We start from the raw sequence: 123,426 nt of genomic DNA, 5'->3' as shown, positions 1-123,426 counted from the left end.
GGGGGCTGGTGCGCGAGAGGCAACCACACATTGATGTTTCTCTTCCTACCTTTCTTCCTCCCTTCCCCCTTTCTAAAAATAAATAAAATCTTACCAAAAAAAAAAAAAAAAAAAAAAAAGCTGCTATTTTATGCCTGGATCACTGTCTCTCCTCTTGCCCCTGGATTCTGCCATCCATACAGTGTACATCAAATCAAGTCATGACCTTTGTCTTACAAACCACCCATGAGCTCAAACAGAGGAAAAGCCAGACCTTACGGTGGCCAAGGTCCTGCATGACCTGGTGCTCTGTGCTCTCCATGACCTCACCACATATTCATTCCCTGAAGCCCTGCTCCAGCTGCACTGCTATTCCTCCCCTCCCTCCCCTCACACCCAACCAGGCACACTCCTGACTTAGGGCTTTTGCTTCAGCTGTTTCTCATCCTGGAACACTCTTAACACAAATGCATACCCACGTGAAGGGGGAGGGGCATGGGTGGAGGTGGAAGGGGGTATGGAGAGATAAATTGTAATAGGAAAAAAAAACAGCTGTGTCTTAGCCCTGGCTGGGTAGTTCACTTGTCTAGAGCGTTGTCCAGATATGCCAAGGTTGAAGGTTCGTTTCCTGGTCAGTACAAATACAAGAATCAACCATGAATGCATAAGTAAGTGGAACAACAGATCAATGTTTCTCTCTTTCTCTCAAATCGATAAAAATGTTTTAAAAAAGCACCCCAAGTACCCACATGGCTCACATCTCATCCCACCGCTTAAAAATTTTTCATTATTTTAAACATCCTCACACTGGGAAGTTTATTGATTTGAGAGAAAACAAAACATTGATGTGAGAGAGAAACATCTATTGGTTGCCACTCGCATGTGCCCCAACTGGAGATTGAACCCACAACCTAGCTATGTGCTCTGACCGGGGATCGAACCCACAACCTTTTGGTGTATGGGAAGACGCTCCAATTGACTGAGCCACCTGGCCAGGGCTCAGCCCCTTCTTTATTTAAATGTGAGGCCTTCTTCAAAGCTCCTTTTGCTCCCTCCATCCCCCCAACCTTTCCTACCTCAGTTTCCCTTTGTTTTCTCCATCACACATACTATTATTTGACTTAATGCCTATGTTATCTTGCTTTATTTTCCTGTTTATAGTCTTGACTGTCCACTGGCATCTGAACTCCACGAGGGTGCAGATTTTCATGTTCTGATTCCTTCATTGCTATCTCGACAGTACCATGAACATGCCTGGCACACAGTAAGCACTCATTAATGTTCACTGAGTGAATGAAGACAGTGAATGAGAATGAATATATGCCCAGAGGGAGTGCATCTTTTAGGTGGGGAAGACACAAGACTAAATTAAAAAATAAGGTCACACGAAGTCCGAGTGAGTGCTATGCGGGGGCTAAGACGGGGATGAGGGGACCCTGTGCAGGAGATAGAGTCATTATAAGTACATACAAAGAGGAGGACAAGGGGGAGGTGGGGTCAGGCCAATAAATTCAGTGCTGGCTGCACAGAGTTGTCAATAGGAATGAGTTATTACATGTAAAGGCTGTTTGGGGGAAATCATAACTGAGTTAACTGGACAAAAAAAAGGGGGTGGAAACATTATTTTAGGCAGGGAACAGCTGTACCCAGGTTTTCTCACCCTGGAAAGGGTGAGAAAAATCATGATGAGGGTGTTTTTTGCAGCTGGAAATGTCAAGGAAGCTGCCAGAAACCTGGGGAGGGGTCTGGGCTTGCACCTCAATCCCTCAACACAGGGCCTGCGCCGTGACAGCTACAATATTACTGTTATTATGGAGACACAGACCCTGGGCATGTCTGGGGTGTGCTGCTCCTCCCCCTACCAACATTGTAAGTAACCACCTTCAAGGATGAAAACATTTGCACAGCGGAAATATGTTCTTTATTTTAGAAATGGAAATAGGATAAGGAAGAGAAAGATACCTCTGTTAGTTGCCACGGAAGTACCATCGAAAGAACATCCTGGGGAAATAAGGAGTTGTGTGTGGGGGAGAGAAGTTGGGGAGCAGATATTTGAGTCCTGGTGGTTAGAGGCCTGGAGTCCTGGGGTCCGAGGGAGGAGTGGGCTGGGGGCCTGGACCCATGGGTCTGAAGGGGGATGGGCTGGGGGCCTAAACTTCTGGATCCGAGGGAGGAGGGGCCGGGGGCTGGACCCCTGGGTCTGAGCGAGGAGGGGGCTGGAGACTAGACTCCTGGAACCGTAAAACGAGGGGGCTGGACACCCGGGTAGGAGGAAGGAAAGCGCCATATGCTGGGATCCGGGGTCCCGGGACTCACCACGCCAGCAGGGTCACACCGGCTGAAGCAGAGGCGGCGGCGGCCGCGAGCAGGCACTGGTTCCTCAGCGTCAGAGCCTCAGGCTTGGCCAGCAGCTCGCCCAGACTCGGCCTCCAGGGTTCGGTCATCTCCGCCTCCCGCGGCGTCCAACGAAGCACTTCCCGAAATAAGACCTGGAGCTCGGTTTCCTCGCGCGGAGGCGGACCGGTCACTGCGGAGACGCGCACGTCAGCGGGACGCAAGCCCCGCCCCCGGCAGCCCCGAGCCCCGCGCAGCCCCGCCCGCACCGTTAAGAAAGAAGTAGAGTCGCGCCAGGGGGCGCTGGTCGTGCGTGATCACGCACGAGAAGGTCCCGCGGTGCGTTGGCTGCACCGGCCGGATCCGCGCCAGGTACCCGTGGGCCCGCGGCATGTCTCGGAAATAGGACAGGTCCTGAGTTCGGACCTGCGGAACGCCGGGGCTGAAGCAGCGGGAGGAGCAGGGCCACCCCAAACCCAGGTCAGACTCCGCCCGGACTCTCTGCCCGTAACCTACAAGCCCCGCCCCCGAGCTGGACCACGCCCTCGCGCCTTTGCCCTTACTCGCCAATCCTTCACGCATAACCCCGCCTTCTAAACCTTGACCCCGCCCACCGAGGCGGGGCCTAATACTGGCTCACCCGCCCTAAACAAACGCAAAATCCTGAAGCCGGAGTCCGGCACAGGGAGCCTTGGCCCCTCCCCTAAATTCCGGGACTCCGTCCTAGCACGTAAGCCTGAATCAGGATCGAGCTCCCCCTAGCCTCATCCTTGCGTCCTGACTCCTCATCCTCTGTGAAGCCTAATCCGCCTCTTAAACCCCTCGCGCTGGCCACGTCCCGACTCACACCTCCTCCTGCGAACTTCCAAGAATAGGTGATCTCCTCCTTAGGCAACTGGAACTTCACCGAGCAAGAGAACATGGCCTGATCACCCCGATTCACCCTCACGTCCTGAACTGCAGACAGGCTCCCGTCAACACCCCGGCCCCTCCCCATACCACACCCCTCTTTTCTCCGGTTCCTTGGTCCCTGCCCTCCCAGGCTCCGCCCCTCACCTGGGCAGTCGAGCGGGAGGTCGCAGGCCCTGGAGTAGCACCCTTTACAGAAAAAACGCCGGGCGACCTCCTGGAGTCCTGTTGGAAGGAATGATAGGTCTGGGCTCCATTTGCCTTCCCCAGCCCGGGTCCCTTGGGCAAGTTGGGGTCTCGTGAGCCTCCTTGGGTTCCACCCGCCAGAACCTGGTCCTCGCCTTCCCTGCGCACATTGGCTGATTCTCACCACTCTCGAGACTCTTAATATTTGTATTGGTTTGCTTTGGCTTTCGGACCCGCCTTTATGATGTTGGTGAGCAATGCCTGCTTGACTTATATCCAGCGTTTATTGGCCTCTTTCGGGTCTGAGGCCCAACCCTGCTGTCCCACTCGAAGTCCCTTGTTTCTGTCCCGACCTTGTCCCTTACTCCCGCAATTCTGAGCTTTGAGTGAAGTTCTTACCGCAGGGAGGGATGCAGGCCTGGACTGCGGAGAGAGAGAAAAAGCGTTACTACCCTGGAAGTGTAGGGAGGTGCCCACCTGAGACTCCGGATGCATTCGTCGCAGGGGACGGGGCCAGGTCTGCAGGCACGGATTTGCCGATGGCCATCTAAGGGCGGGAGGCCTGCACTAAGGAGGCGGGGCCAGCCGTGGTGTATTCCACCGAGGGGGCGGGGCCAGGCCCCTGGCGATTCTCAGGGCCCCAGTCAGAGACAAGGTGTGGTCAGGCCTAAAGTAAGTAGCCCACTTTCAGTGCGCAGGGCCAGGGCCAGAGATCCAGGAAGAGCCCTGGGCTAATCTGGAACAGGACCTTGCCAAGAAGGGGTCCTCGCTGGGGAGGGAACCTCAGGTCGAAGGGGCGGGGGCATATGCTGAGTGGTCCACACAGAAGAGCCTGTGTTCCACCCAAGCGAAACAGCGGCTCAAGAGATCCACCAAGGGCTTGGCCTTAAGGGAGCGGATGGCCGTCTTAGGGCTGGGGTTTCCTAATGTGTGTGTACCTGGGGGAAGGAGATGGAATCTATTTTACCTTCTTTAAGCTGTAAAATAACCTTCCTCATTTGCTCCGCGGCATCATGGAAGGCAACCTTAAAGGACCCTGGAGGGTGGAGGGAAGCCTTTTGATGGAGACTATCCTCCTACAGCCCCCTCCCCCACCTTGGCTGGGCGAGTTCTACTGGTCTTGCTGTCCTGGTGTCTGTGCCTCTTCCCCAGCCCCTCTCCATCCTGATGGCTCTGATATATACACTATCTCCTCTACCTCCTTCCACCCTGTCTACCAGAAGGGCTGACAAATGCCCAGCCTCCCTCCTTCTGCCTCCTGACCATTTCTCTGATGGAAGCCCTTCTCTGTATCATCTGTTTATCTTGTTGAGGGGAAAGGAGTGGATAAAAATTCCTGACCAAGGCTCCTAGGTCTGGCCTAGTTTCCTTTCACTCTATTCTATTCCTATGATCCACATTTCACTCCTCCTAATTGGAAAAGAATCATTCTGTAGCACCTCAGGGCCTTTGCATATGCTGGCTTGTTTCTATTACATCTTCCCCCTTTCCTACTCATCCTTCATGTTTTATCTCATATAGGCAGTGCATACATACATAGGCAGTGTTGACTCTCCTAAGAGCGTTACAAAGGGGTTTGAGAGATTCTAAGAGTTCATGTTATACCTCATGTCATCTACTAAGAGGATTTCTCTGACCACAAATTGAGTTCTTGTTTTTGTCTCTCATAGTTCCCCATTCATTGCATTCATAGCTCTCATCAGTTGCAATTACCTACTTTATATATATGGTGATCATTTAAAGTCTTTCTCTTAAGTAAACATATCCTTCTTTAGTGCTGTGTCCCCAGAACCAAGGAGCAGGCCCCGAGTCTCAGAAAGTGCTCAATAATTATGTGTAGAAATCCAGGATCCAACTTGGAGACCACAATCGGTGATGGCCTGTGGCCCAAGCCCATCACTTGGATGTGTGATATTTAGCCTGGAAAGGGTTAAAATAAAAAAACAAAAACAAAAAAACTGACCCTATTGCCATTTGTAAAATTTGGGAAAGTCACAAAGAGTTTGGCATGTGTTTTGAAAAACTTGGAAGAGCTGTAACACAGACGTGGAGTTTCCATGAGGCTGCAATGAGCTGGAGCTGAGGAGCAGTCACCCTCTTTAGTCAGGGCATGTACCTGCCATATCTCCACAGCCCCCACCTTGGTTCGTTTCTACTCTTCTGTCATCCTTTCACGTTCTCTGTCGTTACGGGCATTTGAATTTTGACTATTGTTAATGGCCCCCAAACGGCAAGGTTTTGTGACTTTTTCCAAAGTGGGTGGCTGGATTGATTTTGTGGTAGAAGTCATTTTGGAAATCAGAAATGTGGAGCCCTGGCTGGTGTGGCTCAGGGGATCGAGTGCTGGCCTATGAACCAGTCAACAGTTCGATTCCCTGTCAGGGCACATGCCTGGGTTGCAGGCCGGTTCCCAGCTGGGGGTGTGTGAGAGGCAACCACACGGTGATGTTTTTCTCTTTCTCCCTCCCTTCCCCTCTCTCTAAAAATAGTCTTTTTTAAAAAATGTGGGTGTTTTAGGCTACACTGTTCCTCCCAAATTCTTATGTTTAAGTCCTAACCCCCAGTACTTCAGAATGTGACTGTATTGGGAGATATAAAATCTTAAACAGCTAATTAAGTTAAAATGAGGTCATTAGGATGGGCCTTAATCCAGTATGATAATTTCCTTATAAGAGGAAATTTGGACTCACAGAGGAAAGGCCATGTGAAGATTCAGAGAGAGAGATGGCCAACTACAAACAAGGAGAGAGGCCTCAGAAGAAACTAACCCTACTGACACCGACACCTTGATTGTGAACTTCCACCCTCCAGAATTGTGAAAAAATAAATGTTGTTTAAGCCACCCAGTCTGTGGTAATTACAGCAGCTTTAGCAACTAATACAGAGATTGCCAGTTTACTCCAAATATCTATTTCTCTTTAGTCAGAGAATGCTTTATTTCATCCAGAAAAGCACCCCTAGTTGACTATACTTCCTAGCCTCCCTTGCAGCTAGTCATGATCATGTGACCTAGTTATGGTTATGTGACCAAGCCCTGGCTATTGAGATGCAAGTGGGGGTGTCCTATGGGAGTCATAGGAAGGAGCCTTAAAGTGGTGCCCCTTATTCCATCCTGCTGCCTGAAACTTGTATTTGATGGCTGGAGCTCTGTCAGTTACATAGGACCATGAGAAGCGGTATGTATACCCCAGGATGGCAGAGCAGAAAGCTGAGAGGATGTTGGGTTCCCAAGAAAATGAACCTGTCACACAGGCTGAAGTGCCCATTGCAAGCCTTATTTTATGTGGGAGAGATCAACTTGGTGCTTGTTTCAGCCAACTCGGGTTTCCCTGTGATTTAAAACCATAAAGGGAGTGAATAGAAGATACTGGCCCGTGTCTGAAGTGATCATCACTGGGTATATGCTGAAGAGAGGGGGACTGAAACCAGGAAGTGGGTTCAGAATGAAGAGTCAAGGGCTTAGAGGTCTCTTCTTGGCCACAGAGCAGGCATGTGGTTTGGAGATGGCAGGGTGATGAGGAGGATGTGGTCAGAGTGGGATGCTCAAATGAAAGGCCAGGATGGTGGAGGAGTCATCTAAGAAATATCCATGGGCTGAACCAAGTGATTCATAGTGAGGGTGACTGTGGGATAAACCAAGTGAGCCATGAGGGTGGGATGTTCTATCTATCAAACCACGGGAGATGGAGTGAAATTCCAGAGCCAGGGAACAGGGGACATATCAAGTGAACCACGAAGGTGCACGGGTCGACATGAAATCTCTCAAAAGAGGTGTCCATGGTTAGGAGCTTCACATGTTTCCGGAGGTCTGGGTTTGAGTCCTGGCTCTTCCATTTATGGCACACCACGACTCCCGTCTGAGATATCCCCTGCAAGACCTCCCCACTGTGTGAATTTGGCCAAGCGACTTAACCTTGCTGATCCTCAGTTTCCTTGTTCATTAAATGGGGACGATATTGGTGTCTACCTCGCAGGGTTGGGGGGCCATTTAACATGATACAACATAAAAGAATCCCCACCCCAAATCATGTGCCGGGCACCACTTAGTGACTGCCTGAGATAATGTCTGTAACTGCTCAGAATGGTGCCTGTCGCACAGTGAATGTTACAGAACGGTCACCCGCAAGTTTGTGACGGAGAACCTGAGGCATGGAGAAGTTAGGAAAGTGGCCCAACATCAAAGAGCTAGATCTGAACCCAGGCGGCTGGGCTCCGGAGCTGCACATGTTAACGGTTGCCTGTGGCATACCGACCTCCTCCCTACAGCATACTGTCCACCCCATGGTTTATAGACACAAACAGTATCACCTGTCACCACTGAGACCCACTCTAAGCCACCGTGTCCCTTTCTCAGGCCCTCTATCTGGGATAGTCCCAGGAGTCAAGCTTGCTGCTTTCTATTGCCTTTACCCCACATACGTCTGGTCCAGATACTTCTGGGTCCGTCCTCCCTGTACAGCTGAGCCCCAACTTCCCCCTCTGGAAGATGGCGCCATAAAACTACGACTTAAGGCAAGTAACTGGCAGACACAGACTCCCCCATGCACCAGGCAGCTGTAGCATACGGTCAAATCCTTGGCCTGCCTTCTCCTCCATCCTCAAGCCCCATGTCCCTTAGCTCAGATTCATCTTGGCCCACCTGGACCACTGCCACTGGTCTGAGCCACCACTACTCTCCCTGCTTCTGCCCTTGTCCCACATGGCCTTAGTTACATCCTGTCTCTTTCTCTCTCCTTAAAATCCTCCACCGGCTCCCCCATCTGAAGAACCAAGGCCAAAGTCAGTCCAAGGACTCAAGATAGCGGTTCTCAACATGTGTTCCAGAAGCGGCAGCAGCATCACCTGGGAACTTGTTAGAAATGTCCATGTTTGGGCCACACCTCAGACCTACCGGTCAGAAATGGAGGGCCGGGCCCAGGACTCTGCATTTTAACAAGCTCCCAGGAGATTCTGAGGATCCATACAGTGGGGCTCAAGGACCACTGGCTTACAAGGCTCTACAGGATGTGGCCCCTTGCTGCCTGATTTCATCTCATCTCACTGTCTCCCTCAATGACACCCCTCCAGCCCCACTGGCCCCAGGGCCTTGGCACTGGCTCTTCCCTCTGTCTGGAATGCTTTCCCCCCAGATTATCTGCATGGCTCTCACTGTCACCTCATTCAGGTCTTTGCTCAGTTGGACCCTCTCATTTGTGCCCCATCTGAACAACCTGTTTAAAAGGGTCACCCTACTGGCCCATTCCCTTCCCCTTCTGTTTTCCTTCACGGCACATCTGACCAACGGACATACTGCATTACAGTATTTCATGGATTATGTTTATTGTCGGTCCCACCCTCTGCAGTATAAGTCACCTGAGGGCAGGCGGTTTTCAGTTTTGGTCACGGCTGTGTCCCCAGTGTTGTTCCTGGCACATTAAATAAATCTCTGCAGAATGTATTGCACCAGCTGCTCCCGGCCTCCAGTCGGTCCTCCACAGGGCCCCAGGGCAGCTCTCTACACTCGCAGCTGACCTTGTCCTTCCTCTGCCCCGGGACTGAGTCTCAAGTCTCCCTTACCTCTCAGCTGAACCCTGCACCCATGGATCTAGCTGCCTCATGGATGTTCTCCGGGTCCCTTACAAGTTACTATGTTGTAACCCAGCTTGCCATCTACCCATACCGCTTTTCCCCCCAGAACCCCCATTTCAGGATACCCACACCACCCACCCAGACATGGAGCCAGACCCCAGGCACTATCCTCTAAGCCTCCTGTCCCTGCCCTGAACAGCCCAGCAGACCCAAGCCTCACTGGTCCGGCCCTTGACTCTCTCAGGCCCATCCCCTTACCTCCATCAACACAGCCTCCACCCCAGCTCCACTCTCCCCACTCCAGACTGTCCCCCACACGGCCCTAGAGGGGTCTTGTTTGCCTCTTTTCAAAACCTGGGACAATATGGCTTACATAGGGAGGAAAGGGCATTTCTTGGGGTCCTGCAGCATGCCCCCCACCCCCGCTGGCTCTGAGTTCTGCAGGTCTTCCTGGGGGTGCGGGTGGAGGTGGGGGGATTGCAGCTGAAGTCTCTCTATGCTGGGCCTGTGGACACCCGCTGGATGGAATGGGAACGTCCCCATGTTTGGGGATCTTTGACAAAATGCTTGGTGGGCAGGAGCAGGAAACAAGAAGTAATGGCAGATGTGGAAACCACCTGAGCAGCCCTGGCTGGGTTGCTCCGTTTGTTAGAGCATTGTTCTGACATGCCGAGGTTGTGGGTTTGATCCCCGTGCAGGGCACATACAAGAAGCAACTGTTGAATGGATATATTATTGGGACAACAAATTGATGTTTCACTCTAAGATTAATTAAAAGCAAAAAAACAAAAAAACCTGCAAGCCCCTGGACCTCCGAGGGGACCAGTTTACATCGCCCAGGAGAGCTCAGGCTTCGCTTCCTCGCGGAACAGTTCCAGGCTCGGGCATGAGGACTCTGTCGTAGCCCAGAGGAAGAGCTCCAAGGTCATCTCCTCAGGGGCCCCCTCCCTCTCCTTGAGCTCTGAAGCCACCCTGGGAGGCAGGGAGACCGTCCCACCTTAGGGAGGTAAGATGAGACAGAGAAGGAGGCAGGGACATGTCCAGAGCTTCACAGCCAGCAAAAGCCACAAGCGAGGTCAGAACTCTCATCTGCCTGATCCCCGCTGGGCTTCAGACGGTTGGAATTTCTGTTCTGTCCCTTGTACCTCCTGCCATCGTGTCCTGTCAAGGGACCGGCTACCCAGTACCTCTGCTCCCAGATCACCGCCAGGCTCCAGGGGCACACACACCCTGCACATGCACCCATCTCTTGGGCGCTCGAAGCCTGCATCTCCCACTGCCGCCAGCCCCACCCCACTCACCGTGAGCGATGGCCACCTCCTGGAGGGAGTGGGTCATCTGGGAGAAGGAGTCATGCAGGTGGCTTCTCTCGTCATAGTCTGGGGGTGGGGGAGGGCAGCGGCTGAGGGAAGCAGCTCCCCCTAACGCATTCCCTGTGTGGACATTCTGTGTCTCTCCAAGACATTGCCTATGTCTAGGGGTCTCTGTCTGCCACGTCTAAATCCTCCTCCCTCTGAGTCTGTCCCCTGAGTCTCTGTCCTCCCCTTTCAGAGTTTCTATCCTTCCCAGTCTGTACCATCCTGTCCCTCTGAGTCTCTGTCCCCCAGGCTCTATCATCTACTCTGAGTCTGTCCCTCAGTCTGTATCCTCCTGTCCCTCTGAGTCTCTGTCCCCCAGGCTCTAATGTCCACTCTAAGTCTGTCCCTCAGTCTGTATCCTCCTGTGTCTCTGAATCTGTCCCCCAGGCTCTATCGTCCTGTCCCTCTGAGTCCGTCTCTCATCTCTGCCTACCGGTCGGCTGTCTCTTTCATCCTGGGTCTCTCCAGGCCCCTCTGGTCCCTCCCTCCGCAGCCCCCCCCCCCAGTGCCCTGGAGGAGGGCGGTGGGGTCTCCTCACTTATTTCGGTGTCCAGGAGGCCCTTAAAGGCAGCCAGGAACACCTCCTCACACTTCTCGAGCTCCGGGCTGTCCAAGCCCATGAAGGTCTGGCAGATGCGGAGGCGCTCACTGTAGGTTGTGAAGCAGAGGAGGCAGGCCCAGGCGGGGGCCCCGAAGACTGCGAGGGCCACCAGGGCGCAGGGGACAGCACTTGCTGGAGCCAGCTGGGCCATAACAACTGGGAAGAAGCTGGTGACTTTTGTGAGGTCACTGTGGGATGGGGGAGGGGCTTATGGTATGAGGTCAGAGGTCAGATTTCATTTGCAGGTCAAATGTCAGGCTTGGGGTTTTTAGGGAGAAAGGATGTGAGAGGTTGAGGGGTCAGGGGTCGGGCCGTAATCTTCAGGCTGCGGCTGGGCCGGATGCCAGGCTCCCAAGAACCTCACCTGTGATCCTGGACATCCTCACAGGTTAAAGGGTCTCAGGGACCCAGAGGCCGGCAGTTCGGTGCGGTGGCCCGACAGGCCCTGGGGTGGGGTATGGGGTGGGTCAGAGATAGAGGCGCCGCAGAGACACTGTGAGTGCCTGAGAGACAGAGACAGAACCAGAGAGACATCAGAAAGCACAGTAAGAGCGCGATGGGGACAGTCTGAGGAGCTGCTCGCTGTGCAGAGACGGGGAGAGCAGAAGAGAGAGTTCTTGACGGGAGAGAAAAGTCTTTGAGGGCAGGGGAGGAGGCGATGCAGGAACAAGGACAGGAGTGACAGCCCCCCTCTTCCTCCCAGGGTCCCTGTGGCAGCTTCCTCAGCCCAGTGGGGTGGGGCAGGGGCTGGGGGTCCCCGCCGGGTGGGCGTCCCGTGCAGGGCGCAGCCTGGGGAAAGCTAGGAGGCCGTATAGTGATCTCCGTGGGTGTCTTCCTCAACTATACAACCTCCTACCTCAGCCCGGGGGGCGCGGCCGGTGGACAGACAGACGGATGGACGGATGGACAGACGGGGGGACCAGGAGGGCCAGGGAGGGTGGGGAGGGCCGGGGAGGCCCCAGCTGCGATGGTGAGCCCCCGACACGGACCCACAGACACGAGCTTGTGTGCGGCGAAGGCCCCGCAAGGTCGGTTCTACGGGTGGGTGCCAGGACCCAGGAATCGGGGCCCCCGGCCCCCTCCTCCCCAAGGAACCCAGGAAGCAGTCCCTTGGCCCATCCTCACAGGGGGGACCCAGGAGTCCAGGCCCCCAGCCCCTTCCTCCCCAAGTCCCTGGAGTCCAGCCAGGCCTGTCGCGCTGGGGCAGGCACAGCCAGCCTGGCTTCCAGGACGCCGGCTCCCAGGGAACCTCACCTGCTTGGGCAAGGAGGCTCCCTACCCACCTGTCAGATTCGGGAATCCAGGATCAGGCCGAGGCGGGCCAGGGGGCAGGCGCGCTTCAAGGCCTGTCTGGGTCTTTCTTCCCCTGTTACCCCCGTCCCGGCCTCTCAGCATCTATAACGGCGCCGGCTGCATCCCTGAGCTCCGACACTGCCCGGGCCCTGCCCCGGGATCCCGGTGCTTTCAGCAGCCGCCCCACGTCCCGCCCCATTTCCCAGGTGGGAAGGCCGAGCCCCAGAGAGGCGCAGGGCCGTGGGCAACACCGGCCCCTACGTGGGAGGAGGAGGAGGCCTCCCGGGCGGACGCAGCCCGCACCCGCCCTCCCCGCCCGGGCCGAGCCTGCGCACCTGGGGGCTCTCCCTCCGGCCGGGTCGCGTCAGTCCCGCTCACGGCCCCGCGCAGCTCCATCTTCACGGCTCTCCGTGCCGTCCCGCGGCCGCCCGGCCGCCCCCGCCTCGGCCTCACCTGGCTCCCGCCGCCCGCCCGCATCCGCGTGCTTCCCCCGGGCGCCGCCGCCTTTCCCTCCCCGCAGCGCCTCGCAGACTCCCGCGTTCTTCTCTCTCTCCCTCTTCTCGTCCTTTTTCCTTCCCTCCTGCCTCCCTTCCTCCGCCCCCTCCCTCTGTCTTTGTCCCTCTCGCTTCTCTCCCTCGATTTCCCAGTCGCGCTCCCTCTGCCTCCTCCCCTCCCCCTTCTCTCCATCCCTCCGCGCCGCCTGCTTCTCTCCCTCGGTCTCCGTCTCTCTCCGCTCCTCTCCCCCTTTCTCCTCCCGTCCCTCCCCCTGCCCTTCTCTCGGGCTGTCTCCCTCCCTTCTCCTTCTCCCTCTCGGTCTTTCTCCTTCCTTCTCTCCCTCCCCCTCGCCGCTCCGAGCCAGGTCTGGAGCTGGGGGTGGGGTGGGGGTGGTTGGAGAAGGGGCCCAGGGCTGGGGTAGCGACCTGCTGAGGAGGGGGAGGAGAGGCGGGAAGGGGGCGGAGGAGGAAAGGGGGAGGCGGGGGGCCAGAGACGGGTCTACGGCCCCAGCTCTCGTCCCCCCTTCCCTCCTTCCCAACCTCCCAGACCCTCCGGCGGGGGCGAGAGTCAGGCCAAGGTGGGGAGGAAGGGGAAGGGAGGAGGCCGCCCCCGCCCCCCCCAACAACCTGGCCCGGAGCCCAGGCCCGGGTTCCCGGCATGCCCCGGGGCTGCCTGGGGCCTGAGGAGGGGGACGAGAGGGGAGAGGAAGCTGAGGATCTCAAAGGTTTGTGGGGTCTGGTCGTCTCCCCGCTTCCCCAACCAATTTCTCCTCGGGGAAGCCGAGAGCCAGAGAGAAGCGTCGGGACGTGTTCAAGGTCACTGGCCCAGGCGTCGGCGGGCACTCGCCCTCCTTGGGCCCACAGGCCCGGCTTGGGGAAGGGGTTGGCGCTGGCCTTCCCCTAGGTCTGGGCCCCCCTCCCCCTCTCTGCAGACCCTGGGGAGCCCCCAAGGGTCAGAGAGCAGACCCAAACAGTCTGGCACCATGGCAACCACATGGCCCCGCCCCCTTAACCCCCGTAGGGATGGACTCCAGCTGGGGCACAAGAGGAGGTGGGGACTCCTGGGTTCTGCGGAGGAAGGGGCTGGGGGCCCGAACTCTGGGCTTTCGTGGAGGGTGGGGGCTGCAGTAAGGACCCCCAAGTCTGAGAGAAGAGGCTGGAAAGCCAGACTCCTGGGTCCTGGGCTGGAGGGGACCGGGGGTTCGGGTTCTGGAATTCTGAGGGAGGGGGGCTGGGTTGCGGGCTCCCCGGTTTAAGGGAGGAGGGGGCTGGGGCCTGGAATCCCAGGTCCCCAAGGGAGCCTGGACGCAGGGCCTCTCCTGCGCCAGACGGCCCCTGCCCCCGCCGCTGACCCTGGCCTGTCTGGCAGCCCAGACAACCTCCCCCTCCTCCGCGGCCCCCTCCCACTGGCACGGCTCACCCTTGACCCCTCAAAGCCCCGCAGCCTCTTCCCTGCCCCTCCCCCTCCCCTCCAGCCAGACGTTAACCCTTCCGCCGCCAGAGGCACCTCCAAAGCCAGACTCTCTCCCGGCACCTACCCCGAGGGCGCGGGCGGGCACCTGGCCCCCCGTCTCCTGCAGCTCAGAACCCGGCTACCCCAGCCCACGTCTCCTCCAGGTGGAATCCAGGAGGTGTTCCCCGCCCTCTCCTTCTCTGGACCCCGGAATCCAGGCCCCCAGCCTCCTCCTCCTCCTCCAAGAATTCGGGAGCTGGGGTTCCCAGCCTGCCACCGCCCCCCCCTTTCCAGGATCCCTGCCGCCCCGGCACCCCCGCCGCCTCCTTCTTCAGGGACCCCGGAGTCCCGGCCCCGGGGCCCATCCCCCGCGCCTTCCGCAGACTCACGGCTCCGCGGCTCCCGCGTCGGAGGGAAGGGTCTCTCGGGCCCACGGCCGCCGGCTGCTCTCCATCCTCCGCCCGCCTCCGCCGCCCGACGGCCTCTCCCCAGCCTCCGCGTCCCCACCGCCCTCCTCCCTCCTCGCGACTCCCCGGGCGTCGCGGCCCGGCTCCCCGCCCGGGACCCCGCGGCCCAGCCCCCTCCCCAGGGGGCCCCCGCCCCGGCCCCTCCCGCCGCCCGGCCCAGCGCGCCTGGCTTCCCCCTGCCCCGCAGCTGGCCCCGGTCCAGGGGAAAAAATTCCATCCAGCCCGGAGGAGGAGAGGGCGGGGGAGGGCGCGGGCGGGAGGCCGGCCGGGGAGCGTGACGCAGGGGGAGGGAAGGGACAAAAGGGGCCGGGAGGCGGCGGCCGGCTGCGCTCCCGCCGCGCGCTCCCTCCCTCCGCCTCTCGCGGCCGGGCCTGGCTCTCCGGGCTCGGCTCGTCGTCCCCTCCGCCTGTCCTTCCTTCCTCTGCAGCCTCTCTGCCCCGTGCACGCCCCTCTGTCTCTCTCCCTCTCACTCACACACGCGCGCGCGCGCACACACACCTCCCCATCACCCCCCACCTCCCCATCGGGGTCTGCTCCTCTCTCCCCCCACTCCCTGCCTACACCCCCTGCCGCGGTCCCCCCCACCCGTCCACCCACGGGGGACTCAGAGGTGAAGCAGACCCACATCTGCCCTTGCAGACGGAGCTCACAGTCTGAAGCAGGAGACAGACCCAGACGCAGACAGTTCCAATCCCGGGGCGGTGGGGTGCGACCCAGGGAGCGGCCGGCGGCCGCGGGAGCCCAGGGCCGGGGGCGGCAGCCTCTCCGCCGGAGACAGCCCCCAGGACCCGCGGGGGAGGCCGAGCTTGCCTGCGGTCTGACCTCCAGCAGCGGCGAGAAGTTAGATCCGCGCGGCCGGGAGGCAGGGCGGCAGCTAGGGCGTTCCGGGCGGAGCGCGCGCTTAGGCGGAGGCCCGGGGCAGGCAGCCGGCGCCGCTCCTGGGAGGAGAGCGCAGCAGTCAAGGCTGCCTGGAGCCCTAGAGGACGCGAGCCCGGGAGCGCAGAGGAGGCCGACGGGTGGGCGGGGCCGGATCGGAAGCGCTTCGGAGGCCGGGCTGGGGACTTTTTCCTGAGATTGAACTGGGGCCCGGAGGGCTGTGAGCGAGGGGAGGGGCAGGGGCTGATCGGGGTGTCAGAGGGACCCCGCTGGGCCGCGTGGTGGAGGCTGGCAGGCAGGCTGGCGAAGAGGATGCCTGAGCTGGGGCTGGGACCCTGGGGACAGAGAAGAGGGGGTGGGGCAGTGAATGTGTGGAGGCCGGAGGGACTGAGCACTGGCAGGTTCGGGGAGGTGACCCAGAAGGAAGACGGCGAAGAAGATAGACCACCAGGGGACTGGCGCAGGATCTGAGGGGACAAGCGCTCAGAGGGGAAGATGCTAGGCACCGCTTGGAACCTAGTGGCCATTAGGGGCCCAGGGGACATGTAGGAAAGACATTCAGGCAGTGGTAGGTATACAGTTCTGGGGCTCCAACAGTGAAAAAATGCATTCACCCCCCCCCCCCCCGCCATGTACTCTGGCCACAGTTCTCTCTGGGGACAGTTTATGCTTACCAATTTCTTGTGTGTCTTTCCAGAGGAATTCTATACATCTACGCACATACATTACACCCTCTTCCTTTTTTGTGCCCAGATGGGATCACGTTATTCTATACTTGGCTTTTTAAACACATTACAACAATCTCCTATATCCATGCTTAAGAGTTACTTTATCTTGTTCATTTTAGTGACTATAGTATTCCATTGTATAAATTTATTTATACTTATTCAATTGGGAGGTTCTTGTTACATAAACAAATTATGCTTATGCATATGCAAATCACTGGGATATATATGTATATACATATATATATTCTTTTTTTTCTTTTTACTGATTTCTTCCAAGGCTCTTAAGCCTCTGAACCTAAATATCTGATAAATACTTCTAGGTCTTTTAAATTTTATTATGACTTACCAATGACAGGAATAATAATGACAAGCATGCGCTTTTTGAACATGTATTTGGTGAATAGGCCCTGGGCTGGATATTTGTTGTACATTATATTAGCCATTCTCAACCCTTTCCATCTCATGGCACACAGACACTACTAAAATTCTGTGACACACCCCAAAATATATTTTTTACCTCTATGACAAAAAATAAGGTACAATTTTGATTCACACTGGACAGCTATTGTTGTGTTGAATGTTGTCATTTTTTAAAAATTTGACTGTCAAAAGGAAAAGAGGTCAGTGTCCCTGACTAAATGGTCAGGTATTGCATGTTTTAAAAATTCTTGCGGCACACCTGTTGAAAATCGCTGCCTTATATCATTCAGTCATCACAGTGATCTCATTATCAGCAACTGTTTTATTTCCGTGTAATAAACTACCGCTCTGAATAGTGAGCTCCGCAAGATTACACCGTGAATGACAGTCAGGATTCGAACCTAGGCTTCTGGCTCCAAGCCAGGTATCGCACACGTGTGGACTTGTCACGCACACAAACTATCTTCTCGTCTTCCCTCCCCATCCCCTCCCAGAACCCATCAGTGCTTAGCCCTCCTGCCTCTACATATATATGATAAAAAGGACCTTTGCCAGATTCTGCACCTTGACTTGATGTTCAGAATTACTGTCACTCTGCATTCACCCCTGATGCCCCGTAGTCAGGCCAGGATGGTAACTGCACCACCCTGCTGGGTCTCCTAGGCCTGCCGCTGATCCCATTGTATTGTGATTCTCTGCGTCTGGGTCTGTCTCTGGGAATTCACCAAGGGCACGATCCAGGTCTGAGTCACCTCTGTCCTCTGTACTACCTAGCATAGGGTGTGGCTCAGAGCAGGGGCTCAGAAAGTTGTTCCCTAAGTGAATGAATGGAGAGATGGATGAATAGCACATGGTTTATGGGTTAGGCTGGGACTTGCTTAAGCTTCTGGGATAAGAGAACATAATTCCTGTTAGTTCCTGAAACACGACTCCCATTCCCATTGGTCAGTGAGTCACAGGACACACTGTTTCCATCATTCTCTGGTATGTAGGGTTCACAAGTCCCTTGGCACTTAAGACTCAGCTACTGCAAGTCCCACAAGTTCCTGAGACTCAAGAGCCTCCAGTCCCATGAACCCCTGAGATCCAGGAGCCAGTCTTAGCCTCTGCAATTGAGGATCCCCCATTCCCATCAACCCCTGCAACTGAGGCTCCACCATTTCCATCAGCCCCTGTGACTCAGGATCTGCTATTCCCATCAGCCCCTGAGAGGAAGGATCTGCCGTCATCCTCAACCCCGGAGACACAAGTTCCACCATTCTTATATCCCTTGGAAGAGCGCGCCGATGTGAAAACAAGCATCCCGCCCTTCACGAGGCCACCCCCAAGTTCCTGGAACAGGAGCTGTCAGCCAGAAGACGCAGGAACCTGCCCTGAGGTAGGTCTGCGTCAAAGACTCACTGAAACTCTAGAGAAGGAGGCATCGGGCATGATGAATGTCAAAGTGGTGGAGAATCCTCCCCTGTGAGGGATCAACCCCCAGCCTCAGATAATCCTACAGCCTTACCAGAGAATCCTTCCAGGTGGGGGTTAACCCCCAAATTTGAGATAATCCTAAGGCATCACTTAATCCCCACAGGTGCTATAATCCTCAGACTAGCAGAGTATACGAAATACCAGATGATCCAAATGCCACAGATGCTTCCATTGCGCCATTAAATAATCCCAAGTGGCAACTTGCCCTGGTAGTCTTGTAGGAAATGGGGACGGGGTGGGGGGGTCGTATGGGGGTGTCTTCTCTCTCTCTGATGGTGCATTGGCAGGGGTAGGGGTGCAGGGAGGGGGAGACAAATCTTATTACCACTAGTAACCCTTTCCTGGACAGAATGTTTGGAAAAGCAGGTGTGATTTTTAGAAGTGGGTTTCTCTGCAGCCTCACTCTTCCCCTCTGGGACATGTCTTCTGTTTATCTGAGTAGTGAAGGGACTTCAGCTGCTCTGCTCTTCAACACCAAGATTGTGTTTTTTTAATCCTGACACCTGACTTTTTTCCCTTCTAAAATATATGAGCCTTTGTACGCACATACAGTGTTTTTGTTTGTCAAGAACAGAATTTTGTTGTCTACAACAAAGTGATTAAGCACACGGGCTCTGAAGCCAGGCTGCCTGGGTTGTTCTACTATGTCTTCTTATGCCCCAGTTTTGTTATCAGTGAAATGGGGATGATAATAACAATAATAATAATATCTCAACCTACTTTGCAGGGTTGAAATATGAGGGTTAAAGGAGTTAAATGTAAAGCACTTGAAACGGTGTTTGGCACTTGGTAAGCCATGTAACAGGATAATATGTTGTTATTTTTTCTACAGAGAAATAGAGAGTAGCTCTTTAGCCTAATTTCTTTATGTACATGCACAAGATTTTACATAAACAGGATCATTTATACTTATGGAAATATTTTTAAAAATTATTTTATTTATTTGTTTTTAGAGAGAGGGGAAAGGAGAGAGAGAGGGAGAGAAATATCAGTGTGTGGTTGCCTCTTGTGTGCCCCCAACTGGGGACCTGGCCCGCAACCCAGGCATGTGCCCTGACTGGGAGTCGAACCAGCAACACTTGGTTCTCAGGCCAACGCTCAATCCACTGTGGAAATATTTTTTACTTCATTCTTCCTCCTCTTGTCTCCTCCATTTTTCTTTTTTTCTTTGCTTGGTTTTTCTTGACTCTTCCCTTCCTGCCCAACTTCAGGTGCCTCTTCACTGTAAATCAGATACTGTATCTGTTGTGGGTTGGACTGCTTCCCCCCCAAAAAATGTCTTTTGAAGTTCTGATCCCCAGTACCTGCGATTATGACTTTCTTTGGGGGCCTTCACAGATGTCATCAAATTATGATGTCATACTGGATTAGGGTGAACCTTATCAGGACAGAGGTTTGAAGCTACGGAGGAGACACATCGGGAGGAAGCCCATGTGAAGGCAGAGGCAGAAACTGGAGTGATCCATCCACAAGCCCAGGAGCACAGAGGATTGCCGGCAGCCACCGGAAGCTGGAAGAAGCAAAGAAGGAGCCTTCAGAGGGAGCCTCGCCCTGCAGATACCTTGGTTTCTGACTTCTGAGCTCCACAGCTGTGAGAGAATGAATTTCTGTTGTTTTAAGCTCCCCTCCCCCCAGTGTGTTACGGAAGTCCGAGGAAAACAGTTCAGTTTCCACGTTAAGCCGTGTGTCTTTCCATACTTTAATTCACGCTTAAGTACGCACACACGCACACAGATACACACAGATTTGGTTTGCTTTAAAATTCAGCTTCGGCCACAGTATCGGTGCCCATTTTTTCTATTTTTCATGCTCTTTGCATTTATTATTATGCCTGGATCAAGTATGATTTAGCATAGAAGTTGTCACACAGATTTTAGAGGATCTTATTTCCACTTCAAGAAACTTAAGTCAGCAAAGTTGTCAATCTTCACAAAGGTGAAGCATTTTCAAATAATGCCTTTTCTTAAAAGATGCCTGGACTAAACGGACTTGAGTTCAGCCTCCGCCCCATCTTTTGAAGGCTGAAACTCTGATTGGCATCTTGAAGGCTGTTTCTGGCATCCCAGACTTGTGGGAACTCAATGAGTGTGTGAACATTGGGTAACCGTCACACCTAACCAGCCTAATAACATTAGTAACATTGAACAAGGTAGGTTACTCAAATCTCCGGTTGAGATCTTAATAGTCACTTTCAAATTTAAGCATCGTAGTGTGACTGGGAGTGAAAATCTTGTGTGTGTGTTCCAAGTTAAAATTTTATCAGTACATTGAAGTATAAATGCGTGTGTGTGTGTGTGTGTGTGTAATTACATAATTATAGGAGTAAGAGGCTGGAATAATTAATGATGATTGTGAAAGCCTGTAGGCTGCAGGGGGTGTTTCAGGGAAAGGACTCTGAGACAGAAATTAGAGTTCAGGAAATTAATTGGGGAGAGCTTTCAGGCTTAGCACTTGTAAGGGAGGAAAGGAGGCGATTAGGCGGTGGGAGAGGTTGAACTATTAGGCAGTCGTAACGAAGGCCTCAGCCAGCCGCATGGAGCTGGATGGGCCTGCCTTGGTGTCTCAGATCAGGGCAAGAGGCACCGGCCTTTATACTACACACTGACTGGTCATTGGATGTGGGCTGTCCCCAGGAAGGGGCTATTACCACTGGCAGGCAAGGCCGCTCCCTTCATGCCCTCAGTGCCCCCAGCAGATGAACAAATCAGGTTAGTGCTCGGGCTGATATGGTTCAGTTGGTTGGAGTGTCATCCTGTGGACTGAAAGGTCACGGGTTCAGTTCCTGGTCAGGGCACATACCCAGGCTGTGGGTTTGATCCCTAGCTGGGGTCAACCAATTGATGTCTCTCTCTCACATTGATGTTTCCCCTTTCCCCCACTCTCCGCACCCCTCCCCCTCTCTCTAAAAGCAATGAAAAAATGTCCTCAGGTGAGGATAAAAACAAATCAGTGAGTGGTTCAGTTCTGAGGGGGAAATCCGCATGTCTTTTATACCCAACAAGGCATATGAATATTAAGGGTGCTTTAATTAGATACCATTAGGAAGAACATTTTCTCCTCTAGGGACTGAAAATGCTTGTAAAAGTGTAAATAATAACATGAGGCAAACCAGCAAAGATTAAATTAGATAGTAATTCAGAGATTGCTTTCTATGGCAGACAGCCTTCTTTGTAGAATGAGTTGGTATTCGAGCATTCATACTATTAAAGAAAATAATCTTTAATAACTGCACTTGATATTTTAGTTATTGAAGTCCATTTAGTCCAGGCATCTATTAAGAAAAAGCATTATTTGAAAATGCTTCACATATGTGAAGATTGACAACTTTGCTGACTTAAATTTCTTGAAGTGGAAATAAGATCTTCTAAAATCTGTGTGACAACTTCTATGCTAAATTATGTTTGATCCAGGCATAATAATAAATGCAAAGAGCATGAAAAATGTAGGAAGGGGTCAGGTTGAAGTGAGGTGCCCCAAACACATTTTGTTCTCACTGAGCAAACTTCAAAACAACATATTTTATAAGAATACTTTTAAAAGATAAGTCGTTTTTTAGTCTTGAGTCTATTGGAGCCAAGACAATGTTACAATCATTTTCAGAAAGGGAAGATGAATGATTTTCAAAAATTTCCCAAGTTATTGTTCCTAAAATTTCGTTCTAGAAAATGTATTTTGAAAAAATATTCTGGATTATATTAAATTGTGCACAGAATTATTGTGTATGCTACTTCTGTATTCTGTACACAAAACATTTGGATGTGAAAAAACAATCAGGTGTATTTTTATCTGATTTATAGTGAATTATCCATATTTCTACTCGGTTGCTCGGCTTCAGCTGGGTCTGACTCATCGTTAACAACATAGTGAATATGGTTTGTGAAATGTGTGTAGAATGGAAAATCAGTAGTTGTCACTCATAATGGGACAAAAATGGCAAAGGCTATGAGCGAATTAGAAATTAGAAGCATGTGGTGATTTGTTCACACTCTTTAGTTGTGTATCCAAAACTAATTAGAGCTCAGTATCAGGTGAAAGAATCACTGGCCATAAGAAGAAAGATGGGGAGCTACACCTGTGCCATTCTTCTTCAGCCCAAATCAGGCTCACGACATACAAGAGATTTTGGAACTGTGTTCTACAAGGTATTCAAACAAGATGGCAAAGAAGCGTTCCCATGTTCAAAGGGCTGCTTGAACCGAAACGAAGGGATTTCCCAGTGCACTCTGCAGATGATGGTACTAAGTAACATGTCAGGAATTACTCACAACTGAGAGTTGCTTACAGAGGCAGTGGTTGGCTTATCTGATGATCCTGCAGAAGTAGCCAAAACAACATGCCGTGAAAGTGGAGGCATTCTGTGCGTGATACGTGATAAGTGCTGCAGGAACCTTGCTCTCATTCCCCTCCTACCGTAGAGCTGGGACTGGTGTGTAGCTCTTGAAAGCTGAGTTACAGACGGAAAGTCACACATCGTATTTGTAGTGGAGGCAGCCTCCCAAAATGGCTTCCAATGATCTCCCCGTGCTGATGTTCATGCCCTTGGATCATCCAACTCCGCTTGTTTGTGGGCTGGACCCAGTGACTTGCTTATTGTCAACATGATACGGCAAAAGTGATGGAATGTCATTTCCTGTCCAGGATTAGGTTATATAGAACCTGGACTTTGGTCTTGCCAGCAAACTTTTTCTGTTGCCTTCTTGGCTTTTGTGATTTAATGAAGTACAGCCGTCCTTCTCTATATTGTGGATCTCTTATCGCAGCCTCACTGTATCACGGGATTTTAAAAAATATTGTATTTAATTATTTATCGCGGATTTTTCGCTCTATTGCGGGGTTTTGTGGTACTGTATACGTATGTTGTTAAAGTGGTGTAGGTTTAAGAGTGTAGAATATGTTTAAGAACATAAGTAGTGTTTATAAAAGTGTGGAAAAGGTTAATAAGGGACTGGGAATGGTTTATAAGTGTGTGGGAAGGGTTTATAAAGCCTTAAAATATACCTTTTGGTTCACAGGCCGGCGCTCAATCCACTGAGACATGAGCCAGGGCTTCACTGTCATCGTTTTCATGGAAGATCGAAGGACAGAATTTTCCCGAGTGATTACACAGAACAGGAAGTGCACGCAAAGGTCTTAGGAGTTAAAATGAGAGAGGGCAGGACTTTCTCATTTTTGATAATGCAGGTTAGGTTAGTTAGATCAACCCTTTTGCTGAAAACGATGAGAAGTTCAATAAAAAGCTACGAAATAGTCTTTACAAAATATGAAAGCTATGACAAGCTAGTGAGGGATGTCCGAGCTGACGTTTAGAACTCAGAAAAGTAAGCTGGCCTTCTAAGCTGCTTTTGACCAATGAGCATTTGCTTCTTCTGGTTATTGAAACGAGGCGTAGTTTTCAACAGGTTCCTGGAATGAGGAGAATGAAAATAAAAGTGGTACCGAACTGGAGCCATGGCCAATGGAAGCGCAAACTCAGACCTACCTTGGAGAAAGTCACTTGAATGAGTCCCAGAAGGAAGATGAGCTGAAATGGAAGGTCTGAGAGACACAGAGGGAACGGTAAGTGCGCAGGTGTATCAGTCAGGATCACAACGGGAAGCTGAGGGCATTGTGAATTGATGAAGGGACAGAGGTGTGGCAGGATTAAGAGATGCAGTAAGAGGCGGTGAAGGGTCCAAGAACAAACGAGGGAGAAGCCATTACCACCCCAGCGCTGACCAGAGCCGATGCTGCAGGCAGAGGGGAGATGAGGCCCGAAGGCAGCTAGAGCTGCAGCCTTGGAGGGCCGGTGCCTGGGGCAGGGTCACCTGGAGAAACAGAACCAGTAGGATATAGAACAGGGCAAGAGGTGTATTACAGAGACTTGGGTCACATGACTGGGGAGGCTGAGAAGTCCCACAGTTGGTTCCGTGAAGCCAGACATTAAGATATTTGCAAAAATGGACAGACCATGTTACTGTTTCCACTGACTTTTGTCTTAAAAAATAGAGGAACTTTTGGTTAAATATATTATTTGTGTTAACATTGAAAAATGTTATTTTAAATGAATTAATGCATAATTACTTAACATTTTCTCAGTTTTAGTTTCTCATAAGGCAACTATTGATAGATGTAACTGGCATAAGTAAGAGCTCTTTGGGGCATTCTGTAATTTTTTTAATAGGGCAAAGGGGTCCTGAGACCAAAAAGTTTGAGAAGTACTACCCTAGAAATACTTGTGCACCGTCACATCAGATGCATGTGCAGGACTGCACAGCAGCATCGTTTGACATGGCCCCATTCTGGAAGCAATTCAAATGGCCACTTAGAGTCAGCTGGATCTATAAAGGGTGGTCTATCCACACAGTGGAATACTATGCACCAATGAAAAGGAACTCGCGACACCACAACATGGACAAGCCTCCCAAACACAATGTTGGAGAAAATAAGACACACAAGAATACATAAAGTCATGTACAAAAAGATTTAATAACAGTCAAAAGAAAACCACATCATAAATGACAGCACTAAATAAAAAGAGTGAGGGCAAGATTATAACAATGTTAGAATGTTGCTTACTTACTTCAGGAGGGATGGAGGAGTCGCTGGAGGAGGTTCTGAACTATTGTGCATATTTCATTTCTTGACTTACATGATAATGAGTGTTTATTTTCTTTAAATTTATAATATATGTATAAATATATTTGTTTTGTGAATCTATCTCTATGTATGTTATACCTTATAAAAATATAACTGAGGGCTCCCTGGCTGGTGTGGCTCAGTTGGTTAGTGTCATCCCGTAAACTGAAGGGTCGTGGGCTCAATTCCCGGTCAGGTAGGGCACATGCTTAGGTGTGGATTCAGTCTCCCGTCTGGGTGTGTATGAGAGGCAACCAATCGATGTTTCTTTCCCTCTCTTTCTCCCTCCCTTCCCCTCTCTCTAGAATCAACGGGCATGTCCTCTAGTGAGGATGGAAAAAAAGGGGGAAGAAAAATATAACAGAGGGCAACAATCTCACACCCTCTTCTGAAACTATTGAAGAAGCAGCAAAAATTCAGGTTGTGGTACAGCTTTAATGAAATTACATCATCACTTTCGTCCAAAACGTCCTTAAGAGGAAGTAATCCTTTCCCTTAGTGAGTTTCTATTAGTGAGGAAGGAAAGCCTAATAGGTTGGTGGCAGTATCATTATCACTAGGATCTTTTACCTCCCAAGTGAGCATCTATTTAGTATCAAAACTGAGAAAAATAACAGCTAAAAGTGCTGAGAAATTATTGTCCCACAGTCTAATATTAAAATAAGACTACTAGACAGATTCAACTCTTCATGTTGAGTTAATTTTAGTGTTTTGAAACATTGCTAAATTAGTACCCAGAATTCCTAGATACAGTTCTCCCAAATTTCGCTAATGTTAGTGTCTTTTATTATTTGCCCCAAGAATACACAAGGGGAAAAAGACAGCTCCTAAACAAATGGTGCTGGGAGAACTGGATATTCACATGCAAAGAATGAAAATGGACTCTTAAAAGGAAAGATTTTAGTTATTTATTTTTAGAGAGAGGGGAAGGGAGGGAGAAAGAGAGGGAGAAAAACATTGATTTGTGAGAGATACATTGATTGATTGCCTCTCACAAGTCCCTGACTGGGGACCTAGCCCACGACCCAGGCATGTGTCCTGACTGGGAATCGAACTAGCAATCTATCGGTTCACAAGCTGGCACTCAATCCACTGAGCCACACCAGCCAGGGCTGGACTCTTTTCTTATACATACACAAAAATCAATTCAGAAAGGATTAAACACTTAAATGTAAGACCTGAAACTCTCAAACTGCTAGAAGAAAACCCAAGAGAAGAGCTTCATGCCTTTGGTCTTGTTAATGATTTTACAGAGACGACACCAGGAGCCCAGGAAACATAAACCAAACCAAACCAAACTAAACCAAGTCGGACTACATCAAACTAAAAACTTCTGCACAACAAAGGCAACGATCAACACAGTGAAAAGACAACCTACAGAATGGGAGAACATATTTGCAAAACATAATATCTGATAAGGAGTTAATCTCCAAAATATATAAGGAACCCTTATATTCAAGAGGAAAAAACTCTAATACCCAGTTTAAAAATGGAGTAAGGACTTGAATAGACCTTTCTACAAAAAAAGACATACAAATGGCTGACAGGTATATGAAAAAAATCCTCAACATCACTAATCATCAAGGAAATCCAAATGAAAACCGCAGTGAGACATTACCTCACCCCTGTCAAGATGGCTATTGAAAAAAAAAAGACAAATGCTGGTAAAACTGCAGAGAAATAAGAACTCTGTACACTGTTGGTGGGAAGGCAAAAATGGTACAGTAGGTGTGGAAATGGTATGGAGGTTTCTCAAAAAAAAAATCAACACTATGATCTGGATATTTTTTCAATATAATTGAAATCAGAATCTCAAGAAGATAGTAGCACTCCCAAGTACAATGTAGCACTGTTAATAACAGTCAAAATGGGGAAATAATCTAAATGTCTATTCACAGGTGGATGGATAAAGGAAATGGGATATTCACATAGAATGGAATATTATTCAGCCTTAAAATGGGGGAAAATTCTGCAGTCGGCAATAATAGGGTGAAACTTGATCCTGTTAACTGAAGTCAGTCAGTCACAGAAAGGTAAATACTGAATGATTCCACTAATGTGGGAGGTCTAAAATAGTCCAATTTATAGAATCAAGAGTGGAACGGTAGTCGCCAGGAGCTGGAGGGAGGAGGAATTGGGAAGATATAATAAACTGACAGCAAGTTTAGTTAAGCTTGATGAACAAGTTCTGGAGATCACTGTACCTAGAGTCAACAACATGGTATTATTGTACATTGAAAAATTTGTTAAGAAGGCTGATCTCATGTTGAGTGTTACCACAATAAAATAAAAAATTTAAAAACTCAGGAAATTAACATTGGTGCAATACTACCAACATCACTATATATTTTAAAATGATAATATTATTGAGAATGTTTTCACATAATTAGAAGTCATTGTTTCTGCAATATCAGCTTAGGTCAGTAGACAATTTTTCTATTGGGTTGTCTAATTTTTTTCTAGTTAAGTTTATAGTTTGTATTCTCATCCAGTGAGCATTGTTGTCAAAATATTTGTGCATTTATTCATTTAAAATAAAACATTTAATCTATTTAATAAAATATACCTCCATTTTTATTTTTGGTCCTTTAAAGGTTTTTATTTATTTTTAGAGAGAGGGGATGGGAGGGAGAAAGAGAGGGAGAGAAACACCAATGTGTGGTTGCTTCTCACGCACCCCCCAACTGGGGACCTGGCCCGCAACCCAGGCATGTGCCCTGACTGGGAATCGAACCAGTGACCCTTTGGTTCCCAGGTCGGCGCTCAATACACTGAGCCACAGCAGCCAGGGCCCTCTATTTTTAAAATGAAAAATCAATATAAAGAGTGAGATTGTATTACATTTTTGGGAAGTTTTTGAAATATCTGGCTTAATGGAAGATAACTGAATTCTCATACCTGTTTCTTTAGTCAATTAATTTTGATATTTTGAAAAATTTCAGCGGTGTGGCTGTGCCAAAGCCATTTCCTGATTGAGGGGCATTCATTTTGTTTCCAGCAATGCTTTGGTTTCAGTGGGACAGGGTCCCAGCCGTGGGGTTGTTGAGATGACGTGAATGCGCAGATGCAATGCTCATGAATGATGCTAGATTGCTCCCACCCATAAGGTCCGTGCAGGCTAAGGTGTCCAAGTTCCTTACAGTGTTGCCGGTTTCCAAATATCAACAGTACTGGAATGGAAAAAGTGTGCTAAAACTGGACACCTGAATGAGTTATTGTACTGCTTGTGATAGTTTCTCCGGTTAATTGTGGCTATCCCAGGTATACAATCCTGCTAATTGGAAATAAGAAGGCTATGTCCTTGGAAATTCCATCAGAGTGTGAGGTCCCACTTCCCACCACTGGGAACCTCGTGGCTAGTGGGCAGGTGTCTGAGTAAACTCGCACCGCGACTATACAAAGACGTAGAGAAGGGCCCAGTGCTCCCTTTGATGGCATTGGCCCTCAACCAGGCTGTCTCTAGGCAAACTTGGCAATGATTCACCATTCATTGTTTCCTTGGGTTCTGACCCATTTTCTAAACTTGGTACATTAGCTTTCTTATCCTATCTGCCAGCTGCCCAATGTCCTACAAAATAATTTTTATTTTTTTACTCAAGTTAACCCCAATTGGTGCTCTTTGCAACTAAGAACCCCACTATTAGAATGTTAAGTAATAGTTGCGATAGCAGGTGCCATCATCTTGTGCTTGACTTTCACGGAAATAGTCTCTCATCTGCACTGATTTATTAATTCATTTATAAAATGAATGTTGAAATCTGTGAGTTCACTCCTTTGACTCCAGTTCCGATTCAATCCCAAATGGGTCATTCTAGCTTTCTGCCTTCCCAGCTCAGTAGGGCTTCTCAGAATGAGAAACCTGACTCCCGCCACCCATGGTATATTATTGGAGCAGCTCCCCTGAGTGTTACTAGTTCCCCATCCTGGCAACCGTTCCTCCCAGTGTGGCTGCCCTCCTCATCCTGCTTGATTCTGTCTCGCCTGCGGGGATGTCCCCACCTCACCCTATCCAGGACCCCCTCATCACCCTCCACTCACTCCTGAATGGAAACACATGCCTGAATTCTGACATTTCTCTTTGATACTCTTGGGTAGACACCCCCCTCACTGTCTTTGAGACACCTCATTCTAGGCCACCGCTCTGCACAGACGTGCGTCTTGCTCTGCCAGGCCTGATGACTTCTGAGCTCTGTTGATCACAGAATGAAGAGAAAGAAAGAAAAAGGAAAGAAAAGGAAGGGAAGGGAAGGGAAGGGAAGAAAAAGAGAGGAGGACGCATTCTGCATACCTTTGGGATGAAGAGGTGAAAGGGATTCCAATGGATGTTGGGTGTAAGAGAAGGAGGGGAGACCAGGATGACCCAAGCAGGTGGAAAATGGAGTTAACTTCTACTCAGATGGAAAAAGCTGTGGGAGAGCAGGCTTGGAGCAGAAATCCAGAGGAAGCTTTGGACATCATGAGTTGAAGAGCCAATATTTGTTATCCAAGCAGGCAACAAAATTGTGGAGCTCTGAGGAGAGAATGAGGGTAAAGTTATATATTTGGGAGTTCTCAATACTGGATATTATTCAAAACCTTTGGACTGGGAGAGATTGCTTTGGGAATGCAATAAAGATGGCATGGAGAAGTGGTCCAAGGACTGTCCCGGGCTAGGACAATGTAGTGGTTTGCAAGGAAGCATTTAATTTGTTTTTAATTTTACACAATCTGATAGATAGGCAGGCAAATAAAATTATCGATTAAGAAAATAATTTTATGTAAGTGGATTTTTGTTGCAAAAGCTACCCGAGTTTTAAGAATGTGCTTTTAGCCTGTAACAAAGTCATATGCATAGTACCTTTTGATCCATGTAAATAATAATTTATGGTGACTTCTGGTCAAGATGGCAGAGTAGGTAGATGCTGTGCTCACTTCCTCCCGTGACCACATCAAAATGACAATAAATTGTAGCACAAACATCCTTATAAAGGAAATTGTAACATTTCATTATGTCTGCCTTTCTAGTAATACCTTTCTGACCATTTGTGTGTGTGTGTGTGTGTGTGTGTGTGTGTGTGTGTGTAAGTGTGTATAATTATATATATGGCCAAAAGTTAGTTTATGGTTGTTTGTATGCTTCTATTACATTAGATTTATTAACTCAAAAGAATGTCACGGTGGCACAATGCACTTATGTATACAATCTAGTGAGTTCTTACAATGGTGGCCTTCATTATTACACATTCTTGTAGTCTACTTGCTATACTCAAGCAAAATTGGGCACAGAGTTCTTGATTGCCATCAATATACCTACTTTTGCCCACCCCTGTATGTGTGTATAATATTTATTTATTTAACTCACTGGATGTTTCTATTGCTAGTAATTTAAATCTACTTGGAATTTTCCTATCAATGTTCATTAGGGAGCTTTGTCTATAGTGTTTTTCTTTTTCTTTTAAAGATTTTATTTATTTATTCTTGGAGAGAGGGGAAGGGAGGGAGAAAGAGAGGGAGAGAAACATCAATGTGTGGCTGCCTCTCACACGCCCCCAGCTGGGGACCTGGCCTGCAACCTGTGCCCTGATTGGGAATTTAACTGGTGACCCTTTGGTTCTCAGGTCGGCACTCAATCCAGAGCCACACCAGCCAGGGCTATAGTTCCTTTTCTTTTTGTGTTATTAGGTTTTTACATCATGCAAAGGCAGCTCTATACAGATGATTGGGAAGCTTTTTGTTTTTGTCTTGAGTTTACATTGAATCAGAATTCTCTGTTTGTTGGAAGTGTGAAATAATTGAATATAGTTCTGCTAGTTTATTGATAGTTACCATCTAATTAACATGGTCATCCCTTCTTGAGAATGGTTTTGTAATTTAATGTTCCTGAAAAAATTATGCATTCATTTATAGTTTCCCAGTTTCTAGCTAGGAATGGAACAACGGATTCCATAAGCAATCTGGGTCCCCCAGGGCTGTCCTCTTCCCTCATCATTTTCACCCTTTGGTTCATTCCTCTGTATCCTAGGTGACTTTGCCAACTGGGGACCCTACGCCACTGGTTTTTATTTTCTATATGCCAAGTATTGTATTTTATGCTCCTAAGTGCATTTTATTTTTAATTGCCATTATTTTATCTTTAATTAGTTCCTCCAGATTGTCCAGTTAAAAAATTTTGTCTTTTTTGCTATCTAAAATAAGAGTTTAATTTCCTTATAAACAGGAAGGTGCTAAGTCTACCAGTCTTTTTGTTTCGTAAATATTCTTTATAATTTTTCCCATGCTATTTTCTTTTTCTTTTTTTATGTACATTTTTCATGTATTTTTAAAATTTATTTTTATAATTTATTTATTTGTTTATTTATTTATTTTTAGAGAGAGGGGAAAGGAGAAAGAGAGGGAGAGAAGCATCACTGTGTGGTTGCCTCTCACTCACACCCCCAACTGGGGACCTGACGTGCAACCTAGTCATGTGCCCTGACTAGGAATCAAACCAGCGACACTTGACTCGCAGGCCGATGCTCAAACCACTGAGCCACAGCAGCCAGGGCTCTTTTTGTCCTTTATTGTTCGTGAAAATAGTGTTGGAAGAGAACTGGAGCCTTGCGCATCTGGATTGGGGATCCTGGTCTCTCCGTGGTTCCCCTGTGGAGTGCGCTGAGTACATTTTGTCCAGCAGGTGGCGCGCTTGGACGTTGATCGTCTCCCTAACAAAGCTCCACTGTTGAGCAAAGTCAGAGCAAATCTCTGACTAGAAGAATTTTTGTTTAGCCTCAGTGCAAGGGGAGACCATAGCTCAGAGGAAGAATGCTACAGAATAATGCCGGGAGGCTCCTGCTCACCCTCAGCTGATTTCTTTCATATGGAAATGCCAGATACTAACGTTTTCCAAGTTAAGTTAGGAATTCAGATTACTGTGAGATATCTCCAAACGTGAAACTGTGACCAGGAAATTAAAAATGTTTAAAGAACCTGCATGTCAACTAAATACAAACTAGGATCCAGAAATTTGTTTTTGATGAAAGGGACTGGATTCACCGTACTTAAGTAGCATGGGTTTCTGTTTAAACTGGAGTGAAATATTGAACACTTTTTCTCTAAGGTAAAAAAAAAGATGAAGATATTTATTCTCACCACTTATTTTCAACATTAAAAAAATTTTATTTATTTTTAGAGAAGAGGAAGGGAGGAAGAGAGGAAGAGAGGAAGAGAAACATTGATGTATCTATCAATTAGTTGTCTCTCTCGCAACACCCCCACCTGAGGAGCTGGCCCGCAACCCAGGTCTGTGCCCTGAGTGGGAATTGAACTGGCAACCTTTCGGTTTGCACGCTGGCACTCAATCCACTGAGCCACAGCAGCCAGGGCTATTTTGAACATTTTAGTGAAATTTCTAGAAGGGACAATGAGGTAGGAAAATGAATAAAAGGCACAGTGATTGGAAAAAGAGCAGTAAAAGGTTATTGTTTCCAATGTCAAGATAATGTACATAGAAAATCCAAAATATTTTAAAAACAAACTATTAGAACTGATATGTAAATTTAGCAGAGTAGCTGCATCCAAATCCAACATGCAGAAGTAATTTCTGTATCTATCGTAGCAACATCAGAAAATTAAATTAAAAATACAATATGATTTTTAAAAGTACCCCAAATCCCAATATTCCTAACAGGGAAACTAACACAAGAGTTTCAAGACTTCTACACTAAAAACTGGAAAATGTTGCTTAATCATTTCTGCACAATGTCCTTTGCCATATGAGGTCACCTTTACAGGTTCCAGGATTAGGACCTGGGGGCCCCTATTCAGCCCAACACATTTTATTATTAAATCCAGATGAAAATAAGACTTATGGGAAGAATCACTTCATGTATTATAAAAATATCTAACCTCAGTGCTGTATACCTGAAACTAATATAATATTGAATGTTAGCTGTAACTGAAAAATAAAAAATCAATTAATTAATTCAAAAAAAGAATAATATAAGAAAGGGTGAAGCCAGAGAACTTGTATGCATGATCCATGGACATGAACTAAGGGGGGGTTGGCGTTGCTGAGGGAAGGGGCGTACTGGGCAGAGGGAGGCAAAGGGAAAAAAAATTGGAACTATTTTAACAATATAATCAATAAAATATACTTTTAAAAAAAGGCAAGTGTGGAAGTCAAAAAAAAAAAAAAAGAAGAAAAAAAAGTTTAAAAAAATCTTACTGGGTGTCCTGAGTGCCTGACATTAACCTTTTGATTGCCAAGGTATCCACGTCCAAAGCCGTCCAGCGCGCATCAACATTGGCAGCTTTGAGGCGCAGCTACTAGCAAACCAAGCGGGGAAGGAATGAGGCCTCTGCCACCCGTTGAAGGTGACTGCAGCAGAAGCCTCAGGTAACCCAGATAACGGACCATTTAAGGAACTCTGCTACTCCATTCCAACACCGTAATTTCCTCTCTTATGCTTTAAATTAGCCAATAAGGAGTGAAACCCCAAACAGCCCACCCTTGGACTCTAATAACGGCAGAGCCCCAGGTCCATGCTGCCTCCTTCTCGCGCTACCGAGACCTTGACCACACGTGGGTGGCCTTTCCAGGAACATGTGAATAATCTTGTTCCTAAAGTTCCCTAGTGGTTTCAGCTGAAGTGCATCCTGCAATCATTATTAACAACAGTGGCGCTGGATGGGGAAATGTCTGTGCGCTGCCCAGGTGGGTGCGCAGGTGCTTCTAGTCCACAGTGTCACTACTGCGGCTGGGACCTACACGGTGGGGGCTGGGACCCCCGGCTTCCCGCCAGTGTAGTGAGACAGAGATCCTGGGTGTGCTGGATTTACAGAGATGCCCCCCTCTACAAGGGAGGACGCTCTGGTATAGTCTTTCCCTGGAAAGGACGCGTACGCTCTGGAAAATGTGCTGATTTATTTCACAATGATTACTCTTCACTCTCTTTGCTGGAGCCACACAGGGGTCTTTCCTGTTCCAACCTGGTGGGGATCCTGCGGGTAAAGCCTGGGAAAGTGTGGGGACCCCAAAGACAGACCTGCACGAGTTTCTCGTGGTAATCCACCCTCAGCCTCCCCCAGTTGTCAACATTGCCATGGAAATGTCCCTACAAACTTATGACTCCAGCACCTTCTGTGCTAAGTAAACAGATCCTCGTTGTGACTTTCTGCATTTGCCACCCTCTCTAGATTTTGGGGTGGTGGCTTGCTTTGTGACCTCCATCCTTTGATGTGTCTAAGAAAAGTCATCGATCCCCAGTTGTTCAGCTTTTTCTTGTCCTAGGAACGAAAGTGGCACTCCAAGCACTTTTCCTGTCAGAACTGAAATCAGAGGTCTCCCGCAATGTCGTTGTTATTTTTTTCTTTCTTTTGCACATTTTGTTGGAGGCTGGGCCTTGTACTTCCACGCTTTGGGAACACGTGTGGCTTAACGTGGAAAATATATGTGGAAAGTGCTGTTTACAAATTCCAGCAGGCGGCGCTGTTGGCCTTTGGTTTCTTTCCCTTCCTCAGGTGAGTTGGGCCTCAAAGCCCAGTTGGAGAGAAACACCCTACAGCTGGCGGGGCTTTGTGCGGTGCGTTCAGGGTCCCACCAATCAAGCCTCTGAACAAGGCAGTTACGGTCAACGAGGGAAGTGGACGAGTGTCAGGGAAACGCCTGGGCCTGCGTCCTGACACGCGGTGCTGGGATGCGGCGTGGGAGCGGGGAGAGGAGGGTGCGGGGTGGGATCCTGCCTGCAAACAAGGCAAGGGAACGGGGTGCGGGCATGGCGGTGAGGGGAACGCTGTGTTCGACACGCCCACGATCTTTGCAGCTTGAACTGGAGAAAACAAAACACAGCAAAAGCCAGACGTGGTCTCGCTCGGCTTCAAAAGTTCGGAAGCGCCCTGGCTTCAGCACGGAGGGCTCCCGAGCTCGGTCAGTGTCGCAGAAGTGCCTTCTCGCTGCCCGTGAGCCCTGCAGCGGCGCCGCCCCGGGCGGGCGCGGTCCTCAGCTTGGCTCCCGCCGTGGGCTGCGCTCTGAGGTCGTCTGTTCACGGCCACTTCCTTCCTTAGAGACGCTCTAGGGAAACGTCCTCCTCTGTTCAATCACAGTCCTTGTGTCTACACGTTGTGGGTTCTGGATGCAACTCCCTTCCCGCTCACTGAGCTCATCTGCTCCAACTCCTAAGAGAGGAATCGGAGCTTGTGGTAAGGCAATGAAGTAATCCCAGGGCAGGGTCTTGATCCTCCAGCCTAGATTCTTCTGTCCTTTCTGCTAGTGACCGGGTAAGAGCCTGCCAGTGTGAAGGAAGACACGTGCCACCACGAGCCACGAACCTTCCCCTACCGTGACGTGTAGTCTGACTTCGGTCCTCAGGTCCATGGAGCCCCAGTGCACATTTTGCACCTTCAGAATTTGGATCCCCATTTCCCTTTCTGGATTTCCACCGTCTCCTTGATTTTAAACTGAAAATTCTTCTCTCTCATTAGCCCTTCAATGGTTTTAAGATTTACAATGATTTTTCCCCCCTTTGTGCTTTTCACTGGGAAGGTGGGCCTGATACCAGCTCACCAAAACCGTGGGAGATGGTCCTTATCATTTTTAATTTAAATCCTCGCCTTTGGTGATATAGCTCAGGCGCAAGACTTTAAACACTCTATGGTGACGCTTCCACTTTATTTGTCAAGCTACCCATTTCCCCAAAGTCACATATCAAACCACCTCTGCCAGTTCTCCACCTGTGTGTCTAATATGCATCTTAACCCAGCTCATCCCCAACTGAGCTTCCAGTTTTCTTTAAAAATCTCTTCAAATAGTTTCCTTCTCTGACAAGGTAGCTTCATGCCAAAAATGTTGGCATCTTTGTTCTTGAACTTCCTGTTTCTCTACCAATGTGCCTCTGATCTGTCAACAAATACAGCTGGCCCACCTCATTCTCACGAGCTCCACGGGGCCCACCCAGACCCCAGCTCACTCATCTCACATCCGGGGCATTGAAGCAGCCCCGGAGGGGTCTGCACGCAGCACAGCAAGCAGCGTGAGGAGGAGAAAGCAGATCGGATCCTGTCCCTTCTCTGCTTAGCCCTGAACTACCCCCGCCCTACCCATGATAATGTGATTTCTAATAAAAAATATACATTTGGTCTTTGTCCCATTTCCGGTACAGAGCTCCCACAACCTTGGAATTTCCCAAATGTCAAGAACACGAAAGGTGTTTTGTTAGGTTAATGGGGTGACTTTTGGAAAACATTTAAGGATGAGGGCTGCTTGCCAGGGGAGCCAACCATGTAATCAGAGGGTGGGAACCTTAAGTTCTAACTCCCTGGCCACACGTTGAATCAATCACCAATGGCCAAGTATTTAATCACTCATGCCTATTTAATAAAGCCTCATAAAACCCAGAAGGATGGGGTTCAGGGAGCCATCCCTCTGCTTTTGACACATATAAATTCCTTTAATCCTTACACAGCAATAACAGTGAAGAAAGTTCTAGTAGGTGAGCAAACTGAGGCACAGAGAGGCTAAGTAACTTTGGTAAAGCGGAGCAGGTGGTAGGTGAGGTGGTGGGGAGGTGTCTGGGTTCCCACCCGGACGCTCCATGCCCTCAGCTTCCATACTCCAACCGCTGGGCTCTCAGGCCTGCTCTGGGCTTCGACGCCAGGCCAGACTCGGAGGCTACCTGGGACGAGGACAGTGATGGCAATGGGGTCCCAGCTCCAAGAGGTCGGGAGGCAGGGTCACTGGTGGGAACTACAAGTCATGTCCACCTGATGTATTTGTCTGCGTGAACATACCTTCTCTCCAGAGAGGGGAGACCTCCACTACCTGGACCTTGGCCTGGGCGCCTCTCAACACTGCTCCCGTGATGGGATAACACGTTTGGTCTGTGGTTGTCCTGAGGCCCCAGAGACCCTGATCCCCAGGCAGCTGGCCAGGTGGTGTTCCTTCCCCTGTGTAGACATGATGCCAGATGAAAAGGGCTGCAATTATGGGACCTTATGATTCTGCACAGGAGAGTCACCAACTCACTAGCTCAGAACCCCCTTGAGCAAATGGTGGCGAGGAGGACACGATATTTCTCGGCCCTCACCGCAACCCCCTCAAGGCCTGGGGAGCCCAAGTTTCCTTTCCAGGCCTGGCCACTGCTCTCACCCACCGCTTCTTGTTGGGGCATCCCCGGCCCCACCCATGAGCTCAGAATTTCCTTCCATGACACAGGGACCGGGACCTGCTGTGCCCTGTCAGGTGCAGACATGGTGCTGCTGCTGCTGTCCCTGCTGTGGTGGTGGTGGGGTTGGGGGGGTGAGTGGCATCAGAAAGAAAAGATGGGGAAGGGCGGAGGGGCGGATCTGCCACTGAGCCTGTGTGACCCCCAGGGTCCCTGCAGAAGCGGCGAGACGATGAGCTCCAAGTGTAAAAATGGGTGAGGGTGCAGGAGGGTCTGTGCGTCCACGTGCCCTGCTCCTTCTCCTACCTGCGGAGTTCACCGTATCCCCCTGGTATTATCTACATCTACTGGTACCGGCTTTAGAATGACACATGCTACCATAAACTTGTGGAGACCAACAACGCAAATAAACTAGTGAAGCTAAAGGCCCAGGACCGAGTCCTCCTCGCGGACCCCGGGAACAGCGACTGTTCCCTGAGCATCAGAGACGCCAGGAGGAGTGACGCGGGAATCTACGTCTTCCGAGTGGAGAGAGGAAATGCTGTGAAATACACTGACCTATATAAGATGCTGATCTTGAAGGTGACTGGTATGGCAGGGGCCCAGGAGAGGACCAAGGAATGTGGGATTCCATCTTAGAACAGGAACGGGAACTTGGGACCATCCCTGATGCAGGCCTGGGGCCCAGGGTGGTCGGAAGAAACACAGGACTGGGGCTGAACTGGGGCCCTGAAACATGAGTCTCCCTCAGGGTCACACTCTATGTTCCGAGCCCACAGGTCCCAGGCAGCTCCCTCTCGCCTCCTCAGACCTGACACAGAAACCAGACATCCTCATTCCGGAGCCCCTGGAGTCCGGCCGCCCCACGCAGCTGACCTGCAGCCTGCCAGGGTCCTGCGAAGGGGGACGTCCTCTCAGCTTCTCCTGGGAGGGGGTTGCTCTGGGCTCTCTCAACCCTGAGACCCTCCACTCCTCGGTGCTCACCTTCACCCCGAGGCCCTGGCACCACGGCACCAACCTCACCTGTCAGGTGACACACCAAGTAACTGGGGTGACCACGCAGAGAACCATCCGGCTCAATGTCTCCTGTGAGTGTTGGAGGGATGGCTGGTTCCCTGGGGGCAGTGGGACTGGTGTGTACATGCATGCATTTATGTGTGTGTGTGCGTGTGTATGTGTGCTTCTGTGAGTTATGTGCACCGGAGGCTGAGCTCCCTGAGAACACCCGTGCACGGATCTGAGTGCAGGCGGGGAGGGGGCAGGAAGGACAGCTATCCCTCCTTCCTGGTTCCCACGGTCCCTCCTTGGGTTGGGGTGACTTCCATCCTCTCCTCCCCTCTGAAGCTGGGCCATGTCTTTCTGTCACAGACGCCCCACAGAACCTCACCATAGGCATGTCCTTCAGAAATGTCACAGGTAGGAAAGAACCTCAGTCTCTGGGGCTGGGACCTGCCCCTGGGGCCGCCATGGAGCTGAGGGGGGCACATAACATGAATGGGATCAGATCCGGGGGAGGCAAGGCTGGAAATAACGACCCTGCTTCTCTCACCTTTGTGGGTGAGCGCCTGCCCCTGTGTTCTCTCCCCCTCTCCCTGCACTTCTCTCCCCCAGCCCTCAAGATCCTGCAAACCACATCCCTTCCCATCCTGGAGGGCGAGGCGCTGCGGCTGCTCTGTGTGGCTGACAGCAACCCCCCTGCAGCGCTGAGCTGGTTCCGGGGGTCCCCCAGCCCTGAACGCCACCCCCATCTCCAGCACCGCGATCCTGGAGCTGCCTCGCGTGGGGTTGGGGGAAGGAGAGCTCACCTGCCGCGCTCGGCACCCGCTGGGCTCCCAGCATGTTTCCGTCAGCCTCTCTGTGCAGAGTGAGTGCAGGACAGGTGCTGGGGGCAGGCAGCCAGGTCAGGCATTGGGGCTGTGGGCAGGACAGGACCTGGGGTCACAATTTTACCCTCTTTTCCTCTTCCCCAGGAAGCCCCCCTGGGGTGCAGCAGGGCTCCTGGCCCCTGGTGCTCACCCTGGTCAAAGGGGCCCTCATGGGGGCCGGCTTCCTCCTCACCTACGGCCTCACCTGGCTCTGCTACACCAGGTGGGCAGGTCTGTCTCCCTACAGGGACGGTCAGTGACCGGCCCCAGTTCCAGGTGGGGCTGAGCTGTCCCCCTGCCTGGAGCTGAGCTGAGCGAGGCCTGTGTTGGCTCTGCAGGTGCGGAGGCCCCCTGACAACAACGCCCACATCCTGACCGATTCTCCCCCCTTGTGAAGACGGCGCTGAGGTGAGATGCGGGGTCCCAGGGGCCATTGTGGGACATCAGTGTCACCTTCTCTGGGGAAACTCCTGACTCACCTGTCTCAATCGTGCCCTTGGGGTTTTAATTTGTGTGACTGAGTGACGACAAGGACAGTCAATGCCAATGGAAGAAGATTCTATGACTTTCAGTTTCTGAGAGGAGGCCCCGCCAGACCAGGCAGGACCCCAGGGGAAGCGCCAGGTCTCCTCAGGAGGCAGATACAAGTTGGGGGAAGCCTAGTCAGAGCCTTATGGGGGTTTCCATGGAAATCCAGGCCAGTGCACGGCGAGGCCTTTGTACAGACTTGGTGGGTGTGTTCCTGCGGGTGGTCTCTGTTTCTCTGGTCCCGGGTCCTCAGTGATTGAGGGCAGGTTGCTGGCTGGGGAATGTGGGCTCAGGGCTGGATGGTTTGCCTCTGAGGGGCTGTTCCTGGCAGAGTCCTTCCCTGTCTCTGAGAGGTGGGGAGTCCTGGGAGGAGCTGCCTCTCCTTGGCCAGCGGTTTTTCAGACTTGAAAGCATCCTAAGATGCAGAAAATGAACAACAGGTGATACCCACCCATGATGGGCCCCTTTTTCTGCCTGTGCCTCTCCCATTGGCCTGTCCTCTCTCTCTCCTCACCCTTACCTGGTAACACCTGAGTTTCTAGTCTCCCAAAGTGTCCTGTCAGTGCAGACACTCATACAGAGTAGTTAGGAGCACAGCTCTTCCTGTTCTATTCAAAGATGCCTACCTTGTAGTGATTACTGTTTAATTATAAATAAAAGTATGTTAAGTACTGCAACATAAAAATTGACTTTGCTGCCGTATTTAGTGTCTGTGGGAGTTTCTTGAACCCGCTTATGGATTCTGAGAATGACTGTGGTTAAGCTAACGGTTCTGGGCCAAACCTGTAATGAAGTTTGCAATGAATCCATTCCTCTCCCCTAGTGGGTCTCACTGGCTCTAGATGCAAAAATATACAAAACAGGACTCATGATTTTATCTCCTGAAGGATCACCATGCTATCCTTATTCTCTGAGGTTATTACATCTCGGATGTCAGAGCAGAAGACCAGGAGGGCTTTCCCAGGGAGAACATCTCAGGTGAGATGACTCAGGAACACGGAAATGCGGATGGCACTGTGTTCAGCAGAGGGAGGTCATGACCTTGGTTTTCCATCCAGGATTTCAATGAGCCAGACCCTGCCTGAGAATCTGAGTTAAAGAGATACCTTTTGGTATAGTCATAAGGAACATAGATAATAATAATGAAATAACTAGTTATGGTGCCTGGTGGGTGCTGGAAATGTCAGGGGAATCACTTCTCACAGCACGTGATTCTTGTTCTGGCCAGTGAGGCTCCATGGATTGGAGCGCTGTCTTGTCCACTGAAAGTTGCGGGTATTATATCCGGTCAGGGCACATGCAGTTTGCAGGTTCGATCCCCAATGGGGGCACCGATGGAAGGGAGTCGATCGATGTTTCTCTCTCACATCGATGTTTATTTCTCTTTTTCTCTCTCTCTCAAATCAGTAAATAAAAAAATATGTATATGATTCTCTTTCTACCATGTTGTGTACTCAAAACTAATACAAAATAATACTGAATGTAAAGTTGAAAAGTAAAATTTAACTAAAAAATAATACACACCCTTCTGCCTGTATGATTTATTTGGCCCATCAGTGCATTAATCATTTCTAATTTCTAATCGCCCCCCACAGATCCCTGCACGGCAGGCGGTGTGGGGAAGGAGTGCGGGAGGCCTGCGGAAAAGACGGTGATGGGGGAAGTGTCGCGATAAACAGCCCCACAGTCTACACATCCGAAATCATCTCAGTAATTTTATGTCCTGTGAATTTCACCTCCACAAATAATTTTATCTCCAGTTCACATGGAAAATACTCACACACACTCACACACACACTCCCATCCCTGAGATGGATTCTGTGGCCCTTCTGGAATACGATAGTGGTCGCTCCTTTACCCCAAGTCACGGCTGTGGGTTGTGTTCGCAGGGGCCTCGTGCTCAGAGGTGGGTCAGCCCGGCCTCCTCTCTGCTCTGAGGCCCTGGTTGCCTGGTGCAGGTCCTTCCATCCGTGCCTGTGGCTGTGGTCACAGCTTCCTCTCCTCTCACCGCCCCAACTGTCTGTCACTCCTGACCCAGGGGACAGAACGTGGACTTAGGGGATGGGGCAGTGTTGGGGCCACATCTGCAATCTCCAGTGTGAGAGGAACCTCCCGTGCTGGGTGGCACAAAAGCCAGAGGGAACCAGACAGGGGAGGGCCTGGGTGGGACCACTCACCAACGTTCAGTGATTTCTGATCATGGCTATGTAGTGCAGCCTCCATACACACCAAAAAGGACGCGGTTTGGAGCGCTCGGGTTGGTGAACACGCGTTGGCGCTGGGAGGGAGGGACCTCAGAGAGGCCACGGAAGCTCCGCGCCCCTGACTGCACACCCTGCCCTCTGCATCTGCTCCATCCGAGTCGTATTCTTTTATAACAAACCTGTGACCTCGTGAGTAAGATGTGCTCTGCGTTCTGTGAGCCATTCTGACAAGTTAATAAGTTCAAAGAGGAGGAGGTCTTGGGACTTTGATTCATAGCTGGTGGGTCAGAGGCACAGGTGAGACCCTGGGGTGACAATGGCATCAGACGTTGGGTTCGGGGGACACGTTAAGAACTGAAGCTTCAATTGTGGGCTCTGATGTTGTCCTCAGGTAGGTAGTGTCCGAATTGAGCTGAATTACTTGGTGGTGTGGGAGGAACTCCCCACCTTCCCCCCCATTGGAAACCAAAATAGTTTACATTCATTTTTTTGTAGTCAGCCTTCCAAATCCAGTGTGTGTGTGTGTGTGTGTGTGTAGAAATATTTTCCTGTTCTTGAGAGTGATACTTCAATGTTTACATGTGTTGTAAAGTTTTTCTCTCACTTGATGGCTGATGATTGAGCACGGTCTATGTTTCTTTTTTTTAAGTATATTTTATTGATTATGTTGTTACAATAGTTTCAATTATTGCCTCTTTGCTCCCCTCTGCCCAGTAATCCCCTTCCCTTCAGCAATTCCACGCCCCTTAGTTCATGTCCATGGGTCGTGCATGTAAGTTCTTTGGCTTCACCCTTTCCTATATTATTCTTAACTTCCCCCTGTCTATTTTGTACCAACCGATTATGCTTCTTAGTCCCTGCACCATTTCCCCACCTGTCCCCCCACCCACTCCCAGCTGATAACCCTCCAAATCATCTCCACACCTATGATCTGTTCCTATTCTAGTTTGCTTAGTAGGATTTTGTTTTTAATGTTTAGATTCAGTTGTTGATAAGTGAGTTTCTTGTCATTTTAGTGTTCATAGTTTTGATCTTTTTTCTCTTAAGTAAGTCTCGTTGACATTTCATATAATAATGGCTCAGTGATGATGAACTCTTTAGCTTCACCTTGTCTGGGAAGCACTTCATCTGCCCTTCCATTCTAAATGATAGCTGTGCTGGATAGAGTAATCTTGGTTGTAGGTCCTTGCTTTTCACCATGTTGAATACTTCTTGCCAGTCCCTTCTTGCCTGCAAAGTGCTTTTGAGAAATCAGCTGATAGTCTTATAGACAACCCTTTGTAGGCAACTCTTTGCTTTTCTCTTGCTGCTTTTAGGGTTCTCTCTTGCTGCTTTTAGGATTCTCTCTTGCTGCTTTTAGGATTCTCTCTTTATCTTTCACCTTCAGCATTTTAATCATGATGTGTCTTGGTGTGGTCCCCTCTGGATCCAGCTCGTCTGGGACTCTCTGTGCTTCCTGGACTTGTATGTCCATTCCCTTCACAAAATTTGGGAAGTTTTCCTTCATTATTTCTTCACATAAGTTCCCAATTTCTTGCTCTTCTTCTTCTTTTGGCATCCTTATGATTCAGATGTTGGCATGTTTAAAAGTGTCCCAGAGATTCCCAAGCCTCTTCTCATTTTTTTCAATGCCCGTCTCCTCAGTCTGCGCTGGTTGACTGATTTTTTCTTCCTTATGTTCCAAACCATCGATTTGAATCCTGATTTTCTTCCCTTCATCATTGGTTTTGTGTGGATTTTCCTTCATTTAACTTAGCATAGCCTTCACTTCTTTTCTTATGCGTTTGCCGTACTCAAGCATATCTGTCAAGCCTGTGAGCATCTTTGTCACCAGTGTTTTAAACTATTCATCTGTTAGGTTGGCTATCTCCTCGTCACTCATTTCTCTCACCAGAACCCTGATCCGCTCCCTCCTTTGGGCCATACTTCTCTGTCTCCTCATCTTGCCAGGGTCCTGTGTTTGTTTGCCTCTTGTGGTTAAGGTAGAGCTGTTGCTCCTGTTATGTTGTAAGAGGCGGAGCCTAAGGTATTTGTCAGTACACAGCAACCTGTTTCACCACATTGTGGTGCTGTATGTGGGGGAGGTGTCTGAGAGGGAACAATGCTGCTTGTTCAGCACTCGCCCCCTTTTCCAGGCACTTCTCCCACTTCCGTATGGAACTGGCACCCCTGTACCTCTTGCCCTGGCCGTCGTTCCCAGAGTGGGTGGGTCTGTGGACATTCTAGGATGGTGAGGGCCCTTTAAACAAGCGGACTCTGCTGAGAGACCAGCTGTTTCTGCTTCCATCCCAACCCCCACCGGCCTGCACAGTCAGAAGCAATGAGGCTTGATTTTCCCCGGTGCAGCAACCATGAGCTCTGTGGTCTGGTGAGGAGCTGGGAGCATTCCCCAGGTGTCCATTCTGACTTTTTAAAATGCGTAATTGTGCTTTCCACCAGCCTGCTGCTGCTGCCGCTGCTGCCACTACCACACTGCGTCCTCTCTGCCCGGCTCCGCCCCTCCTACATGTCTGGATGAGTATTTCTTTATATCTTTGTTTGTTGGACGTCCATGCAGTTTGACTTTCTGGAACTTCTCATTGTTTCTAGTTTTGAGGTAGTTGTATTAATTCTTAATTGTGGAGAGAGATGCAGCGTGTTTGTTTACGCCTCCAACTTGGCTAGAAGTCTGCCTATGGTGCCTTATAGGAGGAGTCCGTAGTTTCAGCACAGTCCAAGTTTTGATGTTTGTCTTTATAACTAGTGCTTTTTATGTCTTCTTCAGAAATCCCTCCCTATTGTAAATTCATGCAGACAGCCCTGCTCCATTATCTTCTAACAACTCTATTTTCTTTTTCTTGTGCAACAATACATCTTCAATCCATCTGCACTTGATTTTACTGCATTGTGGGAGCTAGGGGTGCAATCTCATTCAACTGCATTCGGATGCCTAGTTGCCCACACGTGTTATTGAAATGTTTATCATGCTTGGCCTGGTAGCATAGTTGGTTAGAACATTGTTCCAAATAGCAAGGTTCACGGTTCAATCCCAGGTCAGGGAACATGCAGGAATCTATCACTTAATGCATCAGTAAGTGAAACACGAAGTTGATATTTCTCTCTCTCTCTCTCTCTCTCTCTCTCTCTCAGCAGGATGACAGCAAGTGGGTGAGGGGGGAGGGGGAGGGAAGGGAGGAATGAGGGAGGAGGTAGTTTGAGCATAAAGGAAAAAGGTTCATAGACATGCACAACGGTGCGGTGATTGCTGGGTGCAGGGAGTATAAGGGGACCAAATTGTACTGGAATATGAAATAAAAATTAAAAAAAAAATAAAATCCATACATAAGAAAAACTAAAACAGATGTTTATCTTTGTGTTACTTCTCTGCATCACCTCCTCTATCTGCATGACATTTCCTGTGGTCTAGGTCTAGACGCCCTATTCTGTCCCCGTGGTTTAGTGGTGTAACACCGTGTCAGTGAATGCAACACCGCCTTATCATCTGTAACCCTTTACTGGGTCCTGAAGTCCTACAGAGCCTGTCCTTATACTTTGTTCTCCATGTTTGTCATGGCTGCATTTGGAAAAATTTGCTTTCATATAAATTTTACACGAGTGGTATCAAGTTTCCCAAAAGTGAACTTGGGGACTGGGTGACATGTTGCTTTAATTCTGCACATTCATCTGGGTAGAGTGGACTTCTACACTGTATTGTTTTACTATCCATCCACACGCATATTTCTTTATTTAGTAACATCTTTCATGTCCTTCAGATTTATCATCTCTTTCATTGAAGAAGTGCATTTTATATTTTATTATGTGCATCTCTGAACAGATATATTTCAGGTGTATTGTAACTTCTGATGTTCTTGTCAATGGCATCCTTTATAACATCCTACCTTTTGTTTATTGCGCTGATAGAATGCACTTGATTTTTTGGAATTTGAATTTGTCTCTAATACCCTTGCTAACTCTCATATTAAGGCCCCAAATGTATCTGTATGTAATTGTGGATTTTTCTTTTTTTTTTTTAATGTGTCTTATTGATTATAATGTTACATTTGTCCCAATTTCCCTTCCCTCTTCTCCCCTCCACCGGTGGCCCCCCTCCCTCCAGTTGTCCCCCCCTTTTAGACCATGTCCATTAGTTGTGCATATAGTTCTTCTCAACCTCTCTCTGTCTATTCCATTCCCTCCTACCATGATCCTTAATTCCTATATCATCTCCCTCCCTCTCCCCCTTCCCCCTCCCTGCTGACCTCCCCCCAATATGCTACCCATACCTATAGTTCTTTTTCCATTCTTGTTGCCTGTTTAGTTTGCCTTTGTTTCAGTTCCCTAGCTTCTGTTGTTGTTCTTGTGATACAGTTTTCATTTTAGTGTTCATAGTTTTGATCCTCCTTTCTCTAAACCAGTCCCTTTAACATCTCATATAACAGTGGTTTGGATCTAATGAACTCTTTCAGTTTTATTTTGTCCTGGAAACAATTTCTCTCCCCTTCTATTCTGAATGACAGTTTCGTTGGATAGAGTATTCGTGGCTGTAGGTTTGGGATTTTCATTACTTTGAATATTTCTTGCCAGTCCCTTCTTGCCTGCAGGGTCTCCCTTGAGAAGTCAGCTGAGAGTCTAATTGGGACCCCTTTGTACATGATTCTTTTCTTCTCTCTTGCTACTTTTAAGATTCTCTCTTTATCTTTAACTTTTGACATTTTGATTATAATGTGTCTTGGAGTGGTTCTCCCTGGGTCCAGTTTTTTTGGAATTCTCTGTGCTTCCTGGACCTGTAAGTCTATTTCCTTTCCCAAGTTTGGGAAGTTCTGCTTTATTATATTTTCACTAAATTTTTCAATTTCTACTTCATCTTCTTCACCCTCTGGCAAACCAATGATTCTTATGTTGGGCCTTTTATAGCTGTCCCAGAGGTTTCTGATGCTCTCATCATTTTCCTTGCTTCCCCTTTTTTTCTCTCTGCATTGGTTGACTGCTTGTTCCTTCTTTGTGTTCTGTTTTGTTGATTTGAACTCTGGATTTTATTTCCTCACCATCTGTCTCGTATGTGGTTTTGTTCCTTTCATTATGAGTGTTTTTCGATTCTTTCTCATCTTTTTCGAGATCTTTTAATTCTGTAAGCCACCTGATAACAATGGCCCTGAACTGAGCCTCTGACAGGGTTCTTATTTGTTCATCTGTCAGATTCTTCATCTGTTGCCTGGTGAGCTGCGCCGCCGGGATTTCTATAGTTGTCTGCCTCATTTTGACAGATGCGTTTTGTTTTCTTGGGCCGGCTGTAGGGGGCAGTGCCTGTGTACGCGTCACAACCCAGCGACCGGCGCCGATCCGCAACCTTTCTCGCCGGAGCTTTGTCGTCACTGCCCAGGTACCAGTGGCGATCCGCGACCTATTTCGCAGCCCTGTGGTGCTTTGTGTGGGGGCGGGGGTCCAAGATGGATTCACACAGTTATTCCGCTAGGAGACCGGGATCCGTCCTCCCGCCCTCTGGGCCTCACTGTTCGAGGCGATGCGGTGGCTGCTTCTCCCAGCGTTGGAGTCGCGAGTCACCGGGGTTCGACTGCAGCCGGGATTGTCCTCCCTGCCGCTGTCCCTGGTGCGACCGCAAACAGCACCGCCCCCTTTCGCTCGTCCTACCTGCCCAAAGGGCGCCGCTGGTTTATAACTTCGTACGTTGGGCTTCCGTGTAGCTTTATTTTCTGGAATTTCTAGTTATCTTTTGTTTTGAAGTAGTTGTATTCCTCTTTAGTTGTAGAGGGAGGCCTAGTGTGTCCATCTAAGCCTCCATCTTGGCCGGAAGTCTCAGATTTTTCTATATGTACATTTATTTATGAAGAAAGACAGCTTTGTCTTCGTTTTGCTTCTCACAGTTTTTACTGATTGTCATACCCCTTCTACGCAAGAACCTGATGCTACTGCATTAGGTGTGATGTTTGCTGAAGACACCCCCTGTCTCGTTAGGGAAGTTCTTCTTTGTTCCTAGTTCGCTGTGAGTTTTATCATGGAGGCATTTAAATCACCCACTGCTCCTTGTTTTATCTCATGATTTAATCAGTCAAGGGCAGATCAGGAAGACAGATGCGCCACTACGTATTTCAGCTGCAGGAATTTAGTGTAAGGAATTTGCTATGCTGATGTTGGAACACAAATGGAGGAGAAAGGAACTCTGCCTGGAAGACTTGGCCCAGCCTGAGTGTTTTTAGTATGTATTTATAATTGAGATAGATACTTGATATATAACATTCCTGCAGTTTCAAGTCCAGCTTAATGGTTTGCTAGATGTATATATTGTGATGTGCTCATCAGAATGTGTCTTGCTATATACCTGGCACCACATAAAGTTACACACTTGTTTCTTGTGATGAGAACTTTTAACAATTTATTCTCTTAGCAATTTTAAAATATACAATATGGTATTATTAACTATATTATTATAGTTAATAGTATTACTACCCACTATTATTAACTACTGTTGTTACAGAAACAGGGGTGTCCAAAAACCCCCAGAGCTTGCTGCTGGGGGTTGGGGAGAAGGAAGCAGCTTTCAGAATGCCTCCACATGCCTGAGGCTGGTGGCTGGTGTCTTTCGTATGCAAAATGGCTTTAAGGTATCCAAGGCCTCAAGTAGGTGGGAGGGGTCTTGGACCAGGGGACAGTATGGAAAAGGCACACAGAGCCTGCGTGAGGTTCTGTGAATGGTCAAAACTGCCATGCCCACTTCGTCGCAGGATGCAGTCAGGGATTTAAAAATAAGCGGCAGACGTTTTAACCAGGCTGACCATGCGGATTTAATGGGGCCTGACGATGCAGTGTTAAGGAAGGGACATACCTTGCTGCTTTGAAAAAGAACAGACAGACCATGTGGATTACAAAGGACTAACCATGCAGTTTACAAGGAGGCTGAGAATCCATGAGGTTCTGGATTAAAAGCTGCTGGACACCATAACACAGACGAGGTCCCCCCAATTAGAATTGAATGATTGGCAGCTGCTGGTAAAGCTGAACTGTGTTTGGAAAGTAGGGAAACTGTTTCTCTGACTTTTCTAAAACTAGCCTGCTTTGGTAGGGGGAAGGCAAGGATATGTGTTTATGGGTGTTTTAAGGAACATAAAACTTAACGGCAGAAATCCACAAATAACTAAATCTATATAACTGTTAAATAAACAATTCTTTTTGTTTTCACCAAACTCTGGTATTCAGAGTTGTAATTCTGGCGGCGGGCAATTGGGCCCCTAACTAAACAGCCCGCGGGTTCTGTTTCAATCGGAGAGCCCAGGGGTTCTGTAACGCTGTCACCATGCTGTGCCATGAACTCCTCATGACTTAATTTCCTTATGGCTGTAAGTTTGTACCTCTGACTACCCCAAACCCTCTGCCTCTGGCAACCGCTGATCTACTACTCTCTGCATGTATCAGTTTGCTTTAAAAAAAAAAACTGTTTATAAGTAAAATGATGTGGTATTATTCTTTGTCTGATTTAGTTCACTTAGCATAATGCCCATATCATCCTTCCACGGTATCAGAAAAAGGATTTTATTTTATTTAATTCTTTATGGTACAAAAATATTCCATTGTGCACAACCACATATTATTCATTCATTCATTTAATGGTGGACACTTAAGCTGCTCCCACATCTTGGCTATTGTAAATAATGTTGCAACAAACACGGGGATGCATTAGTTTTTTTCATGTTAGTATTTTCATTTCCTTCAAGTAAATACCCAGAAATGGAATTGTTGGATCTTACGGAAGCTCTATTTTTAACTTTTGAGGAACTGCCATACTGATTTACATAGTGGCCTCCAATTTAAATTCCGCCAACTGTGCAAGAGGGTTCTCCTCTCTGAACATTCTTGTCAACACTTACTATTTCCTGAGATTTGCTGGAACCCTCAGTGATGTGAGTTGTGGGGGCACAACCATGAAATCCTGCTTTCTTTAGACCTTTGCTGGCACAAAAGAATCTTCTTCGCAATAAGCATGGAGTTTGTGGTGGTGGTGGTTCGGAGTAGAGCCGGTTATATCTGGTTCACCTGCCCCCTGCAGCAGGGCCAAATCAGGTTTTGTGGGGCCCGATATTCATACTAGTGTTGAGATAACTGCTTCCAAAAACAGAACAAAAAACAAACAAAGAAAGGCAATATGTAGCACACGTGAATTTTTTTTGAAGTGAGAAAACACAGCCTATTAAGTCAGTAAAGCTAAAATGATGAAAACCAAAATATAAGACAATTCAAAACATTAGAGACCATTTTCATTAGTACTAAGGCATTGCAGTCTGGTACACTTGCATGACAAGTTCCATGCATTTCTGATTAATAGTCTGATTCCCTCTTCATAGGAGAATAACTCTTACAGTAATAAGTATTAATATTACATTAATAATCACTTTAATTATTAAATATTATATTTATATGATATAGAGAATAGAAGAGAATTCAGTATGGCCTCCAGCAGAGGTGACTGATATTTCTTTTTCTCCTGTACAGTATAAGAAACTTGTTTTTCAATCACATAACTTGGTACAGGAATGTCTGACCTGTTTCACACCATTGTCATATTTGTGAAAACGTTTATCAGGTTTCTTTCATTCATAACAGAGCAGTGGGCTTGCAGGTTGTTTCCAGACATCCCTGGAGCCCTTGCTGGGGCTTTGAAAAGAGACCAAGCATGTGAGGGGCCCTCAAGATAGAGCTCCCTGAGGATTCAGGTGGCAAGTTTGCTGCTGTGCTGTGGGCCAGACTTTGGGGTGCCCGCCAAATCGGGCAAGATCTCCCTGCACACGACCCATTTTTAAGGGGTGTGGGTGGTCACTGTCTCATAGACCCTCAGACCCTGGAAGAGGACCACGTGTGTATCCCATGTCCCCAAAACCCTCAGACCAGAGGGCTTTAATGTGCAGCTTTCCCCTGGATTCCACCCTCCACTGGAGTTTTGCCTGAATTCCTTCCTCTCCTTCAGCACTTGTGTGGTCTAAAGAAAACTTAACATTATCCTTTTCCAGAATGTTCAGTGATTTCAGCTGGAAGGTGGGTCCCTCTGAGTCACCAGGACCAGTTTGAACATAGCAGCCCCCTAGGTGACCTACTTCTTGACTTAAACATCATCTACAAGGTGATCACTTTCAGAGCCACATCTGGACAAACCTCTCAACCTCTGGGGGCCTCATTGTATTCACTTAGAGGACCTGACAGAGGGCTGAAGTTGGGACGGTGATTTCTCTGCACCCACCCCACCCCCATGGCCTGTGGAGCCCAAGTTCCCCCTCCAGGCCTGGCCACAGCTCTGTCACCCATGGCTTCCTGTTGGGGTGTCCTTGGCCCCACCCCACAGCTGGGCATTTCCCTCCCTGACACGGGGACCGGGACCCTCTCTGCTCTGTCAGATGCAGACATGGTGCCCCTGCTGCTGCTGCCCCTGCTGTGGGGGGGTGAGTGGGCTAAGGACGGGGGACGGGCAGGTGGGGGAGGGGAAGGCATTACAGCTGAGCCTCTGTGTCCCCCCAGGGTCCCTGCAGGAGAAGCAGGAAGGCTATGAGCTCCGAGTGCAGGAATTGGTGAGTGTGCAGGAGGGTCTGTGCGTCCACGTGTCCTGCTCCTTCTCCTACCCGTGGAGTTCATTGTATTCCCCTGGCGAACTCTACACCTACTGGTACCGGCGTGGGGACAACACAGATTATGATTCTCCTGTGGCCACAAACAACCGAAATAAACCAGTGAAGAGTGTAACCCAGGGCCGATTCCTCCTCGCGGACCCCACAACCAGCGACTGTACCCTGAGCATCAGAGACGCCAGGAGGAGTGACTCAGGAACCTACGTCTTCCGAGTGGAGAGAGGAAGTGCTGTGAAATATACTTACCGGGATAAGACGCTGACACTGCAGGTGACAGGTACGCACGCCAGGGTCGCAGGAGAGGTCGCTGAGACATGCGAGCCCGTGTTTGAGCAGGAAGAGGACCCTGGGACCCTCCCTGATGCAGGGCTTGGGCCCTGGGTTGGCAGGAGAGACAGGACCTGGAGTGATCTGGAGCCCCCAGGCCCAGGCCCAGGCCCATCACAGGGTCTCAGTCTGGGTCCCTAACCCTGGGGCCCCAGCACCTCCCTCTCGTCTCCTCAGAGCTGACACAGAAACCAGACATCCTCATTCCGGAGCCCCTGGAGTCCGGCCGCCCCACGCAGCTGACCTGCAGCCTGCCAGGGTCCTGCGAAGGGGGACGTCCTCTCAGCTTCTCCTGGGAGGGAGCCGCTGTTGCTTCTATGAATACCCAGACCCTCCGCTCCTCTGTGCTCACCTTCACTCCGAAGCCCCATGACCATGGCACAAATCTCACCTGTCAGATGACACGGACACTCCATGGAACTTGGGTGGCCACGCGGAGAACCATCCAGCTCAATGTCTTTTGTGAGTGTTTGAGGGTCCCTGAGGGCTGTGGGACAGGCTGTGCGTGTGCATGCGTGTGCATGTGTGTGCGTGTGTGTTGCATGTAGAGGCAGATGAGCTCCCTGAGAACACCCGTGCACGGATCTGAGTGCAGGTGGGGAGGGGGCTGGAAAGACAGCTATCCCTCCTTCCTGGTTCCCACCGCCCCTCCTTGGGTTGGGGTGACTTCGATCCGCTCCTCCCCTCTGAAGCTGGGCCATGTCTTTCTGTCACAGACGCCCCACAGAACCTCACCATAGGCATGTCCTTCAGAAATGTCACAGGTAGGAAAGAACCTCAGTCTCTGGGGCTGGGACCTGTCCCTGGGGCCGCCATGGAACTGAGGGGGGAACAATGTGAATGGGGTCAGATCCAGGGAGGCAAGACTGAAAATCATCACCTTCCTTCCATCACCTTTGTGAGTAGGCATCTGCCCCCCGGGGCACCACAATTCCTTCTCTCTCCCCTTCCTCCTCTCTCTCCCTTCCCTCTTCTCTCTCTCCCCACACTTCTCTCCCCCAGCCCTCAAGATCCTGGAAACCACATCCCTTCCCATCCTGGAGGGCGAGGCGCCGCGGCTGCTCTGTGTGGCTGACAGCAACCCCCCTGCAACGCTGAGCTGGTTCCGGGGTCCCCCAGCCCTGAATGCCACCCCCATCTCCAGCACCGCGATCCTGGAGCTGCCTCGCGTGGGGTCGGGGGACGAAGGAGAGCTCACCTGCCGCGCTCGGCACCCGCTGGGCTCCCAAAGTGTCTCTCTCAGCCTCTCCGTGGTCTGTGAGTGCGGGGACCCCGGGGCAGGTGACCTGGGTCCCAGCAGGCAGGGGCTCCGCTGACCTTCTCCTCGCTCCCCGCAGACCCCCCACAGCTGCTGGGACCCGCCTGCTCCTGGGAGGAGGACGAGGGTCTGCGCTGCAACTGCTCCTCCCGAGCCCAGCCGGCCCCCTCGCTGCGCTGGCGGCTGGGGGAGCGGCTGCTGGAGGGGACCCCCAGCGATGGCTCCTACACGGTCACCTCCCGCTCAGCCGGGCCCTGGGCCCACAGCGCCCTGAGCCTCCGCACGGGGCTCGGCGCCGGCCTCAGACTCAGCTGCGGGGCCGGGAACGTCCACGGGGCCCAGAGCGCCTCTGTCCTGCTGCTGTCGCCGCTGCCAGGTCGGGGCCTGCTGGGGACAGAGGCTTCGGGAGAGAGGGTGGGGTCAGAGAGGAGCTGGTACCGGGGAGAGGGGCTGCGGCGGGAAGGGGGTGATTGCTAGGAGGACACCCACCATCTGGTGTCTGAATGGAACCTCCGTCGGGTTCTGCAAGGACCGGGGCAGACAAGACACCGAGTCCTTAGGGTGGTGCACTCACACTAAGCGCTGAGCCCCTCCCAGCCCTCAGCACCTGGGGTCCTGGGCTGGAGACAGAGGAGAGCTCACCTGCCGCGCTCGGCACCCGCTGGGCTCCCAGCATGTTTCCTTCAGCCTCTCTGTGCAGAGTGAGTGCAGGACAGGTGCTGGGAGCCGGCAGCCATCTCAGGCGTTGGGGCTGTGGGCAGGACAGGACCGGGGGTCACAATGTCACACCCCCTCTCCTCTTCCCCAGGAAGCCCCCCTCCCTGCAGGTGTGTGACTGAGGAGGAACAGGGCTCCTGGCCCCTGGTGCTCACCCTGGTCAGAGGGGCCCTCATGGGGGCCGGCTTCCTCCTCACCTACGGCCTCACCTGGCTCTACTACACCAGGTGGGCAGGTCTGTCTCCCTACAGGGACGGTCAGTGACTGGCCCCAGTTCCAGGTGGGGCTGAGCTGTCCCCCTGCCTGGAGCTGAGCTGAGCGAGGCCTGTGTTGGCTCTGCAGGTGCGGAGGCCCCCTGACAACAACGCCCACATCCTGACCGATTCTCCCTTATGTCACGATGGCGCTGAGGTGAGATGCGGGGTCCCAGGGGCCATCGTGGGACATCAGTGTCACCTTCTCCCTGGAAACTCTTGACTCACCTGTCTCAATCGTGCCCTTGGGATTTTAATTTGTGTGACTGTGTGACGACAAGGACAGTCAATGCCAATGGAAGGAGATTCTATGACTTTCATTTTCTGAGAGGAGGTCCCACCAGTCCAGGAAGGGCCCCAGGGGAAGCACCAGGTCTCCTCAGTAAAGAGACGCAAGTTGGGGGGAGCCTAGTCAGAGTCTTATGGGGGTTTCCATGGAAATCCAGGCCAGTGCAGGGCGAGGCCTTTGTACAGACTTGGTGGGTGTGTTCCTGTGGGTGGTCTCTGTTTCTCTGGTCCCGGGTCCTCAGTGATTGACGGCAGGTTGGTGGCTCGGGAATGTGGGCTCAGGACTGGTTGTTTTGCCTCTGAGGGGCTGTTCCTGGCAGAGTCCTTCCCTGTCTCTGAGAGGTGGTGGGTCCTGGGAGGAGCTGTCTCTCCTTGGCCAGCAAGGTTTTACAGACTTGAAAGCATCCTAAGATACAGAAAATAAACAACAGGTGATACCCACCCATGATGGCCCCTTGTTTCTGCCTGTGCCTCTCCCCTTTGACCTGTCCTCCCACTCTCCCCACCCTCTGCTCTTCTCTCTCCTTCCAACGCCCAAGAAGGGGACAAACTTGGGGTCTTATCCTCCAATTGCCCAGAAGGTACCTGGTAACACCTGACTGTAGTCTCCCAAACTGCCCTGTCAGTGCAGACACTCACACAGAGTAGTGAGGAGCACAGCTCTTCTGTTCTATTCAAAGATGCCTACATTGTCGTGATTACTGTTTAATTATAAATAAAAGTATGTTAAGTACTGCAACACAAAAATTGACTTTGCTGTTGTCTTTAGTGTCTGTGGGAGTTTCTTGAGCCCAGATTTGGGATCTGAGAATGACTGTAGCTGAGCTAACGGTTCTGGGCCAAACCTGTAATGAATGTTTGCACTGAATTCATTCCTCTGCTCTAGTGGGTCTCGCTGACTCCAGATACAAAAATATACAAAAGAGGATTCAAATAATTTTATGTCCTGAAGGATCACCATACCATCCTCATTCTCTGAGGTTATTATCTCTCAGATGTCAGAGCAGAAGACCAGGAGGGCTTTCCCAGGCAGAACGTCTCAGGTGAGATGACTCAGGAACACGGAAATGTGGATGGCACCGTGTACAGCACAGGGTGTTCTTGGCCTTGGTTTTCCATCCAGGATTTGAATGAGCCAGAACCTGGCTGAGAATCTGAATTCCAGAGACACCCTTTTTAGAATCGCCATAAGGAACATAGATACAATAGTGAAACAACTATGTACGGTGCCCGGGGGGTGCTGGAAATATCAGGGGAATCACTTCTCACAGCACGTGATTCTTGTTCTGGACAGTGTGGCTCCATGGATTGGAGCACTATCTTGTCCACTGAAAGTTGTGGGTATTATATCCTGTCAGGGCACATGCCTAGTTTGTAGGTTCGATCCCTGATGGAGGCACTTGTGGAAGGGAGTATATTGATGTTTCTCTCTCACATCGATGTTTATTTCTCTTTTTCTCTCCCTCTAAAATCAATAAGTAAAAAAATATGTATCTGATTCTCTTTCTACCATGTTGTGTACTCAAAACTAATACAAAATAATACTGAAAGTAAACTGAAATTGAAAAATAAAATTTAACTAAAAAATAATAGACACCGTTGTGCCTGTAGGATTTATTTGGCCCATCAGTGCATTAATCATTTCTAATCGCCCCCCACAGATCCCTGCACAGCAGGCGGTGTGGGGAAGGAGTGCGGGAGGCCTGCGGAAAAGACGGTGATGGGGGAAGTGTCGCGATAAACAGCCCCCCAGTCTACACATCCGAAATCAGCACAGAAATTTTATGTCATGTGAATTTCACCTCCACAAATAATTTTATCACTAGTTCACATGGAAAATACTCACACACTCACACACACACACTCCCTTTCCTGAGATGGATTCTGTGACCCTTCTGGAATGCGACAGTGGTCGCTCCTTTCCCCCGAGTCACGTCTGTGGGTTGTGTTCGCAGGGGCCTCGTGCTCAGAGGTGGGTCAGCCCGGCCTCCTCTCTGCTCTGAGGCCCTGGTTGCCTGGTGCAGGTCCTTCCATCCGTGCCTGTGGCTGTGGTCACAGCTTCCTCTCCTCTCACCGCCCCAACTGTCTGTCACTCCTGACCCAGGGGACAGAGCGTGGACTTAGGGGATGGGGCAGTGTTGGGGCCACATCTGCAATCTCCAGTGTGAGAGGAGCCTCCCGTGCTGGGTGGCACAAAAGCCAGAGGGAACCAGACAGGGGGAGGGCCTGGGTGGGACCACTCACCAACGTTCAGTGATTTCTGATCATGGCTATGTCGTGCAGCCTCCATACACACCAAAAAGGACGCGGTTTGGAGCGCTCGGGTTGGTGAACACGCGTTGGCGCTGGGAGGGAGGGACCTCAGAGAGGCCACGGAAGCTCCACGCCCCCGACTGCACACCCTGCCCTCTGCATCTGCTCCATCCCGAGTCATATTCTTTTATAACAAACCTGTGACCTCGTGAGTAAGATGTGCTCTGCGTTCTGTGAGCCATTCTGGCAAGTTAATAAATTCAAAGAGGAGGAGGTCTTGGGACCCTGATTCATAGCTGGTGTGTTGAAGGCACAGGTGAGAACTGGACTTGACACTGGCATCTGACATTGGGTTCGGGGGGACACGTTAAGAACTGAAGCTTCAATTGTGGGCTCTGATGTTGTCCTCAGGTAGGTAGTGTCAGAATTGAGCTGAATTACTTGGTGGTGTGGGAGGAATGCCCCACCTTCCCCCCCATTGGAAACCAAAATAGTTTACATTCATTTTTTTGCAGTCAGCCTTCCAAATCCAGTGTGTGTGTGTGTGTGTGTGTGTGTAGAAATATTTTCCTATTCTTGAGAGTGATACTTCAATGTTTACATGTGTTGTAAAGTTTTTCTCTCACTTGATGGCTGATGATTGAGCATGGCCTATGTTTCTTTTTTTTAAGTATATTTTATTGATTATGTTGTTACAGTAGTTTCAATTATTGCCTCTTTGCTCCCCTCTGCCCAGTAACCCCCTTCCCTCCAGCAATTCCATGCCCCTTAGCTCATGTCCATGGGTCGTGCATGTAAGTTCTTTGGCTTCACCCTTTCCTATATTATTCTTAACTTCCCCTGTCTATTTTGTACCAAACAATTATGCTTCTTAGTCCCTGCACCATTTCCCCACCTGTCCACCCACACCCTCCCATCTGAAAACCATCCACATCATCTCCACACCTATGATCTGTTCCTATTCTAGTTTGCTTAGTAGGATTTTGTTTTTAATGTTTAGATTCAGTTGTTGATAAGTGAGTTTCTTGTCATTTTAGTGTTCATAGTTTTGATCTTTTTTCTCTTAAGTAAGTCTAGTTGACATTTCATATAATAATGGCTCAGTGATGATGAACTCTTTAGCTTCACCTTGTCTGGGAAGCACTTCATCTGCCCTTCATTCTAAATGATAGCTGTGCTGGATAGAGTAATCTTGGTTGTAGGTCCTTGCTTTTCACCATGTTGAATACTTCTTGCCAGTCCCTTCTTGCCTGCAAAGTGCTTTTGAGAAATCAGCTGATAGTCTTATAGACACCCCTTTGTAGACAACTCTTTGCTTTTCTCTTGCTGCTTTTAGGGTTCTCTCTTGCTGCTTTTAGGATTCTCTCTTTATCTTTCACCTTCAGCATTTTAATCATGATGTGTCTTGGTGTGGTCCCCTCTGGATCCAGCTCGTCTGGGACTCTCTGTGCTTCCTGGACTTGTATGTCCATTCCCTTCACAAAATTTGGGAAGTTTTCCTTCATTATTTCTTCACATAAGTTCCCAATTTCTTGCTCTTCTTCTTCTTTTGGCATCCTTATGATTCAGATGTTGGCATGTTTAAAGGTGTCCCAGAGATTCCCAAGCCTCTTCTCATTTTTTTCAATGCCCGTCTCCTCAGTCTGCGCTGGTTGACTGGTTTTTTCTTCCTTATGTTCCAAACCATCGATTTGAATCCTGATTATCTTCCCTTCATCATTCCTTTTGTGTGGATTTTCCTTCATTTAACTTAGCATAGCCTTCACTTCTTTTCTTATGCGTTTGCCGTACTCAAGCATATCTGTCAAGCCTGTGAGCATCTTTATCACCAGTGTTTTAAACGATGCATCTGTTAGGTTGGCTATCTCCTTGTCACTCATTTCTCTCACCAGAACCCTGATCCGCTCCCTCCTTTGGGCCATACTTCTCTATCTCCTCATCTTGCCGGGCTCCCGTGTTTGTTTGCCTCTTGTGGTTAAGGTAGAGCTGTTGCTCCTGTTATGTTGTAAGAGGCGGAGCCTAAGGTATTTGTCAGTACACAGCGACCTGTTTCACCACATTGTGGTGCTGTATGTGGGGGAGGTGTCTGAGAGGGAACAATGCTGCCTGTTCAGCACTCGCCCCCTTTTCCAGGCACTTCTCCCACTTCTGTATGAAACTGGCACCCCTGTAGCTCTTGCCCTGGCCATCGTTCCCAGAGTGGGTGGGTCTGCGGACATTCTAGGGTGGTGAGGGCCCTTTAAACAAGCGGACTCTGCTGAGAGACCAGCTGTTTCTGCCTTCATCCCAACCCCCACTGGTTTGCACAGTCAGAAGCAATGAGGCTTGATTTTCCCCGGTGCAGCAACCATGAGCTCTGTGGTCTGGTGAGGAGCTGGGAGCATTCCCCAGGTGTCCATTCTGACTTTTTAAAACGTGTAACTGTGCTTTCCACGGGCCTGCTGCTGCTGCCGCTGCTGCCACCACCACACTGCGTCCTCTCTGCCCCGGCTCCGCCCCTCCTACATGTCTGGATGAGTATTTCTTCTTTATATCTTTGTTTGTTGGACGTCCATGCAGTTTGACTTTCTGGAACTTCTCATTGTTTCTAGTTTTGAGGTAGTTGTATTACTTCTTAATTGTGGAGAGAGATGCAGCGTGTTTGTTTACACCTCCAACTTGGCTAGAAGTCTGCCTATGGTGCCTTATAGGAGGAGTCCGTAGTTTCAGCATAGTCCAAGTTTTGATGTTTGTCTTTATAACTAGTGCTTTTTATGTCTTCTTCAGAAATCCCTCCCTACTGTAAATTCATGGAGACAGCCCTGCTCCATTATCTTCTAACAACTCTATTTTCTTTTTCTTGTGCAACAATAGATCTTCAATCCATCTGCACTTGATTTTACTGCATTGTGGGAGCTAGGGGTGCAATCTCATTCAACTGCATTCGGATGCCTAGTTGCCCACATGTGTTATTGAAATGTTTATCATGCTTGGCCTGGTAGCATAGTTGGTTAGAACATTGTTCCAATTAGCAAGGTTCACGGTTCAATCCCAGGTCAGGGAACATGCAGGAATCTATCAATTAATGCATCAGTAAGTGAAACACGAAGTTGATATTTCTCTCTCTCTCTCTCTCTCTCTCTCTCTCTCTCTCTCTCTCAGCAGGATGACAGCAAGTGGGTGAGGGGTGGGAGAGGGGGAGGGAAGGGAGGAATGAGGGAGGAGGTAGTTTGAGCATAAAGGAAAAAGGTTCATAGACATGCACAACGGTGCGGTGATTGCTGGGTGCAGGGGGTATAAGGGGACCAAATTGTACTGGAAAATGAAATAAAAATTAAATAAAAAATAAAATTCACACATAGGAAAAACTAAAACAGATGTTTATCTTTGTGTTACTTCTCTGCATCACCTCCTCTATCTGCATGACATTTCCTGTGGTCTAGGTCTAGACGCCCTATTCTGTCCCAGTGGTTTAGTGGTGTAACACTGTGTCAGTGAATGCAACACCGCCTTATCATCTGTAACCCTTTACTGGGTCCTGAAGTCCTACAGAGCCTGTCCTTATACTTTGTTCTCCATGTTTGTCTTGGCTGCATTTGGAAAAATTTGCTTTCATATAAATTTTACAAGAGCGGTATCAAGTTTCCCAAAAGTGAACTTGGGGATTGGGTGACATGTTGCTTTAATTCTGCATATTCATCTGGCTAGAGTGGACTTTTACACAATATTGTTTTAATATCCATCCACATGCATATTTCTTTATTTAGTAACATCTTTCATGTCCTTCAGATTTATCATCTCTTTCATTGAAAAAATGCATTTTATATTTTTATTATGTACATATATGAACAGATATATTTCAGGTGTATTGTAACTTCTGATGCTCTTGTCAATGGCATCCTTTATAACATCCTACCTTTTGTTTTTTGTGCTGATAGAAAAGTGCATTTGAGTTTTGGAATTCGATTTTGTCTCTAAGGCCGTTGCTAATTTTCATATTAAGCCCCCAAATGCATCTCTATGTAATGTGGATTTTTCTATATATACATTCATTTATGAAGAGAGACAGCTTTGTCTTCTTTTTGTTTTTCACAGTTTTTAATGATTGTCATACCCCTTCTATATTGGAACCCAATGCTACTGCATTCAGTATGATGTTTGCTGAAGACACCCCCTATCTCATTAAGGAAATTCTCCTCTGTTCTGAGTTGGTTACGAGTTTTATCATGAAGACATTTGAAATCACCCACTGCTCCTTGTTTTATCTCTTGAGATTTAATCAGTCAAGGGTGGACTGGGGACACAGAAGCCCAAGCATGTCTTTCAGCAGCAATAATTTTTAAAGAAGGGTCTTAATATCTGAGAGGGGGGGATAGTTATTTATTACGAACCATGGGTATGGACTTGGGGGGGGATTGCTGGGGGAGGGAGATGCTGGGTGGAGGGGAGTAAAGGGGAGAAAATTGGAACTATTGTAACAATATAATCAATAAAGAAAAACTGGAAAAAATAATTTTTAAAGAAATGCTTTATTATTTACTTTTAGAGGGAGGGGCAGGAGAAAGAGAGGGAGAGAAACATCGATGTGCAAGAGATACATTGATCAGTTGCCTCTCACACGCCCCCAGCTGGCGTCCTGCAACCCAGGCGTGTGCCCCAAATTGAAGCGAAGACCTTTTGGTTCACATCTGACACTCAATGCACTGAGCCACACGTGCCAGGGCCAGCAGCGGGAATTCAGTGTGAAGAGTTTGTTATGAGGGTGTTGGAACACAAACAGAGCAGAAGTGGAACTGTGTGTGGAAGACTTGGGCCACTCTAATGTCACCCAAGCAGCCAGTTTGAGTTCTTGTTTTAAGTACATATATGTATTATTGGGATATAATTGACATATAACTTAAGGATTTGATATGCATTTATATTGCAAAGTGGTCACCACAACATGTCTTGTTAACACCCATTACCACATAGTTTCCACTATTTTTTTCTTGTAATGAGACCTTTAAATAATATTATGTCTCAGAAACTTTATTCACTAATTTATTTTTAAAGAGTAGTACTATTTTATTTTATTATTTTATTTATCTGTATTATTTATTTATTTTTGAAAGAAGAGAAGGGAGGGAGAAAGAGAGGGAGAGAAACATCAATGCGTGGTTGCCTCTTGTGCACCCCCACCCAGGGACTCGGCCCGCAACCCAGCCATGTGCCCCGACCGGGAATCGAACCGGCGACCCTCCACTTCACAGGCCAGCACTCAGTCCACTGAGCCACACCAGCCAGGGCTCTCTTAGTAACTTTAAAGCGTACAACACAGTATCATTGACTACCTCATTATAGTTACCAGTATAATACTAATACCCACTACTATTAACTACAGTCACCATGCTGTACCTGATGTCTTCATGATTTAATTATTTTGTAATGAAGACTGTACCTTTGACCCCCCACACCCATTTTGCCCAATGCCACCCTCTGTCTGGCCACCAACCATCTATTCTGTCTGTGAGATAGATTCTTTTCTTAGTTTCCACATGCTAGTGAAATCACACAGTATTTGTCTTTCTCTGTCTCATTTACTACACGTAGCAGGATGCACTCACGTTCCATTTGTGTACAGTAGTTGTGAACTAGAGGATTTCCTCCTTGTTTATGGCACAGAAACATCCCATTGTATCTGTGCACATTTTCTTCATCCATCATTTATTGGCAGACAAGACGGCTGTTGTAAACGATGCTGCAATGAACATAGACGTGCACATGTCTTTTTCAGTTAGTATTTTCATTTCCTCCAAATGAATACCCAGAAGTGGAACTGCTGGATATTATGGCAGCTTTTTACGAATTATCAAGGACGTCCCCTACTGATGGACACGATGATCCCCAATTTACATTCTCAGAAACAGTGCAAGGGTGTTCTCCCCTCTGAATATTCGTGCCAACACTTTTTTCTTCTCATTTTTATAGTCCAGCTTGAGATTTGCTAGACCACCTGGTGATGTGAATTGTGGGGTCACATCGAAGGAAATGATGCTTCCTTTAGTCCTTCGCTTGCACAAGACCATCTTCTTTGAAAACATGAATAGTCTGGGGTGAGTGGAGTGGAACTGGTTCACGTGTTCCGTGTGTCAGGGGCAGACCCCGGTTCTGTGGAGTCTGATATTTACACCAATGTTGAGATCATTGCTTCAGAAAAAAAGCAGCATGTGGCACCTATGAATTTTTCTAAAGTGAGAAAACACATCACATCAAGTAAGAAGAACTAAAATGCTGAAAATGAAAATATAAAGAATTCAGAAAATTAGAGACTATTTTTATTAGTAGTGTGGCATTCCTGTCTGGCACACCTGCAAACATGCTCTCTACCTGTTTTTGACTGATACTCCCTTTTGCCTTTTTATAGGAGAATAATTCTGTCGCACAGTAATAAATATTAATATTATGCTTATATAATAAAAAAGTAGAAGAGAATTCAGCATTTCCGGCAGCACAAGGGATTGACATTCTTTTTCCCCTGTACAGTTCAAGAAACAATCTTTCAATCACACCGCTTCTTACTGGGACATGTGAAATGTTTCACATCATTGTCATATTTGGGAAAAGTAAGTTTTTTCTTTCATGGAATAGCAGTGGGCTTGAAGGTTATTTCCACACATCCCTGGAGCCCTTGCTGAAGCTTTGAAAAGGGACGCATGCGTGAGGGGCCCTGAGGATGGAGCTGGGTAACCTTTAAGTTAGCGAACTTGCTGCTGTGCCTCTGGGGTCCCAGCTGAATGGGGTCAGATCTGCCTGCACATGTCCTGTATTTTGGGGTGGTCTGTGTGCCATCGCTGTCTCACAGGCCCCCAGATACTTGAAGAGGAACATGTGTGTATCTCATGTCTCCAAAACGCTCAGAGCAAAGGGCTTTGAGACCCAGCTTTCCCCAGGGTTCCACCTTCCACTGGAGTTGAGATTAAATTTCTTCCTCTCTTTTAGCAGTTGGTGATCAAAATAAAATTTAAACTCATCTTTTTCCAGAATGTTCAAGGTTTGGGGTAGAGAGTGGGAGCCTGGATTCACTAGGACCAGCTCTGACCACACTGGCCCCTGGGCGACCTACCTCTTGACTTAAACATCAGCTACAAGGCGATCACTTTCAGATCCACATGTGAACGAGCCTGTCACCCACTGGAGGCTTCAGTATATCACCTGCAGGCTCAGGTTAGAGATGACACAGGACGATTTCTCAGCCCTCAGTGCACCCCTATCACTCTTGAGCCCAAGTTCCCCCTCCAGGCCTGGCCACAGTCTGTCACCCATGGTTTCCTGTTGGGGTGTCCTTGGCCCCACCCCACAGCTGGGCATTCCCCTCCCTGACACAGGGACCGGGACCCTCTCTGCACTGTCAGATACAGACATGGTGCCCCTGCTGCTGCTGCCTCTGCTGTGGGGGGGTGAGTGGGCTGAGGACGGGGGGACGGGCAGGTGGGGGAGGGGAAGGGGTTACAGCTGAGCCTCTGTGTCCCCCCAGGGTCCCTGCAGGAGCAGGAAGGCTATGAGCTCCGAGTGCAGGAATCGGTGATGGTGCAGGAGGGTCTGTGCGTCCACGTGCCCTGCTCCTTCTCCTACCCCTGGAGTTTGCGGTATCCCACTAGCAAACCCTACACCTACTGGTACTGGAGTGGGGACGACACAGATTATGCTGCTCCTGTGGCCACAAACAACCCAAATAAACCAGTGAAGAGAGAAACCCAGAGCCGATTCCTCCTCGCGGACCCCAGGACCCACAACTGTTCCCTGAGCATCAGAGACGCCAGGAGGAGTGACGCAGGAACCTACATCTTCCGAGTGGAGAGAGGGATTCATGTGAAATATACTTACCAGGATAAGACGCTGACACTGCAGGTCACAGGTATGCCAGGGTCACTGGCTGAGACATGTGAGCCCATTTTTGAACAGGAAGAGGACCCTGGGACATTCTCTGATTCAGGGCTTGGGCCCCGGGTGCTCATAAGAGACACAGGACCTCAGGTGATCTAGGGTACCAAGGCCCAGGTCCCTTACAGGGTCTCAGTCCGGATCCCTAACCCTGGGGCCCGAGCACCTCCCTCTCGCCTCCTCAGACCTGACACAGAAACCAGACATCCACATTCTGGAGCCCCTGGAGTCCGGCAGCCCCTCGCAGCTGACCTGCAGCCTGCCAGGGTCCTGCGAAGGGGGACATCCTCTCAGCTTCTCCTGGGTGGGAGCCGCTGTTGACTCTCTGAAGCCCTGGAACCTCTGCTCCTCTGTGCTCACCTTCACCCCGAGGCCCTGGCACCACGGCACCAACCTCACCTGTCAGGTGACACACCAAGTAACTGGGTTGACCACGCAGAGAACCATCCGGCTCAATGTCTTCTGTGAGTGTTGGAGGGATGGCTGGTTCCCTGGGGGCAGTGGGACTGGCTTGTGTGTGTGTGTGTGTGTGTGTGTGTGTGTGTGTGTGTGTGTGTGTGTGTGTGTGTGTTGTGTGCACAGGTGGCTGAGCTCTCTGAGAACACCCGTGCACGGATCTGAGTGCAGGCGGGGAGGGGGCCGAAAGAACACCTATCTTTCCTTCCTGGTTCCCACCGCCCCTCCTTGGGTTGGGGTGATTTCCATCCTCTCCTCCCCCCTGAAGCTGGGCCATGTCTTTCTGTCCCAGATGCCCCACAGAACCTCACCATAGGCATGTCCTTCAGAAATGTCACAGGTAGGAAAGAACCTCAGTCTCTGGGGCTGGCACCTGCCCCTGGGGCCGCCATGGAGCTGAGGGGGGAACAGTGTGAATGGAATCAGATTTGGGAGATGCAAGGCTGAAAATCATCACCCTCCCTCCCTCACCTCCATGGGTGGGCATCTGCCCCCTGTGTCCCATAGCGGCATCTCCTGCTCTTACCCTGATCCCCCTCCCCACACTTCTCTCCCCCAGCCCTCAAGATCCTGCAAACCACATCCCTTCCCATCCTGGAGGGCGAGGCGCCGCGGCTGCTCTGTGTGGCTGACAGCAACCCCCCTGCAATGCTGAGCTGGTTCCGGGGATCCCCAGCCCTGAATGCCACCCCCATCTCCAGCACCGCGATCCTGGAGCTGCCTCGCGTGGGGTCGGGGGACGAAGGAGAGCTCACCTGCCGCGCTCGGCACCCGCTGGGCTCCCAAAGTGTCTCTGTAAACCTCTCCGTGGTCTGTGAGTGCGGGGACCCCTGGGCAGGTGACCTGGGTCCTGGTCGGGCAGAGGCTCCGCTGACCTCCTCGCAGACCCCCCACAGCTGCTGGTCCCTGCCTGCTCCTGGGAGGAGGACGAGGGTGTGAACTGCAGCTGCTCCTCCCAAGCCCAGCCGGCCCCCTCGCTGCGCTGGCGGCTGGGGGAGCGGCTGCTGGAGGGGACCCCCAGCGACGGCTCCTACACGGTCACCTCCGGCTCAGCCGGGCCCTGGGCCCACAGCCCCTGAGCCTCCGCACGGGGCTCGGCGCCGGCCTCAGACTCAGCTGCGAGGCCGGGAACGTCCACGGGGCCCAGAGCGCCTCTGTCCTGCTGCTGTCGCTGCCGCCAGGTCGGGGCCTGCTGGGGACAGAGGCTTAGGGAGAGAGGGTGGGGTCGGAGAGGAGCTGGTACCGGGGAGAGGGGCTGCGGCGGGAAGGGCGTGATTGCTAAGACCCGACCCTCCATTTGATGTCTGAACAGAACCTACCCCGGGTTCTGCAAGGAGGTGAGAAGACAAGACAGGAGTCCGTGAGTGGTGCGCTCATGCCCCTCTTCTCTGCAGGGCAGTCAGAATCCGTGTCGGGAGCTGTTCCTGCGGCTCTTGGAGGTGCTGGTGCCCTGGCCCTGCTGTCGCTGTGTCTCTGTCTCATCTACTTTCGCATGTGAGCCTGCGTCCCGGGGACGTACAGGAAGCGTTGTTGTAGGGGGTACAGGTGGAGGACCTGAGTCCAAGATGAAGCGGAGTACATACACAAAGATCTTTGGTGGTGGTGGTGGGGGGGAGGATATGGTAGCAGCTCTATTGAGATAGAATTTCCATTGACTTAAAGTGTACCACTCAATGGCTTCTAGTTCAGGCACAGAGTTGTGCACCAGTCACAACAATCATATTTATAATATTTTCATTAACACAAAATGAACAAAAAATCCCGTATTTGTCGTTTTGCCTTCATTCTCCTCCCAACCCCAGGCAGCCACTAATCTATTTCCCGTGTCTCTAGATTTGCTTATTCTCCACATTTCATAGAAATGGAATCCTACAATACACTGTCTTTTGTGAATGATTTATTTCCACTTAGCATATTTTCAAGATTCCTGTCTCTTTATTTTATTTCTTTTTATTTCCAAATAAGACTCTATGATATGGATAGGGCACATCTTATCTGTCTCTTTGTTCATCGAAGGACAGTTGGGTTGATTCTACATTGGGGCGATCCTTAATAACACTGTATGATTTCTTGTGAATAAGTTTCTCTCTGTGTAGGGGCCTATCGTGATGTAAGTTTAGTCTTAGCCAAACACCTGGTCATCCAGGGGATGGAGCACACACTTGCAAATAAGAGGATCTCTGAGTCTGGTTCCAGGGTCTGGATGCTCAGTTGTGTTACCAGGGAGTGGGGGCAGCCTGTCCACCTGTGCGTGAGCCATTGTGGCTCCTGACTTCTTCCCTTAGAGTGAAAGCCAGAAGGAAGCAAGCAGCCAGGAAACCAGAGGTCAGAAATGATGAAGACACTGTCATAGGAACAGTCTCCTTGGTGAGTGATGAGGGTGTCTTCTCCTGCAGTGAAGGGAGGCAGGTTGGGCACATCCATTCAATAAGTCCAGACAGAGCTTCCCAGCATTTCACCAAACCTGCACCTCTGTGGTCAGCTGAACAGAGAGCTGGGAGCTGACCTCCCCTCCATCTCCTGAAGCCAACGGTCAGTCTCCTGCCCCAGCCCTGCTGACCATTTAGCCCACCTCACCTCTCTGCCAGGTACAGCCTGCCAGAACCATTGCCACAAAACTATTACTTTCTACTCTTCTGGGCATCTTGCCTCACTCTCCTCATCTCAGTTTCTCTATCTGTAAATGGAAATAATAAGACTATCATTTACACTTGATTTCTGTGAGGATGAAATGTGATTAGTAGCCCTCAATATGGTCTAATCAACCGTAGTATTACAAAATTTTAAATGATTGAGCAAATAGTTGAGTTTATGATTAGTTGTGTGGAATATGAAAATGAATGTATTACTGTTGGGTCTGCCCAACTTCCCCCTGGGTCCATGTCTACCTTACTCTTCTCTGACTCTCTTCTCTCCCCTTCACTCAGGGTTCCCAGCAAAACCCTGGGCCAGAGAGGCCCCCAGACCAAGTGTCATTCCCAGAGGATGGCTCTCTGTTGAGAGAGGAGCAAGACGTCCAGTATTCTAACACCACCTTTCATGGGAGGAAGCCACGGGAGCCTCAGAACAAGGAGGCCACCAGCACCTGCGTGTACTCAGAGATCAAGAAGACCAGCAAACAAGGAATCAGTCCGATCTCGGTTTTGGATGGAGGCATAACAGCCTCTCTGGGGGAAAGGAGTAAGAAACTAATTGGTGAAGCATGAGGAGACCTTTTGCGATATTCACATTAATCACTGGAAGAGCATCTGAATGCAGAGCAGAAAGAAGAAAGGTAACTAGGTTGGAGACCCTTGGGCTCAAGTACAGGCTTCAGCACTTCCTAAGGCATTGTCATCAAGAAGTTCACTTCGTTTTTCCATTCTTCAGTTTCTCGTTCTGTAAACACAAATCATACATCCGACTCTAAGTGGCTGTGAATATTAAAGAAATTAAGAATCAACACAGGTCCAGGGCTTGCCTGTGTCTTTCTTTGAACAGAAAAATCCTGGTGTCAAGTTCTCCTTCAGCCATAGAAAACATGGTGGCAAATTGATGGTGTCATTTCCACCCCAGAACTCTTCAATGAGAAATACATGCCCGTCGGCCTGGCGTTCGGTTCATGATACAGTATCTTATAGTTTCTCTGGGGAGCACAGGACTGTTAATCTCAGGTTTGTGGGTTCTAGCCTCACATTGGGTGCCACTTGAGAGAGACTCTGGGTCCCTCAGAGTGGATGAAGAAACTACTCAGAAACTCACCATCTGAGGAACGAAGGGAGGGGTTTTTTTTCTGAGGAAAATCGCCCCTGTTTCTTTATTAGCTAGTGTTTTTATCTACTTTATACATGGGAATTGCATAAGAAAAACATGCAGCCCTTCACCAAATGTTTGGGAGTAATAACAAAGGGAAACACTGATCAATACAGGGGTGAAACGCCTAGGTTTTTCACACAAGTTCAAAAACATTTTCTTTTACTTAATCGTTCTGTTTTTCATAGTCTACTGACAAGAATTTGGGACTACTCAGAGAAAAACAGAGCAGGTTCCCTTTTGCGTTAAAGCCACTTTGCATTTTTTTCTACCTTTAAAACACCCTAGAGGGTGGGATTCATAGAAAGCATGAAAGACAAAAACCAGCCGGTTAAGACCCAGGTTCCCGTTTTCGGGCCGGGCTCCACACAGAGGTCGTCAAAGTCTTTTGAACCATGCCTGCCTGTCTCCCACAAACTTCGTGGCAAATTGATTGTGTCATTTCCATCCCAGAACTGTTCACAAGGAAATATATGTCTGTCCGCCTGGTGTTCGGTTCATGATACGGTATCTTATAGTTTCTCTGGGGCCATCTCGCCTCGCTGTGACCTGTCCATTCTTCCAGCACCTTCTGACTGTCGACCCCTTCCCCATCCCATTAACGGTTCCACTCGGATCTTTCCAACAGCCTGTCGACTGTGAACAAGAGCTGACTGGGTACTTCATCACCAAAAAAGATTCTTTTGGAGAAAACAAAAGTCTGTGAGGCAGTCACTGCAGCCCCAGTGAGCCACATGCACATGCTAAGCAAGAAAGCAGCTAAGAAGCACTTTTTACAAAGCAGAAAAGGAAGTTCAGGGGAGAGGCTGTTATGACCATAGAGCTCTGCTGTGACCATAGACTGTTTCCTATGGGGCTTTCAGCACTACTTAGGGTGTGACAGCGCCCCCCACAGGCCTCCCGATTCCTGGCTGGGTTAGTCCTCCGTGGTAAAACGGGACACGCCAGAGGCCTGACGCTGCCTCTCCTACACAAACCCCTTACAGACTCCCTGGCCTGAGACAGTACATTACAGGCATCTTCCCCTGGCATCTATCTCCTCACCAATCTTCTCCTTGTGGCCTTTGTTCTTTAACCTTCTATGGTGGTTCCTAAAAAATGTTAGCAATTTGAGGTCCCCCTCCTGGAGGCCACACCGCCTTGCTTTCATCTGACGTACACCAACCTGTCCTTCAAACCTGAGTTCTTGGACAGACTTGGGTTGAGAGGGTGAACTGAAAACTCATTCTCCCACCTGTATACTTGATATAATTTAATTTTCAAAGAAATCTCAAACAAAATCAGCCAAAAATTAAAGAGCAGTCGCATAGCATAAGTAGCTATCAGTAATCGCTTTTGATTGTGGGAACATTAGTCCTCCTTATTTTTGGAAGAGATGTTCCAATACCCACAGTGGGTGCTTGAAACTGCAGATAGTACACAATCTGATACACACATGGCATGTTCTACACACATCTCTGATAAAGATTAATTTATATATTAGGCACAATTAGGGATTAACAATAATGACTAATAATAAAGTAGAAGAATTGTAATAATATACTGTGATGAAGGTTGTGTGATTGTGGTCTCCCCATCTCTCAAAATATCTTTTTCTCTTGTACTAACCCTTCTTCCTGAGCTGCTGTAAGATGTCACAATGCCTCTGTGATGAGATGTAGGCAGGTGAATGTTACAGGCATTGTGACATAACATGAGGCTACTATAGAGGTGACTTGAACACCAGCGCCCAGATACAGCAATAGTCCAACTGATAACCTAGTCAGCTCAAGTGACTAACAAGCAGGCAGTGTGTAAGCATGGAGACACTGGTAAAGGGGTTCATATTGGCAGGACAGACAGAGGCATAGAGGGTTCATCATACTACTCAGCCCATGGAGAAATTTAAAACATGAGTAATTTAGTTCTGGAATCTTCCATTTACTACATACAGACCGTGGTTGAACACAGTTAACTGAAACCGTGGAAAACACAACTGCAGAGAAGAGGAGATGACTCTACTAATCCTGTTTCTTCCAAGTTTCTAAGGGTTGTTGCTGAAGTGTGTCCTATAATCATAATAAAAGCAACAAGGGCTGGGCCAGCCACAACATTGGCTGCAGCGGGGGAAATGTCTGGTGTGGCCACAAGTATTATGGGCCCAGGTGAGCGCCCCTGTGACACAGAACAAGCACCTGAACACAGGTGACTTATTTCCTGAACTTTTGAAAATGTGCTTGAGGAAAGAAGTGGACAATTACAGTGTGAAAGTAGGATGACTTTGGTTCCCCACATCCCCTTCACCAACCCCATTTGCAGTGGGCTAAGAAGTTGAATAGTGACTCTTGTTTTGGTAATAACTGGTTAAGTCATCTGCTCAAGGTCTCTGGCCAAAATGGAGGCCTAGATCGACATGCTGCGTCTTCTGCACAACTAAGAAGGAACACAACTACCTCAAAACTAGAGACAATCAGAAGTTCCAGAAAACCAAGCTGCATGGAAGTCCAACAAACAAAGATGTAAATAAGAAATACTCATCTAGACAGGTAGGAGAGACGGAGATGGGGCAGAGAGGATGCGGTGTGGCAGCAGAAGCGGCGGGTCGGTGGGAAGCACAGTCACACGTTTTAAAAGGTCAGGAGGCACACCTGGGGAGTGTTCCCAGCTCCTCACCAGATCTCGCAGCTCATGGTCCCAGCACTGGGGAAAATCAAGCCTCATTGCTTCTGACTGTGCAGACCAGTAGGGTTGGGGCGGAGAAAGAAACTGCCGGTCTCAGCAGAGTCCACTTGCTTAAGGGGCCCCCACAGTCCTAGAACATTCACAGACCCACCCACTCTGGGAACGACGGCGAGGGCAGCAGCTAGAGGGGGGCCAGTCCAGTGCAGAAGTGGGAGAGGTCCCTGGAAAAGGGGTGAGTGCTGGGCTGACGGTATTGATTCTCTTGGGCCCCTCCCCCACATCCAGCGCCACAACATCGTGAAACAGGTCGCCCTGTACTGAGAAATCCCTAAGGCCCTTCCCCTTATAACATAACAGGAGTGACAGCTCTACCTGGACACAGGAGCCTGTCAGAATGAGGAGACAAAGAAGTATGGCCCAAAAGGGGGAATGGATCAAGGTTCCAGTGGGAGAACTAAGCGACAAGGAGATAGACCACCTAATAGATGAGGAAACAGACAACTTAACAGACGTAGAATTCAAAACACTGGTGATAAATATGCTCACAGGCTTGACAGATATGCTTGAGTATCGCAAATGCATAAGGTAAGAAGTGAAGGCTATGTTAAGTGAAACAAAGGAAAATCCACACAAAAGCAATGGTGAAGGGAAGGAAACCAGGGTTCAAATCAATGACTTGGAACATAAGGAAGAAAAAAACAGTCAACTAGTGCAGAATGAGGAGGCAAGAATTGAAAAACATGAGAAAAACTTCCCAAATTTTGTGAAGGAGATGAACATACAGGTCTAGGAAGCTCGTAGGGTTCTGGGTGAGCTGGACCCAGAGGGGACCACACCAGAGTGCATCATGACTGAGACGCCAAAGGTGAAAGATAAAGAGAGTCCTGGTGGCAGCAAGAGAGAGACAGAGAGTTGCCTACAGGGGGGTGCCTGTAGGACTATCAGCTGATTTCTCAGAGGACACTTTGCAGGCAGGAAGGGACTGGCAAGCAGTATTCAATGTGATGAAAGACAACCTGCAACCAGAATTACTCTATCCAGCAAAGCTATAATTTAGAATGGAAGGGCAGATAAGGTGCTTCCCAGAGAAGGTAAAGCTAAAGGAGTTCATCATCACCAAGTTATTATTATACGAAATATTAAAGGGACTTATTTAAGACAAAGATCAAAACTATGAACATTAAAATGACAACAAACTCACAACTATCAACAACTGAATCTAAAAAATAAAAACAAAATCCAACTAAGGAAACCAGAATAGGAACAGAATCATAGGTATGGGGATAATTTGGAGGGTTATCAGCTGGAAGAGGGAAGGGGGAGAAATGGGGAAATGGTACAAAGACTAAGAAGCATAACTGGTTGGTACAAAATAGACAAGGAGAGGTTAAGAATAATATAGGAAATGGCAAAGCCAAAGAACTTATATGCACGACCCATGGACATGAACTAAGGGGGTGAGAGTGCTGGAGGGAAGGGGGTACTGGGCATAGGGGAGCAAAGGAAAAAAAATTGGAACAACTGTAACAACATAATCAATATAACATACTTTAAAAAATCATCTGCTCAAGATTTGTGCTGAGAACAACAAAAATCTTTGAAAAATAAATAGAGAAATTAAAATCTCTCATTTTATAAGCATAGAATAATTTAAAAGACTGAAAATGGGAACTTACAGTCTTGTATTTTTGGGAATGCTTGAATCCTGAAAATTAGACAGATATCTAAGTCATAATACCATAGTTTCCAATGGCATTTGCCCATACTGATCATGTGTGCTTTGGTTCTGTGGCCTTTGCGTCTTGGAAATTAAAGTCAGGACTCTGGCTCTTCCCAAGGTGGGGAGTTTGTATCAGGGTAACGGTGAGTCAAAGATAACCACAGTCAAGGAGAAAATATAAACAGCAACCAGAGGAAAAAAGACTGATTGCATTCAAAAGAGTAGCAGTTTAATTGAAATGTCACTAGTAACCATGGACAGCATAAAAAAGCACTTTCTAATCTATGCTCTGTAGAGACAATTCAAAAATGAGGAAGTAATACAGATCCTGTGAAACCAAGAAATGGGGAAAGTCATTGTCAGTAGAATAAAAATATAGTTTGAAAATCCTTGACAGTTATAAGAGTTAAGTCCAAAATGGGTGTGGTGGGATAAATTAACTTTACACTTTCTAATATTTGTATACTCTCTGGGAGGAGAGAGAGCTTTTCACTTACTAACAGTTAATTAATTATGCAGTAAGTTTTATGGTAATGACTATACAAATAGAATCCTAAGGTACAATTAATGAACTAAAATCAGTCAACAATATACTGTGAAAAACTTAGTAAATCAAAATAAGACAAGAAAAAAGGAGAAAAAGTAATGTGACATTGCTGGCACATATGTAAAATAAATGTAATGTGGGATACTTATGTTGAATACAATTAGATAAAGGCTTCAGGGAAAAACAGAGGGTCAGCTTGGGTCAATATCATGCTCTTTATAATATATGCATCTAAATTATAAGGAGAGCAAATGTCAAAATCAAAGTAGATGAAAGTAAATACTGTGCCAACATTAAGAGAAAGAAAGCTGGAGTAATCCTATCCTATTAACCTCATACAAAATACATGTTACTACATCATTTGACTACTGTAAAGTCCTAAAGCAACTGTCTTGTTGAAGAATAATAGACAGGTGCTGTGATTATAAGCAAAGGCAGAAAAATAGATGACCCCAAATGTCAATATGATGGTAACCTCCGAGGAGCTTGGAGAGAATATTCTGAGGCTCCTGCAGAGCCTTCTTGTTCTATATCTTAACTTGAGATATGATCACATAATAAACTTATCAGTATATATTTATATAATATAAACTATATTAATGAGGTATCACATTATACATTGAGTATATTTATAAACCTATAATATTTTTACATTATATAAAATACAATATGATGAATTGCAGCATACTATTAATGATAATAATTAGTTACATATTAATTATAATGTTTATAAGTCAGATTTACATAATAGAAACTATAAAAATATATAAGGTTTACACAATATGAACTATAACTATATTTTTCATAACCAATACATGTAAAACTATTTGAGCCAGGAAATGTTTTATGTTCCAATGGTCACATTTTGCAGAAAAATTTGAAGGAATAGTAACATTATGAAATAGGAGGAGGACATATCAGAAGTGTGAGAGAAAAAGCAGAAGCACGAACCCAGCCCACTGCCACGCATACGCCTGCCTCTCCTTATCAAGAGAGACCCAGCCTTTCCGAAGCAGCCCTGACTTAGGTGCCCTGCTTACCTGAGGCTCAGCCCTTGTGCCTCTGAACTGTGTTCCAGGACCACGGACAGCGGCAACCCTTCCTTAACGAGCTCCTGGGTCTGGCATGGTGGGTGGTGCGTCCCCTATAGGCAGAGCCTGGACCTGGTGACATTCTGTCCTACAGGACAGAGGTGCACCCATACTCCTGTCTCAGTTTCCCCCTGAATGCCCCCGCATCCTAGGGAAGAGGAGCCTTAGCTCCAGAAACACAATGCATGTCTCAGAGGCCCCTGGGTTCTTTGCCCCTCAGGGCTGATTCTACTGTCACCCTCTCCAGAAAACATGTGCCAGCCTCCTGCCTTTCCTCCCTTCACTTTCTTTCCTCACAACAGTGGACTGACGTTTTGTCTTGCTTTTCATCCCTTCCTTGTACTGTCACGGACGGAGCCCTGGAGAACAGAACCATGATCTGTGATCTTTTCTGTGCGTGGCAGTAGGCCCAGTGCTGATTCAGCTCACCTGAAGAAACGAGGCATCAGAAGACCAGGTGAGATGTGTTTGGAGCTGATAGGTCACACAAACACATTCTGGGTTTCAACTGGTCCCACATGAAGGGTAAACAGTCAGATTGGGGAAAGGATTCTGAGGCCTCAGGGGGAACGCAGCATGAAGAGAATTGTCATGAAGGGCAGGGAAAGCCAGGCAAGGCCAGGGGCAAATGGAAGGGGGGTCAGGAGAGGGAGATTCAATAGATACCCTAAAGAGGGGAGGCCTTTTGTGGCTGGAGGAACTTTATACAAGTTAGAAGGAGTGAATGCAGGATTCATGGGAACGCTGAGAATGAGCTAACAGCCACGTTCCAGTCCAGTGGCTTTCTAACCTCAAACTGCCAGCAGGAAGCCACCAACACACTCACTCCTGGGACTGGTGTCAGGGCTGCCCTTCTCAGTCCTAGCCTCTGACCCTAAGGGACCCCTTGCCATGAGTGTGAGATCAGCCCTCCCTTCTGGAGGTTTTTTGTGTGACCAGGCCTGGGCTGAGGACCAGGACGGACATAGATTAGGTTTCAAGTAGATCCTGGCCCCTAGACCCTCCTTTGCTGAGAGAAATGTTTTGAAAATTCTGAGAGAGCAGAGAGAGACCTCTATATGTCTGTTCTCTGAAGGGGGTGGGGATGACCACTTGGGACAGGTGACATGATGGAGGTGGGATGGAAAGGGGCCATCCTGACAGGTTGTCACCAGATCTACAGTGAGAGGAGCTCTGGCTCTGCCTTCCCTTCCCTATTTTTTACTGGGGAGAAGGGAAGCTTTTGAGAGAGGGCGGGTTTGGAAGAGACCCCTCTAAAAAGAGTGTACTTATCTACTGCTTCCCGGAGAGCAGGGACTGATCTGGCGCTGTCTGGTGTCCCAGCCTTGCCCCCTCTAAGGTCAGGCTGTTGCCACTGTCCCTGCTGTGTGTATGTGGGATAAGAAGGCTGTGGGACACCATCTTCCCTATTTATTGGGAACAACTTAGAGAAGCACTCGGGGCAGGATCTGCAGGTATGAGGATGGGGGACATGGTGAGGACAAAGTGCTTGTGTGTCCTTGTGCTCTGACCTTCTCTCATCCTCAAACCTGCGGCTTTACTCTAGAATAGCCTACATCTTCTCACTTAAGGAAGAGCCCAACATATACCACGGTCCTCCTATGCCCAAAGGGACCTGGTCAAAAGCTGAAGGAGATGACCAACACTCTTGGGCATGCTCCATCTTTTGGGGAAACTCCACCTATGACCGTACCCTGAGGAACAGAGGTACCTGGATGGGGAGAGCTGGACATTGTTCCTTAGGGAGTGAAGACTGCTTAGGAGATACTGTGACATGAAAAGCCCTCCAGGTGTCATATGTTTCTTAGTGGTGTCTTGGTCTCTTTTCTTGTGCTGACTCAGAGACATGACCTTCACCTTCTGGGAACCCTGGGATCTGAACAATGGCGCCTGGTTGGGAGTATGACATTCAACCTTCACTGGCAACATTTCACCCTGAGTCTCCCTCCACCAACACACCTCTTGTGATGCAGAAAGGCCTGTGCATCCTTGGACCTTCTCCACCCAGGACCCCAGCTCAACTCAGCTCTTGTTTATGCTGCTGGTTCTGGGAAAGAGCCGTGCTCACCTGGGGGCTCCAGTGACCACACAGAACAGTCTCAATTGTGTAAGTAGACGGCCAGGGCAAGGCCCTCTGTGCTCACCCAGACCAGCAATTACCCCCACGCATGAGGGGTGCCCACATGTGGACATGGGGACACCCTAACTCTCTGGGTACAACAGGTCCTCACTGGGGTGGGCTGTAGAAGAGGACATGGGGATGGGGTGTGTGGGACACAGAGCAGGGAGGGCATAGAGCAAGCAATCTCTGCTGTGACTCATTCGTTGGGGACAGGCCAGCTGGTCCTGGGAGAGACAGGCTTGTGGGGAAGCCCCTCAGTGGTGGCACCACAGAACTTCAGGGGAAAAGGCACTCAGAGCAGAGAAGAATATTGAGCCAATATTCCAGTTCAGGTGACATGATTCGGACAGTGGCTTGCCATGTTATTTCAAATCTTTCTACTAGAAACATTTTTTTAAAACACCATGTAACATGGATTAAGTCTGTTAAAGGTTTGGAGTTAATGAAAAGAGAATTTATATAGTGAAGATGGAAGAATCCGGAAGTGAAAGCTATAAGCAGAGTGTTTGGAGCCACTTTTCCCGCGTATTGACTGCTGATTCTGAGCACTCACTGAGACCTAAATAGACCATTCACAAGTCTCGTGGGGCCAGGAAAGGGGTCTTGCCAAAGAGGGGGGCACTGGCAAACATTGCATACTGTGGTTGGGACCCTAAAGATGAGGGTGGACTGGAGAGAGATGAGATCCCTTAGGGACTGAAGTCGATTTTGAATTTCCTCAACCCTTGACCGGATTGCAGCGACCCACCTGCTACAGGCAACAGTAAATGTATCTGGAGGAAGAGAATACTGCCCAGATCTAACGCGGTCTGTATCATGGGTCATAGCTGCATCAGACAGGATGTGGCCAGGGAAACAGCTACCAGGTGAATAATGAGGAGAAGGGATTTAGTAGAAAACCCAGTCCTTACACATTATGCCAGGAGCCAGGAAGTGATGTTCTGGAGGGAGCAAGAGGGGAAAAGGGAGCATCATGAAGCAACTCCCCTGAGGCACAGGTGTGGGTGGACATGAGAGAGCTGGCCCAGGATGTGAGAAGCCAAGATGTCCATCACCACCATGGGAGTCCGAAGGGGAAGCTCACAGAAATTTCCAGGGGGAAGTTGTTGCCTCTTTGTGGCCACTGCCTTTGTTGGGACACAGCCAGGTGGCTGGTGGTGGGCTTGATGTTGGTTTTGGTCATCAGGGTTCAGTGATTGTGAAGGTGAGCTGCACATGGAGCAAGGTGGAGTGAATTGTCTCACGTGTTACATATGGTTTGACAGTTTTTCACAACTGGAGGGGTAGTCTGGTACCAGTCATTGTATCCTGCATGGTTCTTTATTTCACATATTCCAATTTGACAATGCAATTCCCTTTTCCAGCATCTATTTACTTGATCGTGTTGATGACAAAGTCCATGCGTGACACTCCTTCACCTGGATGCCATGTGACCATGTCCATACATTGTTCTTCATGATTGTTTTTTCTACAATTGGAAGATTTTACTTTAATATACATTTTACAACAGAAGTACCAAGTTTCACAAAATCAACTGGAAGATATGGTGACATTTGCTTTAATTCTGCAGGCTAATTTGGGTGAAATAGACTTTTATACAATATTGTTTTCATATCCATAAACATATGTATTTTTGCATTTATTTACATCTTTATGTCCTTTTATGCAGATTTATAATTTTTCCATTGAAAAAGCACATAATATATTTTTGTCATGTACATACCTGAATATCTCTCTTCGAGGCGTACCATGATTTTTGATGCTATCATCAATGGCATCTTGTATAACATCCGTCTTTGGTATTGCTGTGGTATAGGAATGCACTTGATTTCTGTAATCTGCTTTTGTCTCTAGCAACCTTGATAAACTCTCTTAGTAAAGCCCCAGATATATCTGCACATACTTGTGGATTTTTTTATATATTCAATCATTGACGAACTAAGAAAGCTTTGTTTTCTTTTCCATTTTCATAGCTTTTACTTCTTATTTCCTTTGTAGACTATGACCTGATGCTACTGCATTAGGTGTGATGTTTGCTGAAGTCATCCCCTATCCCATTAAGGAAATTTGCCTTTATTCCTAGTTGACGGTGCATTTTATCATGAAGGCATTTGAAATAACCCACTACTCATTGTTTTATCTCTTTTTTCTTTTCTTTTCCTTTTTTTTTTTTTTTAACTTTTTTTAGTATTTATTTTATGCTGAATTTACTCCCGGGCCATAAGCTTTTGTTTCTTCAGTTTCTTCTGGGATATCTTTTTCTTCTGTGCCACCTCCTCTTCTGGTTTAGGAAAGATCTGCTCCTTTTCAGTGAGGATCATCTCAATGTGGCAGGGAGAGCTCATGTACGGATTAATCCGCCCGTGAGCTCTGTAAGTTCTGCGTCGCATCTTGGGAGCTTTGTTCACCTGGATGTGCTTGATGACCAGAGAATCCACATCTAAACCCTTAAGTTCAGCATTACTCTCTGCGTTTTTCAGCACGTGCAGCAAAAACTCAGCACTCTTTTTGGGCCATCGACCCTGTGTCCAGCCCCACTGTTTGGCCTGGGCACACCTACCAACTCCCCCATTGTATCGACGGAAGGGGACACACTGCTTCTTTAAAGTGACATCTTTCAGATACTTGGTGGCCTTCCGAATGTGCATACCCTTGATGGCTTGGGCAGTTTCACGTGTGTTCTTAAAGTGAACATGAAGATTCAAACCTCTCGATTTGCATGACTTCGTGGGGTTTTCTGGGTCAAGCGAATAGCGAACCATTTTCAGAGGTCACCTCTGGTCACTTTCTGGAAGAGGAAGAGCCTATCACTTTTTTCATTTATTTTATTTTATTGTTGTTCAATTACAGTTGACCCAGTTTTTCCCCCATTGCTCTCTCCTGCCACACCCACACCCACTCCCACAGTCAATCCTCTCCCTGTTGTTCCTATCCATGGATCATTTATACTTGATCCTTGACTAGATGCTCCCCTTCTTTCTCCCATTTTCCCTCTCCTGCCTCCCCTCTGATCACTGTCTGTTCCTTATTTCCATGACATTGGTTCTATTTTCTCATCTGTTTTGTTCATTAGGTTCCACTTACATATGAGGTCATATGGAATTTGTCTTTCACCACTTGGCTTATTTCTCTTAGCATAATACTATCTAGACAGATACCGTGTCACTCCCGAGTCGGACTGCACAGCCATTCTCGGCGGTGCAGATAGACTCTTAAGAAGCTACACCATCGTCTCTCGAGACGGACGGCTGCCGACGACGACGACGACGAATACTATCTAGTTCCATCCATGCTAATTGAATACTCAGAGGCCAGTCAGGAACACAGAAGCCCCACTATGTATTTCACCAGTAGGAATTTAATGTAAGGAATGTGTTATGCCAATGTTGGACACAAATGGAGCAGAAAGTGGGACTCTGCCTGAAAGACATGAACCTTCAGATCTAATCCAAGTACACAGTCTGAGTTTTGAAAGTTATATATAATTGAGATACAATTTACATATAATATTATGTTGCTTTCAAGTGTCCAAATTAATGATTTGATTGTAAAGTGCAGACCACAATATGTCTTGTTAACATCCATCACCACATAAAGTTACACACTATTTTCTTGTGCTGAGACCTTTTAAGTGTGCTCTCTTAGCAATTTTCTAATACACCATGCAGTATTATTAACTCTAATATTATAGTTAATGTATTAATACCCACTATTTTTGACCACAGTCACCCTGCTGTACATTATGCTCTCATGATTTCACTATTTTATAACTAGAAGTTTGTGCCTGTGACCACCCTCACCATTTTACTCACACCCCACCCTCTGCCTCTGGCTACCGTCAATCTATTCTCCCTATCTATGATTTTGATTTTTTTAAAAATTTTCAGGTGGCCCTGCCCTGGCAATTACCTGAGGCTCCGCCCCACACAATTTACAGGTGTCTTTTGTAAACAGACCACAATACTAAGACAGGGATAAAAGCATCTCTGCTTAATACACAGAAACAAACCCAGGGAGGCTGCCCCCCCCCAAAAAAAAATTTCCACATACACGTGAGATCATATGGTATTTGTATTTCTCTGTCTGACTTACTTCACTTAGCATAATGCCCTCAGGGTCCATCCATGTTGTTGCAAATGCAGGATTTCCTTTTTTGTGGCAGAATAATATTCCATTGTATATATGCCACATATTCTTCACCTTTTTTTTTTTTTAGGTTTAAAAGTAAAGCATGAGAAGTCAAGCCCTATGATCTTTTATTTACACAGAAATCTATTTTAAAAGGACTGCTTAAAACTTAGGTTTTTCAGCTTTTCTTTTTCCTTGAACATGAAAACTGCTTCCAGTTGAGAAGGATTTAGGGTAATTATTAAATAAACACTCTTTACCTTTCCCCTGCACAAAACCAAAGAGCCAAGTTCCCCATTTTATTTATGGTAAACCAGAGTACTTTCACTCTAAGAATACTGATAACAGATTATTAGATATGTGAGCAGGAACGTATGAGCTGTACAAAGTCATTACAAAAGTCCCAAAAGAAAGGAATACGGTCAGAACAATAGAAAAAGAATGAAACACAAACAAAATAAGAAAAAGCCTGGTATTTACAGCCTCCCTCTGAAATGTGGTCACAGCTCTACTATCAGCATAGAACAAAAGCAGAGACTATTTGTCGATGGGTATCACAGATGAAGCTGATGCCAGCCAGTTTGGGGGGGTGGGGTGTATTAGTTCCAAGAAGGGAGAGGTTCAGTTAGCATCCTGCTCGGATCATAACCATGTCATGGTCTTCCTGCAGTTCTGTTACTAAACATGACACAAAGTAAATGACCCAATGTGGTCGTACGGAAATGAATTGTCTGTCACCACATCTCAGAAGAAAGTGCTCCGAGTGACAGGCACTGGGTCTGGGAAAGCAGAGGTGGATGGATGGTCATGCACTCAGATAAGGGATGTTTGTCTGTGTGAGGTCACAGGAGGGAAGCAGGGCTTTGCAGCCTGGAAGCTTCTGTACTAATGAATCTTCTAGTGCTCAGCTCGTGGTTTGTTTTCTTTCTTTGTTTAACTTCTGATCAATCCTCAATCATGTTTTTCTGTCTTGTAAAAAACTTCCCAGCCTAACCTGACATACATATCGGTGCCAGATTTTATTCTTCCGTTTTTTGTGGCTGCTGTGATGACTCCCTGAGGAAGTAGAAGATGCAACCTCTGAGGTTTCACTGCCTGCACAGATCCATCCAGATCCCTGGGGTCCTCCTGGTTGGGCTCATTTTCCTGGAGGTGGACGTCTGGAGAGGTATCACTTTCCGTCCCACGTCCCGGCTCCCTCTGTTCAACGAGCTGGTCCTGAACTCCTGCCAATGCACCTGCTGCAGCTGCAGAAGTAACAGGATTTACTGCAGAGCCGCTCAGCGCCCTTCCCCTTCTGGTTCCTTCAGCCGTTTTGGCTATTGGAGTTTTTTCTTTTTTTTTGGTTGGTCAGATACCTATCCCAGCCACGAATGCTTTTGCCATACATCTGAGTGTCTTCCAGGCGGCTCCCTTCAAAAGCATACTTCCGTCTCTCCAAGTTTGCCAGTGCAGCCGCCAGCTCCTGCTTCTAGTTCAAGAGCTTCACCAGCTCCCACCGGGTGTCCGGGTTCTGGGACAGCGGGGTCTCCTTATACATCGCCACACTGGGCTGAGGCGGGCGACACCGGCACCGGGCTGGGGGGCCACCCATTCATTATTGCGGGGCACTTAGATTCCTTCCACACCTTGGCTGTTGTAAGTGATGCTACAGTGAACACAGTGGTGAGTATGTCTTTTCAAGTTAGTGTTTTTATTTCCTCCAAATAAATACCCAGAATTACTGCATTCTCTGGCAGCTCTATTTTTAATTTTTGAGGAAGTGCCAGTCTGATTTACATAGTGATCCCCAATTTAGATTCTCAGCAACAGTGCATGACAGTTCCTTTTTCTGAACATCCTTGCCAACATTATTTCTTGTCTTTTTTATGATTCCAGCTTGAGATTTGCTAGATCACTCGGGGGTGTGAACTGTGGGGGCACAACCATGAAAATCCTGCTTCCTTTAGTCCTTTGCTTGCACAGTCAATCTTATTAGCAACCCGTGAGGAGTTTGGGGTGGCTGGGGTAGGGCTGGCTACCTCTGGTTCACCTGCTCCCCATTGAGGGGCAGATCCAGGTTTTGTGGAGCCTCATATTTAGACTAATGTTGACATCACAGATTCCACAAAAACCAACATGTGGCACATATGAATTTTTCTGAAATGAGAAAACACATCACATGAAGTAAGAAAAGCTAAAATGCTGAAAACCAAAATATAAGACAATTCAGAAATATGACGGACTATTTTCATTAGTAAAATGGCATTCCCGTCTGGCACACCTGCATGACACATGTTCCTAACAGTTTTTGACTGATAGTCTTCGATTGCCACTTAAGAGGAGAATAATTATGCCATATAGTAATAAATATTAATATAATATTAGTAAGTATTATTGTTATCGGGTCGGCAGCCGTCCGTCTCGAGAGACGATGGTGTAGCTTCTTAAGAGTCTATCTGCACTGCCGAGAATGGCTGTGCAGTCCGACTCGGGAGTGACACGGTATCTGTCTCCTCCCGTGTTGAATCGACATCTTGCGATGACGCTGAAGCTACAGAGCCTGGGCAGGGTAATATGGAGGGTCTGCTGTTGCCCATGCAGCAGACCCCCCCCCTCTTCGCAGCTGAAGGGTCCAAGGGAAAGACGGAGTCGATACAGCTTGGCTTCAGGTGCGCCGCAGGAGTTGCCGGTGTTGACTACAACGTCAAACCGCCTTAGAGACTCCGGCTCCGGATTTTCTGTCGGGGTTTACTCCCTTAGCCTTTCCCCTGAAGAGGTATGCCGCAAGGCAGCGGAGGTTTTTTGGAGTCAGAGTTTTCCTTCTCTGATGTGCCCTGACTGGAAGATCGAACCAGCGACACTTAGCTCGCAGGCCGACGCTCAATCCACTGAGCCAAACCAGCCAGGGTAGTATTATTGTTATAATTTATATTTATATAACATAGATCAGGGATCCCCAATCCCACTGCCACAGACTGGGACGCACAGCAGGAGGTTAGCGGTGGGTGAGCGAAGCTTCATTTGCACTTACAGCCGCCTGAGCTCCGCCTCCTGTCCGATCAGCGGGGCATTAGACTCTCACAGGAGCACGAACCCTACTGTGAACTGCGCACGAGGGACCTAGGTCGCACGCTCCCTACGAGGATCTAACGCCCGGTGACCTGCGGTGCAGCCGAGGCGGCGATGCTGGCGCCGGGGAGCGGCTGCAAACACAGATGATCCTCAGCAGAGAGGTCGGACCGCACGGAGACCATAACCGATCAAGGGCTTGCAGACTCGTATCAAAACCTTATCAGTGAGGGGCACGTGACAATTACGCTGTATCTGGTGGCGGAATATAAAGCCATCCCCCAGCCCCAGACAGTGGAGAAATCGTCTTCCTTGAAATCAGTACTTGGTGTCAAAGAAGTTGGGGGCCTCTGTTACAGAGAAAAGAAAGAGAATTCAGTATTTTTGTCCCGTGCGCATGATTGACATTTTTTTTTCCTCCTGTACAGTTCAAGAAACATTTTCAATCACACAACTTGTTACTAGCATGTGTGAACTGGTTCACATCACTGTCATATTTGGGAAAAGGGTTAAGTGCTGTTCTTTCTTAAAAGAGCAGCAGGATTGCAGGTTATTTCCACACGTCCCTGGGGCCCTTGCTGGGGCTTTGGAAAGGGACCCAGCGCGGGAGGGGCCCTGAGGGTGGAGGTCTATGATCTTAAAGTTGGCGAATTCGCTGCTGTGCTGAGGGCCAGCCTCTGGGGTCCCTGCTGAAAGGGGTGAGATATCTCTGCACATGTCCTGTTTTGGGGGGTCTGCGTGCCCTTGCTGCCCACAGACCCTCAGATGCTTGAGAGGACCATGTGTAGCCCATGTCCCCAAAACCCTCAGAGCAAAGGGCTTTAATGCTTAGCTTTCCCCAGGGTTCCACCCTCCATGGGAGTCGGGTTTAAATTCCTTCCCCTCTTTCATCAATTGGTGCTCTAACTAAAATTTCAACTCAGCCTTTCCCAGAACTTTCAGGTGTTCCTGTTGGAGGGTTCCCTTAAGTCACCAGGACCAGCTCTGAACACAATGACCCCTGGGTGACCTCCTTCTCAACTTAAACATCATCTACAAGACGATCACTTTCAGATCCACATCTGAACAAGCCTCTCAAACCACTGGGGGCCTCGGTATAGGTACCTGCATGGTCGGGTTAGGGGAGATGAGGCAGGGTGATTTCTCAGCACCCACCGCATCCCATGGCCTGTGGAGCCCAAGTTCCCCCTCCAGGCCTGGCCAGGGTCTGTCACCCATGGCTTCCTGTTGGGGCGGTCTGGGCCCCATCACACAGCTGTGCACTTCCCTCCCTGACACGGGGACCGGGACCCACTCTGTGCTGTGAGAAGCAGACATGGTGCCCCTGCTGCTGCTGCTGCCTCTGCTGTGGGGAGGTGAGTGGACCATGAGAGGGTGGCTGGGCAGGTGGGGGAGGGACAGGAGCTGATGGTCAGTGTCTGTGTCCCCCCAGGGTCCCTGCAGCAGCAGCGAGGGTATGAGATCCGAGTGCAGGAGGGTCTGTGTGTCCATGTGCCCTGCTCCTTCTCCTACTCTTGGAGTTTGTGGTCTCCCTCTAGCCAACGCTACGCCTACTGGTACCGGCGTGGGTACTCCATACATGACTGGGAGATTGTGGCCACAAATGACCCAAAGGGAAAAGTGAAGGAAGACACCAAGGCTAGATTCCTCCTTGCGGATACCAAGACCAATAACTGTTCCCTGAGCATCAGAGACGCCAGCAAGAACGACGCAGGAACCTACATCTTCCATCTGGGGAGAGGAAATGATGTGAAATACACTTACCAGGATAAGGGGCTGAATTTGCATGTGACAGGTACACCAGGGTCGCAGGAGAGGACGCTGAGGTATGGGACCCTGCTTAGAAATAGAACAGGATGCTGGGACACAACTTGATTCAGGTCTTGGGGACAGGGTGGTTGAAAGAGACACAGGAACCAGGGTGAGCTCAGGTCCTGAGGCCCGGGTCTCAGGCAGGGTCACAGTCAGGCTCCCCCTTCCAACCTCAGGTCCCACACACCCCCTCTCTCCTCCGCAGACCTCACACAGAAACCTGACATCCTCATTCCGGAGCCCCTGGAGTCCGGCCGCCGCACGCAGCTGACCTGCAGCCTGCCAGGGTCCTGCGAAGGGGGACGTCCTCTCAGCTTCTCCTGGGTGGGGGATGCTCTGCGCTCTCTGAATTCCAAGACCCTTTATTTCCCCGTGCTCACCTTCACCCCGAGGTCCCAGGACCATGGAACCAAAATCACCTGTCTGGTGAAGCTTGCAGGATCTGGGCTGACCACGCAAAAAACCATCTGGCTCAATGTCTTCTGTGAGTTTTGAAGGGATGGCTGGTTCCCTGGGGGCAGTGGCTTTCCCTGTGTGTGTGTGAGTGTGTGTGTGTGTGTGTGTGTGTGTGTGTGTGTGTGTGTGTTGTCTGCACAGGAGGCTGAGCTCCCTGAGAACACCCATGCACGGATCTGAGTGCAGGCGGGGAGGGGGCCAGAGGACAGCTATCCCTCCTTCTTGGTTCCCACCGCTCCTCCTTGGGTTGGGATGACTTCCCTCAGCTCCTCCCCTCTGAAGCCGGGTCATGTCTTTCTGTCCCAGACGCCCCACAGAAACTCACCATAGGCATGTCCTTCAGAAATGTCACAGGTAAGAAAGAACCTCAATCTCTGGGGCTGGAATCTGAACCCTGGGACACCACCTAGTTCGAGGTGGGGTGGGAACAGACTACAAATACAATCAGATACAGGAGAGGCAAGGATGAAAATCAATACTCTTCCTATTCCCTTACTTCTTGTGTGCGGGCACCTGCTCCTGTGTTTTCTCTTCTCCCTTCTCTCTCTCTCTCTCTCTCTCCCTGCACTTCTCTCCCCCAGCCCTCAAGATCCTGCAAACCACATCCCTTCCCATCCTGGAGGGCGAGGCACTGCGGCTGCTCTGTGTGGCTGACAGCAACCCCCCTGCAGTGCTGAGCTGGTTCCGGGGTCCCCCAGCCCTGAACGCCACCCCCATCTCCAGCACCGCGATCCTGGAGCTGCCTCACGTGGGGTCGGGGGACGAAGGAGAGCTCACCTGCCGCGCTCGGCACCCGCTGGGCTCCCAAAGTGTCTCTGTAAACCTCTCTGTGGTCTGTGAGTGTGGGGACCCCTGGGGGCAGGTGTCCTGGGTCCCGGCAGGCAGGGGCTCCGCTGACCTTCTCCTTGCTCCCCGCAGACCCCCCACAGCTGCTGGGACCCGCCTGCTCCTGGGAGGAGGACGAGGGTCTGCGCTGCAACTGCTCCTCCCGAGCCCAGCCGGGCCCCTCGCTGCGCTGGCGGCTGGGGGAGGGGCTGCTGGAGGGGACCCCCAGCGACGGCTCCTACACGGTCACTTCCCGCTCAGCCGGGCCCTGGGTCCACAGCGCCCTGAGCCTCCGCACGGGGCTCGGCGCCGGCCTCCGACTCAGCTGCGAAGCCGGGAACGTCCACGGGGCCCAGAGCGCCTCTGTCCTGCTGCTGTCGCCGCTGCCAGGTCGGGGCCTGCTGGGGACAGAGGCTTAGGGAGAGAGGGTGGGATCAGAGAGGAGCTGGTGCCGGGGAGAGGGGCTGCGGCGGGAAGGACATGATTGCTATGATGAGACCCTCCATTTAGTTTCGGAACAGCACCTACAACCAGTTCTGCAAGGAGGTGGGAAGACAAGACATTGAGTACCATGAGTGCGTGGGCTCATGCCCCTTTTCTCTGCAGGGCAGTCGGCATCCGTGTCGGGAGCGGTTCCTGCGGCTCTTGGAGGTGCTGGTGCCCTGGCCCTGCTGTCGCTGTGTCTGTGTCTCATGTCCTTTCGCATGTGAGCCTGCGTCCCGGGACGTACAGGGAGCTGTGTTCTAGGGGGTAAAGGTGGAGGCCCCTGAATCTAGAAAGGCAGAACTGAGGACATACAAAGGAATCTCTTTTGGGGGCAGGATGAGGAAGCAGCTTTACTGAAACAAAACTCTGGTAGACATAAAGTGTACAATTCAATAACTTTTAGTTTAGTCACAGAGTTCTGCACCTACCATCACAATCAATTTTTAGATATTTTCATTAGCACAAAATGAAAAAAAAATCACTTGTCATTTTGCCTTCATCCTTCCTCCAGCCCCAGGCAGCCACTAATGTATTTCCTGTGTCTCTAGATTTGCCTATTCTTGACATTTCATATAAATAGAATCCTATGTACATTGTCTTTTGTGAATGACTCTTCTTTTCACATAGCATAATTTTTTCAAGGTTCATATGTCATTATTTTATTCCTTTTTATTCCCAAATAAGATTCCATGGTATGGATGGGGCACATTTTGTCTGTCTCTTCATTCATAGGAGGACACTTGGGTTGATTCTACTTTGGGGTGGTCCTCAACAACACTGTTATGATCACTCGTGAATCAGTTTCTCCCTGTATAGGGGCCTATCGTGATGTAAGTTTAGTGTTGGCCAAAAATCTAGTCATCCAGGGGACGGAGCACTCACTTGCATGTCAGGAGGTTCTCTGAGTCTGGTTCCAGGGTTTGGATGCTCAGTTTTGTTACCAGGGAGTGGGGGCAGCCTGCCCTCCTGAGACTGAGCCACTGTGGCTTCTGGCTTCTTCCCTTAGAGTGAAAGCCCACAGGAAGCAAGCAGCCGGGAGACCAAAGGGAATGAACGATGAAGGCCCTGTCATGGCTGGAGCCACCTGGGTGAGTGATGAATGAGGATGTCTTCTCCTGCAATGTAGGGAGGGGTCCTGGGCATATTTATTCAGCGAGACCAGACTGTGCTTCCCAGCATTTCCCTAATCTCACTCTGTGGTCAGCTGGACAGACAGCTGGGAGTTGACTTTTCCTTCATCTCCTGCAGCCCAGGGTCAGCCTCCTGCCCCAGCCCTGCTGGCCACTGAGCCTGCCTCACCTCTGTGTCAGGGACAGGCTGCCAGAATGGTCTCTCCAAAACTATTACTTTCTACTCCAGGCATGTTACTTCAGCTCTCCTAACCTCAGTTTCCCTATCTGTAAATGGAAATAATAATAAGAGTATCATTTATACTTGGTGTCTGTGAGGATGAAATGTGAGTAGTGATCTCTCGATATGGTCTAATCATTTGTGGTATTACAATATTTTAAAATGATGAGCCAATCATTGCGTTCATGAGAAGTGCGTGTGGAGTAAGAGGATCAATGAAGAACTTCCATCAGTCTGACTTCCCCTTGTCTGTTTATTCTTGTCTGACTCTCTTCTCTCCCCTTTACTCAGGGTTCCCAGCAAAAGCCCTGGCCAGACAGACCCCCAGACCAACTGTCATTGCCACAGGATGGCTCTCTGGCGAGAGAGGAGCAGGACGTCCAGTACGTGAACTTCACCTTTCACGAGAGGAAGCCGCCGGAGCCTCAGAACAAGGAGGCCACCAGCACCTGCGTGTACTCAGAGATCAAGAAGACCAGCAAACGAGGCATCACTCAGATCTCGGTTTTGGATGGAGACATCACAACCCCTCTGGGGGAAAGCAGTCAGGGACTAATTGGTGAAGCATGAGGAGACCTTGTGAGATATTCACATTAATCACTGGAAGAGCATCAGCACGCAGAGCAGGAAGAAGAAAGGTAACAAGATTGGAGACACTTGGGCTCAAGTGCAGGCTTCAGCACTTCTTAAAGCATTGTCATCAAATTCACTTCACTTTTCTGTTTCTCAATTTCCCATTCTTAAACACAAATTATACATCCGACTCTAAGTGGCTGTGAATATTAAAGAAATTAAGAACCAAGACAGGACCAGGGCTTGCCTGTCTCTTTTTTTGACCAGAGAAGTCCTGGTGTGAAGTTCTCCATCAGCCACGTGTGGCCAACCATAATAAACATGGTGACAAATTGATGGTGTCATTTCCATCCCAGAACTCTTCACAGGGAAATATATGCCCATCAGTCTGGCATTCAGTTTATGATACAGTATCTTATAGTTTCTCTGGAGCCATCTCTCCTCACCGGGACCTGTCCATTTTTCCAGCAACTCCAGACTCTTGACCCCTTCCCCATCCCATTAACGGTCCCACTGGGATCTTTCCAACAGCCTGTCGCCTGTGAACAAGAGCTGACTGGGTACTTCATCACCGAAAAGGGTTTTTTTCAGAGAAAACAAAAGGCTGTAAGGCAGTCGACGCAGCTTCAGTGACCCACGTGCATACTCTAGGCAAGAAAGCAGCAGGTAAGAAGTCCTTTTTATGGAGCGGAAGAGGAAGTTCCGGGGAGGGGCTGTTATGACCATAGAGCTCTGCTGTGACCATAGAGCATTTCCGGTAGGGCTGTCAGCACTACAGACGGTGTGACAGCGCCCCCCACAGGCCTCCCGATTCCTGGCTGGGTTAGTCCTCCGTGGTAAAACGGGACACGCCAGAGCCCTGACGCTGCCTCTCCTACACAAACCTCTTCAGACTCCCTGGCCTGAGACAGTACATCACAGGCATCTTCTCCTGGCACCTCTGTCCTCACCAGCCTTCCCTCGTGGCCTTTGTTCTTTAACCTTCTATGGTGATTCCTACAAAAATGTTAGCAATTTGAGGTCCCCCTCCCGGAGGCCACACCACCTTGCTTTCATCTGACGTACACCAACCTGTCCTTCAAAGCTGAGTTCTTGGACAGACTTGGGTTGAGAGGGTGAACTGAAAACTCATACTCTCACACCTCTATATAGTTGATATAATTTACTATTTAAAGAAATCTCCACAACGAAATCAGCCTAAAATTCAAGAGCAGTAGTATAGCCTAAGTTGCTATCAATAACCACTTTTGATTGTGAAAAGATCAGTCCCCCTTATCTTCGGAAGAGATGTTCCAATACCCGCAGTGTGTACTTGAAACCGCAGATAGTACAGAATCTGATACACGCATGATTTTTTCTACACACATCTCTGATAAAGTTTAATTTATATATTAGGCACAGTTAGTGATTAACAGTAATGACTAATAACAAAAGAGAAGAATTATAACAATATACTGTGATGAAGGTTTTGTGAATGTGGTCTCTCCATCTCTCAAAATATCTTCTTGTCCTTTACTTATCATTCTTCCTGTGCTGCTGTAAGATGTCACAATGCCTCTGTGATGAGATGTAGGCAGGTGAATGTTACAGGCATTGTGACATAACACGAGGCTACTATAAAGGTGACTTGAAAAAAAAAAAAAAAAAGGTGACTTGAACACAAGTGCCCAGATACTGCCACAGTCCAACTGATAACCTAGTCAGCTTAAGTGACTAACAAGTGGGCAGTGTATACAGAATGGAGACACTGGTCAAAGGGTTCATGTAGGCAGGACAGACAGAGGCATAAAGGATTCATCATACTTTTCAGCTCATGGAGAAATTTAAAACATGAGTAATTTAGTTCTGGAATCTTCCATTTAGTACATACAGACTGTGGTTGAACACAGTTAACTGAAACCATGGAAAACACAACTGCAGAGGAGAGGAGATGACGCTACTAAATCCGTTTTTTTTCAAAGTTTCTAAGGGTTGTTGCTGAAGTGTGTCCTATAATCATAATAAAAACAACAAGAGGGGGTCCAGCCACAAAATTGACTGCAGTGGGGGAAATGTCTGTGCTGTGGGCACAAGTAGTATGGGCCCAGGTGAGTGCCCCAGTGACACAAAACAAGCACCCATACATAATGACTTATTTCCTGAACTTTTGAAAGTTTTCTTGAGGAAAGAAGTGGACAATTACAGCATGATAGTTGGATGACGTTGGTTTCCACAATCACTATACCAACCCCATTTTTAGGGGGATAAAAAGTTGAATACTGACTTTTGTTTTGGTAATAAATGGTTAAGTCATCTGCTCAAAGACTTCTGGCCAAGATGGAGGCCTAAACAGACACACTGCAGCTCCCTCCACAACTGAGAAGGAATACAACTACCTCAAAATGAAAGAAAACCAGAAGTTCTAAGAAAATTGAGCTGCGCGGAAGTCCAACAAACAAACATATAAAGAAGAAATACTCATTCAGACACGCAGGAGGGGCAGAGCCGAGGTGAAGAGGATGTGGTGTGGTGGTGGTAGCAGTGGTACAGCAGCAGGCCGGCAGAAAGCACAGTCAAACATTTAAAAATGTAGGGAGGAACACCTGGGGAACACTGCCAGCACCAGACCAGACCACACAGCTCACGATCCCAGTGCTGGGGAAAATCAAGCCTCATTGCTTCTGACTGTGCAAACCAGTAGGGATTGGGGCGGAGGAAGAAACTTTCAGTCTTTCAGCAGAGTCCACTTGTTTGGAGGGCCCTTGTGGTCCTGGATAATCTGCAGACCCACCCAATCTGGGAGTGACAAACAGGGTAATGGCTGGAGGGGTGCTAGTCCCATGTAAAGGTGGGCAAGGTGCCTGGAAAGGGGCTGATGCTGAATTGGGTGCCTTGTTCTCTCTCTGACCCCTCCCCCACATACGGTACCACAGCCTGTACTGATGAATACCTAAGGCTCTGTCCCTTACAATGTAACAGGTGTGACAGCTCTACTTAAGACACAGAGGCAAACAAACACAGGAGCCTGTCAAGATTAGGGGACAGGTAAGTATGGTCCAAAAAGGGGAACAGATCAAAGTTCCAGTGGGGGAACTAAGGGACAAGGAGATAGCCAGCCTAACAGATGAGGAAATAGCCAACCTAACAGATTCAGAGTTCAAAACACTGGTGATAAAGATGCTCACAGGCTTGACAGATATGTTTGAGTATGGCAAATGCATAAGAGAAGAAGTGAAGGCTAGGCTAAATTAAACGAAGAAAAATCCACACAAAACCAACGGTGAAGGAAAAAAAAAACTGGGATTCAAATCAATGATTTGGAAAATAAGGAATAAAAAAACAGTTAACCAGTACAGAATGAGGAAACAAGAATTGAAAAAAAAAGTGATGAGAGGCTTAGTAGCCTCTGGGACAACTTCAAACATGCCAACATCCAAATCATAGGGATGCCAGAAGGAGAATAGGAAGAGCAAAAAATTGAAAGCTTATATGAAAAAATAATGAAGGAAAACTTACCAAATTTGGTGAAGGAAATAGACATAGAAGCCCAGAAAGCACAAGAGTCCCAAACAAGCTGGACCCAAAGAGGACCACACAAGACACATCATAATTAAAATGCCAACCGTGAAGATAAAGAGAGAATCTTAAAAGCAGCAAGAGAAAAGCAGAGAGTTACCTACGAAGAGGTACCCATAAAACTATCAGCTGATTTCTCAAAGGAAACTTTTCAGACAAGAAGGGACTGGCAAGAAGTATTCAATGTGACGAAAAGCAAGGACCTACCACCAAGATTACTCTATCCAGCAAAGCTATCAGTTAGGATCGTAGGGCGGGTGAAGTTCTTCCTAGACAAGGTAAAGGTAAAAGACTTTATTATCACCAAGCCATTATTGTATGAAATGTTAAAGCGACTTATTTAAGGAAAAGACAATCAAAACTATGAACACTAAAATAACAAGAAACTCACAACTATCAACAACTGAAACTAAAAAATAAAAACAAAACCCAACTAAGCAAACCAGAATAGGAAGAGAATCATAGGTATAAGGATCATTTGGAGGGTTATCAGCTGGGAGGGGGAAGGGGGCAAAAATGAGGAAATGATGCAGGGATTAATGCATAACTGATTGGTACAAAGTAGACAGGGAGAAGTTAAGAATAGTATAGGAAGAGCTCTGGTACTGTGGCTCAGTGGATTGAGCATCGGCCTGCGATCCAGATGTCACTGGTTCGATTCCCAGTCAGGGCCCATGATTAGGTTGCATGTCAGGTCCCAAGTTGGGGGCGCGAGTGAGAGGAAACCACACAGTGATGTTTCTCTCCCTCTCTTTCTCCTTTCCCTTCTCTCTAAAAATAAAATAAACAAACAAACAAATAAATAAATAAATAAATAAAATTTTTTAAGGAATAGTACAGGAAAGGGTGAAGCCAAAGAACTTATATTCATGAGCCATGGACATGAACTAAGGGGGTGACATTGCTGGAGGGAAGGGGGCTTTTGGGTAAAGTCCAAAGGAGAAAAAAATTGCGACTACTGTAATATATAATTAATAAAGTATAATTTAAAAAAGGAACAACATAAAAATTGACTTTCCTGTTGTATTTAGTGTCTGTGGGAGTGCGTAATGGGGGACACAGACAATAATATGTCATTACTGTGTGTGGTGCCGGATGGGTGCTGGGAATATCAGGGAATCACTTCTCAAAGCACGATTTTGTTCTGGCCAGTGCGGCTCCACTGGTTGAGCATCGTCCCATACACCGATAGGTTGTGGTTTTCATTCCTAGTAAAGGCACATATCTAGGCTGTGGGTTTGATACCCGGTTGGGGCACATGTGGGTGGCAGATAATCCATGTTTCTCTCTCACATTGATGCCTTTCTGTCTCCCCTTCTCTGTCCCTTCCCCTCTCTCTCTGTCCCTTCTTCTCTCTCTAAATTCAATATATAAAAATAAATAAATAATAAAGAATATGAGTGTCTGATGACCATGTTGTGTATTTGAATCTAATACAAAATAACATTCAATGTAAACTGTAATCCTTTGGTCTGCAGGATTTCGGTTGGCTCCTCAGTGCATGAATGGTTTCAGGAGCCCCCAGCTCAGACTCCTACCAGGAAGGAAACATGGTGCAGGAGGCCTCTCGTAAAAATAGTGATGGGGGACGTGTAGTAATAAACAGCCTCACAGTTTACTCATCCAAGATTAGCATTAGTAATTTTTTAAGATTTATTTTTATTGTATTTTCTTCCATTACTATTTATCTCCCTTACACCCCCCCTCCCCTTGCAGTCACCACACGGTTGTCCATGTCCATGAGCTTATTTTCCTATTGGCTCAATCCCTCCACCCCTAACCACCGCCCCCCACAGCTGTCACCGGCTCTCCGTCTGTGAGTCTGTCTGTATTTCACTTCTTAGTTCAGTTTGTTCATTAGATTCCACATCTGAGTGAAGTCATATGGTCTTTGTCTTCCTCTGACTGGCTTATTTCCCTTAGCATTAAATTCTCCAGGTCCGTCCATGCTGTCACAAAGGGTAATATTTCTTCTTTTTTACAGCCTAGTAGTATTCCATTATGTAAACGTCCCATAGCTGTTCTGTCCACTCACCTACTGAAGGACATTTGGGCTGCTCCCAATCTTGATGGTTGTAAATAATGCTGCAATGAACATAGGGGTGCTTATAGTCTCTTTTTTATTTTTTTATTTACTGATGTTTAGAAAGAGAGAGAAAGGGAGACAGAAACATCAACGTGAGAGAGAAACATTGTTTGATTGCCTACTGTACACCCTGCAACTGGAGACCTGGCCTGAACCTAGACATGTGTCCTGACCGTAATTGAACCAGCAACCACATGCTTTGCAGGATGACACCTAACACCCTGAGCCACACTGACCAGGGCAGGATGCTTATATTTTTGAATTAGTGTTTTGGATTTCTTCGTATAAATTCCCAGAAGTAGTAACGTGGGGTCATATGACAGATTTGTTCTTACTTTTATAGGTATTTCCATAGTGCTTTCCTCAGTGTCTGCACCAGTCTGCATTCCCGCCAAAAGTGCACTAGGGTTCCCCTTTCTCCACATCCTCGCCAACACCTGTTGTTTGTTGACTTATTGCTGGTAGCCATTCTGACCAGGGTGAGGTGGTATCTCATTTTGGTTTTAATTTGCATTCCTATGATTCATAACATTGAGCATCTTTTCATATATTTATTGGCCATCTTTGAAGAAGCATCTAATCAGGTCCTTTGCCCATTTTTTATTGGACTGTTAGTTTTTTGGTGTTGAGTATTGTAAGTTCTATATTCATTTTGGGTAGTAACCCCTTATCAGGTATATCAGAATATATGTTCTTCCATTCAGGGGGTTGTCTTTCTATTTTGTTGATGGTTTCCTTTGCTGCACAAAACCTTTGAAGTTCAATGTAGTCTCCCATTTGTTAATTTTTCTTGTGTTTCCCTTGCCCAAGGAGATATATCAGATAAAATATTGCTACAAGCAATGTTCAAGATTTTACTGCCTATGTTTTCTTCTAGGATTTTTATGGTTTAGGGTCTAACATTTAAGTTTTTATTCCACTTTGAATTTAATCTTGTATGTGGTGCAAGAAAGTGTCTGGTTTCATTTTTCTACACATATCTGTCCAATTTCACCAACACCATTTATTGAACAAGCTATCCTCAGCTCATTGTATGGACTTGCTGCCTCTCTCAAATACTAATTGACTATAAAGGTGTGGGTTCATTTCTGAGCTCCTAGTCTGTCCCATTGATCTACATGTCTGTTTTATGCTAGTACCATGCAGTTCTGATTACAATGGCCTACTAGTATAGTTTGATATAAGGTAGTGTGATTTCTCCAAATATGTTCTTTCTCAGGGTCGCTGTGGCTATGCAGGGCCTTTGGTGGTTCCATATAAGATTTTGAGATATTTTTTCTAATTCTATGAAATACTTCATTGGAATGTTGATAGAATTGCATTGATACTATAGATGGCTTTGGGTAGCATGGACATTGTAATGCTGTTAAATATTCCTATCCATGAACATGATATGTGCTTCCAATTATTTGTATCTTCTTTGATTCTTTCTTCAGTGTGTTATAATTTTCTGAGCACAGGTCTTCTACATCCACGGTAAGATTTATTCCTAGGTATTTTATTCTTTTTGGAGCAATTGGGAATGGGATTGTTTTCTTAATTTCCCTATCTGAGAGTTCATTATGGGATATAAAAATGCAGCTGTTTCCTGGATATTAATTTTGTATCCTGCTGCCTGTGACTGGCCCTGGGCAACCTGTTTGGAGCTATCAGCATTGCACAGCACGTGGCGCCCTCTGCTGGTCCTGGGTGCGCGCAGAAGGAACCAAGCTGCACACCAAGGCCGGCTTTTACCAGAACCAGGCCCAGCGGAGGGTCAGCTAGAGCCTCAGACCTTCCACAGATGCACCTCTGCTGCAGGCTTTCTGTTAGACTCAATGACTGAAACAGCTTCCAGCTGTGCTCCTCAGCAGCCTGGGTTAAGCTGCACAGTGTGGGGAGAGAGGAATTCCTGAGGCTGGGCCTATTCCTTTGCCTGAGGCTGATGCCACAATGAGGTGAGTGCTGTGCCTGAGAAAGGTGGCTCCTGCAGTACAGGGAGTGAGTCAGCACGGGAATCCTGGCGTCTTTAATTCAGTTCTATCCCCAGAGCCACCAACCCCAGACTCTCCTCTTGTGGCTCTAGTCCACTCTGCTCTCCTTCTACTGGAGCCCAGAGTAAGTGGCTTCCAACAAAATTTTGAGTGTTTGCCCTTTAAGAGGGTCTCTGGGTCTTTAGATTTCTCTCCTTGATGGACAGAAACCCCACTGCTTTGCACAGCTGGATGTTATTTGGGTTCCTTCCCCAGTTCTAGTGGTCTAGGCTGGGGAGCACACCTTGGGGTTTATTTCTCAGGGGGGATTTCCTTCCCACATCAGCTCCTAAAATATCCCTCCAGAACTTCAGCTGAAGCTCATCGGAGCCCAGTTTGCCCTCTCACACCTCCACTTCCTACCAGTCTCCTTGTGGTGAAGTGGTTTCTTCTGTCCATCCCTGGTTATATGGCTTCTCATCATCTAGTGCTCAGTTGGTTATTCAGGATGATTTTTCTAAAATTGAGTTGTAATTCTAGTTTGGTCCTGGGAGATTAGTGTAGCTTCCAGTTACTCCTCTGCCATCTTGGATCTGACCAGGGAAATGCTTTTTTATTCTTAGTTGCCTGTCAGTTTTATCATGAAGGCATTTAAAATCACCCACTGCTCCTTGTTTTATCTCATGATTTAATCAGTCAAGGGCAGATCAGGAAGAGAGATGCCCCACTATGTATTTCAGCTGCAGGAATTTAGTGTAAGGAATTCGCTATGCTGGTGTTGGAACACAAATGGAGGAAAAGGAACTCTGCCTGGAAGACTTGGCCCAACCTGACCGTTTTTAGTATATATGTATAATTGAGATAGATACTTGATACATAACATTCCTGCAGTTTCAAGTGCAACTTAAAGGTTTGATAGATGTATATATTGTGATGTGCTCATCACAATGTGTCTTGCTATATATTACACACTTGTTTCTTGTGATGAGAACTTTTAACAATTTATTCTCTTAGCAATATACTCTTACAATTTTTAAATATACATCATGGTGTTATTAACTATATTATTATAGTAAATAGTATTAATATCCACTCCTATTAACTATGGCCACCATGCTGTACATGAACTCCTCATGATTTTATTTTCTTATAGCTGTAACTTTGTACCTTTGACTACCCCAGTTGGATTCTGGCAACCACCAAACTATGCTCTGCATGTATGAGTTTGATTTTTTTTTAAATGTTTATCTATAAGTAAACTGATGTGGTATTAGTCTATTTCTGATTTACTTCACTTAGTATAATGCCCATATGATCCATCTATGCTATCAAAAATGGAAGGATTTTCTTTTTGTTTTTTTATGGTACAAAAATATTCCATTGTGTACAACCACATATTATTTATCCATTCATTTCATGATGGATATTTAGGTTGCTTCCACATCTTGGCTATTATAAATAATGCTGCAATGAACACGGATGCATTAGTTTTTTTCATGTTAGTCTTTTCAAATAAATACCCAGAAGTGGAGTTGCTGGATCTTATGGAAGCTCTATTTTTAACTTTTGAGGAACTGCCATACTGATTTACATAGTGGCCCCCAATTCACATTCTACCAACTGTACAAGGGGGTTCTCCTTTCTGAACATTCTTGCCAACACTTACTATTTCTTGAGTTTGCTAGACCCCTCAATGACGTGAGTTGTGGGGGCACAACCATGAAATCCTGCTTTCTTTACACCTTTGCTCACACAAAACCATCTTCTTTGCAATATGTGTGGAGTTTTCTGTGGGTACGGGATAGAGCTGGTTTCTTCTGGTTCACCTGCTCCCTGCAGCAAGGGCAGCCCTAGATTTTGTGGAACCTGACATGTATACTAATGTTGAGGTCACTGCTTCAAAAAAAAAAAAAGGTATATGTAGCACACATGGATTTTCTTGAAATGAGAAAACACATCCCATTAAGTCAGTGCAGCAAAAATACTGAAGACCAAAATGTAAGACAATTCAAAAAATTGCAACTTATTTTCATTAGGAGTAAGGTATTAAAGTCCGGACCTGCATGACACAAATTTCCTATGTTTTTGACTGATACTCTTTTATTCCCTCTTCATAGGAGAATAATGGTGTCTTAGAGTAATAAATATTAATAATAATTTTATTTATTAAATATTACATTTATATAATATAGACAATAGAAGAGAATTCAGTATTTCCTTCAGCACAAGTGATTGATTTTCCTTTCTCCTGTACAGTATAGAAAACTTGTTTTTCAATGACACAACTTGTTACAGGAATGTCTGACCTGTTTCACATCAATGTCATATTTGTGAAAAGGTTTATCAAGTTTCTTTCATTCATAAAAGAGCAGTGGGCTTGCAGGTTGTGTTCACATATCCCTGGAGTCCTTGCTGGGGCTTTGAAAAGAGACTGAGCACATGAGGGGCCCTGAGGATGGAGCTTCCTGAGGATTCAGGTGGGAAGTTTCCTGCTATGCTGAGGACCAGCCTTTGGGGTCCCTGCCAGATTGGGAAAGATCTTATCGCACACATCCTGTTTTGAGGGGATGTTTGTGATCACTGTCCCACAGACCCTCAGACCCTTGAAGAGGACCACGTGTGTATCCCATGTCCCCAAATTCTCAGGACAGAGGGCTTTAATGTGCAGCTTTCCCCTGGGTTCCATCCTCCACTGGAGTTTGGTCTAAATTTCTTCCTCTCCTTCAGCACTTGTGTGGTCTAAAGAAAACTTAACATTATCCTTTTCCAGGATGTTCAGTGATTTCAGCTGGAGGGTGAGTCCCCCCAAGTCACCAGGACCCCTTTGAGTATAGGTGCCCCCTGGGTGACCTCCTTCTTGACTTAAACATCATCTACAAGGTGATCTCTTTCAGAACCACATCTGGAGAAGCCTCTCAACCTCTGGGGGCCTCGGTATATCGACTTGGGGGACCTGACAGAGGGCTGAAGTTGAGACAGGGTGATTTCACAGCACCCACCCCACCCCCATGGCCTGTGGAGCCCAAGTTCCCCTTCCAGGCCTGGCCACAGCTCTGTCACCCATGGCTTCCTGTTGGGGTGTCCTCAGCCCCACCCCACAGCTGGGCATTTCTCTCCCTGACACGGGGACCGGGACCCTCTCTGCCTGTCAGATGCAGACATGGTGCCTCTGCTGCTGCTGCCCCTGCTGTGGGGGGGTGAGTGGGCTGAGGACGGGGGACGGGCAGGTGGGGGAAGGGAAGGGGTTACAGCTGAGCCTCTGTGTCCCCCCAGGGTCGCTGCAGCAGCAGCAAGGCTATGAGCTCCGAGTGCAGGAATCGGTGAGTGTGCAGGAGGGTCTGTGCGTCCACGTGCCCTGCTCCTTCTCCTACCCGTGGAGTTCGTGGTATTCCACTAGCAAACCCTACACCTACTGGTACCGGCGTGGGTATAACAGAAATTATGATGTACTTGTGGCTACAAACTCAGATAAAGAAGTGAAGAAAGACACCCGGGGCCGATTCCTCCTCGCGGACCCCATGACCAATGACTGTTCCCTGAGCATCAGAGACGCCAGGAGGAGTGACTCAGGAACCTACGTCTTCCGAGTGGAGAGAGGAAGTGCTGTGAAATATACTTACCAGGATAAGAGGCTGACACTGCAGGTGACAGGTACGCCAGTGTTACTGGCTGAGACATGTGAGCCCATTTTTGAACAGGAAGAGGACCCTCGGACCTTCTCTGATTCAGGGCTTGGGCCCCGGGTGCTCATATGAGACACAGGACCTCAGGTGATCTGGGGCACCAAGGCCCGGGTCCCTTGCAGGGTCTAAGTCTGGGTCCCTAACCCTGGGGCCCCAGCACCTCCCTCTCGCCTCTTCAGACCTGACACAGAAACCAGACATCCTCATTCCGGAGCCCCTGGAGTCCAGCCGCCCCTCGCAGCTGACCTGCAGCCTGCCTGGGTCCTGCAAAGCGGGACGTCCTCTCAGCTTCTCCTGGGCGGGAGCCGCTGTTGACTCTCTGAAGCCCTGGACCCTCCGCTCCTCTGTGCTCACCTTCACCCCGAGGCCCTGGCACCACGGCACCAACCTCACCTGTCAGGTGACACACCAAGTAACTGGGGTGACCACGCAGAGAACCATCCGGCTCAATGTCTCCTGTGAGTGTTGGAGGGATGGCTGGTTCCCTGGGGGCAGTGGGACTGGCTTGTGTGTGTGTGTGTGTGTGTGTGTGTGTGTGAGTGTTGTCTGCACAGGAGGCTGAGGTCCCTGAGAACACCCGTGCACGGATCTGCGTGCAGGTGGGGAGGGGGCCAGAGGACAGCTGTCGCTCCTTCCTGGTTCCCATCGCCCCTCCTTGGGTTGGGGTGACTTCCATCTGCTCCTCCCCTCTGAAGCTTGGCCATGTCTTTCTGCCCCAGATGCCCCACGGAACCTCACCATAGGCATGTCCTTCAGAAATGTCACAGGTAGGAAAGAACCTCAGTCTCTGGGGCTGGAACCTGCCCCTGGGGCCGCCATGGAGCTGAGGGGGGAACAGTTGAATGGGATCAGATCATCACCCTCCTTCCCTCACCTTTGTGGGTGGGCAGTTGCCCCCTGTGTGTTCTCTTTCTGTTTCTCTCTCTCTCTCTCCTCCCCCGCTGCCCTCCCCCCTTCTCCCGGCACTTCTCTCCCCCAGCCCTCAAGATCCTGCAAACCACATCCCTTCCCATCCCGGAGGGCGAGGCGCTGCGGCTGCTCTGTGTGGCTGACAGCAACCCCCCTGCAGTGCTGAGCTGGTTCCGGGTTCCCCAGCCCTGAACGCCACCCCCATCTCCAGCACCGCGGTCCTGGAGCTGCCTCGCGTGGGGTCGGGGGACGAAGGAGAGCTCACCTGCTGCGCTCGGCACCCGCTGGGCTCCCAGCATGCTTCCGTCAGTCTCTCTGTGCAGAGTGAGTGCAGGACAGGTGCTGCGAGCCGGCAGCCAGGTCAGGCGTTGGGGCTGTGGGCAGGACAGGACCGGGGGTCACAATGTCACACCCCCTCTCCTCTTCCCCAGGCAGCCCCCCTCCCTGCAGGTGTGTGACTGAGGAGGAACAGGGCTCCTGGCCCCTGGTGCTCACCCTGGTCAGAGGGGCCCTCATGGGGGCCGGCTTCCTCCTCACCTACGGCCTCACCTGGCTCTACTACACCAGGTGGGCAGGTCTGTCTCCCTACAGGGACGGTCAGTGACCGGCCCCAGTTCCAGGTGGGGCTGAGCTGTCCCCCTGCCTGGAGCTGAGCTGAGCGAGGCCTGTGTTGGCTCTGCAGGTGCGGAGGCCCCCTGACAACAACGCCCACATCCTGACCGATTCTCCCTTATGTCACGATGGCGCTGAGGTGAGATGCGCGGTCCCAGGGGCCATCGTGGGACATCAGTGTCACCTTCTCTAGGGAAACTCCTGACTCACCTGTCTCAATCGTGCCCTTGGGGTTTTAATTTGTGTGACTGAGTGACGACAAGGACAGTCAATACCAATGGAAGAAGATTCTATGACTTTCATTTTCTGAGAGGAGGTCCCGCCAGACCAGGCAGGGCCCCAGGGGAAGCGCCAGGTCTCCTGAGGAGGCAGATACAAGTTGGGGGAAGCCTAGTCAGAGCCTTATGGGGGTTTCCATGGAAATCCAGGCCAGTGCAGGGTGAGGCCTTTGTACAGACTTGGTGGGTGTGTTCCTGCGGGTACTCATCTGTTTCTCTGATCCCAGGTCCTCAGTGATTGACGGCAGGTTGGTGGCTGGGGAATGTGGGCTCAGGGCTGGATGGTTTGCCTCTGAGGGGCTGTTCCTGGCAGAGTCCTTCCCTGTCTCTGAGGTGTGGGGAGTCCTGGGAGGAGCTGCCTCTCCTTGGCCAGCGGTTTTTCAGACTTGAAAGCATCCTAAGATGCAGAAAATGAACAACAGGTGATACCCACCCATGATGGGCCCCTTTTTCTGCCTGTGCCTCTCCCATTGGCCTGTCCTCTCTCTCTCCTCACCCTTACCTGGTAACACCTGAGTTTCTAGTCTCCCAAAGTGTCCTGTCAGTGCAGACACTCATACAGAGTAGTTAGGAGCACAGCTCTTCCTGTTCTATTCAAAGATGCCTACATTGTAGCGATTACTGTTTAATTATAAATAAAAGTATGTTAAGTACTGCAACATAAAAATTGACTTTGCTGCCGTATTCAGTGTCTGTGGGAGTTTCTTGAGCCCAGTTTTGGGATCTGAGAATGACTGTGGCTGAGCTAACGGTTCTGGGCCAAACCTGTAATGAAGTTTGCAATGAATCCATTCCTCTCCCCTAGCGGGTCTCACTGACTCTAGATGCAAAAATATACAAAACAGGACTCATGATTTTATCTCCTGAAGGATCACCATGCTATCCTTATTCTCTGAGGTTATTACCTCTCGGATGTCAGAGCAGAAGACCAGGAGGGCTTTCCCAGGGAGAACATCTCAGGTGAGATGACTCAGGAACACGGAAATGCGGATGGCACTGTGTCCAGCAGAGGGAGGTCATGACCTTGGTTTTCCATCCAGGATTTCAATGAGCCAGACCCTGCCTGAGAATCTGAGTTAAAGAGATACCTTTTGGTATAGTCATAAGGAACATAGATAATAATAATGAAATAACTAGTTATGGTGCCTGGTGGGTGCTGGAAATGTCAGGGGAATCACTTCTCACAGCACGCGATTCTTGTTCTGGCCAGTGTGGCTCCATGGACTGGAGCACTGTCTTGTCCACTGAAAGTTGCGGGTATTATATCCTGTCAGGGCACATGCAGTTTGCAGGTTCGATCCCCAATGGGGGCACCGATGGAAGGGAGTCGATCGATGTTCCTCTCTCACATCGATGTTTATTTCTCTTTTCCCCTCTCTCTCAAATCAGTAAATAAAAAAATATGTATCTGATTCTCTTTCTACCATGTTGTGTACTCAAAACTAATACAAAATAATACTGAATGTAAAGTAAAGTTGAAAAGTAATATTTAACTAAAAAATAATAGACACCCTTCTGCCTGTAGGATTTATTTGGCCCATCAGTGCATTAATCATTTCTAATCGCCCCCCACAGATCCCTGCACGGCAGGCAGTGTGGGGAAGGAGTGCGGGAGGCCTGCGGAAAAGACGGTGATGGGCCGTCTACACATCCGAAATCAGCACAGTAATTTTATGTCATGTGAATTTCACCTCCACAAATAGTTTTATCACTAGTTCACATGGAAAATACTCACACACTCACACACACACACTCCCATCCCTGAGATGGATTCTGTGGCCCTTCTGGAGTGCGATAGTGGTTGCTCCTTTCCCCCAAGTCACGGCTGTGGGTTGTGTTCGCAGGGGCCTCGTGCTCAGAGGTGGGTCAGCCCGGCCTCCTCTCTGCTCTGAGGCCCTGGTTGCCTGGTGCAGGTCCTTCCATCTGTGACTGTGGCTGTGGTCACAGCTTCCTCTCCTCTCACCGCCCCAACTGTCTGTCACTCCTGACCCAGGGGACAGAGCGTGGACTTAGGGGATGGGGCAGTTTTGGGGCCACATCTGCAATCTCCAGTGTGAGAGGAGCCTCCCGTGCTGGGTGGCACAAAAGCCAGAGGGAACCAGACAGGGGAGGGCCTGGGTGGAACCAGTCACCAACGTTCAGTGATTTCTGATCATGGCTATGTAATGCAGCCTCCATACACACCAAAAAGGATGCGGTTTGGAGCGCTCGGGTTGGTGAACACGCGTTGGCGCTGGGAGGGAGGGACCTCAGAGAGGCCACGGAAGCTCCACGCCCCTGACTGCACACCCTGCCCTCTGCATCTGCTCCATCCGAGTCATATTCTTTTATAACAAACCTGTGACCTCGTGAGTAAGATGTGCTCTGCGTTCTGTGAGCCATTCTGGCAAGTTAATAAGTTCAAAGAGGAGGAGGTATTGGGACCCTGATTCATAGCTGGTGGGTCAGAGGCACAGGTGAGACCCTGGGGTGACAATGGCATCAGACGTTGGGTTCGGGGGACACGTTAAGAACTGAAGCTTGAATTGTGGGCTCTGATGTTGTCCTCAGGTAGATAGTGTCCGAATTCAGCTGAATTACTTGGTGGTGTGGGAGGAATGCCCCACCTTCCCCCCCATTGGAAACCAAAATAGTTTACATTCATTTTTTTGTAATCAGCCTTCCAAATCCAGTGTGTGTGTGTGTGTGTGTGTGTGTGTAGAAATATTTTCCTATTCTTGAGAGTGATACTTTAATGTTTACATGTGTTGTAAACTTTTTCTCTCACTTGATGGCTGATGATTGAGCACGGCCTATGTTTCTTTTTTTTTAGTATATTTTATTGATTATGTTGTTACAAGAGTTTCAATTATTCCCCCTTTGCTCCCCTCTGCCCAGTAACCCCCTTCCCTCCAGCAATTCCACGCCCCTTAGTTCATGTCCATGGGTCGTGCATGTAAGTTCTTTGGCTTCACCCTTTCCTATATTATTCTTAACTTCCCCCTGTCTATTTTGTACCAACCAATTGTGCTTCTTAGTCCCTGCACCATTTCCCCACCTGTCCCCCCTCCCACTCCCATCTGAAAACCATCCAAATCATCTCCACACCTATGATCTGTTCCTATTCTAGTTTGCTTAGTAGGATTTTGTTTTTAATGTTTAGATTCAGTTGTTGATAAGTGAGTTTCTTGTCATTTTAGTGTTCATAGTTTTGATCTTTTTTCTCTTAAGTCTCATTGACATTTCATATAATAATGGCTCAGTGATGATGAACTCTTTAGCTTCACCTTGTCTGGGAAGCACTTCATCTGCCCTTCCATTCTAAATGATAGCTGTGCTGCATAGAGTAATCTTGGTTGTAGGTCCTTGCTTTTCACCATGTTGAATACTTCTTGCCAGTCCCTTCTTGCCTGCAAAGTGCTTTTGAGAAATCAGCTGATAGTCTTATAGACACCCCTTTGTAAGCAACTCTTTGCTTTTCTCTTGCTGCTTTTAGGATTCTCTCTTGCTGCTTTTAGGATTCTCTCTTTATCTTTCACCTTCAGCATTTTAATCATGATGTGTCTTGGTATGGTCCCCTCTGGATCCAGCTCGTCTGGGACTCTCTGTGCTTCCTGGACTTGTATGTCCATTCCCTTCACAAAATTTGGGAAGTTTTCCTTCATTATTTCTTCACATAAGTTCCCAATTTCTTGCTCTTCTTCTTCTTTTGGCATCCTTATGATTCGGATGTTGGCATGTTTAAAGGTATCCCAGAGATTCCCAAGCCTCTTGTCATTTTTTTCAATGCCTGTCTCCTCAGTCTGCGCTGGTTGACTGATTTTTTCTTCCTTATGTTCCAAACCATCGATTTGAATCCTGATTTTCTTCCCTTCATCATTGGTTTTGTGTGGATTTTCCTTCATTTAACTTAGCATAGCCTTCACTTCTTTTCTTATGCGTTTGCCATACTCAAGCATATCTGTCAAGCCTGTGAGCATCTTTATTACCAGTGTTTTAAACTATGCATCTGTTAGGTTGGCTATCTCCTCGTCACTCATTTCTCTCACCAGAACCCTGATCCGCTCCCTCCTTAGGGCCATACTTCTCTATCTCCTCATCTTGCCAGGGTCCTGTGTTTGTTTGCCTCTTGTGTTTAAGGTAGAGCTGTTGCTCCTGTTATGTTGTAAGAGGCGGAGCCTAAGGTATTTGTCAGTACACAGCAACCTGTTTCACCACATTGTGGTGCTGTATGTGGGGGAGGTGTCTGAGAGGGAACAATGCTGCCTGTTCAGCACTCGCCCCCTTTTCCAGGCACTTCTCCCACTTCTGTATGAAACTGGCACCCCTGTAGCTCCTGCCCTGGCCATCGTTCACAGAGTGGGTGGGTCTGCGGACATTCTAGGGTGGTGAGGGCCCTTTAAACAAACGGACTCTGCTGAGAGACCAGCTGTTTCTGCCTCCATCCCAACCCCCACTGGTTTGCACAGTCAGAAGCAATGAGGCTTGATTATCTCCGGTGCTGGAACCATGAGCTCTGTGGTCTGGTGAGGAGCTGGGAACGCTCCCCAGGTGTCCATTCTGACTTTTTAAAATGTGTAACTGTGCTTTCCACCAGCCTGATGCTGCCGCTGCTGCCACCACCACACTGCGTCCTCTCTGCCCCGGCTCCGCCCCTCCTACATGTCTGGATGAGTATTTCTTCTTTATATCTTTGTTTGTTGGACGTCCATGCAGTTTGACTTTCTGGAACTTCTCATTGTTTCTAGTTTTGAGGTAGTTGTATTACTTCTTAATTGTGGAGGGAGACGCAGCGTGTTTGTTTACGCCTCCAACTTGGCCAGAAGTCTGCCTATGGTGCCTTATAGGAGGAGTCCGTAGTTTTAGCATAGTCCAAGTTTTGATGTTTGTCTTTATAACTAGTGCTTTTTATGTCTTCTTCAGAAATCCCTCCCTACTGTAAATTCATGGAGACAGCCCTGCTCCATTATCTTCTAACAACTCTATTTTCTTTTTCTTGTGCAACAATAGATCTTCAATCCATCTGCACTAGATTTTACTGCATTGTGGGAGCTAGGGGTGCAATCTCATTCAACTGCATTCGGATGCCTACTTGCCCACATGTGTTATTGAAATGTTTATCATGCTTGGCCTGATAGCATAGTTGGTTAGAACATTGTTCCAATTAGCAAGGTTCACGGTTCAATCCCAGGTCAGGGAACATGCAGGAATCTATCAATTAATGCATCAGTAAGTGAAACACGAAGTTGATATTTCTCTCTCTCTCTCTCTCTCTCTCTCAGCAGGATGACAGCAAGTGGGTGAGGGGTGAGGGGGAGGGAAGGGAGGAATGAGGGAGGAGGTAGTTTGAGCATAAAGGAAAAAGATTCATAGACATGCACAACGGTGCGGTGATTGCTGGGTGCAGGGGGTATAATGGGACCAAACTGTACTGGAAAATGAAATAAAAATTAAATAAAAAATAAAACTCATACATCAGAGAAACTAAAACAGATGTTTATCTTTGTGTTACTTCTCTGCATCACCTCCTCTATCTGCATGACATTTCCTGTGGTCTAGGTCTAGACGCCCTATTCTGTCCCAGTGGTTTAGTGGTGTAACACCGTGTCAGTGAATGCAACACCGCCTTATTGTCTGTAACCCTTTACTGGGTCCTGAAGTCTTACAGAGCCTGTCCTTATACTTTGTTCTCCATGTTTGTCTTGGCTGCATTTGGAAAAATTTGCTTTCATATAAATTTTACAAGAGCGGTATCAAGTTTCCCAAAAGTGAACTTGGGGATTGGGTGACATGTTGCTTTAATTCTGCATATTCATCTGGGTAGAGTGGACTTTTACACAATATTGTTTTAATATCCATCCACACGCATATTTCTTTATTTAGTAACATCTTTCATGTCCTTCAGATTTATCATCTCTTTCATTGAAAAAATGCATTTTATATTTTTATTATGTACATATATGAACAGATATATTTCAGGTGTATTGTAACTTCTGATGCTCTTGTCAATGGCATCCTTTATAACATCCTACCTTTTGTTTTTTGTGCTGATAGAAAAGTGCATTTGAGTTTTGGAATTCGATTTTGTCTCTAAGGCCGTTGCTAATTTTAATATTAAGCCCCCAATGCATCTCTATGTAATGTTGATTTTTCTATATATACATTCATTTATGAAGAGAGACAGCTTTGTCTTCTTTTTGTTTTTCACAGTTTTTAATGATTGTCATACCCCTTCTATATTGGAACCCAATGCTACTGCATTCAGTATGATGTTTGCTGAAGACACCCCCTATCTCATTAGGGAAATTCTCCTCTGTTCTGAGTTGGTTACGAGTTTTATCATGAAGGCATTTGAAATCACCCACTGCTCTTTGTTTTATCTCTTGAGATTTAATCAGTCAAGGGTGGATTGGGGACACAGAAGCCCAAGCATGTCTTTCAGCAGCAATAATTTTTAAAGAAATACTTTATTATTTATTTTTAGAGAGAGGGGGCAGGAGAAAGAGGGGGAGAGAAACATCAATGTGCAAGAGATACATTGATCAGTTGCCTCTCACACGCCCCCAGCTGGGGTCCTGCAACCCAGGCGTGTGCACCAAATTGAAGCGAAGACCTTTTGGTTCACATCTGACACTCAATGCACTGAGCCACACGTGCCAGGGCCAGCAGCGGGAATTCAGTGTGAAGAGTTTGTTATGAGGGTGTTGGAACACAAACAGAGCAGAAGTGGAACTCTGTGTGGAAGACTTGGGCCACTCTAATGTCACCCAAGCAGCCAGTCTGAGTTCTTGTTTTAAGTACATATATGTATTATTGGGATATAATTGACATATAACTTAATGATTTGATATGCATATATATTGCAAAGTGGTCACCACAACATGTCTTGTTAACATCCATTACCACATAGTTTCCACTATATTTTTCTTGTAATGAGACCTTTAAATAATCTTATCTCTTAGAAACTTTATTCACTAATTTATTTTTAAAGAGTAGTACTATTTTATTTTATTATTTTATTTATGTGTATTATTTATTTATTTTTGAAAGAAGAGAAGGGAGGGAGAAAGAGAGGGAGAGAAACATCAATGCGTGGTTGCCTCTTGGGCACCCCACCCAGGGACCCGGCCCCCAACCCAGCCCTGTGCCCCGACCGGGAATCAAACCGGCGACCCTCCACTTCACAGGCCAGCACTCAGTCCACTGAGCCACACCAGTCAGGGCTCTCTTAGTAACTTTAAAGTGTACAACACAGTATCATTAACTACCTCATTATAGTTACCAGTATAATACTAATACCCACTACTATTAACTACAGTCACCACGCTGTACCTGATGTCTTCATGATTTAATTATTTTGTAATGAAGACTGTACCTTTGACCCCCCACACCCATTTTGCCCAATGCCACCCTCTGTCTGGCCACCAACCATCTATTCTGTCTGTGAGATGGATTCTTTTCTTAAAGTTTCCACATCCTAGTGAAATCACACAGTATTTGTCTTTCTCTGTCTCATTTACTACACGTAGCAGGATGCACTCACATTCCATTTGTGTACAGTAGTTGTGAACTGGAGGATTTCCTCCTTGTTTATGGCACAGAAACATCCCCTTGTATCTGTGCACATTTTCTTCATCATTTGTTGGCAGACAAGACGGCTGTTGTAAACGATGCTGCAATGAACATAGACGTGCACACGTCTTTTTCAGTTAGTATTTTCATTTCCTCCAAATGAATACCCAGAAGTGGAACTGCTGGATATTATGGCAGCTTTTTAGTAATTATCAAAAACGTCCCCTACTGATTGACACGATGATCCCCAATTTACATCCTCAGAAACAGTGCAAGGGTGTTCTCCTCTCTGAATATTCGCGCCAACACTTTTTTCTTCTCATTTTTATAGTCCAGCTTGAGATTTGCTAGACCGCCTGGTGATGTGAATTGTGGGGTCACATCGAAGGAAATGATGCTTCTTTTAGTCTTTTGCTTGCACAAGACCATCTTCTTTGAAAACATGAATAGTGCGGGGTGAGTGGAGTGGAACTGGTTCACGTGTTCCCTGTGTCAGGGGCAGACCCCGGTTCTGTGGAGTCTGATATTTACACCAATGTTGAGATCATTGCTTCAGAAAAAAAGCAACATGTAGCACCTATGAGCTTTTCTAAAGTGAGAAAACACATCACATCAAGTAAGAAAAACTAAAATGCTGAAAATGAAAATATAAAGAATTCAGACAATGAGAGACTATTTTTATTAATAGTGTGGCATTCCTGTCTGGCACACCTGCAAACACGCTCTCTACCTGTTTTTGACTGATACTCCCTTTTGCCTTTTTATAGGAGAATAATTCTGTCGCACAGTAATAAATATTAATATTATGCTCATATAATAAAAGAATAGAAGAGAATTCAGCATTTCCGGAAGCACAAGTGATTAACATTCTTTTTCCCCTGTACAGTTTAAGAAACGATCTTTCAATCACACCGCTTGTTACTGGGACATGTGAAATGTTTCACATCATTGTCATATTTGGGAAAAGTTTAAGTTTTTTCTTTCATGGAAGAGCAGTGGGCTTGAAGGTTATTTCCACACGTCCCTGGAGCCCTTGCTGAAGCTTTGAAAAGGGACGCATGCGTGAGGGGCCCTGAGGATGGAGCTGGGTAAGTTTTAAGTTGGCAAACTTGCTGCTGTGCCTCTGGGGTCCCAGCTGAATGGGGTCAGATCTGCCTGCACATGTCCTGTTTTGGGGGCGTCTGTGTGCCATCACTGTCCCACAGGCCCTCCAACACTTGAAGAGGAACATGTGTGTATCTCATGTCTCCAAAATGCTCAGAGCAAAGGGCTTTGAGACCCAGCTTTCCCCGGGGTTCCACCTGCTACTGGAGTTGAGATTAAATTTCTTCCTCTCTTTTAGCAGTTGGTGATCTAAATAAAATTAAACTCATATTTTTCCAGAACGTTCAAGGTTTTGGGTAGAGAGTGGGAGCCTGGATTCACTAGGACCAGCTCTGACCACGACGGCCCATGGGCGACCTACCTCTTGACTTAAACATCAGCTACAAGGCGATCACTTTCAGGTCCACATGTGAACGAGCCTGTCACCCACTGGAGGCTTCAGTATATCACCTGAAGGCTCAGGTTAGAGGTGACACAGGACGATTTCTCAGCCCTCAATGCACCCCTATCACTCTTGAGCACAAGTTCCCCCTCCAGGCCTGGCCACAGTCTGTCACCCATAGCTTCCTGTTGGGGTGTCCTCGGCCCCACCCCACAGCTGGGCATTCCCCTCCCCGACACGGGGACCGGGACCCTCTCTGCCTGTCAGATGCAGACATGGTGCCCCTGCTGCTGCTGCCCCTGCTGTGGGGGGGTGAGTGGGCTGAGGACGTGGGGACGGGCAGGTGGGGGAAGGGAAGGGGTTACAGCTGAGCCTCTGTGTCCCCCCAGGGTCCCTGCAGGAGAAGCAAGGCTATGAGCTCCAAGTGCAGGAATCGGTGAGTGTGCAGGAGGGTCTGTGCGTCCACGTGCCCTGCTCCTTCTCCTACCCCTGGAGTTTGTGGTATTCCATAAGCAATCCCTACACCTACTGGTACCGGCGTGGGGACAACACAAATTCTGATTCTCCTGTGACCACAAACAACCCAAATAAAGCAGTGAAGAGAGAAACCCAGGGCCGATTCCTCCTCGCGGACCCCACGACCAGCGACTGTTCCCTGAGCATCAGAGACGCCAGGAGGAGTGACTCAGGAACCTACGTCTTCCGAGTGGAGAGAGAAAGTGCTGTGAAATATACTTACCAGGATAAGATGCTGACACTGCAGGTGACAGGTATGCCAGGGTCACTGGCTGAGACATGTGAGCCCATTTTGAACAGGAAGAGGACCCTGGGACATTCTCTGATTCAGGGCTTGGGTCCCGGGTGCTCATATGAGACACAGGACCTCAGGTGATCTGGGGCACCAAGGCCCGGGTCCCTTGCAGGGTCTCAATCTGGGTCCCTAACCCTGGGGCCCCAGCACCTCCCTCTCGCCTCCTCAGACCTCACACAGAAACCAGACATCCTCATTCCGGAGCCCCTGGAGTCTGGCCGCCCCTCGCAGCTTACCTGCAGCCTGCCAGGGTGCTGCGAAGGGGGACATTCTCTCAGCTTCTCCTGGGTGGGAGCCGCTGTTGACTCTCTGAAGCCCTGGACCCTCCGCTCCTCTGTGCTCACCTTCACCCTGAGGCCCTGGCACCACGGCTCCCACCTCACCTGTCAGGTGACACACCAAGTAACTGGGGTGACCACGCAGAGAACCATCCAGCTCAATGTCTCCTGTGAGTGTTGGAAGGATGGCTGGGTCCCTGGGGGCAGTGGGACTGACTTCTGTGTGTGTGTGTGTGTGTGTGTGTGTTGTGTGCACAGGTGTCTGATCTACCTGAGAACACCTGTGCACGGATCTGAGTGCAGGCGGGGAGGGGGCCAGAGGACAGCTATCCCTCCTTCCTGGTTCCCACCGCCCCTCCTTGGGTTGGGGTGACTTCCACCCGCTCCTCCCCTCTGAAGCTGGGCCATGTCTGTCTGTCACAGACGCCCCACAGAAACTCACCGTAGGCATGTCCTTCAGAAATGTCACAGGTAGGAAGGAACCTCAGTCTCTGGGGCTGGGACCTGCCCCTGGGGCCGCCATGGGGCTGAGGGGGGAACAGTTGAATGGGATCAGATCTGGGGAGGCAAGGATGGAAATACCACCCTCCCTCCCTCACCTCCATGGGTGGGCATCTGCCCCCTGTGTTCCATAGCGGCATCTCCTGCTCTTACCCTGGCCCCTCTCCCCACACTTCTCTCCCCCAGCCCTCAAGATCCTGCAAACCACATCCCTTCCCATCCCAGAGGGCGAGGCGCCGCGGCTGCTCTGTGTGGCTGACAGGAACCCCCCTGCAGCGCTGAGCTGGTTCCGGGGTCCCCCAGCCCTGAACGCCACCCCCATCTCCAGCACCGGGATCCTGGAGCTGCCTCACGTGGGGTCGGGGGACGAAGGAGAGCTCACCTGCCGCGCTCGGCACCCTCTGGGCTCCCAAAGTATCTCTCTCAGCCTCTCTGTGCACTGTGAGTTGGGGGTGGGGACCCCTGGGCAGGTGACCTGGGTCCTGGTCGGGCAGGGGCACCGCTGACCTTCTCCTCGCTCCCCGCTGACCCCCCACAGCTGCTGGGACCCGCCTGCTCCTGGGAGGAGGACGAGGGTGTGAAGTGCAACTGCTCGTCCCAAGCCCAGCCGGCCCCCTCGCTGCGCTGGCGGCTGGGGGAGCGGTTGCTGGAGGGGACCCCCAGCGATGGCTCCTACACGGTCACCTCCCGCTCAGCCGGGCCCTGGGCCCACAGCGCCCTGAGCCTCCGCACGGGGCTCGGCGCCGGCCTCAGACTCAGCTGCGAGGCCGGGAACGTCCACCGGGCCCAGAGCCCCTCTGTCCTGCTGCTGTCGCCCCCGCCAGGTCGGGGCCTGCTGGGGACAGAGGCTTCGGGAGAGAGGGTGGGGTCAGAGAGGAGACTGGGCTGGGGCCTGGAAGGGGGTGATTGCTAGGACGACACCCATCTCGTGTCTGAATGGAACCTCCCTCGGGTTCTGCAAGGACCGGGGCAGAGAAGACACTGAGTCCTTAGGGTGGTGCACTCACACTGAGCTGGTCCCTGGAGGTAAAAGCGTTGAGCGCCTCCCAGCCCTCAGCACCTGGGGTCCTGGGCTGGAGACAGAGGGGAGTTCACCTGCCACGCTTGGCACCCGCTGGGCTCCCAGCATGTTTCTGTCAGCCTCTCTGTGCAGAGTGAGTGCAGGACAGGTGCAGGGGGCGGGCAGCTATGTCAGGTGTTGGGGCTGTGGGCAGGACAGGACCGGGGGTCACTATGTCACCCTCTTTTCCTCTTCCCCAGGAAGCCCCTCTGGGGTGCTGCAGGGCTCCTGGCCCCTGGTGCTCACCCTGGTCAGAGGGGCCCTCATGGGGGCCGGCTTCCTCCTCACCTGCGGCCTCACCTGGCTCTGCTACACCAGGTGGGCAGGTCTGTCTCCCTACAGGGACGGTCAGTGACCGGCCCCAGTTCCAGGTGGGGCTGAGCTGTCCCCCTGCCTGGAGCTGAGCTGAGCGAGGCCTGTGTTGGCTCTGCAGGTGCGGAGGCCCCGTGACAACAACGCCCACATCCTGACCGATTCTCCCTTATGTTACTATGGCACTGAGGTGAGATGCGGGGTCCCAGGGGCCATCGTGGGACATCAGTGTCACCTTCTCCCTGGAAACTCCTGACTCACCGGTCTCAATCGTACCCTTGGGATTTTAATTTGTGTGACTGAGTGATGACAAGGACAGTCAATGCCAATGGAAGAAGATTCTATGACTTTCATTTTCTGAGAGGAGGTCCCACCAGTCCAGGAAGGGCCCCAGGGGAAGCGCCAGGTCTCCTCAGTAAACAGACACAAGTTGGGGGAAGCCTAGTCAGAGCCTTATGGGGGTTTCCATGGAAATCCAGGCCAGTGCAGGGCGAGGCCTTTGTACAGACTTGGTGGGTGTGTTCCTGCGGGTGGTCTCTGTTTCTCTGATCCCAGGTCCTGGGTGATTGAGGGCAGGTTGGTGGCTGGGGAATGTGGGATCAGAATTGGATGGTTTGCCTCTGAGGAGCTGTTCCTGGCAGAGTCCTTCCCTGTCTCTGAGATGTGGGGAGTCCTGGGAGGAGCTGTCTCTCCTTGGCCAGCGGTTTTTCAGACTTGAAAGCATCCTAAGATACAGAAAATAAACAACAGGTGATACCCACCCATGATGGCCCCTTGTTTCTGCCTGTGCCTCTCCCCTTTGACCTGTCCTCTCACTCTCCCCACCCTCTGCTCTTCTCTCTCCTTCCAACGCCCAGGAAGGGGTCAAACTTGGGGTCTTATCCTCCCATTGCCCAGAATGTACCTGGTAACACCTGACTGTAGTCTCCCAAACTGCCCTGTCAGTGCAGACACTCATACAGAGTAGTGAGGAGCACAGCTCTTCTGTTCTATTCAAAGATGCGTACATTGTAGTGATTACTGTTTAATTATAAATAAAAGTATGTTAAGTACTGCAACATAAAAATTGACTTTGCTGTTGTCTTTACTGTCTGTGGGAGTTTCTTGAGCCCAGTTTTGGGATCTGAGAATGACTGTGGCTGAGCTAATGGTTCTGGGCCAAACCTGTGATGAATGTTTGCACTGAATCCTTTCCTCTCCCCTAGCGGGTCTGGCTGACTCTAGATGCAAAAATATACAAAACAGGACTCATGATTTTATCTCCTGAAGGATCACCATGCTATCCTTATTCTCTGAGGTTATTACCTCTCGGATGTCAGAGCAGAAGACCAGGAGGGCTTTCCCAGGGAGAACATCTCAGGTGAGATGACTCAGGAACACGGAAATGCGGATGGCACTGTGTCCAGCAGAGGGAGGTCATGACCTTGGTTTTCCATCCAGGATTTCAATGAGCCAGACCCTTGCTGAGAATCTGAGTTAAAGAGCTACCTTTTGGTATAGTCATAAGGAACATAGATAATAATAATGAAATAACTAGTTATGGTGCCTGGTGGGTGCTGGAAATGTCAGGGGAATCACTTCTCACAGCACGTGATTCTTGTTCTGGCCAGTGTGGTTCCATGGATTGGAGCACTGTCTTGTCCACCGAAAGTTGCGGGTATTATATCCTGTCAGGGCACATGCAGTTTGCAGGTTCGATCCCCAATGGGGGCACCGATGGAAGGGAGTCGATCGATGTTTCTCTCTCACATCGATGTTTATTTCTCTTTTCCTCTCTCTCTCAAATCAGTAAATAAAAAATATGTATATGATTCTCTTTCTACCATGTCATATACTCAAAACTAATACAAAATAACACTGAATGTAAACTAAAGTTGAAAAGTAAAATTTAACTAAAAAATAATAGACAACCTTCTGCCTGTAGGATTTATTCGGCCCATCAGTGCATAAATCATTTCTAATCGCCCCCCACAGATCCCTGCACGGCAGGCGGTGTGGGGAAGGAGTGCGGGAGGCCTGCGGAAAAGACGGTGATGGGGGAAGTGTCGCGATAAACAGCCCCCCAGTCTACACATCCGAAATCAGCACAGTAATTTTATGTCATGTGAATTTCACCTCCACAAATAGTTTTATCACTAGTTCACATGGAAAATACTCACACACTCTCACACACACACTCCCATCCCTGAGATGGATTCTGTGGCCCTTCTGGAATGCGACAGTGGTCGCTCCTTTCCCCCAAGTCACGGCTGTGGGTTGTGTTCGCAGGGGCCTCGTGCTCAGAGGTGGGTCAGCCCGGCCTCCTCTCTGCTCTGAGGCCCTGGTTGCCTGGTGCAGGTCCTTCCATCCGTGCCTGTGGCTGTGGTCACGACTTCCTCTCCTCTCACCGCCCCAACTGTCTGTCACTCCTGACCCAGGGGACAGAGCGTGGACTTAGGGGATGGGGCAGTGTTGGGGCCACATCTGCAATCTCTAGTGTGAGAGGAGCCTCCCGTGTTGGGTGGCACAAAAGCCAGAGGGAACCAGACAGGGGGAGGGCCTGGGTGGAACCACTCACCAACGTTCAGTGATTTCTGATCATGGCTATGTAGTGCAGCCTCCATACACACCAAAAAGGACGCGGTTTGGAGCGCTCGGGTTGGTGAACACGCGTTGGCGCTGGGAGGGAGGGACCTCAGAGAGGCCACGGAAGCTCCACGCCCCTGACTGCACACCCTGCCCTCTGCATCTGCTCCATCCCGAGTCATATTCTTTTATATCAAACCTGTGACCTCGTGAGTAAGATGTGCTCTGTGAGCCATTCTGGCAAGTTAATAAGTTCAAAGAGGAGGAGGTCTTGGGACCCTGATTCATAGCTGGTGTGTTGAAGGCACAGGTGAGACGCTGGGGTGACAATGGCATCAGACGTTGGGTTCGGGGGGACACGTTAAGAACTGAAGCTTTAATTGTGGGCTCTGATGTTGTCCTCAGGTAGGTAGTGTCCGAATTGAGCTGAATTACTTGGTGGTGTGGGAGGAACTCCCCACCTTCCCCCCCATTGGAAACCAAAATAGTTTACATTCATTTTTTTGTAGTCAGCCTTCCAAATCCAGTGTGTGTGTGTGTGTGTGGAGAAATATTTTCCTATTCTTGAGAGTGATACTTTAATGTTTACATGTGTTGTAAAGTTTTTCTCTCACTTGATGGCTGATGATTGAGCACGGCCTATGTTTCTTTTTTTTAAGTATATTTTATTGATTATGTTGTTACAGTAGTTTCAATTATTGCCCCTTTGCTCCCCTCTGCCCAGTAACCCCCTTCACTCCAGCAATTCCACGCCCCTTAGCTCATGTCCATGGGTCGTGCAGGTAAGTTCTTTGGCTTCACCCTTTCCTATATTATTCTTAACTTCCCCCTGTCTATTTTGTACCAACCGATTATGCTTCTTAGTCCCTGTACCATTTCCCCACCTGTCCCCCCTCCCACTCCCATCTGAAAACCATCCACATCATCTCCACACCTATGATCTGTTCCTATTCTAGTTTGCTTAGTAGGATTTTGCTTTTAATGTTTAGATTCAGTTGTTGATAAGTGAGTTTCTTGTCATTTTAGTGTTCATAGTTTTGATCTTTTTTCTCTTAAGTAAGTCTCGTTGACATTTCATATAATAATGGCTCAGTGATGATGAACTCTTTAGCTTAACCTTGTCTGGGAAGCACTTCATCTGCCCTTCCATTCCAAATGATAGCTGTGCTGGATAGAGTAATCTTGGTTGTAGGTCCTTGCTTTTCACCATGTTGAATACTTCTTGCCAGTCCCTTCTTGCCTGCAAAGTGCTTTTGAGAAATCAGCTGATAGTCTTATAGACACTCCTTTGTAGGCAACTCTTTGCTTTTCTCTTGCTGCTTTTAGGGTTCTCTCTTGCTGCTTTTAGGATTCTTCTTTATCTTTCACCTTCAGCATTTTAATCATGATGTGTCTTGGTATGGTCCCCTCTGGATCCAGCTCATTTGGGACTCTCTGTGCTTCCTGGACTTGTATGTCCATTCCCTTCACAAAATTTGGGAAGTTTTCCTTCATTATTTCTTCACATAAGTTCCTAATTTCTTGCTCTTCTTCTTCTTTTAGCATCCTTATGATTCAGATGTTGGCATGTTTAAAGGTGTCCCAGAGATTCCCAAGCCTCTTCTCATTTTTTTCAATGCCTGTCTCCTCAGTCTGCGCTGGTTGACTGATTTTTTCTTCCTTATGTTCCAAACCATCGATTTGAATCCTGATTTTCTTCCCTTCATCATTGGTTTTGTGTGGATTTTTTTTCGTTTAACTTAGCATAGCCTTCACTTCTTTTCTTATGCGTTTGCCATACTCAAGCATATCTGTCAAGCCGGTGAACATCTTTATCACCAGTGTTTTAAACGATGCATCTGTTAGGTTGGCTCTCTCCTCGTCACTCATTTCTCTCACCAGAACCCTGATCCGCTCCCTCCTTTGGGCCATACTTCTCTGTCTCCTCATCTTGCCGGGCTCCTGTGTTTGTTTGCCTCTTGTGTTTAAGGTAGAGCTGTTGCTCCTGTTATGTTGTAAGAGGCGGAGCCTAAGGTATTCGTCAGTACACAGCAACCTGTTTCACCACATTGTGGTGCTGTATGTGGGGGAGGTGTCTGAGAGGGAACAATGCTGCTTGTTCAGCACTCGCCCCTTTTTCCAGGCACTTCTCCAACTTCCGTGTGGAACTGGCACCCTTGTAGCTCTTGCCCTGGCCATCGTTCCCAGAATGGGGGGGTCTATGGACATTCTAGGATGGTGAGGGCCCTTTAAACAAGCGGACTCTGCTGAGAGACCAGCTGTTTCTGCCTCCATCCCAACCCCCACCCGCCTGCACAGTCAGAAGCAATGAGGCTTGATTTTCTCCGGTGCTGCAACCAGGAGCTCTGTGGTCTGGTGAGGAGCTGAGAATGCTCCCCAGGTGTCCATTCTGACTTTTTAAAATGTGTAACTGTGCTTTCCACGGGCCTGCTGCTGCTGCCGCTGCTGCCACCACCACACTGCGTCCTCTCTGCCCCGGCTCCGCCCCTCCTACATGTCTGGATGAGTATTTCTTCTTTATATCTTTGTTTGTTGGACGTCCATGCAGTTTGATTTTCTGGAACTTCTCATTGTTTCTAGTTTTGAGGTAGTTGTATTACTTCTTAATTGTGGAGGGAGATGCAGCGTGTTTGTTTACGCCTCCAACTTGGCCAGAAGTCTGCCTATGGTGCCTTATAGGAGGAGTCCGTAGTTTCAGCATAGTCCAAGTTTTGATGTTTGTCTTTATAACTAGTGCTTTTTATGTCTTCTTCAGAAATCCCTCCCTACTGTAAATTCATGCAGACAGCCCTGCTCTATTATCTTCTAACAACTCTATTTTCTTTTTCTTGTACAACAATAGATCTTCAATCCATCTGCACTTGATTTTACTGCATTGTGGGAGCTAGGGGTGCAATCTCATTCAACTGCATTCGGATGCCTAGTTGCCCACCTGTGTTATTGAAATATTTATCATGCTTGGCCTGGTAGCATAGTTTGTTAGAACATTGTTCCAATTAGCAAGGTTCACGGTTCAATCCCAGGTCAGGGAACATGCAGGAATCTATCAATTAATGCATCAGTAAGTGAAACACGAAGTTGATATTTCTCTCTCTCTCTCTCTCTCAGCAGGATGACAGCAAGTGAGTGAGGGGTGGGAGAGGGGGAGGGAAGGGAGGAATGAGGGAGGAGGTAGTTTGAGCATGAAGGAAAAAGGTTCATAGACATGCACAACGGTGTGGTGATTGCTGGGTGCAGGGGGTATAAGGGGACCAAATTGTACTGGAATATGAAATAAAAATTAAATAAAAAATAAAATCCATACATAAGAAAAACTAAAACAGATGTTTCTCTTTGTGTTACTTCTCTGCATCACCTCCTCTATCTGCATGACATTTCCTGTGGTCTAGGTCTAGACGCCCTATTCTGTCCCCGTGGTTTAGTGGTGTAACACCGTGTCAGTGAATGCAACACCGCCTTATCATCTGTAACCCTTTACTGGGTCCTGAAGTCCTACAGAGCCTGTCCTTATACTTTGTTCTCCATGTTTGTCGTGGCTGCATTTGGGAAAATTTGCTTTCATATAAATTTTACAAGAGCGGTATCAAGTTTCCCAAAAGTGAACTTGGGGACTGGGTGACATGTTGCTTTAATTCTGCACATTCATCTGGGTAGAGTGGACTTCTACACTGTATTGTTTTACTATCCATACACACGCATATTTCTTTATTTAGTAACATCTTTCATGTCCTTCAGATTTATCATCTCTTTCATTGAAGAAGTGCATTTTATATTTTATTATGTGCATCTCTGAACAGGTATATTTCAGGTGTATTGTAACTTCTGATGTTCTTGTCAATGGCATCCTTTATAACATCCTACCTTTTGTTTATTGCGCTGATAGAATGCGCTTGATTTTTTGGAATTTGAATTTGTCTCTAATACCCTTGCTAACTCTCATATTAAGTCCCCAAATGTATCTGTATGTAATTGTGGAATTTTCTTTTTTTTTTTTTTTTAATGTGTCTTATTGATTATAATGTTACATTTGTCCCAATTTCCCTTCCCTCTTCTCCCCTCCACCGGTGGCCCCCCTCCCTCCAGTTGTCCCCCCCTTTTAGACCATGTCCATTAGTTGTGCATATAGTTCTTCTCAACCTCTCTCTGTCTATTCCATTCCCTCCTACCATGATCCTTAATTCCTATATCATCTCCCTCCCTCTCCCCCTTCCCCCTCCCTGCTGACCTCCCCCCAATATGCTACCCATACCTATAGTTCTTTTTCCATTCTTGTTGCCTGTTTAGTTTGCCTTTGTTTCAATTCCCTAGCTTCTGTTGTTGTTCTTGTGATACAGTTTTCATTTTTGTGTTCATAGTTTTGATCCTCCTTTCTCTAAACCAGTCCCTTTAACATCTCATATAACAGTGGTTTGGATCTAATGAACTCTTTCAGTTTTATTTTGTCCTGGAAACACTTTCTCTGCCCTTCTATTCTGAATGACAGTTTCGTTGGATAGAGTATTCGTGGCTGTAGGTTTGGGATTTTCATTACTTTGAATATTTCTTGCCAGTCCCTTCTTGCCTGCAGGGTCTCCCTTGAGAAGTCAGCTGAGAGTCTAATTGGGACCCCTTTGTACATGATTCTTTTCTTCTCTCTTGCTGCTTTTAAGATTCTCTCTTTATCTTTAACTTTTGACATTTTGATTATAATGTGTCTTGGAGTGGTTCTCCCTGGGTCCAGTTTTTTTGGAATTCTCTGTGCTTCCTGGACCTGTAAGTCTATTTCCTTTCCCAAGTTTGGGAAGTTCTGCTTTATTATATTTTCACTAAATTTTTCAATTTCTACTTCATCTTCTTCACCCTCTGGCAAACCAATGATTCTAATGTTGGGCCTTTTATAGCTGTCCCAGAGGTTTCTGATGCTCTCATCATTTTCCTTGCTTCCCCTTTTTTTCTCTCTGCATTGGTTGACTGCTTGTTCCTTCTTTGTGTTCTGGTTTGTTGATTTGAACTCTGGATTTTATTTCCTCACCATCTGTCTCGTATGTGGTTTTGTTCCTTTCATTATGAGTGTTTTTCGATTCTTTCTCATCTTTTTCCAGATCTTTTAATTCTGTAAGCCACCTGATAACAATGGCCCTGAACTGAGCCTCTGACAGGTTTCTTATTTGTTCATCTGTCAGATTCTTCATCTGTTGCCTGGTGAGCTGTGCCACCGGGATTTCTATAGTTGTCTGCCTCATTCTGACAGATGCGTTTTGTTTTCTTGGGCTGGCTGTCGGGGGCAGTGCCTGTGTACTCGTCACAACCCAGCGACCGGCGCCAATCCACAACCTTTCTCGCCGGAGCTTTGTCGTCACTGCCCAGGTACCAGTGGCGATCCGCGACCTATTTCGCAGCCCTGTGGTGCTTTGTGTGGGGGCGGGGGTCCAAGATGGATTCAAACAGTTATTCCGCTAGGAGACCGGGATCCGTCCTCCCGCCCTCTGGGCCTCACTGTTCGAGGCGATGTGGTGGCTGCTTCTCCCAGCGTTGGGGTCGCGAGTCACCAGGGTTTGACTGCAGCCGGGATTGTCCTCCCTGCCGCTGTCCCTGGTGCGACCGCAAACAGCACCGCCCCCTTTTGCTCGTCCTACCTGCCCAAAGGGCGCCGCTGGTTTATAACTTCGTACGTTGGGCTTCCGTGTAGCTTTATTTTCTGGAATTTCTAGTTATCTTTTGTTTTGAAGTAGTTGTATTCCTCTTTAGTTGTAGAGGGAGGCCGAGCGTGTCCGTCTAAGCCTCCATCTTGGCCGGAAGTCTCAGATTTTTCTATATGTACATTTATTTATGAAGAAAGACAGCTTTGTCTTCGTTTTGCTTCTCACAGTTTGTACTGATTGTCATACCCCTTCTACGCTAGAACCTGATGCTACTGCATTAGGTGTGATGTTTGCTGAAGACACCCCCTGTCTCGTTAGGGAAGTTCTTCTTTGTTCCTAGTTCGCTGTGAGTTTTATCATGGAGGCATTTAAATCACCCACTGCTCCTTGTTTTATCTCATGATTTAATCAGTCAAGGGCAGATCAGGAAGACAGATGCGCCACTATGTATTTCAGCTGCAGGAATTTAGTGTAAGGAATTTGCTATGCTGATGTTGGAACACAAATGGAGGAGAAAGGAACTCTGCCTGGAAGACTTGGCCCAGCCTGAGTGTTTTTAGTATGTATTTATAATTGAGATAGATACTTGATATATAACATTCCTGCAGTTTCAAGTCCAGCTTAATGGTTTGCTAGATGTATATATTGTGATGTGCTCATCAGAATGTGTCTTGCTATATACCTGGCACCACATAAAGTTACACATTTGTTTCTTGTGATGAGAACTTTTTACAATTTATTCTCTTAGCAATTTTAAAATATACAATATGGTATTATTAACTATATTATTATAGTTAATAGTATTACTATCCACTATTATTAACTACTGTTGTTACAGAAACAGGGGTGTCCAAAAACCCCCAGAGCTTGCGGCTGGGGGTTGGGGAGAAGGAAGCAGCTTTCAGAATGCCTCCACATGCCTGAGGCTGGTGGCTGGTGTCTTTCTTATGCAAAATGGCTTTAAGGCATCCAAGGCCTCAAGTAGATGGGAGGGGTCTTGGACCAGGGGACAGTATGGAAAAGGC

At 48.3% G+C, this 123,426-nt stretch overlaps 4 protein-coding genes and 4 pseudogenes across 5 annotated transcripts; 6 read left to right on the top strand and 2 right to left on the bottom strand.

Moving 5' to 3' along the window:
• Window positions 1-1,877: 1,877 nt before the first annotated feature.
• On the bottom strand, window positions 1,878-11,355 carry SPACA6 (sperm acrosome associated 6). Its single transcript, XM_090260316.1, has 9 exons — window positions 10,873-11,355; window positions 10,278-10,355; window positions 4,376-4,444; window positions 3,808-3,831; window positions 3,370-3,447; window positions 3,161-3,270; window positions 2,583-2,739; window positions 2,296-2,506; window positions 1,878-1,980 (listed from the first exon to the last, which is right to left on the bottom strand). Exons 1-9 carry the CDS (start codon window positions 11,084-11,086, stop codon window positions 1,947-1,949), a joined length of 975 nt encoding a protein of 324 aa, XP_090116442.1. The 5' UTR covers window positions 11,087-11,355; the 3' UTR covers window positions 1,878-1,946.
• Window positions 11,356-36,946: 25,591 nt separating this feature from the next.
• Window positions 36,947-39,123, top strand: LOC149995261 (sialic acid-binding Ig-like lectin 14; annotated as a pseudogene).
• An 11,683-nt stretch (window positions 39,124-50,806) lies between these two features.
• Window positions 50,807-53,756, top strand: LOC149995260 (sialic acid-binding Ig-like lectin 14). Its single transcript, XM_090259161.1, has 8 exons — window positions 50,807-50,892; window positions 50,969-51,352; window positions 51,580-51,864; window positions 52,119-52,166; window positions 52,405-52,659; window positions 52,740-53,094; window positions 53,488-53,604; window positions 53,720-53,756. The coding sequence occupies exons 1-8, from the start codon at window positions 50,856-50,858 to the stop codon at window positions 53,754-53,756; spliced, it is 1,518 nt and encodes a 505-aa protein (XP_090115287.1). The 5' UTR covers window positions 50,807-50,855.
• A 9,770-nt stretch (window positions 53,757-63,526) lies between these two features.
• On the top strand, window positions 63,527-66,025 carry LOC149995259 (sialic acid-binding Ig-like lectin 5; annotated as a pseudogene).
• Window positions 66,026-81,473: 15,448 nt separating this feature from the next.
• LOC149995258 (chromatin modification-related protein MEAF6 pseudogene) lies at window positions 81,474-82,128 on the bottom strand (annotated as a pseudogene).
• Window positions 82,129-86,239: 4,111 nt separating this feature from the next.
• LOC149995257 (sialic acid-binding Ig-like lectin 5) lies at window positions 86,240-89,377 on the top strand. The gene is made up of 6 exons (XM_090259160.1): window positions 86,240-86,261; window positions 86,489-86,743; window positions 86,826-87,122; window positions 87,339-87,438; window positions 88,225-88,306; window positions 88,860-89,377. Exons 1-6 carry the CDS (start codon window positions 86,240-86,242, stop codon window positions 89,136-89,138), a joined length of 1,035 nt encoding a protein of 344 aa, XP_090115286.1. The 3' UTR covers window positions 89,139-89,377.
• Window positions 89,378-99,863: 10,486 nt separating this feature from the next.
• LOC149995256 (sialic acid-binding Ig-like lectin 14) lies at window positions 99,864-102,081 on the top strand (annotated as a pseudogene). The gene is made up of 7 exons (XR_016507710.1): window positions 99,864-99,931; window positions 100,008-100,385; window positions 100,597-100,875; window positions 101,137-101,184; window positions 101,397-101,650; window positions 101,758-101,893; window positions 102,009-102,081. The product of XR_016507710.1 is annotated as a sialic acid-binding Ig-like lectin 14 (transcript).
• Window positions 102,082-111,503: 9,422 nt separating this feature from the next.
• Window positions 111,504-114,373, top strand: LOC149995255 (sialic acid-binding Ig-like lectin 14). Its single transcript, XM_090259159.1, has 8 exons — window positions 111,504-111,565; window positions 111,643-112,023; window positions 112,234-112,512; window positions 112,766-112,813; window positions 113,030-113,284; window positions 113,371-113,667; window positions 114,104-114,221; window positions 114,337-114,373. The coding sequence occupies exons 1-8, from the start codon at window positions 111,529-111,531 to the stop codon at window positions 114,371-114,373; spliced, it is 1,452 nt and encodes a 483-aa protein (XP_090115285.1). The 5' UTR covers window positions 111,504-111,528.
• The last annotated feature ends 9,053 nt before the right edge of the window (window positions 114,374-123,426 follow it).

Source organism: Furipterus horrens, unplaced genomic scaffold (assembly GCF_987537825.1).
Source record: "Furipterus horrens unplaced genomic scaffold, mFurHor1.1.pri manual_scaffold_13, whole genome shotgun sequence".
Lineage (NCBI taxonomy): Eukaryota > Metazoa > Chordata > Mammalia > Chiroptera > Furipteridae > Furipterus > Furipterus horrens.
This window is presented reverse-complemented; position numbering and strand designations above follow the sequence as displayed.

Coding starts and splice junctions, on each gene's coding strand:
- LOC149995260 (XM_090259161.1), top strand. CDS start 50,856: ATGGTGCCCCTGCTGCTGCTGCCCCTGCTGTGGGGGG. Junction 51,353..51,579: donor GCTGACACTGCAGGTGACAG/GTACGCACGCCA, acceptor TCGTCTCCTCAG/AGCTGACACAGAAACCAGAC. Junction 51,865..52,118: donor CATCCAGCTCAATGTCTTTT/GTGAGTGTTTGA, acceptor TTTCTGTCACAG/ACGCCCCACAGAACCTCACC.
- LOC149995257 (XM_090259160.1), top strand. CDS start 86,240: ATGTCCTTCAGAAATGTCACAG. Junction 87,439..88,224: donor TGTCTCATGTCCTTTCGCAT/GTGAGCCTGCGT, acceptor TTCTTCCCTTAG/AGTGAAAGCCCACAGGAAGC. Junction 88,307..88,859: donor TCATGGCTGGAGCCACCTGG/GTGAGTGATGAA, acceptor CCCTTTACTCAG/GGTTCCCAGCAAAAGCCCTG.
- LOC149995255 (XM_090259159.1), top strand. CDS start 111,529: ATGGTGCCCCTGCTGCTGCTGCCCCTGCTGTGGGGGG. Junction 111,566..111,642: donor GCTGCCCCTGCTGTGGGGGG/GTGAGTGGGCTG, acceptor GTGTCCCCCCAG/GGTCCCTGCAGGAGAAGCAA. Junction 112,513..112,765: donor CATCCAGCTCAATGTCTCCT/GTGAGTGTTGGA, acceptor TGTCTGTCACAG/ACGCCCCACAGAAACTCACC.
- SPACA6 (XM_090260316.1), bottom strand. CDS start 11,086: ATGGCCCAGCTGGCTCCAGCAAGTGCTGTCCCCTGCGCCCTGGTGGCC. Junction 3,448..3,807: donor GGCCTGCATCCCTCCCTGCG/GTAAGAACTTCA, acceptor TCCTTCCAACAG/GACTCCAGGAGGTCGCCCGG. Junction 2,507..2,582: donor ACTCTACTTCTTTCTTAACG/GTGCGGGCGGGG, acceptor GCGTCTCCGCAG/TGACCGGTCCGCCTCCGCGC.